Raw genomic sequence first — 141,647 nt, 5'->3', positions numbered from 1 at the left:
CTGCCTGCTCTTCTCCCGCCGGGAGCTGGGGGGAGGGGCGCCCGGCTCCCGCGGGGCCGGGGCTTGTATCTTACCCCCTTCGCAAGGCGCTGGGTTCTCTCAGGTGTGGATGTGGTCTGGATATTGTCCTGTGTCCTCTGGTCTTTATTCTAGGAAGGGTTGTCTTTGTTATATTTTCATAGATATATGTTGTTTTGGGAGGAGATTTCCGCTGCTCTACTCACGCCGCCATCTTCCGCCCCCAAGGATCTCAGCCATGCATTCTTAATCTCATCAAGTTTGTCCTTCCAGAATAAAAGTGCCAACCTTCCAAGGCCCTCTCAACTGACCAGTGATAAAAACCTAGCTGCACCCTTTACTGCACCCCTTCTCAGCATGAAGCAGCAGAGCGGTCATTGCCCTTTTTCCCTGGCAGCAGCTAGAGTCTCTATCTGTAGAAGAGAAAATGAGACAGAGACCATAAGCTTAGACAGAGTGGAGTGAGAGCCTCTGGAGAAAGCAAGACAAGATGTTTGCAGTCAGAGCAATGTAACTACATGCTACGAAACCCCCCCCCACGACGCCCCTTGTTAGCCAAAAGTAGCCAGATCAAGTCATCACCCATTATGACCAAAAGGCTGGAATGTAAGGTTGAAGGCACTGGGGGGAGGGGCAAGCACATCAGACACTGATCAGTGCCCGGCTGCTGCCCCCTCCCAACCTGAAAAATGTGTCTTAAGCTAGCCAATCCTTGCACTGCTGTAAATCTAAGCTCTGCCTCCCACTACCTTCTTTAAAAACTCGCTGCCTGCCCTGCTGAGTGTGACTTCCTTGGCCTGTGATAGCCAGACCGTGGAACATCAACAGGGAATTTGCGTTCAAATAAACTACCTGATCCTTTGTTGCCTCTCTTCGCCTGCTTATTTCGGCTAGAATTTATCTTATAGTAACTTTTCCTTTCCATTTGGTTCTGTGAATCCTAGAGTAAAACCATAAATGTCTCTATCTATGTATTAAAGCTGATAACAGCTTTCTTCTTCAACTGATAGACACAACGCATAAAAAGGAAATTAATGTTGATCCTATCTTATCAAAAACAATTCCAAGAAATTTTTAGGTCAAAGATGAAACTTGTAAGCTAATGCTTAGCACTGTGGGAACTTGCAGTTTGTGTCCTGGGGAGATGTAATTACCACACCTGCCACTGTGCTTTGGGCCAGGCTTTTCTGGGAGAATATTTATGAAGTCATGTGTTCATTCTGCTTCCATGTGGAGAGGTCTACAGATGTCTCCCATGTAAACATCACAGATGAAAACGGTAATCACATGTGCAGGTACCAGATGGCTTCCTGCCTTTCCTGATGCTCTAGACACACCCATATAAGAATGCACTAGTAAACATGCATGCTGGTCTTTCTGGACATGTCCATGCATGACTAAGTGTCCTTCCTTCAGGCAGTGTATTAGTTTCCTGTGGTGGCTGTAACAAATTAACAAATTGTTTGGTGGCTTAAAACAACAGAAATTTATTGTCTCACCATTCTGGAGGCCAAAAATCTGAAATCAAGATGTCATCAAGACCATTCTCCCTCTGAAGGCTCTAGGGGAGACTCTTTCCTTGCCTATTCCAGCTTTGGGTAGTCCCAGATGTTCATTGGCTTACAGCAATATAACTCGAATCTCTGCCTCCATGTTCACAATGCTTTCTCTGTGTCTCAAACGTCCCTCTCCTTTCTCTAGGGCCCACCCTAAATACAGGGTGATCACATCTTAATTCAATAGCCTCTGCAAAGACCCTATGTCCACATAACATCACGTTCACAAGTACTGGGGATTAGACCTCGGATATATCTTTTTAGGAGACACAATTTAATCCAGTATAGGTAGCACATTCAAGATTTCTTGTGACCCATAGACTCATTACAAATTGCCGCTATCCCGGGATCATTTTCTTTTTCTTTTTTTATGCCTCAGGGACTAGGACTGAAGACAGGAACTTCAATGAAAATATGGGCCATGCTCAGAGGTTTTGACTTAGAAACAGGAAGGAAAGGGAATTTACAAGGCCTTGCAATCTGGGCACTATGCTGGTCCAGAGACACCACACTTGTTTCCATTCAATCCTATAGAATAAGGATCACTATGGCCAGACTGCAGACGAGGATATGGAGGCTCAGAATCACCCATTCAGGGTCTAACAGCAACCTGTGGGCAGGCCCAGGATGGAGACTGGGTCTGTCTAACCATAAGGCCTCATACACTGTGAGTGTTGCACACACTGAGTGGTGAAGCTTCAGAGTCAACACCACTGATAGCTGAAGGGAAGAATAGTCATTATTCAGATACACAGTTGGCTTTAGGTAGAGATAGAATGAATGGTAATGATATGGCAGTACCAGAAGAGCACTGGGGAGGACCCAGACCATTCCTTCCCTGCACTTCCCCCACTGGCTGGTTAGTGCCTGCTTTCCTCTGTGGGGAACATTATCTTCTAGTTCCTAATACACACAAGGACTTAAATGAAAATCTCCCACAGAGCAATAGCACCTACTCTGAAATATGCCAAAAGTAGGCCAGATCCTTTCCAGGAGCAGGTTTGATCAGAAGAAGGAAAACTAGAAGTGAATAGAGTTGGCTGAAGGTCCCCCTGAAGAAGGAGGTCAGGGACATGCTAAAGACCAAAACTGTCAAGTCCCATGTCAGGTTTGCCTGAAGCAGCCAGCTTGTGCTGTCTGGTCAGTTGTGTGCAGGTGGCTGGCAGCTGGGTGCCTCTCTTTGTCTCAGGTTCCATCTATAAAGTGAGGGTAAACATTGTCGCATATCAGAGACCTAGAACAGCTTCCCTGAAACTGGTGGACTCTGGCTTAGGCAATGTTTTATGTGGAAACACAAGTCATATACATTGATTTGGGAAACAAAGTCAAGTCATTAGGCCACTAAAAAGATACCAGAAGGAGAAGGAACATTTTTTTAAATTTAATTGAGCTATAACTCACATAACATAAAATTCACTATTTTAAAGTGCACAATTCAGAGTTTTTTTGTATATTCACTGTGTTGTACAACCATTGCCAATATCTAATTTCAGAACATTTCCATCAGAGAAGGAAACACTTGGAAAAGGAATTTAAATATGTGACTACTTTGTCTAAATAGAAAAGTGGTTAGCAAAATGTATGGAAAAGACAATGCCAATTCCAGGAAATAAGTAAACATATTCTTTAGAACTGAAAAACCAGAGCAGTATAAAGTCCCAGCACAAAAACATCAAAGGTAATATTGATAAGCCACTCCCTGACAAGAAAATAACTACACTTGGAACAGCAAGAAGAAATCTAAGGGAAATGGGCAAAAACAAACAGGATAAAATAAAGGAGGAGGGATTGCAGTCAGATAGTGGAAGAACTTAATGGCCATCATAGGGATAAAATGTTGATCCAGGGAGGTGTGGAACCCATTGCCCAGAGATATTCAGAAACATGATACACAGGTTTTCTTAATTGCACAGCAGGAATTATCTTTGTCAGAATCTTTTAAGAGCAAAGATATTCTCTAATATGTAATTTTTTTATTGAAGTATCATTGACATACAATCTTATATTGGTTTCAAATACCCAACACAGTGGTTCATCAGTTACCTATGTTATTAAATCCTCACCGCCTCTAGTGCAGTTACCATCTGTCAACATAGGAAGATGTTACAGAATAATTGACTATATTCTCCATGATACTACCATCCCTGTGACCAGCTTATATTATGATTGAGAATTTTTGTGTCCTTTCATCCCCCTCACCCTCCCCACCCATCATCCCATCCCATGGTAACCCAGTCACTTCTCAGTGTCTATGAGTCTACTGCTATTTTGTTCATTTTGTTTTGTTTTGTTTTTATATTCTACAAATAAGTGAAATCATATGGTACTTGTCTTTCTCTGCCTGCCTTATTTCACGCAGCATAATATCCTCTAGGTCCATCAAATATCCTTTAATACATATTTGATCCACCCAAAATGTATATTAACTGATATTTGTTTTTAAGTATTTATATAATAATGACTGGTATTATTTTCCTCATGTTACAGTGATAATTATAATGATTATTATGTCATAGAAATATTTACCAATATTTATAGAACATCTCTTAGGTTCCACACATTTTTCAGCAATGAAAGCTCCTGACCATCTATAGGGTAATGAGACTGAGATACAATGTATTCAACTGATCTCTCTCTATCATGTGGCTAATCAGTGATATGACAGGAATACAAGGCAAATTTGGCTGATTTCAAAGCCGAAATTCTTTCTGCTACACTAAACTGCCTGAAATATCCAAGGTTTACATTTACAGGTTGTCTTTCAAGCATTCTATGAGCTCTTAGAAGGCAGAAGCTCTGTCTGCATTTGACTTCTATCTTTGCCAAATCTGCCTCCACATCTAACCATCCAGCCAATCTGGTTGACTTTTCCTCCTCCTAAATATATATTAAAGATGTTAATTTCTCCATTCTCAACTCCATTACATCCCAACTAACCACCAGCATCCTTCACAGAGGATGTGGAGACCACTAACTGCATTTCTTTGCCTCAAGGCTTGCCTTCCCAATCAACTTTCCACGCTGAAGCAAGAGACAGCTTTCTAAAATGCAAATCTGATCATATCCACTCTTCCCTACAGCTCTTTAATGGCTTTACATTTCCTCCCAATGCCCTCTACACTCATAATACACCTCCAGGCCTTTCCACTGCTGTTCCTTCCACCTAGAGTGGCATTGCCCACCTTTTTTTACCAGGCTAATGCCTATCCGTTGTGTCCAGTCCTCTTGGGTTCAGCCTAGACAGCACTTTCTCACCTTCCTTGATTGCTCAAGGCTGCATTTGGGACTCCTGTATACTCCCATAGCACCCTGTGCATGTCATACTGTGTCACACACAGAGCTATTGATTTATTTTCTCTGTAACAGGACTAAAAGCTGTTTGAAGGCAGTGACCATGACTTCCCACAAATGACTGCTCAACAGATATTCACAAATTCTAAATTCCCAATAACTGTATGAGTGTAAACATGTATGGTAAAGGCCTGGACTCAAAATTAGCCCTTAATAAATGCTCATTAGCTAAACAAATGCATTGTGAGACTATGAAGGATCTATTCCACATTAATTGAGGATTCTCTTTTCTCTAGGCCCTCAAACCTCACTTCAGACAGCAGAGAAGCAGCTCCCAGAAAGAGAGGATGATGAGTGCTATTCCTCTGCAAGCAAGCGAAGAATATTCCCTGGCCCCTAGGTAATTTTACTATTGTTGTTAGTGTCCAAACTGCTTTTCTTGAACAATTTCAGCTTTTGGTTAGTTTACATTAACAAACGTGCTAAATCCCTATAACAATAGCTTAATTTAGGTTTAAAGTTATGAAGACAAAGCAAGAGGTACTGGTACATAATGTGCACTTTAATGATGTCACAACACTGGATGAGGAAGATAATTCAATTTCCTTTCTCTTGAAGGTCAGTTCTCCCAAGGGGAAAAAAAATTCTCCCCTAGGGTGTCAGTGCCTTTCGTGGTATCTTCCCCTTCTGTTTTGCTTTTCTGTGGCTCCTCTTGGTCCTTGGAGAGGTGGGAAAATATATTTTAAGGACAATTTATTTGATGTTTCTGGGAATGTGAGAATTGGTAGAGGTAGGCAGAGGACAAGCAGTGCATTTAAAAGGAAAAACAAAAGAATGTGTGTAGAAGCAGAAGATGACTAAGAGTCTGCATACTGTCCACATGCCCCTCTAAAGGATATTGTATGCTAATTGGCTGGACCCTCAGTGGTCTCTTATATCATCCCTAGCCCTATAATGGAAGCTCTGAGATCTCAGAAATTAGCAAGATGAGTAGAATGGAAAGAAGAGGAGATCCAGCAACAGGGATGGAGGCAACTTCAAATACTGCTGCAAAAGCATGAGGAGGAGAACACATTTGCAAGAATCAGTAATAGTAAAACACAATAGAAATGCACAAAATAAACAACATGCTAGGGAACCAAACTTATTTACTAAAATGTCTGACCAATGTGTTCTGAAGTTCTTTTTAGTTGTTCAGATAACACAAATCAAACCCATTGCCTTTTTTGCAAATTATGTGGGAAACTATTATTCTTTTATGATGCTTTCTTGAAGGAAAAAAATAAAAGCCATCACTTTTGTTGGACTCTGTAGCCCTAATTTAGCTAAAGTAACAATATGGCAAAGGCTATGTGTAAAGCACAGAAAAGGTGATGGCTGTAACCTAAGAAATGGGTTTGTGTAGATAAGAGAATGATGCAACTGGGTAGTTGGAAATTAATGCATTCACTCATTCTTTCAAGTTTCTCAGGCCCTTCCTCTGTGCAGAGCACTATGCTCGCTCAGGTTGTAAGTGCTGTGCAACAAATTCACAAATTAAACTGAGATCCTCCATGAGACTACAGAGCAAAAAATCATTCCATGCCTTGGCACTTGGAGAATAACCCTTGTCAGAGCTGGGGCTAGAGTGGTATCTTCCATTTGTTCAGATATTTTAACCTTTGGGTCAATGCGTATTAGTCCAGAATGCCACATTATATCCTATGATTTGTTGCAGTATAAAAGGGAGGGAGTATTAACCCCCATTTTACATATAAGAAAATCAAGGTCAAAGGAGGTAAATTTGGTGACTTTTAACATCACAAAGCAAACCAGCACAGAAAGCGGGAACCCTTATAAAGCTGGATAGTGGAGCTGGAATGACTTCCAGCAATTACAAATGTAAGGATTAGACAGAAGCACTATTTGTACATCATAGCTACTTATTTTGTAGAGGAATATACTGAAAGTAAATGGAAGTCTGCAAATTACCCACAGAGTTCAGTCAACAGCTGAATACCTCACTCCCATCCCAAATGATTGAGAATTCTCGGCATCCCAGTAAAAAAAAAAAAAAAATATTTTAACTGGTGAAAATTACAAAATACAATCATTTCAAGTTTCTGGAACTCTGTCTAAGGTCATACAGCCAATTGAGAGGCATTTATTAAAGGAAATCTAACCAACTTGTTAGACTAGCATGAGTCTGTGGCATTTCAGCTAGAATCTGCTTTCTTCCTTCCCTCCCCCAATGCCCCCCAGCTCTGTGCTACAGAAACTCTAACTTTAGGAAAGTGAAGCCAAGAAGATTGGGACTCCCTTTACCCACAGTTCCCAGTTTTAGGGCTACAGTTTCATCCCAGGAGGGGCAGAACCCAGGCATCTCTCATTCACCCCATCTCCCACCCACCAGCTCTGTGTTACAGATGCTTAATCCATGGCAGTGAAGACTGGGACTTCCTTCCCCCTCCCAACCCTACTCATGGGGTGGAGGCTATGCCCCAGGCAAGGCAATACTGGGACCCCAATAGCAACTCCCACCCCCAGATCCACTCACAGGGTGGAGATTCTATGCAGGGAGAGGCAAGCAGAGAAGACAGGAGCTACAGTCCTTGCAGGGCTGAAGTATCACTCTGGGAAAAACAGGACACCATCTCTGTCCCCAGCCTTTTCTTCAGTGCAGGAGCACAGAGGTTCTGACTAAGGAGAGAGGAAAGACTGGAGGACTGGTAGCTCCACAGCTCTGCTGATGGGCTGATTTAATTTAGAACAGAGAATAGAGTATAGAAAACCAGAAAATCTACCCCAAAATATGCCTTTTTGGTATATTTGGAATTTTTATTTTGAGCTGATTATTTTGAGAAACAGCACATGCAGGAAGTTCTGAAAACAGAGTGGAAGTTACAATTTTGTAAGGGATACTTACATTTATAAAGGAAATCTCCATTACTAAGGGTGTCTCCTTCTCAATACCAGGAACACAAGGACAACTCTAAATCAGAAGAGACTCTCATCAATGGAGAAAGCTGACTAAAATCTGCATAACAAAACATATCTTTCTTTACCATACCTTTCCAGGCTGCCTCCCCAGAACTGGCCTCCCCAACTCCTTTCTTTCTTTTGTCTTTACTTGAAGATAGTATTTAGGTCTGAATTCTAAGCCATCTCTGAGAATTACTTATTTTTCCCTGGATATCTAATATGTATAGATTAGGTATACCTGTTAATAAACTTATTTGCTTTTCCTCTTGTTAATCTGGTTTTGTGGTAGGGGCCCCAGCCAAGAATTTAGAAGGGTAAAAGGAAAATAGTTTCCTCCCTTACTGGAGGAACTCATGTCTTAAGGTGTAGTCAAAAACAGTAATAATCTTATGATCAGACAATTGAGAGAAAGCTGATAGATTCATAAAAACAGTACCAAAAGACAAAACAGCAAATCAGCCAGAAGTTTTAACAGAGAGAACCAAGGAAATAGACAACTCAAAAGTACCCTGTTAAGATCATACTTCTCTTGTCAGGAAATCCAGTGCAGGTAGATCTCCCTGCTCACTACATGAGACTTCAACCCAGGAAAGGGTTCTTCACTCTGATCAAGGAAGAAATTCATGACCAAGTTGAGCAGGTACAAGCAAAGATTAATTTAATACAGCAAAAGTACACATTCAAGGAACAACTGTGAACATGCTCAAGAGGTGAACAACAGAGTAGCTTAGTAAAGCAAAGTACACACTTGAGGTGTTACGGCTGTGCTCCAGAGATAAACAGCATGGTGGGGGTTGAATTGGGTTGTCTTATAGATGGAGTTTAAGCAGGAGGTGGAATATTCATTGGGATAGGTGGGGTTTTCTCAGGATCAGTAGAGGATATCCAGGAAATAGGGTGACACCTTCTTTTTGTCCTTAGATGACCTGCCCCAGAACTGTCATGGCACCAAGGGGCGTGACTTTTAGTATGCTAATAAGTGTATAATTGTTGCCAGGCAGCTGCATCTGGGGAGGTCTCTCCCTGCTCACTAGGTGAAGCACTAGGAGAAACCTCAACCTGGATGGGGGAGGGTTCTTGACTCTGAGCAAGAAAGAAATCTTGAACAGGTCAGACAAGTGTAGGTAAGAAAGGAATTCATTAAAGAGCAGCAGGGAATGGCAGCTGCCATGCAGGCAGTGGAGAAGAAATAAGTGCAAAGGGAAAGAGGGAAAGTTCTCGGCCTAGGGCAGATTCCCTTGCCAACTCCTGAAATCAGGGTCACCTGGCATCCCATGTCTGCTTGGATCAGCACAGCAATGGAGACTTGCCCCTACCACTCCAGGATTTGGGGGAGCCACAGAGCACAGGATGGAGTGAGGTTATGTTCTGAGAACTTCCCAAAGAAAGGAGATTTTTCAGGCAGGCTACTAAGAGCAGATCGCACAGCGGCAGTTCCATCCAGGTCACCCAGACGATGGAAATATGCAGGCCCAAATCTGAGTTCTTAGAAGCCCCTTCCTACTTACCAGGAGTAAAGTGGAGACAGAGTGAAGACTTGGAAATAAAATGAAATAGCAAAGAGACAAACCACAATAATATGAGCAGTGATAAAGTTTTATTTAAAAATACACACTTGAAAAAAAGTGCGGGCATCCTCAGAGAGGAGGTGCACTGAACGTTTAGGGATTCTGCTCAAGAATGGGACAAAGGGCAGAGGGGAGGTTGTTGGATGTAGGCTTGACATGTGGTCTCAAGATGCTTATCTCTGGCAAGACACCATGTCTCCTCTCTGTTCTCAGTCCTCCAGCTAATTCTGCTAAATAAACCCAATACAAGGGATTTATTTATCTGGTTCTGTAAGATAGTGGTTACCTTCAAGCAGTGGGGATATATCAGTTAAGACTTCCAGCCCTGCCTTAATGTAGGCTGTTGGGTTATTTTCTGATTACCACAGAATATGTTAGGAATCTTACTTCTCAACTCTCTGCTTTTTAAAATGGAATCCTAGCCTTAAGATGGGGTCCCTCCTGTTCTTACCATATTGTTTATATCTCAGCATTTTAAATGGTAGGCAGGAAAGGTTAATCATGATGCTTGTCCTTTGTCCCTTCCCTACCTCATAATGTATTCTGAGGTGAAGTCAGGATCAACTTCTCCATGTTGGGACCAATCAGTTTGGTCAGGTCTGGTATCTATACCCTCCCCCCCAACCCAGAACAGTTTACATGGGATGTTTAGAATATAAACAAGGTTCTAGCCAAATGTAAACACTGACCAAAGTCCCCAGTCCCCTCTCTGCTCATGTCTGGCTATCCAGACTATAACACTTCTCCCTGGGGGTCAGGGAAGCTGTGCATATGTGTTAGGCTGTACTCACTAAAAGCAACTGCAGCAGGCACTTCAGAGCTCCTAGTCTCCACTGGAACATGTGGCAGAATGTACAGTGTCCCTCAGGCCACTAACATATCCATCAGCAAAGTCCTGATGCCTTACTGGTGTAGGGGAGGAAATGTTTTCCTTGCCTTTCTTAGGGTCCCTGGCTGGGTCTGAAAATTAAACTGACAAAGATAACAGGAGAAAGGCTTACATATTTATTTAATATAAATTTTACATGACATGGAAGTCTTCATAAGGAAATGAAGGCCCAAAGAAATGGTTAAACCTGAGTGTTTTTATGTTGGTTTGATGAAAAGTAGATAGTCATAGAGAAACATGATAAGTCAAGGAGTATGAGGTAGGTGTAGTAAACTGGGGGAAACAGCAAGGGCCTGTTCTTTCAGATTCTTCTCAGCATCCCTTAATCTTCAGAGAGAAGGATATTTCTTTCCTCTGGATACAGGGAGAGCACCTCTTACATGAGGGTTTTATGAACTGCTCCAGGGGAAAAGTGTGAGGGGAAGGTCAGAGTGACTTTCTGCTTCTGTCATTTCCTCAAACTACTCCAGTTTAAAATATAAAATATGCCAAGGTGCTATATTTTGGGGGAGCATGTTCTGATCCCCATCACTGGCTCAAAAAGCATAAGCACAACCTCTAAATAATCATTGATTGAATATTAAGATATGCTGACACTGGGTAACTTCTGGGAAGTTAGGCTTAAAAATAAAAACAGGGAGAGAAGAACACTGAGTTGTGATGTCAGAGCAATGGAAATATATTTCACAGAATTGGTCCAGACAAGACATTAAACAAATAAACTAACAAAAATCAGAAACATCAGGATGCTTCAGAGGGAGCATAGAGCTCATTAGAATTCAGAGTTGTTGCAACATATTATCTGAAATGCCTAGCATTCAACAGAAAATTATGAGACATGCAAGGAAACAGGAGAGTAAGTCTTGCACAGTTAAAAAAAAAAAGGCAGCAGAAACCACCTTAAGGGCATCCAGATGTGAAACTAGGAAAGATCTCAGTTTTTATAAATATGTTCAAATAATTAAAGGAAACCATGTGTAAACAATCAAAGGATAGTTTTATGACAATTGTGGAGGACCGGAAGTGAGATCACCAGATCCAGTCACTGGAAGTGATATACCCAGAAGTGAGAGCACTGGAAGTGAGGGCACCAGAACCGGAAGTGACAACACTGGACATAGATAAGCCCAGAAGTGACATCATTGTGAGCCTATGTATATAACCTGTGCTCAGAAATAAAACTGTGCCACTGGTTCACCATCAATGATCAGTGGACCTCCTGACCCCAACTTTGATTTCTGTGTCTTTCTTGTATCTATCTCTGTATTTTTCTTGCATTTCCCATCCACCCCTTTCAGGTTCAGCTAGCTTGTGGAGCTGTTCTCCACAGACAATGATTCATCAAATAAATAAAACCAATAAGGAGATAGAAATGATAAAAAAAAAAAAAAAGAACCAAATGGAAATCGTGGAGTTGAAAAGTACAATAACTGAAATGGAAAAAAATATATCACCAGAGGGGTTCAACAATTGATTTGAGCTGGCAGAAAAACAGACTCAGTGAACTTGGGGATAAATCATTCAAGCTTATACAATCTCAAGAACAGAAAGGATAAAGAATGAAGAATGGCTTCTTGGTTATCTGGGACCCATCCCTGAGTATACCTCCCAAGATTACAGAGGCTCCAGTGTTAAGTGGTGGTCTAAATTCTCAAAGAAGGCTGTCAAATGGATCGAACCCTAAGGCTGCACCATAGGGTGGCAGTCAGTCCTTCAAAGTGGTTCTGTCCTGTTCCAATGGGTGTGTTCTCCCATTCTTGATAGGTGCTTTTCATAATTCAGCAGATAAAGATATGTGGGACATACAGGGAAGCCCTAGGTGAAGTCATTTTAGATCCATTCTCATTTTACAGATCTTTACCAGACACAAGCCCTCAGAGAGTTCAGTGTCCTCACATCCTAGATAAAGACAATGAAATACCTCAACTTAAACATTAAGACAGATCATAAAACAGTCCAGAGGCATCACACTCTGAAAAAAGAACTCCAGACACATCAGATTCAAGCCTTGGGGCATACACTTAAAAAATTCAGAGAACTCATACCAATAAGACAAAAACCTCAAAGAATTCACAGACCTCATGCCTTGAACACAGATACCAAACTATCTCAGGGTAAATATTGGGAAACACAGCACTACAGAGTGCAAAGACATATCTTAAAAAACAACCCCCAAATGACTCAGACTCAAACCTTTGAAAACAGACTATCAAAGAGCTTAGAAATGTTATACTCTAACAAGTCTCCAAATACCTCAGACTCAGACTTTGACATATGCATCCTCTGAGAGTTCAAAGACCTCATACCTGAACACATACCCCAAAATCTCAGATTAAGAATTTAAAAAAGACAATGAAAGAGTTCAAAGACCTCACATTCTGAATTCAAGACCCAAATAATTCAAATCAAACTTGGGACACAGGACCTCTAAAAGTTCAGAGAACTCACCCCTTAAACACAAATGCCCAAACACCGCATACCCAAATATTGGAACACAGACTCCTGAGAGACTTCAGAGATCTCACATCCTGGATATGAGCTCATCAAATAACTCAGACTCAGCCCTTGGGGAAGAGACCCGCTAAAAGTTCAGAGACTTCATACTCTGGTCATGGACCCCCAATTGCCTCAAACTTAAACCCTGAGGTACAAAACTCTAATGAGAACTCATACCCTAACCAGAGCACACTATATGCTTAAAACTTAAAACTTGGTACATACACCTTGAAAGTTCAGAAACTTCACACCCTGCACACAGATGGCAAAATCCTGACATTCAAACCTCTAAAAACAAACCATAAAAGATTTTCAGGAACCTCACATCTTGACCACAGGCCTCTCAAACACCTCAGACTCAAACACTGAAAAGTGGGCTTTTGAGGAATTCAAGGATTCATACCCTGACCAGAGTGATGTGAACATTTAAGTTTCAAATTTTGGTACAAAGACACTGAAAAGAGTTTGGAAACTTCATACCATGAACACAACACCAAAATACCTTAGAATTAGCCTCATAACAGACCCTGAAAGACTTTAGAGACCTTACACACTGAACACAGACCCCAAATTACCTCAGACATAAATCTACAAGACAAATTTTCAAAGAATTCAGAGACCCCACACCTGAACACAAACCACAAATACATCATACACTAACCTTGCGATTGATACCCTACAAAAGTGCTGGGAGCAGTATTATTCACAATATTCAAAAGGTAGAAGCAACCCAAGTATCCATTAAGAATGAATGGACAGACAAAATATGGCATATACATATGATGGACTGTTATTCAGCACTAAAAGGAAAGGAAATTCTGACTTGTGCTACAATATGGATGAATCTTGAGGATATTATGCTAATATCTGGAAATGTTATACCCTAACAAGTCTCCAAATACCTCAGACTCAGATTGAAATAAGCCAATCACAACTGGACAAACACTATATGATCCCACTTATATAAGGTACTTAGAGTAATCAAATTCATAAACAGAAAGTAGACTGGCAATTGTCAGTGGATGGAAAGAGCTAGTGTTCAATGGGCATAATTTCAGTTTGGGAAGATCAAAAAGTCCTGGGGTTCTGTTGCACAACAATGTGAATGTACTTAATAAATGGTACACTTGAAAATAGCTGAGATGATATATGTAATGCTATGTGCACTTTGCTACAAATAAAATGTAGAGATTGGGGATGTTAACTGGATTATCCAGCTTGCATTACTGGCTGATTGTTCACCTTGGACCAACCTGGAACTCCTCCTGAGTATACTGTCAACTTACTCAGTCAATATCACTCAGAGGGAGCATCTACTGCACTGAATGAGATAAAGAAATTGCAAGGACACTAACACGATTGTGGAGGCTCTTCTGTGTTATTGTCCCCTTTTATAAAGGCAAAGAACAGTAAGTAGTAACAATGAGTAGACAAGAGACAAAAAAATGAGCTTTTGTGGGAAAGAGGGAATCTTATATTACAGAATCTCTTCAGTTGAACCAGAAGGGCCATGGGGAAATATCATTTCTATCACTTCTTCAGTTAAGCTCAAATTCTCTTCTGTACATGATCAAAATATATTAATCTGAGGATTTCTCAGTATAGAAGCTTGAGGAGGGTGGCAGAAATCTCCTCCCAAAACCATATATATTTTGAAAATACACTAAATACAACTATTCCTGAAAGAGATACCAGAAGATACAGTACAACAGCCAGGCTACATCTACATCTGAAAGAACTCAGTATCTCATGAAAAGGGTAAGATACAAAGCCGTGACCCAGCAGGACCCAAGCACACCCCCTACCCCAGCTCACTGGTGGGAGGAAAAGAATCAGAGTGGGGAGGGAGTGGAACCACAGGACTGCTAAATAACCAGCCCTAGTAAAATGCACCAGGAGCACACACATTGCATGTTGTACTGGATATTAGAGAAACAGAAAAGTAAAATCCGAGACTGAGACTACGATGAGGTCCCCACAGCCAGCTCCCCTGGGACAAAAGAAAAATGGGCACTTTTTTAAACTCTTAAATGGGCAAGGGATCAACAGTTGGACAAAATCATCCCAGAACTGTCAGCCCAGCAGGAATTTTAAGGAACTTCAGGCAACCTAACCCCCCAATGGCAACACAGCTCCAAAGCCCCTCACAGTAATATGCACCCTGCTGTTCATTACCCCCGCTAGCACTGCAATAAAAACCGGCTGACCCACCATTGCTGCAGAACAGCCAGGGAGCAGCCCCACCCACAACAACCACACAGAGTCTTCTCCCACCACAGGGCTAACCAGGCCAGATCCAGAGGCTTCTGCCAGTGTGCAGCTGCCCAGCACAGGCAGAAGAAGCTGGTGAAAGTCTGGAAGTGTCAAAGGGGCACCATTCTGACAGGAGAACACACGCCGCTTGTCTGCGACCCCTGCCAATGCTCTAGGGTATCCTGTGGTCCACCCCAACCATGGCAGCTCAGGGCATTAACCCAGAGACTGTGCTCTGTGTGCAGTAAACCACCACAGGCAGTGGAAAAGGGCAAGGTGACCAGCAAGCAGGAAGAGACTTTGTTCTCCTAGCTGACACATGCACCATGTGCAGGCAAACACTTTTATCACAATGAAAAGGCAGAAGAACCTGGTCCAGTCCAACATCACTCAATCGCCAGAGAGAGGGCCTGGTGAGACAGATATAACCAATCTTCCTGAAAAAGAATTCAAAATAAAAGTCATAACCATGCTGATAGAGCTGCAGAGAAATATGCAAGAGCTAAGGGATGAAGTCTGGAGGGAAATAACATAAATGAAACAAGCAATGGAAGGACTTAAGAGCAGACTGGATGAGTGCAAGAGACTGTTAATGGAATAGAAATCAGAGAACAGGAATACAGAGAAGCTGACGTAGACAGAGATAAGAGGATCTCTAGGAATGAAAAATATTAAGAGAACTGTGTGATCAATCCAAATGGAATAATATTCACATAATAGGGGTTCCAGAATAAGAAGGGAGAGAAAAAGGGATAGAAAGTGTATTTGAAGAAATAATTGCTGAAAGCTTCCCCAGGAGAGGGAGGGAAATAGTCTCTCAGACTATGGATGCACACAGATGTTCCAACACAAGGGACCCAAGGAGGACACCAAGACACACAATAATTAAAATGGCAAAGATCAAAGACAAGGACAGGGTATTAAAAGCAGCCAGAGACAGAAAAAAGATCACATAGAAAGGAAAATGCATTAGGCTATCATCAGACTTCTGAACAGAAATCTTACAGGCCAGAAGAGAATGGCATGAGATATATATATATATATATATATTTGAGAGGTCATCTCTCATATTTATTGATCAAATGGTTGTTAACAACAATAAAATTCTGCATAGGGGACTCAATACACAATCATTAATCAACCCCAAGACTAATTCTCAACAGTCTCCAATCTTTTGAAGCATAATGAACAGGTTCTTATATGGTGAACAAGTTCTTACATAGTGAATAAGTTCTTACATGGTGAACAGTGCAAGGGCAGTCATATCACAGAAACTTTCAGTTTTGATCACGCATCATGAACTATAAACAATCAAGTCAGATATGATTATTCATTTGATTTTGATACTTGATTTATATGTGAATCCCACATTTCTCCCTTATTATTATTATTTTTTTAACAAAATGCTGAGGTGGTAGGTATATGCAAGATAAACATAGAAAACAATTTAGTGCTGTAAGAGGGTAAATGTAGATGATCAGGTGTGTGCCTATAGACTAAGTATTAAGGCATGATATGTTTAATGCAATGAAACAGAATGGCCTTGAACCAAGAATACTGTATCCAGCAAAATTATCATTTAAATTTGAAGGATGGATTAAACAATTTCCAGATAAGCAAAAGCTGAGGGAATTTACCTCCCACAAACCACCTCTACAGGGTATTTTAAAGGGACTGCTATAGGTGTAAGTATTCCTAAGGCTAAATAGATGTTACCAGAGAAAATAAAATCACAGCAAAGAAAGCAGACCATGCAAATACTAACTAAAGGCAAAAAATAAAACCACCTATCCACAAAAGCAGTAAATGGAAACACAAAAGAGTACAGAATAAAACATCTAACATATAAAGACTAGAGGAAGAAGAATAAGAATGTAGAGAAATAAAGAATCATCAGACTATGTTTATAAAAGTGTAGTAAGTGAGTAAAATTTAGATGGTTAGATAGTAAAGAAGCTACCCTTGAACCTTTGGTTACCATGAATCCAAAGCCTGCAATGGCAATAAGTGCATATCTATTGATTATTACCCTAAATGTAAATAGATGAAATGGATTAATCAAAATACACAGAGTAATAGAATGGATAAAAAAGCAAAACCCATCTATATGTGTATACAAGAGACTCACCTCAAACCCAAAGACATACACAGACTAAAAGTCAAGGGATGGAAAAGATATTTCAAACAACAGGAAGAAAAAAGCAGGTGTTGCAGTACATGTATCAGATGAAATAGACTTCAAAACAAAGAAGGTAACAAGAGACAAAGGACATTACATAATGATAAAGAGATCAGTCCAACAAAAGGATATAATCATTACAAATATCTATGCACCCAACACAGGAGCACTGACATAAGTGAAACAAATACTAACAGATTTAAAGGAGGAAATAGAATGCAATGCACTCATTTTAGGAGAGTTCAACACACCACTCACTCCAAAGGACAGATCCACCAGATAGAAAATAAGTAAGGACACAGAGGAACTGAACAACACACTAGAACAAATGGACCTAATAGACATCTACAGAACTCTACACCCAAAAGCAGCAGGATACACATTCTCCTCAAGTGGACATAGATCATTTTCCAGAATAGACCACATACTAGCCACAAAAAGAGCCTCAGTAAATTCAAAAAGATTGAAATTCTACCAACCAACCTCTCAGATCACAAAGGTATAAAACTAGAAATAAATTCTACGTAGAAAATGAAAAGGCTCACAAACACATGGAGGCTTAACAACATGCCCCTAAATACTCAATGGATCAATGACCAAATTAAAACAGATAAAGCAATATATGGAGACAAATGAAAACAACAGCACAATCCCCCAAATTCTGTGGGACACAGTGAAGGCAGTTCTAGGAGGGACATATATAGCAATCCAGGCCTATTTAAAGAAGGAAAAATAATCCCAAATAAACAGGGTAAAGTCACAATTATTTGAACTGGAAGAAGAAGAACAAATGAGGCCCAAAGTCAGCAGAAGGAGGGATATAATAAAGATGAGAGAAGAAATAAACAAAATTGAGAAGAATAAAACAATAGAAAAAATCAATGAAACCAACAGCTGGTTCTTTGAGAAAATAAACAAAATAGATAAACCCCTAGCCAGACTTATTAAGAGAAAAAGAGAATCTACACACATAAACATAATCAGAAATGAGAAAGGAAAAATCATGATGGACCCCACAGAAATACAAAGAATTGTTAGAGAATACTATGAAAATGTATATGCTAACAAACTGGATAGTGGAAAAGAAATGAGCAACTTTCTAGAAAATACAACCATCCAAGACTGAGCAAGGAAGAAACAGAAAATCTAAACAGACCAATTACCAGCAACAAAATTGAATTGGTAATCAAAAAACTACCCAAGAACAAAACCCCCAGGCCAAACGGATTCACCACTGAATTTTATGGGATGTATAGACAAGACATAATACCCATTCTCCTTAAGCTTTTCCAAAAAATAGAAGAGGAAGGAATACATCCAAGCTCATTGTATGGGCCACTATCACACTAATGACAAAACCAGGCAAAGACACAACAATAAAAGAAAATTACAGACCAATATTCCTGATGAACATAGATGCAAAAATACTCAACAAAATATTAACAAACTGAATTCAAAAATACATCAAGAAGATCATACACCATGATCAAGTGGGATTCATCTCAGGGATGCAAGGGTGTTACAACACTCAAAAATCCATCATCATCATCCACCACATCAACAAAAACAAGGACAAAAAGAACATGATCATCTCCATAGATGCTGAAAGAGCATTTGACAAAATTCAACATCCATTCATGATAAAAACTCTCAACAAAATGGGTACAGAGGACAAGTACCTTAACATAATAAAGGCCATATATGACAAACCCAATCCCAACATCATACTTAATGGTGAGAAGCTGAAAGCTTTTCAACTAAGATTGGGAACAAGACAGGGATGCCCACTCTCCCCAAATTTATTCAACATAGTTCTGGAGGACCTAGGCATGGCAGTCAGTAAAAACAAAGAAATAAAAGACATCCAGACTGGTAAGGAAGAAGTCAAACTGACACTATTTGCAGATGTCATGATATTGTACATAAAAAATCTACAGAGAGGCGGAGCCAAGATGGCGACGTGAGTAGAGCAGCAGAAATCTCCTCCCAAAACCACATACATTTTTGAAAATACAGCAAAGACAACTCTTCCTAAAAGAGAGACCAGAAGACACAGGACAAAATACAGACCACATCCACACTTGCGAGAACCCAGCTCCTCACGAAGGGGGTAAGATACAAGCCCCGGCCCGGCGGGACCCAAGCGCCCCGCACTCCAGCTCCCGGAGGGAGGAGAGGAGTCAGAGTGGGGAGGGAGAAGGAGCCCAGGACTGCTAAATAGCCAGCCCTAGCCATCCACACCAGAGCGCAGACACAGTGCATGCGTGGGGTCCTGGACACTAGGAAAACAGGACAGTAAGACCTGTGAGTGGGGCCCTACAGTTGGCGCCCCTGGGACAAAGAAAAGCGAGTGCTTTTTGGAAGTCTTAAAGGGACAGGGACCCTACTGCCGGACGGAAGCATGCTGGGACACTTAGTCCAGCAGCAGGAAACTCCGGACACCCTAAACCCCTGGATAGCAGGGCAGCTCAGAGGCCCGTCACGGAGATAAACAGCCTCCCAGCCGTTCCCCCTCCAACGCGGCTCCACCATATCGGAGCAGTGGCCCGAGGCAGGCCACACCCACAGCAACAGAGGAGATAAACTCCATAGTGGCCAGGCAAGAAGCAGAAGCGCCACCTGTGCACAGCTTCCCAGCACAAGCCACTAGAGGTCGCTGCTCTCCCAGGAGAGGAAGGTCACAAACCAACAAGAAGGGAAGTTCTTCCAGCCATCACTCATGCCAGCTCTGCAAACTATCTCTATTGCCATGAAAAGGCAAAATTTGAGGCAAAGATTACAGAGACAACACCTGAGAAGGAAACAGACCTAACCAGTCTTCCTGAAAAAGAATTCAAAATAAAAATCATAAACATGATGATGGAGATGCAGAGAAATATACAAGAGCTAAGGAATGAAGTCTGGAGGGAGACTACAGACGTCTGGAGAGAGATTACAGACATCTGGAAGGAGATTACAGAAGTGAAACAAACTCTAGAAGGATTTATAAGCAGAATGGATAAGATGCAAGAGGCCATTGATGGAATAGAAACCAGAGAACAGGAACGCATGGAAGCTGACACAGAGAGAGATAAAAGGATCTCCAGGAATGAAACAATATTAACAGAACTAACTGTGTGACCAATCCAAAAGGAACAATATCCATATTATAGGGGTACCAGAAGAAGAAGAGAGAGAAAAAGGGATAGAAAGTGTCTTTGAAGAAATAATTGCTGAAAACTTCCCCAAACTGGGGGAGGAAATAATCGAACAGACAACAGAAATACACAGAACTCCCAACAGAAAGGACCCAAGGAGGACAACACATAGACACATAATAATTAAAATTGCAAAGATCAAGGACAAGGACAGAGTTTTAAAGGCAGCTAGAGAGAAAAAGGTCACCTATAAAGGAAAACCCATCAGGCTATCATCAGACTTCTCAACACAAACCTTACAGGCCAAAAGAGAATGGCATGATATATTTAATGCAATGAAACAGAAGGGCCTTGAACCAAGGATACTGTATCCAGCATGAATATCATTTAAATATGAAGGAGGGATGAAACAATTCCCAGACAAGCAAAAGTTTAGGGAATTTGCCTCCCACAAACCACCACTACAGGGTATTCTAGAGGGACTATTCTAGACGGGAGCACTCTTAAGACTAAACAGATGACACCGGAGAAAATAAAATCACAGCAAAGAAAGCAGACCAACCAAATACTACCTAAGGCAAAAAATAAAATCAACTACCCACTAAAAGCAGTTAAAGGAAACACGAAAGAGTACAGAATAAAACAATCAACATATAAAGAATAGAGAAGGAGGAAGAAGAAGTGAGAGAAGAAGAGAATCTCCAGACAGTGTATATAACAGCTCAATAAGCGAGCTAAGTTAGGCAGTAAGATACTGAAGAAGCTAAACTTGAACCTTTGGTAACCACGAATCTAAAGCCTGCAATGGCAATAAGTACATATCTTTCAATAGTCACCCTAAATGTCAATTGACTGAATGCACCAATCAAAAGACACAGAGTAATACAATGGATAAAAAAGCAAGAGCCATCTATATGTTGCTTACAAGAAACTCACCTCAAACCCAAAGACATGCACAGACTAAAAGTCAAGGGATGGAAAAACATATTTCAGGCAAACAACAGAGAGAAGAAAGCAGGGGTTGCAGTACTAATATCAGACAAAGTAGACTTCAAAACAAAGAAAGTAACAAGAGATAAAGAAGGAGATTACATAATGATAAAGGGCTTAGTCCAACAAGAGGATATAACCATTCTATATATATATGCACCCAACACAGGATTATCAGCATATGTGAAATAAATACTAACAGAACTAAAGGGGTAAATAGAATGCAATGCATTTATTTTAGGACACTTCAACACGCCACTCACCCCAAAGGATAGATCCACTGGATAGAAAATAAATAAGGACATGGAGGTACTGAACAACACACTAGAACAGATGGACCTAATAGACATCTATAGAACTCTACATCCAAAAGCAACAGGATATACATTCTTCTCAAGTGCACAAGGAACATTCTCCAGAATAGACCACATACTAGGTCACAAAAAGAGCCTCAGTAAATTTCAAAAGATTGAAATTCTACCAACCAACTTTTCAGACCACAAAGGTATAAAACTAGGAATAAATTCTACAAAGAAAACAAAAAGTCTCACAAACACATGGAGGCTTAACAACATGCTCCTAAATAATCAATGGATCAATGAACAAATTAAAATAGAGATCAAGGAATGTATGGATACAAATGACAACAACAACACTAAGCCCCAACTTCTGTGGGACGCAGTGAGAGAGGTCTTAAGAGGAAACTATATAGCAATCCAGGCACACTTAAAGAAGGAAGATCAATCAAAAATTAATCGTCTAACATGACAATTACTGAAACTGCAAAAAGAAGAACAAATGAGGCCTAAAGTCAGCAGAAGGAGGGACATAATAAAGATCAGAGAAGAAAAAGACAAAATTGAGAAGAATAAAACAATAGAAAAAAATCAATGAAACCAAGAGCTGGTTCTTTGAGAAAATAAACAAAATAGATAAGCCTCTAGCCAAACTTATTAAGAGAAAAAGAGAATCAACACACATCAACAGAATCAGAAATGAGAGTGGAAAAATCATGACGGAATCCACAGAAATACAAAGAATTATTAAAGACTACTATGAAAAGCAATATGCTAACAAACCGGAAAACCTAGAAGAAATGGACAACTTCCTAGAAAAATACAACCTTCAAAGACTGACCAAGGAAGAAACACAAAAGTTAAACAAACCAATTACGAGCAAAGAAATTGAAATGGTAATCAAAAAACTACCTAAGAGCAAAACCCCCAGATCAGATGGATTTACCACAGAATTTTATCAGACATACAGAGAAGATGTAAAACCCAGTATCCTTAAAGTTTTCCAAAAAACAGAAGAGGAGGGAATACTCACAAACTCATTCTATGAAGCCAGCATCACCCTAATACCAAACCCAGGCAAAGACCCCACCAAAAAAGAAAACTACAGACCAATATCCCTGATGAACGTAGATGCAAAAATACTCAACAGAATATTAGCAAGCCGAATTCAAAAATACATCAAAAGATCATACACCATGACCAAGTGGGATTCATCCCAAGGATGCAAGGTTGGTACAACATTCAAAAATCCATCATCATCCACCACATCAACAAAAAGAAGGACAGAAACCACATGATCATCTCCATAGATGCTGAAACATCATTCGACAAAATTCAACATCCATTCATGATAAAAACTCTCAACAAATGGCACAGAGGGCAAGTACATAATAAAGGCCATCTATGATAAACCCACAGCCAACATCATACTGAACAGCGAGAGGCTGAAAGCTTTTCCTCTGAGATCGGGAAAAAGACAGGGATGCCCACTCTCCCCACTGTTATTCAACATAATACTGGATGTCCTAGCCATGGCAATTAGACAAAACAATGAAATACAAAGAATCCAGATCAGTACAGAAGAAGTCAAATGGTCACTATTTGCAGGTGACATGATATTGTACATAAAAAACCCTAAAGTATCCACTCCAAAACTACTATCAGAATTCAGCAAAGTTGCAGGATACAAAATTAACACACAGAAATCTGTGGCTTTCCTATACACTAACAATGAACTAATAGAAAGAGAAATCAGTAAAACAATTCCATTCACAATTGCATCAAAAAGAATAAAATACCTAGGAATAAACCTAACCGAAGAAGTGAAAGACCTATACCCTAAAAAAATCTAACAAAACATGTCCAGGATCTGTAGATGTTGAAAACTACAAGAAACTGAAGAAAGAAATCAAAGAACACCTAAATAAATGAAGAGACATGCTGTGTTCATGGGTGACAGATTCAGTACAATTAGGATGTCAATTGTCCCCAAATTGATGTAAAGATTTAATGCAATTCTAATCAAAATCCCAGCAGGATTTTTTTTAGGTGCAGACTAATTGATTCCAAAATGTACAAAGAAATAGAAACTGAAATTGTCAAAATAATTTTGCAAAGGAAGAACAAAACTGGAGGACTGAAAAAGCCTCAGAGGGAGGGGCCGAAGATGGCGGCGTGAGTAGAGCAGCGGAAATCTCCTCCCAAAACAACATATATCTATGAAAATATAACAAAGACAACCCTTCCTAGAATAAAGACCAGAGGACACAGGACAATATCCAGACCACATCCGCACCTGAGAGAACCCAGCGCCTCGCGAAGGGGGTAAGATACAAGCCCCGGCCCCGCGGGAGCCGAGAGCCCCTCCCCCCAGCTCCCGGCGGGAGAAGAGCAGGCAGAGCGGGAGGGAGACGGAGCCCAGGACTGCCGAACACCCAGCCCCAGCCATCCGGGCCAGAGTGCAGGGCCCTGGATACTAGGAAAACAGGGCAGCAAAAACGGTGAGCGGACACTGGAGGCTGGGCGACAGAGGACATAAGAAAAGCGCGCGACCATTTTTTTTTGCTTTTTTGCTGTTTTGATTTGGCAAGCGCTTTTTGGAAGTCTTAAAGGGATAGGGACCCCAATACTAGGGAAACAGGGCAGAAAGACCGGTGAGCAGAGGCCTGAGGCTGGCACCGGAGAATAAAGAAAAACGAATGACCACCTTTTTTTTTTTTTTTTTAATTAAAAACTTTTTTTTTTTTTAATTTAAAAATTTTTTTTTCTTTTTTTTTTTGGTGGGCGTTATTTTGTTTTGGCGGGTGCTCTCTGGAAGTCTTAAAGGGGCAGGGCGGGTCACTTAATCCAGAGGTAGGGAATCCGGGATCTCTGGGCACCCTAACCCCTGGGCTGCAGGGAGCAGGGAGGCCCCTTACGGAGATAAATAGCCTCCCAGCAGCTCCTGCTCCAACGAGACTCCACCATCTTGGAGTAGCTGCCCGAGCCAGGCCACGCCCACAGCAACAGCGGAGATTAACTCCATAGCAGCCGGGCAGGAAGCAGAAACCCTGTCTGCGCGCAGATGCGCAGCACAAGCCACTAGAGGTCGCTGTTCTCCCAGGAGAGGAGGGCCACAAACCAACAAGAAAGGAAGTCCTTCCAGCCGTCACTCGTCCCAGTTCTGCAGACTATTCCTATCACCATGAAAAGGCAAAGCTACAGGCAGACAAAGATCACAGAGACAACACCAGAGAAGGAGACAGACCTAACCAGTCTCCCTGAAAAAGAATTCAAAATAAGAATCATAAACATGCTGACAGAGATGCAGAGAAATACGCAAGAGAAATGGGATGAAGTCTGGAAGGAGATCACAGATGCCAGAAAGGAGATCGCAGAAATGAAACAAACTCTGGAAGGGTTTATAAGCAGAATGGATAGGATGCAAGAGGCCATTGATGGAATTGAAACCAGAGAACAGGAACGCATAGAAGCTGACATAGAGAGAGACAAAAGGATCTCCAGGAATGAAACAATATTAAGAGAACTGTGTGACCAGTCCAAAAGGAACAATATCCATATTATAGGGGTCCCAGAAGAAGAAGAGAGAGGAAAAGAGATGGAAAGTATCTTAGAAGAAATAATTGCTGAAAACTTCCCCACACTGGGGGAGGAAGTAATCGAACAGACCACGGAAATACACAGAACACCCAACAGAAAGGATCCAAGAAGGGCAACACCAAGACACATAATAATTAAAATGGCAAAGACCAAGGACAAGGAAAGAGTGTTAAAGGCAGCTAGAGAGAAAAAGGTCACCTATAAAGGGAAACCCATCAGGCTAACATCAGATTTCTCAACAGAAACCCTACAGGCCAGAAGAGAATGGCATGATATATTTAATACAATGAAACAGAAGGGCCTTGAACCAAGGATACTGTATCCAGCACGACTATCATTCAAATATGACGGTGGGATTAAACAATTCCCAGACAAACAAAAGCTGAGGGAATTTGCTTTCCACAAACCACCTCTACAGAACATCTTACAGGGACTGCTCTAGATGGGAGCACTCCTAGAAAGAGCACAGCACAAAACACCCAACATATGAAGAATCGAGGAGGAGGAACAAGAAGGGAGAGAAGAAAAGAATCTCCAGACAGTGTATATAACAGCTCAATAAGCGAGCTAAGTTAGGCAGTAAGATACTAAAGAGGCTAACCTTGAACCTTTGGTAACCACGAATTTAAAGCCTGCAATGGCAATAAGTACATATCTTTCAATAGTCACCCTAAATGTTAATGGGTTGAATGCACCAATCAAAAGACACAGAGTAACAGAATGGATAAAAAAGCAAGACCCATCTATATGCTGCTTACAAGAAACTCACCTCAAACCCAAAGACATGTACAGACTAAAAGTCAAGGGATGGAAAAACATATTTCAAGCAAACAACAGTGAGAAGAAAGCAGAAGTTGCAGTACTAATATCAGACAAAATAGACTTCAAAACAAAGAAAGTAACAAGAGATAAAGAAGGACACTACATAATGATAAAGGGCTCAGTCAAACAAGAGGATATAACCATTCTAAATATATATGCACCCAACACAGGAGCAGCAGCATATGTGAAACAAATACTAACAGAACTAAAGGGGGATATAGACTGCAATGCATTCATTCTAGGAGACTTCAACACACCACTCACCCCAAAGGATAGATCCACTGGGCAGAAAATAAGTAAGGACACGGAAGCACTGAAAAACACAGTAGAGCAGATGGACCTAATAGACATCTATAGAACTCTACATCCAAAAGCAGCGGGATATACATTCTTCTCAAGTGCACATGGAACATTCTCCAGAATAGACCACATACTAGGCCACAAAAAGAGCCTCAGAAAATTCCAAAAGATTGAAATCCTACCAACCAACTTTTCAGACCACAAAGGCATAAAACTAGAAATAAACTGTACAAAGAAAGCAAAGAGGCTCACAAACACACGGAGGCTTAACAACACGCTCCTAAATAATCAATGGATCAATGACCAAATCAAAATGGAGATCCAGCAATATATGGAAACAAATGACAACAACAACACTACGCCCCAACTTCTGTGGGACACAGCAAAAGCAGTCTTAAGAGGAAAGTATATAGCAATCCAAGCATATTTAAAAAAGGAAGAGCAATCATAAATGAATGGCCTAATGTCACAATTATTGAAATTGGAAAAAGAAGAACAGATGAGGCCTAAGGTCAGCAGAAGGAGGGACATAATAAAGATCAGAGAAGAAATAAATAAAATTGAGAAGAATAAAACAATAGCAAAAATCAATGAAACCAAGAGCTGGTTCTTCGAGAAAATAAACAAAATAGATAAGCCTCTAGCCAGACTTACCTTAAGAAAAAAAGAGAGTCAACACAAATCAACAGTATCAGAAACGAGAAAGGAAAAATCACGACGGACCCCACGGAAATGCAAAGAATTATTGGAGAATACTATGAAAACCTATATGCTAACAAGCTGGGAAACCTAGGAGAAATGGACAACTTCCTAGAAAAATATAACCTTCCAAGATTGACCCAGGAAGAAACAGAAAATCTAAACAGACCAATTACCAGCAGCGAAATTGAAGCGGTAATCAAAAAACTACCAAAGAACAAAACTCCCGGGCCAGATGGATTTACCTCGGAATTTTATCAGACATACAGGGAAGACATACTACCCATTCTCCTTAGAGTTTTCCAAAAAATAGAGGAGGAGGGGATACTCCCAAACTCATTCTATGAAGCTAACATCACCCTAATACCAAAACCAGGCAAAGACCCCACCAAAAAAGAAAACTACAGACCAATATCCCTGATGAACGTAGATGCAAAAATACTCAACAAAATATTAGCAAACCGAATTCAAAAATACATCAAAAGGATCATACACCATGACCAAGTGGGATTCATCCCAGGGATGCAAGGATGGTACAACATTCGAAAGTCCATCAACATCATCCACCACATCAACAAACAGAAGGACAAAAACCACATGATCATCTCCATAGATGCTGAAAAAGCATTTGACAAAGTTCAACATCCATTCATGTTAAAAACTCTCAGCAAAATGGGAATAGAGGGCAAGTACCTCAACATAATAAAGGCCATCTATGATAAACCCACAGCCAACATTATATTGAACAGCGAGAAGCTGAAAGCATTTCCTCTGAGATCAGGAACTAGACAGGGATGCCCACTCTCTCCACTGTTATTTAACATAGTACTGGAGGTCCTAGCCACGGCAATCAGACAAAATAAAGAAATACAAGGAATCCAGATTGGTAAAGAAGAAGTTAAACTGTCACTATTTGCAGATGACATGATACTGTACATAAAAAACCCTAAAGACTCCACCCAAAAACTACTAGAACTGATATTGGAATACAGCAAAGTTGCAGGATACAAAATTAACACACAGACATCTGTGGCTTTCCTATATACTAACAATGAACCAATAGAAAGAGAAATCAGGAAAACAACTCCATTCACAATTGCATCAAAAAAAATAAAATACCTAGGAATAAACCTAACCAAAGAAGTGAAAGACTTACACTCTGAAAACTACAAGTCACTCTTAAGAGAAATTAAAGGGGACACTAACAGATGGAAACTCATTCCATGCTCATGGCTAGGAAGAATTAATATTGTTAAAATGGCCATCCTGCCCAAAGCAATATACAGATTTGATGCAATCCCTACGAAACTACCAGCAACATTCTTCAATGAACTGGAACAAATAATTCAAAAATTCATATGGAAACACCAAAGACCCCGAATAGCCAAAGCAATCCTGAGAAAGAAGAATAAAGTAGGGGGGATCTCACTCCCCAACTTCAAGCTCTACTAGAAAGCCATAGTAATCAAGACAATTTGGTACTGGCACAAGAACAGAGCCACAGACCAATGGAACAGACTAGAGAATCCAGACATTAACCCAGACATATATGGTCAATTAATATTTGATAAAGGAGCCATGGACATACAATGGCAAAATGACAGTCTCTTCAACAGGTGGTGCTGGCAAAACTGGACAGCTACATGTAGGAGAATGAAACTGGACCATTGTCTAACCCCATATACAAAAGTAAACTCAAAATGGATCAAAGACCTGAATGTAAGTCATGAAACCATTAAACTCTTGGAAGAAAACATAGGCAAAAACCTCTTAGACATAAACATGAGTGACCTCTTCTTGAACATATCTCCCCGGGCAAGGAAAACAACAGCAAAAATGAGTAAGTGGGACTATATTAAGCTGAAAAGCTTCTGTTCAGCAAAAGACACCATCAATAGAACAAGAAGGATCCCTACAGTATGGGAGAATATATTTGAAAATGACACATCCGATAAAGGCTTGACGTCCAGAATATATAAGAAGCTCACACGCCTCAACAAACAAAGAACAAATAACCCAATTAAAAAATGGGCAGAGGAACTGAACAGACAGTTCTCCAAAAAAGAAATACAGATGGCCAACAGACACATGAAAAGATGCTCCACATCGCTAATTATCAGAGAAATGCAAATTAAAACTACAATGAGGTATCACCTCACACCAGTAAGGATGGCTGCCATCCAAAAGACAAACAACAACAAATGTTGGCGAGGCTGTGGAGAAAGGGGAACCCTCCTACACTGCTGGTGGGAATGTAAGTTAGTTCAACCATTGTGGAAAGCAGTATGGAGGTACATCAAAATGCTCAAAACAGACTTACCATTTGACCCAGGAATTCCACTCCTAGGAATTTACCCTAAGAACGCAGCAATCAAGTTTGAGAAAGACAGATGCACCCCTATGTTTATTGCAGCACTATTTACAATAGCCAAGAATTGGAAGCAACCTAAATGTCCATCAATAGATGAATGGATAAAGAAGATGTGGTACATATACACAATGGAATACTACTCAGCCATAAGAAAAGGACAAATCCAATCATTTGCAGCAACATGGATGGAGCTGGAGGGTATTATGCTCAGTGAAACAAGCCAAGCGGAGAAAGAGAAATACCAAATGATTTCACTTATCTGTGGAATATAAGAACAAAGGAAAAACTGAAGGAACAAAACAGCAGCAGAATCACAGAACTCAAGAATGGACTAACAGGTACCAAAGGGAAAGGGACTGGGGAGGATGGGTGGGTAGGGAGGGATAAGGGGGGGAGAAGTAGGGGGGTATTAAGATTAACATGCATGGGGGGGTAGAAGAAAAGGGAGGGCTGTACAACACAGAGAAGGCAAGTAGTGATTCTACAACGTTTTGCTATGCTGATGGACAGTGACTGTAAAGGGGTTTATAGGGGAGACCTGGTATAGGGGAGAGCCTAGTAAACATAATATTCGTCATGTAAGTGTAGATTAGTGATACCAAAAACAAAGCAAAAAAAAAAATGGCAGTTCCTGTGTGGTAACCTCCAACGAGTTCTGCACAAGGGTATAAAGGGCATATAAAAGTGTAGGCAAAGGGTCTGTTTGTGTTTATACAGAGGATCAAAGCCTAACTGGGCTACCCCAAAAATGAACTAAGATACGATATGAAAAGGAACTTCCAACATCTGCACTCTCTGGAAGACTCATGCCAGAAGATGATCATCAAAAACCCCAACAAAGATCCACACACTGCTACAGCTGTAGATGCACTCATCCCACCAGTCCCTGGACTTGCCATGGGAATGAGGAAGGAGATATCTAAGCTGGCCTGTGCATACAGTAAAACAACAAATTTGACTGGATCTATACTGTTGGAACTCAACCAAGAATTTGGAGAAGTGCAAATTGTAGCGCTCCAAAATCTTACAACTACAGACTATTTACTGTTAAAAGAACATATGGCATGTGAACATTCCCCAGGAATGGGTTGTTTTAATTTGTCTGATTTCTCTCAGACTGTTCAAGTTCAGTTGGACAATATCCACCATATCATAGATAAGTTTTCACAAATGCCTAAGGTGCCTAACTGGTTTTCTTGGTTTCACTGGAGATGGCTGTTAATTAGAGATATGCTTTGGTTATGTAACTATACTCCTATTGTGTTAATGTGTGTGCGCAATTTAAGTAGTAGCTTAAAACCTATATATGCTGAAGTTACTCTACAAGAAGATATGTCAAAGAAATAATCAATCTTCCCATGTTTTCTTCCGCCTGCTACTTCTATAGCTTTTCTTCTTCCTTCCTAATTACAACCCTTAAATAGAATTCGTGCCTCGTATCAAATTTACCGAGTATCATAATTCTTCCAAGTGGTAAAGATACCTCAAGACAAATGCTGGGCATAGAAGCCACAGGGCATAAATATGCAAAGAAGTAAAAAGCTAACCTTTTCAAACAATAAGGCTTCCCTCTCACTTACCAACTTCACATTTCCCTGTATGGCCCCGGAAGATGACTGGTTAGCCAGAGACGGGTAGGGTAAGATTCCTCAAGGGAGGAACAACCTAAGACAGGCACAGTCGCAGGGGGGCCATCAGGTGAGAAATTGGGGATCAACAGAGGTGAGGCTTAGAACCTCACCCCCCCTGTTCTGAGAGAAATCTTCTGCATACGTGGATGTTTTATTGCCCTGGTCTAGCTTGGATTAACACATAGTCTACAGGTACACACCTGATCATCTACATGTGCTCTCTTACAACACTAAACTATGTTTTCTACCTTTATCTTGTATCTACCTACCACTTCAGCATTTTATTAAAAATAATAATAATAAAGAGAGAAATGTGGTATCCACATATAAATCAAGTATAAAAACCAAATGAGTATTCATATTTGAACTGACTGTTTATAGAGTTCATAATGCAGGAGCAAAACCGAAAGTTTCTGTGATGACTGCCCTTGTACTGTTCACTATGTAACTTATTCACTATGTAAGAATTTGTTCTCCATGTAAGAACTTGTTTGTTATGCCTCAGAAGATTGGAGACTGACGAAAATTAGGCTTGGGGTGGATTAATGATTATGCATTGAGCATTGACTCCCCTATACAGAATTTTATTGTCGTTAACAACCATTTGATCAATAAATATGAGAGATGCCCTCACAAAAAAAAAAAAAAAAAGGACAGACTTCCAATGGTAAAATAAATAAGTAACCGGGATGTAATGTATAGCATAAGGAATATAGTCAAGATATTGTAACAGCTTGGTAGGGTGATAGCTGGAACCTAGAATTATGTATATAAATGTTCTACCACTCTGTTGTACACTTGAAACTTATGTAATGTAATACTGTGCGTCAACTACCCTTCAATAAAAAATAATTATTGGGAAAAAAAAAAAACTGGAGGACTAACACAGATTTATAAATTACTATAAAGCTACAGTAATCAAGACAGTGTGGTATAGGCAAAGGAATAGACACAACTTTGTAAAATAGCAACTGGTCATATTTGTGTGTGAAGGTATGACTACAAAGGGGCAGTTACAGGGAGTTCTGTTGGATGATGGAACAGTCATGCATCCTGCATATGGTGGTCACATGAATTTATACATGTGTTAAAACTCACAGAACCCCTGAAGTCAGTTTTACTGCATAGTAATTTTTAAATGCATGATAACTTTTAAAATAATTTTTTTTAATTTTGTCTGTCAAACAGGTGAGGATCCTTGCTTTCTGTAAATCTGTTTTAACATTGGTGTATGTGTGCCTAAACTCTACTTCTGTTTGGTTTTGAGCTATGTACAAAGGGAGTCCTATAGCATGTCTTGTTTTGTACCTGGTTTCTTTCACTTAAAATTATGTCTGTGTGTGGTTTAGCTCATTGTTTCTCACAGGTGTGCAGCATTCCATGCTGTGAATCTGACATGTCTGTTTATGTTGGTATATAATTGAGTTGTTGCCAGTTTTTAGCTACTACATACAGTTACTGTTTGAGCATTAGTGTATGCCCAGGAATGCTGACACAGATAGTGTACGATGGCAAAAGAAAAGGAGACTGTACGCTATCTAACCTTCCAGTGGAGAGTGACTGGACAGGATCCAGCTGTAACAGATGATGATACATCATCCAAACTGCTTCTGAACGTGTGAGGCAGTGTTTGCGTGAGTTACGCTGGTGCTCATGAGGCTGCTATGCCACGAACTTGGGGCTCTCAGGACTGCAGATGGACAGTGAGCTCACTGAGCTCCTCTCGGGCTCCCCGTGGGCAGAGATGAGGACAAACAGGAAGGAGTCTGGGACACAGGTGGCTGGCCCCCACAGGGCACCACAGAGATAAGCTCAACTGGTCCCTGGCTATGGTTCCGACCTCAGAGCTGCCCCACCTGCCTGACTGCCCTGAGCACTTCTAGGGTGGCAGCCCCACCCTGCCTGAGGAGGCCCAAGTCAGTCCTTCCCACCAACTCTGAGAAGCTCCTCCTCCTCTTAGGCCAAAGGTACTCTCTCATCACTTCAGACCCCTCCATTCATGAACACCCCCTGCATGCCGGGAGTGTAATTGTGCCCACTGTGCAAGTGAGCAGGCTGAGGCCCATGGAGGGCAGGACCTGGGCCCATGGCCCTGCAACAGGTCAGTAGGCAGGTTATGGGTGAGTCTTTCATCACCTCTCAGCTGTGCATCCCCTCAAGCCTTGCAGAGCTTTTGTGCTGCCTCCTCCTCCAGGCCTGTGTCTCCCCCAGCCACCAGACCTGGTGCATCTACTCACCCAGCTAGGGTTTCTAGACCCAGCATTCAAGCCCCACAGGGCTCTCGTAAACAGTGCTGGCAGCTGGCCAAGATCTGGTTAGGACCTTAAGGCCCTTTCCTAACCCCCAGTCTCTGTTGGGGCTTCCCAGTGCCTTCGGGATCCAGGACTGTGCCCTCAGGCCAGACCAAGCTGGAGCCCAACGTGCTCTGGGGTCCAGGTCACAGAGCCAGTCCATCTGGTGGGTAAATGCTAACTTTCAATGAGAAAAAGAATATGAAATATGTAAACTTCCCTTTGACCACAGAAATGAACTTCTGGCAGGAGGAAAGAGAAAAGAATGGGAAGGCAGGCCACTTGCAGACGACCAGGGACCTCCAGGAGAAGAGGCAGAGCTGGCCCTAGGCTGTCCCCAGCTGTCCACATGCCGAGAGGGAGGCACTGAGGGCCACCCAGGCCTGAGGCTCAGGCACCCATAAGCCTGCGACCCTCTCAGGTGTGAATGTTTAAGCCTCTGTCCCTCCGTGTTCTCTGAGGCCTTCACAGTCCTGGACATGAAACGCCCCCTGCTGGTAAAGGCGGGTGGCACTGTAACGTGGACAGCCCACAGTTGGTCTCTCCAGTACCCAGCGTGGGGCCAAGGCTTTAGTTAGGCTTTCCCAAGTGAAAGGAGAAGAGCACTCCGACTTAGACGGAAGCTCACCCTAGACCACAGACATCCAGGACGGGAAGTGGAGGCTTTCTATGATATGCTCAGGCGACAGTCTGGTGAGGACAGAGAGCAGGGGCCCCTGTGAGATCGAGAGACTGGGCCTGGTAACAAGGAGGAGGGAGAAGGAAGCCAGGAAGGCCCCTGCGAAGGACTGTGCTTGGAGCTGGTGAGAACACAGAAGGCACTCATTTTCCTCATCTGTGAACTGATGACAAAAATAGAACGTACATTGTGAAGTTGCAGTGAGAAAAGCATGATTCGTGTGATGTGATGAACCAGCATCTGGACAGAGGAACTGTGAGGTAAATACAGACGGTATTGTTATTGTTATTATTACAAGAGTCAGTCAGTATTAGCTGTTGACATGTTCTTTTCCCTGCAGGATGGGCACCTTGCTCCCTTCTGAAGGTAAGCCTCATCTGTTCACCTCTGTGGCCCCAGTGAGAACACTGGCAGTTACTACAGAGACCTGGTGAGGGAGGGGATGTGTTCTAGGCAGATTATGGCCCCCAAAAGATGACCCCATCATAAACTGCAGGAACTGTTCTAGAGAGAGCTGGTACCAGCTGGCGCTTACTTTCTCTGTGCCAGGCACTGCATTAGGTGACTGATGTGTGGTCTCATTCAACCCTCACCAGAACCCTGGGAGGTGCTAGAGAGACCAACTCTTATCACATCTTATCTACCTGTGATAAGAGAGGAGCAAAGGGAGGCACAGAGAGCTTGAGTAACTGTAACTTGACCATCGTGTGACATGCCAGCAAACACAGTCCTGGACTGTGTCGCTTCAGAACCGCTCCTGTAGTTTGCCCTGCTACTCTGCCCAGGTTACGGGTTAGTCAAATGTTGTCATGAGTGAGGGCCATTTCACATGTTTCCCCAAAGCCTGGTGGGTACTAGTCCTCTTCTGTAAATGTGGGACTGGTGCTCGGAGAGGACAAATAGCTTGACCAAGGTCACACAACCAGGACTGGGGGTTCCAGCTTTTAAGTGAGATCTGCCCGGCTCTAAAACCATGTATGAATGAGGCCCAAAGGGAGATGGACTCCAACATTTGAGGACAAAATGCAGAGCCTCTCCATCCCCTGAGAGACGGGTGTCCCCACTCCATGGCTGGTGTCAGGAGACAAAGAATAAACAATTTCCCCAAACATGACAGACAAGACTGGAGGAACTTTGGTAACTTCCAGGACTGAAGGCAAGACCCTGACCCTAGAGGAGGTTCTGAAGAAAGCAGGCCACTTACACTTTGTGGTCTAGACGAGGAAACGGGTTGCTCAGCACCTGTGTGGAGGAGTCCCAGAGAGTCACATTATTCCCACCTCTCCCTGCATTTGGTTTTAGTTGTGATTTCCTTTTTTGCCTGAGAAATGTACATTTTGCTGAATATTAATGAACTGCCCATCCATGAACCACCACCCAGATCAAGCAGACCATTATTGACATTCCAAAAGTCCCCTGGGTCCCTTCCTAATCACATATCCCTCCCTCCTCCAGAAGTAATCTCTATCATGACTTGGTGATAATCATTCTCTTGCTTTTCTTTATAATTTTATCACTAGTAATAAATATGTTTTGCCTGTTCTTGAATTTTGTATAAATGGGTCATACATTGCATTTGGCTTCTTTTGTTCAATGTCATGTCTGTGCAGTTCATCTAGACTGTTCCATGTGGTTGTAGACATTTTATTTCTCATTGTACGCTATTCCACTCTGTGAACATACAGTTTATTTATACACCTATTGGCAGGTCTGGTTTTTCTGTTTGTAGTTTCAATATATTCTAGGTTTGAGCCTTTCATTAGTTATATGTGTTTCAATTACGTTCTCCCAATTTGTGTCCCAATTTGTGGTTTTCACTCTCTTTATGGTGTTTTTGATCAATAAACACTCTTAATTTTGATGTAATTGAATATTCTGTAATTGTCATTTATGGTGTTTTTGTGGCTTAAGAAAAACTTTTCTACCACAAAAGTATGTGAAGGTAGGAAATGAATCTAAATTCAGGATGGTGGTACTGAGAATATTAGTAATATAATGTATTGCTTGGTGCATACATCTTTTGCCTAAGATAAGGTGTTTCATGTAGGAGGCTTTTATCCTTTTTTAGTTTCAAATATCTTGAACTCAATATCTCAGATCTCTTCTATATTAACTGAATAGCATATATACATAATGTTCACCATACATCAGATAGTTTTGTCTTTCTATTATCTTACTTATTCAAGCTTGTCTGTGATTAATGGAATTGATGTCAGATGCTGGAATTTATTCTGACCAATGAACAGAGCTGACTCAAGGGAGTACAATCTCCTGCCAAGTAATAGAACAAAACCCAATATGCATAAAACAAATACAAGACCCCAGGCTTTAGCTAAAGGAAGCAACTACCTGTGTAATAACAAAGCAGCAGAAACTGTTTCTCACGTGGCTGCATATGCAGGCTATATATTCTGTATCATCTACAATGTAGCTTACTGGTTTGCTGTTTTTTAAACTAAGCCTGGAAATTTTCCTTTGTAAAGAAAGTAAGTTGTATGAGATAATAGCTTGATTAATGTTTTGAACAATGCCAAGAAATAAATTATTTTTGTTTGAAATTGAAAAAAAAAGAGTACATGAAGGTATCTTTTGTATTAAATTCTTAAAGCTCTTTGGTTTTGCCTTTCACATTTCGGTTTTGAATCCACCTAAAATTTTTTATTGTGATGTAAGGATCCCGTTTCTTTTTTTTCAATATGGATAATTGATTATTCCATTTATTGAAAGTCCAACCCTTCCCACTGGTCTCACACTACCTCCTTAGCCACCTATTCTATGTCTACAAAGAGTCTGCTTCTGAGACCACTGGTCTTCATTGGTCTATTTGTCTATTCTTGCAGTGATATCACACCATCTTAATTGCTATACCCTTATAATCAGTATGGGTGTCCTAGCTAGCTAGCACTTCCACATAAATTCAAGAATTAACTTGTTATGATACACACACACACACACACAAATTACCGAAATCAAGACTGGATTTGCATTGAACCTACAAAACAGTTTAGAAAAAACTGACAGCTTTATGACATTGACTCTTGCATTCTATGAACATGTGTATCTATTTATTTGATCATTTAAAATGTCTTTCAATAAGGCTTTATGTTTTTTTCCAGAAAGATCTTGCCCTCATTTGTTAATTTCTAAGTAGTTCATAAATGACATCTGTATTTAAATTTTTTTTAAGCATGTAAAAGAGGTTGATTTTTAAATATGGACTTTTGCACCAAAAATCTTTTTAAATTCTTAATAAGCTAATAAATTATCCATGTATTATTTTGGATTTTCTACATATACAATAGTATCATCTACATCTGTTCTTCATTTCCAGTCTTTAGTATTTCATGTATTTTCCTTGCCTTGTTATGCTTGCTAGGATCTCCAGTATAATACTGAATATAAATGGTGACAGCAGTCATCCTTGCCAGGTTCCAAATGTCAAAGCTCTTAACATTTCACTTTTAAGTATGTAGTTTACTGTAAATCTTTATAGTTACCTTTAAGAAAATTTATTCAACTAATTTGCTAAGATTTTTCAAATCATGAATAAATGTCACATTTTATCTAACCCTTTCTCTACATCTATTGAGATGATTGTGGCTTTTCTCCTCTAATCTGCGAATGAAGCAAATTATGCTGATTGTTCAAATGTTAAACCACATTGTAGTTTGGGGATAAACCCAACTTGGTTGTATTATACTTTTTTAATATGTTAGACTTAGGCAGTTCTATAGACTTGATGTTTGTGTTTGCTCAAAATTCGTATGGTGAAACATAATCCCCAAAGTGATGGTATTAGGAGGTGGGGCCTGTGGGAGGTGATTAGGTCCTGAGTGGAGCCCTCAAGAATGGGATTACTGCCCTTACGAAAGAGACCCCAGAAAGTCCCTCGTCCCTTCACTATGTGAAGACACAACCAGAAGATGGCCATATGTGAATCAAGAAGCAGTCCTCACCAGACACCAAGTCTGCTGGCCCCTTGATCTTGAACTCCTGAGCCTCCATAACTGTGAGAAATAGTGTTTGTTGTTTATTAGCCACCTAGTCTACACTATGTTGTTACAGTAGCCTGAATGAACTAACAGGCAATTATCATTAGTTTAAAATATTTGCATCTATTTTGACATTGTTATGTAATATTCTTTTTTCACTGGTCAGGTTTTAGTATCAAGGTTATGTGAATTAGGAATGCTCCCTTTTCCTCTACACTCTTGAATTGATTATTCCTTGAGTATTTCATCAGCAAAGCCATCTGGGCTCAGAGGTTCTGTGTGGCAAGACTTGGGTCCAGATTCTGTTACTTTAATGGTGATAGGACCACTCAAGTTTTCTTTTTTGAGGCAGTTTTGGCAAGTTCTATGTCTGCAGTAATGTAACCATTTTATCTAATTTCTCAACCTAATTGGCATAGAGTTGCTTTTTTTGGACATTGAGCAAATTATCACATCAATACAAGGCCACAGGCACATGTCTGGACTTTGATATTTGACAAAGTCAGAATATACTCATGGAAAGACAGGTGAAATATAGGTGTGATGAATTCATTTTCACTAGCTATTTTCTACTTCCAGACTTCTGCAGTGCTCTTCCTTCTGACTGGGCTGCCCTCTCTTCTCCTCATCACCTTGTAGGTTCCTTCTTATTTTTTAAAACTTAGTTCAGGCACCATATCCTCCAAGAAGGCTCCCAGAGTCCCCATGCCAGGCCAAGCATCTGTCCTGGGGCCCCAACAGCCTAAGGGACCCATCACTGTTAATGCAGTAACCACACTGCACTGGAGTTCTTTCCTGGTGTCTGCCTCCTCCGCTCAGCTGTGAGCTCCTTTTCCTGTGTCCTCAGAGCAGAGCAGAGCAGAGGTGGTCAGCCAACACTTGTGCAACTGACTGAGCTTGTAACCACTAAATGGCCAAGTTCTGCAGCCATGTCTCAGTATTTCCCCACATACATTCATTTGTGCCTTTATTTATTTCATTAAGTATTTATTGAGCACCTACTACATGCAAGGCACTGTTCTAGAAGAGTGGCCAATAGGGAAAGAGGAAAACTGGGAGAATGTGGTGTCCTGGAAACCAAGTGAAGAAAGGATTCCAAGGTTGAGAGATGATCAACTGTGTCATGTGGCAAATAGATCAAGTAAGATGAGGTCTGAGACTTGGCCATTTATATAACAATGTGAATATCATCAGTGATTCAGCACTTTTGCTGAAGTAGTTGGGCAAAAATCTAATTGGGGATGTTCAGAAAAACACTGGAGTCCTGGAAAAGAACTGAAGAAAGCTGGTATAAAGTTTTTCTGTGAAGAAAAGTAAACAAATATATGGGGTTTTATTTTGCTAGGCAGAGTTTTTTATTTGCATGCAGTAAATAGATCTATCCTTTCTTTCAAAACTTTGAGTTTCCTGTTTTTGAGTCAGAAATGTGATGCCTGTGGACAGCAACTCTGGTAAGAATTTTTCACAGCACATTAACTCTTCTGCCCTTTCTGAGACATCCCCAAAGGACAGACAGGTCTCCCTGCTTATGTCAAAGGTTGGTTTTTTTTCTCAGTAACCTCAGAACTTTGTGGCTGATTCACAATCAATATCCGCACATCTACAGCTGACCACATCCACCACTGCAGCCACATGTATGACACCAAACCCTCATGTAGCCACCCCTTTTCCTCCCTCCATGGCAGAATGTGGAAAAGACCAAAGGACCTGTCCCCCAAAGACTGCCAGTCCTCATGGCTTAGGACCATAAGGTTGAGGTGACAGATATCCTCAAGGACATACTAAAGCAGCAAAAGCAGGCATGACCACGTCCCATGCCCCACTCGCCACTGTGGCCCTTCCACAGAATGTGACCATCCCGCACACACGTGCCCAAACAGTACACTGTACAGCAAGACTCATCATTTCTCATAGAGCTCTATTGTGGCATATAATAATAATAGGTACTCTATATAAATTAAATTAAAAATAAAGCTCCAGCAGGTTGCACAGATTGGCTGTTAATATCTCTGGGTAATTGTGCCCCAAGACCAGCTCATGACCACTCTCCCTCATCCAGAGAATTATACAAAAATAAATACAGGTTTAGGGGGAGGTGGAGAAGGGGAACATGCCTGGCTCCATTCTGAAAGTTCTTATACCATCTACCCTGTTTCTCCCCACTGATATCACCATAGGGAGCCCTAGGCTGATGGGAGACCTCAGAGATGGGGAGGCCTCTCTCCAGTTGAGCATTATCAGAAGCAAAGGATCCCTTACTGTACAGGCCACATACCCCATTGAAACGCTCTGGGGATGGTACAGAGGACACTCTTCCCCAGACCTCAGAGAGGGGAAGGCCTGCTACTGCTGATCCCTCAAGCAGCCCCTAGGAGAACCAGGCCAGAGACAGGCACAGTGCAAGCACCAGGAGGGACATACCACTGTTCAGAGCCACAGGGACCACTATCAGCCCAGCCAGGACACCTAGAGTCTGGGTCAAGGGTCCCCAGAGCTGGGGAGGTAATATACACACACATTCTGCAGAGGCTGCTAGGGTGGGAGACCTCTTTGGGGGCTCGAGGCTTGAACCTGAACCCTCTTCATCCTGGGAGCTCACATGGGGCCTGGCAAGGCTGGAAGGACAGACTTCAGTCCCTGATGGACCAAGGAGGGTAAGATTTTGCCCCTGCAGGACTTCAGCAGCTGTCTCCTTGCCAGACATAGGAACTAAGCTGTCTGCCCACTCAGTGGTAAACTCCTTCCAGGCTTCTATTCCCTTTGGGGACCCAGTCACCCCAGCTATTTCCCTATTCATGTCCAAAGAGTCAGTGTCATTGCCCATTCCCTTCCCTGGAGCCCCAGTGAACTGACCCTCTGTACCCAGAACCACAGGGCTGTCACATCTTGAGCCCTCTGCCCATGGAAGCCACACATCTCCCATAGTGGCTACCACAGAATAGGCACCAGAGAGGATTTGTGGAGGCGATTCCTTGAAGGTGTCCCCTTCTGGGCTGGAGGGTATAACGGAGAGCCCCTCTTCTCCCTCCCCCTCCTCATCAGGGTCCTCGGTGTCCTTGATGAGCTCCACACCACACCCCAGCCGGGCATAGTGCAGTGTGATCTCCTCAGCCAGGGCACTGTTCAGGGCCCGTTCAGGGCCAGGCCATTTCAAGATCAGGTCACGGTCCGTGAGTATGCCCAGGGGATGGCTGGGAGACACCCCCCCATCCATGAGGCCCTCCCCACCACCTCCTGTCCCACCTGCAGCCACAGAAGCCCGCAGGCGACTCAGGTGGGACAAGTAGAGCTGCTCCAGCTCCTGGTCAATAGTGTCTTCACCAAGCAGCTCCTCCAACCCACTCATGACCCCCAGGCCCCCGGAGGGCTCATCCATAACAGCTCCAACCACGCAGCCCTTTCGGCCCCCTCCATTCTCGCTTGATACTTCCCACGTGGCCTCCACCTGTTGCTGGCTGGGTTCCAGGAAAGGCCTGGCTGCCCCCTCACTTGTATCGGGCCCTGAGGCCTGGTCTCTGGGGAAGCCACTGAGACCACAGAGAGAGGAGGAGGGGGGAATCCTGATGGCTGGTGCCTGGAGGACCTCTGTGAAAGCCACAGGTGGAGTGCTTCTGGGGATGTCACTTTCCTCTGGGCATTTCCTAGTCACGTTAACTTCAGAAACCTGGAGTGGGGGCAGGAGAAGAGAGAAAGGGAAGGAAATGAAATAGAGGAGGGGATGGGACAAGTAGAGATAGTGAGAACTGGTGACAGCCCACACCCAGCCACACAGGTATTTCTAGATAAATACTCCTTAAAGAGCCCTCTATAATTCTCTGAACTCCAAAGATGATGTTGTCTATTATGTGGGGTAAAAGGGAGTTTCCTGCAGATCATAAAGCTGAGGAATTCAGAGGGCACCAATATTTGGTGAGCGACTATCCATAAATACTGTTGTTGAGCTCCAAAGCATATCTAGAATATCCATATGGATTCCTGTTATTTTCTGTTTTAAAAAAATTTCTTAGCTCTTTTTGATAAGACCTAGAAATAATGACCAATCTAGTAACAACAAGCATACTTAGTACCCAGATCTTGGTTTCTAAATACCATTCTCCACTAAAAGGAACTAGAGCTCCTTAAATAAATGGGTATTGTCAGGTTTGGGGCATGGGAAGCACAAGATGAGTCTGGGACATATTTTCATACCAGAATGTGAGGAAGTGCTCAAATAATGATGGAGATGTGTCAAAAGGACTCTGGAACCAATTGAAATTAACACTCACTGGCCAGAGAGAGTTCAATTTAAGCATCAAAATAAGTAAGTACAATGGATTGAAATTAATCAAATATGTTTAAAATTCATGAACTAATAATGATATAGCAAAACCAAAAAATCCTTTAATTGGTCACTTCAGAAGTTCATTTCTTCCAAAAACTGGTAAATAAAAGGGAAAAAATTAAGTATTTATACAGCTGTTTCTATACAATCTATATACCCTCAAGGTAGCCAAACAGTTGATGTGAGGAACCTTTTTTTTAGAGAAGAATTCCAGCTAATAAATGAAGTGGGAATAAAATAATTAAATAGAATCAATTCTGTTTACATTAATTTAACAATAATAGGTTATATATAATTAATTTAATTGTTTAATGAATTAAACAATAAATTAAATTAACTGAATAGAATTAACAAATTAATAAAAAGAGAGTAAGAAATGTGTCTACATGGCTGCAATCAACCAGATCCAGACTGGGAAACTCTACAGGACAAACAAATTTTCTTTAACAAACAAATTGCTAGTGGGGGAGATTTAAAAATCTAAAAAGCCCCATTAAAAAAATGCAATGTGTTGACCTTGTTTGGATCCTAAAACACTCAAGAGATAAGGAAATTTGAACACTGACCTAATATTTGATGATACTAAGGAATTATTGTTAATTTTCTGAAGGGTAATGAGGGTATTGTTCTGTTTTGTTTTGCTTTGCTTAATTTAAGATACAAACTGAAGTATTTATTGATGGGATGATGTCTGGATTTTTTCCAAAATAATTCCATAGAGAATGAGATGGAGGTACAGAAAAAGTAGGAATGGACATGTGTTGAAATTTGTTGAAGCTGGGTGACAGGCACATATGGGCACATTATACTAGTCTCTTTACTTTTTTATATGTTTGAAAATTTTTGCAATAAAAAATTAAAATGCACACACACTCACATATGTGTCTAGAATCTCTGTCTCCCTAGCCAGCACTGGCCTGGGTCTCGCGGGCCTCTGCAGTAGCCTGCTCCTCACAGTCCCCCTGCTTCCGCCCTCACCCCTACAGTCTATTTTCCTCAAAGCAGCAAGAGGGAGCATGTTGAATCCTGTCAGATCATGGTCTGCCTCTGCTCACCACCCTCCCTGGCTCCCCTTGTCTCTCAGAGTAAAAGCCAGAGTCCTCTCCATGGCCCATGAGGCCCTACATAATCTGCCCCAGGTCACCTCTCTGGCCTTATCTCCTGCCACTCCCCCTCACTCACTGCTCCTCACTGTTCCTTACACACATTAGTCATGACCCCGCCTCAGGGACTTTGCCCTTGCCTGGGATGTTCTTTCCATTATCTACATGATTCATTCTCTTACCCTCTTCAGATCTTTGCTCAAGTCTCACTTACTACTAAAGCTTTCCCTGGCCACCTGATCTAATGCTGCAAACGTCTCCCCATATCTATCTATCTATCTATCTATCTATCAATCATCTCACACACACACACACTTACTCCCTAGACGTTTAGTTTTTCCTTAGCACTCATCTAAAATACCATATAATTTAATAACTACTATTTTGTTTTCTTATATCTCACTCCACTAAAATGTAAGTAAGCCCTGTGAAGATAGTGCTTTTGGTCACTACCATATTCCCAGCATCCATGACAGTGCTTGGCACAGAGCAAGCACTCACTAAACATTTGCTTACTTAACAAATGATATTTCTATATGCCCTGGTGAATAACTGTATTCTACCCCTCTGACATCAGATTCAGATTTGGGGGCCCTCTCTCCGACCTAGGGTGGACCCAGAGGAAGTCAGCCCCCACCACCCAGCCCCCCACCCAGCTGTCCATCCAGTGGCTGTAAGCATTTGCTTACCTGAAGTGTCATCTGAGGCCACGGACGGAGAGGGGTGGGGGCCACCAATGGACCCACTGACTCCTGGACATCAGGACACTCTGCTGGAGAGAAGGGCAGCATTGGGGTTAGGCACATGTAAAAACAACCATGGTTTGGTTAAGAAAATCTGCTCTTCTAGCCAATTGGCAGTTTTGCCTCTGAAGCTCTCTGTGGCATTATGAGGCAGAGGGTGCTTCAAAATTTGTATAGAAAAAAAAGGAGAAAGAAAGAAATAGTAAATATAAGCTAAAACTCCTGCAGCCTGCCAATCGCTTACCCACAGCAGGAGTATTATCTTCCATGCTCTTCATCCTCAGCTCTTCCTCGTTAGGCCTGTGGGTTAGAGGAGAGAATATATGGATCTGATGCCTCGAGAGAGCAGTTCTGCTACCCACTGGCACCTTCTGAGCCTCTGGGGTGACCCACCTTCACCTGACAGCTGCTGTTTTCCCTTCTGCTACCTCTTTTTCCTTCCTGATTAAAGTCCCACACATTCATTATAGAAAATTTACAGAATACAGGAAAGTATAAAGAAGCAGGGGAAAAGTCACACATTAGCCACAGACAACCATAATCACTGCTTTGGAAAATTTCATCCCAGTCTATTAAATCCTTCAGATTCTACAGATAGAATTTCACAGCTGGCTCTGTCCATTTAACAGGAAGGAAGCATCATTATATACTTGTGTAAACATTTGAAATGGCTGCTTACTGCTCCTACCATACAGGTTTGGGCTCACCATCATGTATGGAGCCATTCCTTTCCTACTGAGCAACTAGGTTGTTTTCCTTCATTTTCTCTTACAAAACAGACTTCAGCAGACACTGTTGGCATAGCTTTATGAAAAGTTTGGATCTTTTCTTTAGGGTATATTCCTGGCTGTGGAGGAACCCACCTTTTCCAAGAAAGGGCAGGTAAGGACCGTGGGGCACATGAAGCAACAAAGTGGAAGAAGGAGGCACTGGAGAACAGGAAGGAGGTCAGCAGAAGATGGAAGTAACTCAGGGTCACAGAGGCCTGGGTCCCTCCACCAAACCCCCACCCATTGCCATACCCATCCGGCAGGCCACTTAATCTCCCCAAGCCTCACCCTTCTCACCTTAAAATGGAGCACAGGGGAGTCAGGATGTACATACCAAGCACGAGGCAGTCAACAGAAATGAGGACATCAAACCAGACCCCAGGGTTGGCACAGAGCAGGGGCTGAACCAACCAGATATATTTATTGGTCCTGGTCCTCCTTAGCCAGGCAAGTCAGACCCCAAGGTCTATGTGGCATAAACCAAGTGTATCTCAGCCAGTCCCTGCCAGGGGTGGGGTCACAGGGATTAGGGAGAAATCACTGTTCTCATTCTCACAAATGAGTATCAAATGTTTATAGATCAAGGCAAATGAGGACAGCATTAACTAAAACATGTGCAGACATGAAAAGATGCTCCACATCACTAATCATCAGATAAATGCAAATTAAAACCACACTGAGATATCACCTCACGCCAGTTAGGATGGCCACCATCCAAAAGACAAACAATAACAAATGCTGGTGAGGATATGGAGAAAGGGGAACCCTCCTACACTGCTGGTGGGAATGTAAACTTGTTCAACCATTGTGGAAAGCAGTATGGAGGTTCCTCAAAAAACTAAAAATAGAAATAAATACCTTTTGACCCGGGAATTCTACTGCTAGGAATTTACCCAAATAATATAATTTCTCAGATTCAGAAAGACAGATGCACTCCTATGTTTATTGCAGCACTATTTACAATAGCCAAGAAATGGAAGCAACCTAAGTGTCCATCAGTAGATGAATGGATAAAGAAGATGTGGTACATACACACAATGGAATATTATTCAGCCATAAGAAGAAAACAAATCCTACCATTTGCAACAACATGGATGGAGCTAGAGGATATTATGCTCAGTGAAATAAGCCAGGCAGAGAAAGATAAGTACCAAATGATTTCACTCAACTGTGGTGTGGAGTAAAAGAACAAAGCAAACACTGAAAGAACAGAACAGCAGCAGACTCACAGAACCCAAGAATGGACTAACAGTTACCAAAGGGAAAGGGACTGGGGAGGATGGGTGGGAAGGGAGGGATAATAGGAATAAGGGGCATTATAATTAGCACATATAATGTAGGAGGTGGCACGGGGAAGGCAGTATAGCACTGAGAAAACAAGTAGTGACTCTATAGCATCTTACTACGCTGATAGACAGTGACTATAATGGGGTATGTGGTGGGGACTTGACAATGGGGGAAATCTAGTAACCACAATGTTGCTCATGTAATTGTATATTAATGATACCAAAATTTTAAAAGTAAAAATAAATAAAAATAAAAAAATAAAACATGTGCAGAGACCTGAGAAGAGCTGAGGCAATTGCTCATAACTTTTTCTTCCTAAGAGGTAATGTGATGATGTTGAAATTTCTGGAAGTAGTTGCAACTTTTTGAAAACACATAATCAAGTACCATCACAGAAACAGAGTATCACTATTCTGAATATCAATAAACAGAACAAACTGAACATCACAGATTAGAATATACCATTTATGGTGTTAAGCATAGTTCTAAGTCCTTCACATACATTAATTTAATCCTCCAAGTGTCCTATGAGATAGGTGCTTTTAATCCTCTCAAGTAGGTGGTATTATTATCCTTATTTTACAGATGATGACACAGAAGCCAAGTAAATGGCTCATGGTCATGTAGCAAGGATCAAAAACTAAGCCTTCCAGGTCTTAAGTCTGTGCTCTCAACCAACAAACTGTGATTGTTGGACAAGGGAGACTGAGGTCTTGCCCCAACCCCACCTCCAATCCTTTCCAGAAGTAGATAGAGGGAGGCAGCAACAATAGACAAGGTCTCTCCCTCTTCCTTCATTCAAGCTTTATAGACCTGCCTTTTGCCCACATATTCAGTCCTAGTTTCCCTGCCTTCATGGGACATGTGGCTAGGAGACCACCAGACACAAGTGGTTGCAAGAGCTACTTTTTATTACCACCCTTGGAGGGGCAAGCTTGAACTATGTACATGGATCCAGAGTCTAGAAGCTCTGGAAGGGCCTGTCTGTCTTTCTCCATGGACTAGGGCTCATATGTCCCACCAGGGGTATTTGATCAGAATACTACAGGGCCTGGAGTGGGTGACTCTGAGAGTCCCAGTATTAATTCCTGTATATCACAAATAAGAAAGGGGGTTATAGAGCAAACCAGCTTGGGTCCTACATACCAATCCCCTCAGTGTGTCTAAAATCCAGGTCTTTGGGTTTGTGGCCCAACAGGATTTCTGCTGATTCCTTTTGTTAATGTAGTCCTTCATTAAAGAAAACGTCATCTTCCTAGATCTTTATTCTAAAGCAAGCCTCTTCAAGAAGACCCACAGAAAGACAGAAAGGCAGCCTTCCCTCCTAGGGCAGGACTAGGCAAGCCATCTCTGCCATCTGCCTCAGTGCTGATATGCACAATAACTGGGCTTCTAAAAGCTACTCCAGAGTCCTAGCTGTATGTGAGAGAGAAGAGGAGGAAACCTCAGGATGCAGACAGCCAGCAGGAAAAGAACTCCACAGTTCAGCCAAAGAAGAGCACAAACACAAAACCAATCCCTCATCCCTCAGAGCAGCTCTTCCATAGCCATGTAGGGTGAGAAGAGGGGAGACACCCAAAAATCAGGACAAGCAATTCAGCTTATCCCAAGAGCCACAAAGTCAGAAGTGCACACATCATGCTCCCTACTTCCAAAGGCAGAGAGATGAAAGCAGAAGGCACAAGCATTTATTGTTCACCTCCTCCAACATGGGCCCTTTTCACTGATACACCAAGCCATTTGAAAACCTTCACATTTATGGTTCAAAGCAACACCCTTCCCTTTTTACAAATGTGAAAGCTAAGGCTCAAGGAACTGTGTCTCTAACCTGCTAACTACACACCACACTGATAACATCCAAGGAGAGCTCCATTTTGATGACAGGGTTTGAAACTGTGGGCTTAAAAAAGAACCCTTAATATCCTTGAACTGTCTTTTCACAGTATACATTTGGCAGCAGCTATGACTTCAGTCAAAAGGAGAATAGTGAGATAAATGGAGTACAAATGTGTACTGACTCACTGATCAGTAACAGAGAAGAGGGGTTCTTAGAAAAACAGAGAGTGAGGAGATTAAGAACAAAACTGTACCTCCAGTGTGCTTGCTAATTTTCGAGAAGGAAACTGCTCTTTTGGCACTAGTCCCACAAATGCCACATGGCATCTCCTCAAGGGCAGTGGGCAGCAGCAGACCAGAGTACATAGACCTGGGGACCTCAGCCACATGACGTCTCGGTGTTTGTACTAGTCAGCACAGAGTAGCCCAGAAGGAGCCATGTCAGACCTGCACACCAATCTCCTGGGTGTGAAGATTCTTCCTGCTGTCAGGAAACTCAAAGGCCTCTGACCTCAGATGGTACCCAGAGAGACTGGAGGGTGAGATTTCAGAAAGAAGTGCCATTGGCCCCAGCCGAGGCCAGCCGAGACAGAACGAGTGAATTGCCACAGTGAGCGAGCAAGTGAGGGCTGACAACCCCCACAAAGAGCAAAGCAGACTTTCCAGAGCAGTCATCACTGCCACTGCCATCCCAAGCCTCTGTGAACAGCCCCACCACTCAGGTTTTCAAAGAACTTGGCCAGCTCAAAGTGGGTCACATGCTAGAACCCAAAGGGAAACTCTGAGCAGACCCCAGCTCCCATGCAGTCAACCTGAAGATAACGCTGACTCTCCAGGAGGACAGGTGGCTGCAGAAACCTGCCCCACAATACTTGGAATCCTGGTTACCCTGAGCCATCTGCTTTCTGAAAAGAATGGGGTTTGAAGGTGGCTGTGAAAGCCACCAAGTTATGTGGGGCATTGCTCTGCCTTCCCCAACGAGTCTGTGTCAATAGCAGCTCTGAGACTTACAGACCATCCAGCAGGGTGGAGGGAGAGCAGTTTACCACACTGAACTTCTTTTACAGCAGTGTCTTCATTCATTTGGCCATGACCCACCATAAGAAATACATTTCCTATCATAACACAGCACACCCATACATGTGTAAACATATATACTTATATATAACTGAGAAACGGTTGTTCTTTGCATGAAACACTTACCTTCACTACATGCTGTGATGTACTCTTATTTCTTATGCTATTTCTTGTTTTAATGTTTGTTGGAATCCAGTAAATTGATTTCACATGTCAATAAAGGGTCATGACACGTCATCTTGAATAATTCCAGCTCTGCCACCTACCAGCTGTGTGAATGGGAGCAAGTTACTCACCCTCTCTATGCCTTGGTCTCCTCATCTGTAAAGGGTATAACAGTAATACCTCAGACAGCTGCTGGGTAGATTGAGGAAATATGGAAATACTGGAAAATTGCCTATAAGGTGCTTATCAAAAAGTAATCTCCTCCAAATCCCCACTGAGGGGAACTGAGGCTTCAAAAAGGAAACAACTTGCCCAGCATTGCCCAGCATTGCCCAGCTGGTAAGATGCATCATCCAGCCTGGTACAGCAGCCAAGGACAGGGCACTAGAGCAGGACCGACCCAGATCAGATCCTGGCTCTGCCACTTTCATAACATGTGGCTCATCCTCGTAGCCAAGGCCACATCCTTAACCATGATGCCCTACCAGTTTTCTGTGGAATAAAAGAGGATCACGTTCACACAAAATCCTCACTTTCCAGACAACTCATCTGAGCTTTGACCTGTCCTGTTTCGACTTTGTTCTGGTTTCCCCTAAGGCTGCCAACTCAGATAAGCAATTGGGTCCCCATCCATTCAGCTACAGGTGCACCTAAAAACCACTGAGGCCTTACTGCGCATCACCCCAGTGACAGACCCTGGAGACACAATGGTGAGAAAATCAGACTATGAAGCTTATGATTCAGTGTAGGGAAAGATATTTAAAAGAATACTCACACTCATTCTTTCAACAAACATTTATTGAGCACCTGTTAAGTGCCAGGCACCATGGCAGGCCCTGCAGGAGTACAGTGGTGAACAAAAGCAGACCATGTTCCTACCCCTCACGGAGCTTACAATCTAACAGGACAGAGAGGGTCATCCAGTAATCCCCTAATGAAGGTCTAACTACAAACTGAGGTCAGTACCTTCAGGAAAGGGAAGAACGCCCTAGAATAAGAGGCCCAGACTATAGGGTCACCAAAGGCTTAGGATGCTTAGAAGGAAAATAAGCAAGGGAGGAGCAGGGGAGTGACAGGCCACCCAGGAACATTAGGAGAGGTGATGGATTCCATCTCAAACGAGAGGAGCTTGAGGCATTTTTGGGACATCAGCTGAGTAGAGACGCCAAGTTTAGATATATGAGGCTAAAGAAAAGAGCAAGGAGAAAGAGAAAGGCCAGGGAGTTAAGAGGAAAAGCAGCAGAATGGGATCCCAAGGCAAGGAAAGAAAGTATTTAAGTAGGAGTGTTCAATCATTTCAAGAAGAAAACCAAAAACCCACCTATGGGATCTGGTAGATGTGGGGGACTGAAGCAAATGGAGAGGGCAAGTGTAAGCAGCTCTTTAGAGGAGGGTCAGCAATGAAGAGGAGGGCAATTAGGTGTTGGCTTGGAGCAGCAGGGACAGATTTTTTAAGACAGTGAGACATTAGCATGTATAAAGGCAGGTAGGGAGGATCAGGTGAGGAGGGCAGTGAAAAGCTGCCAGAAGAGAAAGGGTAATTGTCAGGTTCTGGAACAAGTGGCAGAAAAATGGGACCCAGAGCACAAGTGGGGGAACTGGTCTGAGGGAGAAAGAGGGCCTCCTCTTCCCCTGTAACACAAGGGAGGGAAATGAGTTCACGGGCTGGGGAGTTGCAAGTTGTGGGGAGTTTCATTCCTATGGCTTCTAATGGTTTTTTGAAACAGGAAGCACAAAGTGTGAAGGTAAAGAACATTTGCAAGAGTCACATCAGGGAGGAAACAAGAGTGGATCAGAAAAATAAAACAGAACTTCCAGGAAGAGTGGAAAATGATCCTGAATTTGTGGTGATGCACATCTGCTCCCCTATGTGACATTCTCTAACAGGACCTGCCAGCTTAGCTGATCAGCACTATGAAAAAAACAGGGCCTGAGGCAGTTGGAATGGACTGGCTTCCCAGAGGAAGCACTCTTAGAACCAAAGGATCAAAACAAGGAGGCTGCAAGGGACACTGGACCAACATTCCTTGTGATGGAAACAGCAAGGGCAAAGGCCGTGAGGGAGGAGGGGAGTGAGGCACCTTGGAAAGACCATGGTGACAGGAGCTCAGAAGGCAAAGGATGGCGTGAGATGAGACTAGTAGCTGTTAGGCTGGAGAAAGGAAAAACAAGGACATGCAAACAGAACAGAGAGATGCCATAGGGGGAGAACAGACCAGACCCCAAAGTCCGTGCCATATATGGAAAGGGGATAGCTCTCCCTGAATTCCATCCTGATGTGCCAACTAAGACCCGGATGTCAGCCTCCTCCCTCTTGGAAAGAAAAAAGTTTCCAGTTGTCTATTATGTCACCTTTAGCCAATCGTACCACTCAACACCCCCCTAAGATAGTTTGCCCACTCCTCCCCCTCCTAATCCCTTATAAGCACCCCACCTCCCTAACAGGCGTGACTTCTCTGGCCTCCAGCAAGAAGGCCATAGAACCTCACCAGGGGTATTTAAATAAATTACCTGGCCCTTTGTTGCCTCTCTTTGCCTGCTTATACCAGCTAGAATTTATCTTACAGTAGCCATGGAAGTTAGACCAGGGGACAGGCCAGTGGGTGCTTGAAGGCAATGCTGAGGCTCTCTTGGTCTTTATTTTTAAGAGGAACGAGACACCTCCTAAGTGTGTTAAGCCGAGGCAGACCAGGAGGGCTCCTCCCCACATCAGCTCTGAGATTTTGGACTCTGGACTCTGGGAGCCCCAATTTGCTCATCCAGGAAAAAGGGATAAAAACAGTCTATCTCACAGGGAATGCAGAAAGGACCAAATGACTTTGCATGCAAACACTCAACTAAGCACCTTGCAAAGAGCAGGGTCTCTGCCAGGTCTCATTCAACAAGCCCTCTGTACCTGCCCCTCCCACTCAGTTCCACCACAAGGCCTTTGACATCTTAGCACCAGTCTGCATCTTTCTCCCTGTTTGAACCTAGCACTGTGCCCAGCACACTGTAGGCCCTCATTAAATGCTTGTTGATGGACTATCTCTAAGCCTAAGGTTATCAAAAGCCTGTCCAGCAACCCACAGAATGCAGCCATTTCAGTTTCTGAGCTGTATCCCAGTGGCTACCACAGACTTCTCCAGAGCCCCCACCTGATATGGTTGTGCCCAGTGCACTGGGGGTCTGCAGCCAACACTTCCTGAATGGGAAGCCCTCTAGAACCAAGCTGCCACAGGATAAGGCTATCCCCTAGGATCCTCCACCATTTCCCAGGAGGGCTGGGTCACAGAGAGCAGCTATTCTTCAACAGTGCTCCAAGGCACTGGCAGCACACAGGTTTTAAAACAATAATAGGTTGAAATGTACTCGCCAAGAAAGCCACCAACCTACAACGAAAATCTTATCGCTGATCTTGCAATGAGCACCAGCCTCCCCTTTGCAAGAGCTGAGATCAAAAGATAAAGAAGCTATCAAAAAGCCATCTGCCCACTTAAAATAATATCACAAGTCATGTTAGGAACCACAGACCGGGGGCCAGATACCAAAACAATTGTCTGAACAGGCTGCTTCAATTTCTCCTTAAAACCACCCATGTATTTTAAAAGAAAAACACCCTCTCCACCCACCTTGGCCCTGCAAGCTTTTGAGTTCTCTGTTCTCTTCCCTTCACACCCTAAAATGACCAAACTCCATTTACCCAAACTGTTGCATCCTACAGACAGGGCTCCCACGACAGCCAGCTGGGATGATGACTTGGGAAAAGTTACAGAAATGAAGGCAATCTGGGGCAATGGGGCAACTCGAAAGCTTGATCTGGGTGATGGTTACACAAGGGCATACATATATAAAAATCCATTAGGCCTGACACTTAAGATCAGTACACTTTAAGTAGGTATACCTCAATAGAGGGAAAAATAGGTTAAAGGAGAGCATGACATGCTGGGAGCACCAGAAGTGAAATGCAGAATCCTGTCAGGCATCCCAGAGGGGCAGTAGTTAGAAAACAAATGTCCCTAGCATCTCTTCCCTGGTCCTGTCACTTGCTAGCTGAGTGGATTTGAGCAAGCTGGCTCACCTCTCTGTACTACCTCAGTTTCCCCCTCTATTAAGCAGGCATAACCATAGCACCTCCACCACACAGCATGCACAGCACAACTCAGGAGAGAACAGACTTGAGCTCTCAGCAGAGATCAGTAAACACTGGCCACTAGTATTCTTCACAGCTACTACCACACTTCAGTACCTTGCCCATGTTAGCTGCATCCAATTCAAGCACAAGAAGTGACTGTCATTCCCCTTTAGCAGACAAGAAAACTGAGGCTTACAGATGAAGAAACTGAAGCAAGACTACACAGCTGGTGATAGGCAGAGCACAGTTTGGGAGGGGAATCCAAGAACTGTATGTGTGATCCCCTAAATACTAACATTAGTTAACACCAATATGGTACTACTATGAGCCAGGCTCAGTTCTGAATGCTTTTACTCATCTCCTGTGAAGTAAGGTTTGTTTCATAGATGAAGCTACGGAGGCACAGTGCAGTTAAATTAGTTGGCCAAGGTCACAAGACCAATACATGGCAGAGCTAGGACTTGATCCCAGGCACTATGTCGTCAGAATCCACACTTTTAACACTGTAAGGAAAGTCATACTGCCTTCCCCCTTTAGACTATGTCTCAGGTTACTTTGGGGCTCATAGGTTAAGTGGGTGCTTGCCTGCTTCTTCACTGAACCAGCCACATCTGCCCACCAGCCATGAGCTGGACCTTTCTGAACCATTAACAGCTTCAGGCCTTGCCAGGACCACAAACATGCTGCTGCAGCCAGAGGCTTCTGATCACACATATACAAGGTCCAAAAAGCATTTTTGCATTCCCATTTGCAGTCCTAGGAGCAGGGAAATGTATGCATTTCCCACATGTGCATGCAGAATCTATTTTGCCAGGCTAGACTTAGGTGATCCCAAAAAGAACCAGGCCTAACTGCTACCTTTGAAGAACTCATAGCTTGAGAAAACCTAAGACAATCTTGTACCAGGGCCTCCTGGGGTTAACTAGTTCCTTCTCCTAGGACCTGAATGGTGGCAGGTGGTACGGCAAAAACAAAGAAAAAGAACTTCAAGTTCAGGCCCATCTGGTTCTGTCTCTGCTAGCTACGGCTTCCCTGTGAGAGCACAGACTGCAGACCCCTTCTGCAGGAGGCCTCAGACTAGATTAGACCATAAAAGAGAGTGAACAGGTTTCAGGGTCAGACATGGCCGAACTGAAAAAGCCAGGTACCATCACTTCCTCAACCAGTTTCTCCCTCTGGAACCCTCGTTTCCTGCTCTATCAAATAGGGACCAGATTTTCTGCCCCCTACTGGCAAAGCCCTTGGTCCACACTACCATGTCATTTAAGGTCTCTCCACTCCAGCACACTGCCCATCATTCCCACCAAGCTCATTCCCACCTCAGGACCTTTGCACTTGCTGTTCCCTCTGCCTAGAATATCCCTGCTCCTGTATGTGTGCAAAACTATTCCTCTTTATCACTCAGGTGCCATTTAAGTGGCACCTCCTTAGCAAAGCCCTCCGTTCCCTTTTCTACAAACTCTCCCCCCACCACTCATCATCCAGGACTCGCCTCCTGAAAGACCCTCCCTGAACACTCAAAAGCAGTATTCCCTCCTAAACTACCCCTTGCTCTGTTTTACTTTCCTCTCAGCAGCTAACCTTATCCCAAAGCACCTTATCTGCTTGCTTGTTTTTTCAGACTGTCTCCCATAGGAGCCTGTATGATCCTTGAGGTCCGGGAAGTCTTATTCAGGGCTTTAGAGTGGAATTCACTAAATGAGTGAATGAAACCCCAGTAATTAAAACAGAGCCTAGCACATATTTGGCCTCCATTACTCTTTGACTGACTGAATGCACCCTCCTTCCTGTCCTGGAGAGTAGGCCTAAGGGGTTCCTGGGTTGGGATGCTTGTCCTCCAACCTAGACACAGCCCTGCGTTGGCGGAGGTGGCGCTGGCAGACATTACCTGCGCCTCACCGGTTTCATGCAGCTCTTCAGCTGCCTGGCCTCAGCCTCCACGGGACCCTGGCACTCGGGCTGTGGCTCCAGCTGCTGCAGCTGCTGCTGCTGGGGCAGCCCTTCGGCATCAGTGGGTGTGGGAGCGGGTGCGATCCGTAGCAGGACTGTGTAGTTGCGGCCGTGGTTGTTGGCCCAGAAAGTGCCCTCGGGGGTCTCATAGCGCACCACGAAGTCCAAGCGCGCCCCATCGCCCGCGCCCTCAGCAAACGGCAGCTGGAAGGCAAAGCGGTCGGTGTGGCCGCAGTCGTCGGGCGAGGAGGCGGACGCCTGGCCAGGCCCCAGGCCAAGGCCCTGATCCAGGATGGGATCTCCTACTCCTGGTCCTCCCGCTCCTGCCCCTGGCAGGCTGCGCGGGACGTAGCGCGCTGGGTGGTCGCAGAAGGAAGTCCAGCCGTCGTGTGAGGCCCGCACGTGCACCGCCTTCTCGAAGGAACGGTTAAGCACGCGTACCAGGCCGCGCAGCACCGGCGGGCGCCCCCCTGGCACCCACACCCCGGCACCCCCGGGAACCGCTCCAGGAGGCGGCAGCAGCGCCTCCAGCTCCACCATGACGCGCCCCAAGCGCTCCAGACGGCCCGGCGCGGTCGGCAGTGAAAATGTGGGCACCAAGTAAAACCCCTCGCCAGCGGGGACGGGGCACAGCAGCGAGGGCTCGGGGCAAGCCTCCTCTTCCTCCTCCCCTTCATCCCCATCCTCTCCATCGTCGTCTTCGTCAGGCCCGCCGCCGTCGCCATCTTGCCCGGCCTCCGCCGCCATCTTGCCCGTCCCGGGCCCGCCCCACGGCCGATAGCGGCGCAGCTGTGCCAGCGGCAGCCCCAAGGCCTCGTCGGCGAACAGCACTCTCCGCGGGGCCACCGCTGCCTCGACAGAGGTGCTGGGCTCGCCTGTGGCCGGCGAGGGGGGCGCGGAATGCCGCAGCTGGGGCTCCACAGGGGCCGGGCGCGCCATATCGGCGGCGGCGGCGGCACCGACGGCACCGGTGGCGGGACCGGCGGGGGCAGGGCCTGAAGGGGTGGGCAGCCAATGGGAAGATCAGCACGGGGAAGTATGGCTCACGGGGGCCGTAGGCAACGAAATGAAGACAGTTATAGCAGAGAGCCAATGAGGAGCCGCGCACCGGTGACGTACCGGTGAATCGCGAGCAGAAGCACGCATCCAATGGGGATGCTGGAGAGTGGGCGGTATAGGAGGCGGAGCTACTGGTGGTGGCCTGAATGCGGGTGGTGCGGGGGTAAGGATGGAAAGAGCAGAAGTAGGACAGCTAATGGGTAAGTGTGAGCGGGAGTGGCTGCGGGCGAAGGGGAAAATGGAAGGCTGCAGGCGAAGGGGGCAGCAGGAAGCAAACAGAGAGGCCCGAAAAGCCGGAGATCCGTGGGTTGCGTAAGGTTGTGGGATCTGAAAGATAAAAATAACGAAGAGCCAATGGGGAGCCACGCGCCGGTTGCATAGAGGAGGGATGACGATAATGGCTGCAGAGAGCCAATGGAGAGTATTGTGAGTGTGCACTATGCCTTCAAGGGGCGGTACCAGGGCGGAACTAAGTAATAAGGAGGCTAGACGGAGAGCAAACGGGATATGTCAGCTAGCCAAATGGGGAGCCAAGCGTGAAGGCTGTTTAGACTTCAGAGGAGGTGGACCGGGAAAGAGCAGAGTCAGTGGAGGTGTTGTAGGTGATGTGAAGGAGGGGAAGAACAGCCAATAAGGCGGCCAGAGGAGAGGACGGTGCCTAGACAGTCTGGCTGTAGGATGTTCGGGCAGTAGAACCGGAGAACGCTGGCTGCAAGTAACAACAAAAAAAAAATCACAAAATAATGGGTGCTTAAAGAAGAAAGAACTTTATTTTTTCTCTTCCACCAGTTACGCCATAGTCTGTGTCCTTGTCTGGCCCCAAGACTCTCATTCTTCAACAAATCCTGTGACCTCTCCATTCAGAATATTTCCGAATCTGCACTCTCCTAACCCCCCACTGCCAGCACCATCGTCAGTTACCAGGACTATTGCAGTTGTGTCTCTCCTCATAGGTCCCTGCTTCCACCCTCACTCCTACAATCTGTTCTACACGCGGCAGAGTGCTCTTGTTAAATCCTAAGACAAATCATACCCTTTGCTCACAACCCTCTTATGGCTTCTCCTTCATTTAACTAGAAGTCAAGAGTCCTCATTGTGAGGTACAAGGTCCTGCATGGTCTAACCCTCCTAGTCCATACCTTACTTCATCTCCTACACCTCTTCCTTTCGCTCAAACCACTGTAACCAAATGGACCTCCTTAGCAGACCTTGAGTAAATCAGGCACACTCCCACCTCAGGGCCTTTGCACTGGCTGTCTCCTCTGGAATCACTCAGATATCCCCATAGCTTGTTCCCTCACCTCCTTCAAGTCTGCACCAAAAGTCCCCTTCTCTGGGGACATTTTCACTAACCTGTTTAGTGATGCCCACTCTCCCCCAGAAACCTTCCATGCAAGAGGATATAGTCCAGTACAGAGAGGAAGTGGTGACCTCTGCCCACATGACCCCCCCACCCCTCTCTCTGGGAGGTTCCTGGCTCGTAACAGCAGCAGCAGCATCACCCCTTGCACATCCCAGACCCTGCTCAAGTGGCCCCCTGGAACTCTGAGTCACCACCCTCCCCCCATTTTCCTCTTCTCTGGCCACTCCTCCCATGGAGCAAGTGACAGTAAGGGAGAGATGGTCTGGAGAGGGTGTAACGAAGGTGCAGCCCATACCTCTGACCCTAAAAAAGAAAACCAGCTCCCTCTCTCAGGAGCAAACAGGTCCTGGGGTGGGAAACAAGGCCTTGGCCTCTAGAACTGGCCTGGCTTATAGTTACACAGGAGGTGAAAGGAATGTTAGGACCTAAGTCCATGGGGATCAAGGGATAATTAACCCTGAGGACATCCCTAAAGTAGGCTCCCCAGGACTCCTACCTGACAAGAGCACTCCTCACCCCCTCTTGCTCCGAAGCACATGCCACATCTTTTAAGTCCCTGCTGTACACAGGGTTCCTGCAGGCCTATAACCTGAAGACTTCATCCCACCTTGGTGCCCCCCCTGGCTGCCCAGCACACACAGGCCGTCTTTGGGTCTCACACATGTCCCACCAACTCAGAAGCCTCAACCAGTGAAGGTTTTGTTTTGAACTAATGGTGGGGAGGGTTGGTTTGGGTTTTTTTAATTGTTGCTGGCTGATTTTTTTTTTAGGTCTTTTTTTTTCTCTATTCACCTTTTTTTTTTTTCTTGTCTTCACAAAGCCTGGCCATCAGGCCCCCTGTGGGCTTTTCCAGAAAGGTGAGTCTAAGTTGTTGAGGAAAGAGGTGCTCCTTTTCTTGAGGGCTTGGGAGGTGGAAGAGGAAAAAAGGTGAACGGGTGGAGGGTTGGGTCTTGGCCACTGGGTTTATACCATGTGAATTAAAAGCTGTTGCCAATTTCTCATCCTCAGGCCTGAAGCCGGTCTTGCAGAGAGGTCGGAGTGGACATTGGATGACAGAACTCTGGGTCATGCAGAGTGCTGGGGAGCCAGGAGTCTCAACCCTGGCCTGTCAGGAGAAGCTCCTGGACTCTGCTCTACCCTGTTGACCGTTGGTTGGAGGGTGTCCCTGCCGAGGTGAAGAAATGCAGCTGCCAGCTCTTGAACAACCTTAAAACCTCACAAGCTTCAGGGCCCCAGAAGAATCTCCTAATCTCACAACATACCCGTTGTTGCAGCCTAGAATTTAAAACCTGAAACTGTTGGGCTCAAGGAAACCTGGGGGTTTCAAAGCCCTGCACCAAGGAAGGCAGGGTCCCCGCTCACCAGCTTTGTGATTTGCAGCAAGTTGCTTGGCTACTTCATGCCTCACCACTGTCCCCATCTGTATAACACCCATGTTGACAAGATGGACCTCAAAGGGCTGTGTGGTAAGGAGTGATTATTACCGTTTGTGAGAATTCAGCACTATGTCTGGCACATGGAAAAATCCAAAATAAATGTCAGCTACAGGGATGATGGCAGATACTTGGAGTCCTGAAACCTTGGAAACTGAGATGTTTTTTAAGTAGAAGATCACAAAGGCCGAGGGCCTCAAAAGCATCCATCCATGGTGTCCCCGACTACAAGGGGTTGGGGTTCCAGGGGGCCTGTGGGTTCCATAAGGATGGATGCATTAATACTGGGGACCTGGCTGGGACATTCCTTGTAGGGTGGCCTCTGGGTCAGAACTCTCAGCCCTAAGACATGATAAGACAAGACTTTTCTCCATTTCCTCAGTCAGTGGATTCTGGGAGCCAGTGATTCTCACTCTTTAACTCTGTTAATTGTGGGGGGTAGGGAGGGACTACCTGCTTTTTTTTTCTCCATGAAGTAACTTCCATGCCCCTTACCCTCTGCGGAAAGATGAGTTGCAAGCGTGTCCAGAGTTTCAGGTCCCCGGGCAGTAAGAGCGGTGATAACCATATCAATTCCACCTAAGAGGAAACTGAGGCCTGGAGCAGGACAAAGCCTCTGGAACCCCAGCCCTATTCCATTTCTTTCCCTGATTTTACCTGTCCCATCTCACTCCCACAATTGTGTCTCTGCCCACCTGGGATGCCCCTGTGACTTATTAGAGTTCTTTTTCCCTGGGTTTTTTTTTTTCTAACTCTATATACTTTTGTTTAAAAACCTGTGGTTTCTCATGAGCCCTGTTATCTCATTGATACCTCTCACCTCTGTGGTGAGGGGAAGAAATCATATTTTCAGATGACTCGTAAAGGGCAAAGAAAAAACCCAAAATTTCAAAATTTCCGTTTAAGTCTCATAATCAAGAAGAGGAGAAACAGAGTGAGCAAGTGAGAGAGAGAGAGAAAACTATGAGAACCCCCCCCCCACCCTGTGATTATCAGCACACACACTCATCAAAAAAAAATTGGATTATTAGAAGAGAGAGGTCTGTGGCTTCCACACCGTGGTTTTTCTTCTCGGTATAAAAGCAAAGTTGTTTTTGATATGTGACAGTTTCCCACAAGCCAGACTGATCCTTTTCTGTCAGTCCACTTCATCAAGGTGAGTGTCCCTGCCCTCTCCCTCCAGATGCAGGTCCAATGGAGGAGATTGCAGTGAGGTAGGCACTGGGGGGTCAGGGGCCCTCCAGTAAAGTCAAGATGCACACAGCTACTGTGCTCCCAGTCAGGTAAGGTATTTTTTACAATAATAATAGTAATAATAAATGCCAGAAGACTGATAGGTAAAATATTTCATCAGTGCTTGGCAGAGGCAAAGGTAAACAAATTAATTGATATGTAGATGGATAGGATTTTTTAAATATGTTAACTGCCAGTCTTTATGAATTTCAGAGCTTTGAACAACTTGAAACACTTTCCAGGTATAACTGGACATTTCAGCTTTATCTCTTGCATCTCCTCGTCTCTTCTCTCTCCCCATCTCCCATTCCTCTCTTCTCTTTGCTCACCCCATCTCGCTCTCTCCATGTTTCTATACCCCTCTATTTCTGTTTCCCTGGCACTCAGACTCTCTGTCCCTCTTTCTCTGGCTCTGACCATCTTCCCTGTCTCCATCTCCTCCATGTCCACCATATTCCAACTGTCTCCTTTCCTACATCTTTCTCCCCACCACCTCTCCTGCTCTCTTTCCTCACCTTCCCCCACCTGCCTTCCCACCCAGAACCCAGGCCACAGCTTTGTACCATTGGTGCTTAATAATAGTGCATTGAGTAACATCAAAGAGGACCTTTATATTTTACAAGAATGGGCATCAGTTCTGTTTACCCCAATGGAAGGAGGACTGTAAGCTGTCAGGTCAGGCTGAGCACTTAACTGAACTTGTGCTTGTGCCACATGAGGGGAGACCCTCCTGGGAGGCACTTCCCTCCACTGTCAACCGTGGTTTAGATGTGTGGTCCTACCCCAGAAATGTGTGTGTGTGTGTGTGTGTGTGTGTGTGTGTGTGTGATTCCAGAGTCCATGTCCAGAAACAGCAGGCCACTTGGGGCTGGGATGAGCTCATCTCTGTAGGTTTAGCAAATGCTCATTAAGTGTTAGATGTTAGTATTTTTTTTCACCAAATTAGAATCACACTATCTATTCCTGCTTTATTCAATTAATAGGAACATTTTTGTAGGTCACTAAAAATTATTTCAATATATGATCTTTCACGGCTGTCAAGACTGTTATCATATTGCCATGAACCATGATTGGTTCAGCCAAATGCCAATTATTGGACATTCAGGTTGTTTCTCGTTTGTCCCCATAATCATCCCTGATTAGTTCCTTGGAGTCCTGAAAATGGAGTTGCTGACCCAAAGGGTATGTGCATTTTTAAGGTTTCTGACCGTCTCTGCAAATTGTTCTTCCAAAAGTTTGTCCCATTTTATGCTCTCTCTACTCAAGCTAACCCTGGGTGGGTATTATCATATTTTAATCCTTTCTCAACAGGTAAGAAAAAATATTACCACATTGTTGGCATTTTTATTCTTTGAATACTTATAGTGTTTATTGACCATTTGTACTTTTTGAAAAAGTTGGTCATGTCCTTAGTCCTAATAGGGTGTTCATCTTTTTTTCATACTGATTTGTCACAGTTCCTTATTGAGATGTTAACCTTCTATCAGATATATATATATATATATATATATATATATATATATATATAGCAAATGTTTTCCCCCAGTTCATCCTTTGCTTCTTCTATTTGTTTAGTATTTTGTGACACTTATGACATTTTTATATAGTCAAATAGTTTAGTCTTTTCTTCTGTGCTTACTGTCTCTGGTTTTGTGCTTAGAAAGTCCTTTCCCACTTGAAAACAAGATAAATATTCACCTGTGTTGGCTTCTAGTTTTTTCTATGGCTTCATTTTTTCCATTTACTGTAGAGGTTACGAGTGTGGGTACTGGAGCCAGACTGTCTGGGACAAACCCAGCCTCACCCCAAGCCACCTGTGTGATTTTCTTAGCCAGGCATTTAACCTCTCTATACCTCCATTTCCTCATATATACTGTGATGATTATAATAGTACCTACCTCAAAGAGTCGTGGTGAAGATAAAATCTATTAACCATGTTAAGTGTTTTGTATAACACCTGGCATACGGTAAACCCCAACATTAGGTATCATTATTTATTTCTTTAATAGATCTAGTATTTATTTTGGGGCCTATGATAGTGGTAACATTCAAAGTGGACAGGAGGGGTTGGTGGGAAAATGGACTGATTATTCATTCAATAACATTTTTCTCTTAATTATCCCAGAAACATTTGCTAAATAATCCACTGTCACCCAGCTTGCAGTGCCACATTCATCACGGATTCAGTCCCCTCTAGACATTGGTCTGTGTTTACACTTTCTATTCTGTTCTGTTTTTCTGTGTCTGTTCTTGTACCAGGGCCACATGCTTGGCTGGATGTTGCTTTGCAATACAACATAGTACCTGGTCATAGGCCCTCAGCATCTTGCCTTCGTCGTTCCTTGTTATTTTAGGCAGCATCCGTTCCTCCAGCCAGAGACCAGCAACTGTTCTTATTTGGAGCCCCTTTCTCCCACCCCACCTCAGTTCTCTGTCTCTCTCTGATGTTTCTGTCTCCCTTGTCCTTTCTCTGCTTCTCATTCTGTCTCCCTCTTTGCATGCATTCCCCTGACATTCTGCTCCTATGGGGTCCTCTCCCCCCTTCTCTGTCACTCTCTGTTGTTCCTTCTCTCCACATCTCACTCTCATTCCCTTTCTGTGTCTCTTTCCCACCTCATATCTCTCCCATCTCTCTCTGTATCTCCTATTCTCTGTGTCTTTCTATTCCCCTATGTTTATCTGCTTTTCTCTGTTTCTGTCTCTGTCTCTATGTATCTGTCTCTCAGCCAGTACCCAGATAGAGGGGCAGTTGTTGACTCGAAGCACTTCAGACCCCTAAGAACTTACCCAGACACAAAGCAAAAAGGTCCTAACTCTCATCTCCTCCACACCTCTCCCCATCCCCAGTGTGCAGAGGGGCAAAGTGAAGCCCAGAGATGAGTGGGAGGACTTCTTCCAAGCCCTCACACAGATGCAGTGGCAGAGTTGAGACCCAAGGTCTGATGTCAGGACTCTCAGTGGGACCCTGCTTCCATCTCTCCCCCTACCCCCACCGTGAGCCTCAGTTTGCCCCTCAATACCTTTGAGGAGAGGAGGGGGACCAGGGCTGCCTTCCAGCTGCTACCATTCCCCCTTTTTTCACAAGTTGAACCCTCACACAGGCAAGAGGCTTCACGGTCCCAGTGTGGCATCCAGTCTCACAAGAGCTAGTCCGGGTGGGGTCCCAACACCAAAGGGTAATGATACTGGAGGGTTGTAAGTCAGTTGGTCTGGCTGTGATCAGAGCTCAGCCATGTCCCCAGAGTTGGTACTGATTTCTGGGAACCTCTATCCGAGGGCCCCTCCCAAGAGCCTAGTGGTAGGTTCTCTACTGGCCAAGGCCAGGGCTTTTCCTGCTCGCTACCATGAGGTCCTAGCCAAAGGCATGCCGTCTTCTACCTCCCCCCAGTTCCCTCCCGTTCCCTAGTTGAGTGGCTGTGAGTTTGGGAACACTGTACCAGAATGGACGGGGACACTGAGGCCTTGTGGGTGTCCATCCTGATGACTGATGTTTTGTATCATCTTTGGAAGATGGGTACCTTTTTATACAGGAGCAGGGGGAAAGTTACAGCGAGTTAGTGGCAGAGCCTGGCCCCAGGCTGGGAGAAGTAGAGGGGATGAGTCTGGCCCTCCTTCTTTCACAGGCCTTAGGAGGGAGGCTTGCTGCAATTCCACATCTGGTAGGTGGGAGGCCCTATGTAATAGGGAGCTTTGTGTGCTTCGGGGAGTTCCAGCGAGTTTGGAAACCAGCGGCATTGGCCTTCACATACTAAGAAGTTGGACCCGTGGACCTCAAAGGGTCTGTGGGTTTGAGATTCTAGGATCCTGTGAATCAAAGAAATTATATTCTATGATTCTGAGGTTCTAGTGTAGTACTGTTGGGAGACCCTAAAAATCCCAGTATCTCTGGGGTCTGCATGGTACTCCCCAAGCATCAGACCTTGGGCCTCGCCATGGCCCAGGAAGGTCCAGGTCTACAGAGCCAAGGGCTTGTCATGGTGGCCAAATGGATGTCACTCACCACATCCGCCAGCACCCACGCCACCCCACCTAGGCCAGGAAGGCTGTAGGGTGGGCCAGTCAATTCTCGGAATGAAACCTGTGGGGTGGGGGATCTGCCCCCTTCTCTTCCTCCTTGGTGCTGATGAAGCCCAGCGCATCCGGCGGCCATGACGTCAATGACGGAAAAACCTGGGGAAGTTGGGGGCTGTGACAATAGGGCCCAGATACAGACCCCGATATGAAAACACAATGTGTCCCAGAAACATCCTTCATGCAGCTTCTGAGAAACAGTCAGAAAGGGACGCCCCAACAGACAGTGCAGGAAGCCGGCTGCCCAACCCGGCCCTCCAGGTACCCCCCTCACCAGACCATATCCATATGTCCTTTGTGAGAATTTATCTATGCTTCCCTGAGTTAGACACGTTCCTGATATGCCTGGGGAGGAGACAGCTTATAAGCTCTGGCCAAGTGTCCAGGCAGCTTCAGAAGTGACCACAGGCCAACTGTGTGGGCCAGGCCAGAACTGGTGGGAAACATCCACTCACTTAGCAAAATCAGTATTAGTTTACTCAGGCTGCTGTAACAAAGTTACCACAAACTGGAGGGCTTGAAGAACAGAAATGTATCATGGTTCTGGAGTCTAGAAGTCTGAGATCAAGGTGTCAACAGGGTAGGCTCCCTCTGAGGGAGAATCTGTTTGTGCCTGTGTCCCAGCTTCTGCTGCCTTGCTGGCAGTCTTTGGCGTTCCTTGGTTTCTGCTCCATCATGCTGATCTCCACCACCATTCATTCCCTCACCTCTTCACGGTCACCTATGTTCTATCAGGCCCTCATTCCGAGCCTACGTAGACCCCAGCTGCTGATTCTTGTGTGATGCTCTAACCCTCAAGAGACTGAAGGGTTTAATACCTGGATTCTCACCCGCACCTTGCTCAGCACTCCCGTGAGCTAAAAGCAAAGAAAGGAAGAACAACTGCTCCCCCAAAACCCGCCTTGTGCTGGCCTGGGCTGCTGTCAGCAGCTGTGTGCCCAACCCGGTGCTGTGGGGTGGGGTGGGGAGTGGCACACATGCACACCCACACACTGACCAATAGCAGGGGGCTATGTACACATGCACAATTTCTGGACAAAGAAGGGCATTTTCAAGTCACCATGGGACTGTAAATTGCTGCACCTGGGTGTCTCCTTCAGTAGAACAGACGTTGGATTAGGCAGTCTCTTCCATCTCTGGCTTCCTCTCAGACTGAGACTGCAGAATTCTGAGAAACTGAAGCCCTGCCCATTGGGGAAGTGTATGATTCTGGAGCTCAGCAGATGGGCCTGGGGCCATTATGGAGGGCTTTCTGGATAGGAAGTGGGTAGGGGAAGAGGAGGAAGAGTGGATGCTCCAGGAAGGCCAAATAGCACTAGAAAGACTTGGAAGCAGGCTTAGGGAACAGAGATTGAGGTAAACAATGGTGAGTAGAGGCGCTCCTCCAGGTCTCGGCTCAAGAGAATCCATCTCTCCTCCTCTCTGCCACCTGCCATGTCAGCTCCATGCAGGGCAGGAACCCAGAGATGATTACAGCCGGCCCCTGCCTGAGCTCTAGACTCCTGTACTCAGCTGGCCACTCAGTATTTCCATTTGCATGTCCAAGGCCAGACTCTTCATGTCCATTCATACCTGGATCACCAGCACCAACCCCGCTCCCCTACCTCCCCCATCACAGGTAATGTCAACTCTGCCCTTTCAGCTGCCCAGGCCAATACCCTCTCTCACCCCCCACATCCAGGCTGCCAGCAGATTCTCCTGATTCCACTTTCAAAACACATTCAGAACTCACTCACTTCTCACCATCTCCACTGCTGCCATCCTGGTCTGTGCCACCACTGTTGCCAGCCTGGACTGTTGCAGAAGCCTTCTCACTAGTCCCCCTGCTTTTGCCTTTCTATAACCTGTCCCTCTCACACCCCTCCACTCCCAGACATGCTCAAGTCACTGGGGTAAAATAATGCCACCAGGGAAGTCAAGAGACCAGCCCCAGTGGGACTGGCAAAAGTCGTGTGGCCTGTGCAGGGTTCAGGGAAGACCAAAGGACCAAAACTTGGACACAAGCCTCAAGTGGTGGGGGGAAAGAGCTGAAACCTGCCCTGAGGCCCCCAAAACCACTTGGAGTCCCCCACCGCCCTTGTGAGGACACATCCACACCAGGGCTGTGCCAGTGCATGCAGGCAAGATGTGTGCCAGACCCATGTATGGTGAATGTCTGCACATGGGGCATGAGCAGAAACACATATGCCTGTGTTCCTGGCACCAATGTATGTGTGCACGCACACATGATCAGAGCTGGGGTCCAGTGTAGGCCCTCTGGGACATGCCCCAGACACTGCCTGCCATGACCAGAGTGGGTGTCCACGTGGTTCAGGTGGTTGAGTATTTCCCACACACCCCCAGGACAAATGTAACTCCTTCCCTTCTGTGTCCCCACAGCCTGTCCTGGGACAAGGACCCAATGCCCAACCCCAGGCCAACCAAGCCCTTGGCCCCTTCCTTGGTGCTCAACCCATCCCCAGGAATCTCACCCAACTGGAGGGCTGCACCCAAAGCCTCAGACCTGCTGGGGGCCAAGGGCCCGGGAGCAACCTTCCAGGGTCGGGACCTCCGAGGTGGGGCCCATGCTTCTTCCTCCACCTCCTTGAACCCCATGCCACCATCGCAACTGCAGGTGAGGCCCAGGGCCCAGGATGGGGCAGGCAGGGTGGGGCACCTGGGCCTACAGGTGCGACCTTTACTGTGGCACTGGGTGGGGGGCCCAGCTGGGGCACAGGAAGTGGTTTTCTGGGTCCCAAGCAAGTCTGTGCCTTATGCAGATGTTACAGGGCCAAGAAAGTCCCCACTTAGCAGGTCTCAGAATTCAAGGCTCTCCCCAACCTCCCAATCCCTGTCTCAGGAGAGGAGACCTTATCATGGTTCCACAGGCACCACCATGTGTTGCCATCTCCTTGTGACAGAGGAAAGGGCTGGAGCCCAAGGAGGTGAGGTGACAGGGTTGACTGAGTCCAGCCCTGCCACTTATTAGCTGTTTGATCTTCAGTAAGTCACTCAGCCTCCCTGAGCCTCAGTTTCCACATATGTAAAATGGAGATGGTCATTGTACCTGGCATGTGGGGTTGTATGAATTAGACATGAAGAGTAGTGAGGATAAGGATGGCATCTCACCCACCTGCCTTCTCCCCCCAGCTGCCCACAGTGCCCCTAGTCATGGTGGCACCCTCCGGGGCACGGCTGGGCTCCTCGCCCCACTTGCAGGCACTCCTCCAGGACAGGCCACACTTCATGCACCAGGTACCGACTCCAAATGGGCAGGGAGAAGGGAATAGGTTGGAGCACTGGGGAGGGGCCTTGCTGAACCATGGCTGGTATGTGCCCCCAGCTCTCAACAGTAGATGCCCATGCCCGGACCCCCATGCTGCAGGTGCGCCCATTGGACAGCCCAGCTATGATCAGCCTCCCGCCACCCGCCACTGCCGCTGGAGTCTTCTCCCTCAAGGCTCAGCCTGGCCTGCCACCTGGTAACACCACACACCACAGCTCTACAGAACCCCAGAGCCCACAAATCTTTGAATGTGAGCAGCATAGGCTGCTCAATCATGGCCCTCAGGAGGTTGACAAGTCAGGTCTTATCATCTTGGAAACTCCAACCTCCAAAAAATGTCAGATTTAGAACCTTAAAGATGCAGAATGTCAAAATCACAGAACCACAGAGTTTTGCAAAGTTAGTCAAAATATCAGCACTTGAGAATGACAGTCTTTGAGCTGTTCCACCAGAAGCCTTGGACAGTAGGGACACCAGAGTCCCCTGGGAGTCAGGGCCTGCAGGGCTCAAAGGGAGGCTCAAAATGACAGGCTTGTCCCCACCCTCAGGGATCAATGTGGCCAGCCTGGAGTGGGTATCCAGGGAGCCAGCGCTGCTCTGCACCTTTCCAAGCCCCAGCGCACCCAGGAAAGACAGGTCAGTGGGCATGACTGGGAAGGACCGTTGCCCTGGCATCCCCTCCCCTGACACTCTCTGTCCCCTAGCACCCTTTCGACTGTGCCCCAGAGCTCCTATTCACTGCTGGCAAACGGTGTCTGCAAGTGGCCTGGATGTGAGAAGGTCTTTGAGGAGCCAGAGGACTTCCTCAAGTGAGTGATGCAGACTCATTTCAGTCCTGGGGAGGATTTGTGGGAGGAGGTCTGGGGTACAAGTCTCAACTCAGGCCTCATCCCAATAGGTAAGATGAAAGGCAAAAGCTAGGACTGTGGGTTCAAACCCTGGCTCTTTCACTCACTGGCTATGTGACTTTGAGCAAGTTACTTAGTTTCTCTGGGCCTCTGATCCCTCATCTGTATAATGGGGCATCATAATAGGGGCATGTACTATTAAACCATTTTACAGATAAAGAAACTAAGGCTAAAGAAGTTAAGTGTCTTAATCAAGATCACCCAGTTGCTAAGGGACAGAGCTAGGATTTGAACCTAGGAAGCCAGGCTCCAAAATCCACACTCTTAACTGCTTTGCCCTGCTACCCCTCATGTCAACACAGCAGTCCCAGCTTCTCACAATGGCTATTGCCACCTCCCCTCAGCCCCGTCTCTCTCTCTCTCTCTCTCTCTCTCTCTCTCTCTCTCTCTCTCTCTCTCTCTCTCTCTCTCACACACACACACACACACACACACACTTTCTCCAACTATAACCAACTATAAGCAGCAACTCAATGAGTGCATCCTGTCCTCTTCCTGACTAGGCCTTTACACAGGCTGCTCCCTCCACCTGGAAGGCCTTTCCTGCTCTCATCTACCTGGTACACTTTCAGCTCACCACCCTTCCAACACCATCTCCAACACCGTGGCTGGGCTTGAGTGGCAAGCTCAGGCCTGGTACACAGTGGATGCCAAATAGCATGTGTTGAAGGAATAACAGGGAAACTGAGATAGAGGGGAGGGAGGCTGAGGCTCTGAGCCCTTCCCACTCAGAACAGTAAGCCAGGTGGCGAGGCCTGCCACAGTCACCTACATGGAATCTTCTCCCTTCCTAGGCACTGCCAGGTGGACCATCTGCTGGATGAGAAGGGCAGAGCGCAATGTCTCCTCCAGAGGGAGGTAGTGCAGTCTCTAGAGCAGCAGGTGATGCAGTGGGGTGGGCAGTGGTTGGGGGCTGGTGGGCAAACCTTATGTCCACCCTGTGCCAGGAGCTAGTCTCACTCAGGATGGGGGATGGCATAAAGGAAGGAAGGAAGGAAGGAGGCAGGGTATCCCAGGCAAGACCATAAGCTGGGCAAAGCTGTGATGAAAACAAGCCAGGTTGAAGCTTCACTTTGTGCCCACACTCACAGCTGCTGCTAGAGAAGGAGAAGCTGGGCGCTATGCAGGCCCACCTGGCTGGGAAGATGGCCCTGACTACGGCTCCATCCACGGTGAGCCACCAAGGCCCATGGACAGCACAGAGCTGCTGGGCGGGCAGGCAGGGCAGGGGTCCTGCAGGATGCAGGGTACCTATCCTTGCACCCAGGCCCTGGAATCTCGGGGCCCCTGTCCCCAGCTCCAAATATGCCCCAACCTGGGAATCTGTCTCTTCCTGTTACAACCCTCTGACCCTAATATCCCAAAACATTGTCATCTTCAGTTTTCAAAGCAACAGCAAATAACCGAACACATACTGAACGCAGACTGTGCACTGCTGGCAAGATCGGCTATAACTCTCAGGGCCCAGTGCAAAATGAAAATGCAGGGCTCAAATTTTAAGATGAAGACCTCAGAGCATTAAACAAAGGGTGGGGCCCTGTGGGACTGCACGCCCATGCAGCCAGCCCTGGGTCCCAGGCTCTGTTTCTGAGCACTCTGCTAGTATTATGTAATCCTCATGATGCCACTGTAAGATGTTTATTACCATCATCCCCAGTTCACAGATGAGAAAAATTGAGGCCAGGGAAGCTTAGGTGACTTTCCCAAGAGGAGCCAAATTCAACCCCAGCTCATGGCCCCAGCATTGATGCACTGCACACACATGTACCACACACATGTCCACACCGGCATTCTAGAAAATACAGCTCGTGTTGCTTCATGGGATTCCACAGCAGACAGGAATGGAGAAGAGGGTACCCTTGCTTTTAAAAATACTTATTTAAAATTAAAGTGGAAAGTCTGTAATTAGCACTCACAATATAGGTAGTCACAGGGAAGGCAGTACAGCACAGAGAAGACAAGTAATGACTCGAGAGCATCTTACTATGCTTATGTACAGTGGGGGGGGATGAGGACTTGATAATATAGGTGACTGTTGAAACCACAATGTCATTCATGTAAAACCTTTGTAAGATTGTATATCAATGATACTTTAATTTAAAAAAAGAAGAAAGTTAAAGTGGAAAGTTTAAGCCTCTGAGACACCAGACTGCCTTCTGCCCCAGGCATCATCTGACAAGGGCTCCTGCTACACTGGATCAGCAGGCACCCCAAGCACAGCCCCCATCCCAGGCTGGGCCGGCCCCCAGGCCTCTGATAGCCTGTTTTCTGTGCGGAGGCACCTCTGGGGCAGCCATGGAAACAGCACATTCCCAGGTAAGAATGGTCCCTGCTCTACATGGCACCCCTGAACCCCTAATCCCCCAACTGGCCCTGGGGAGAGGGGGACAGAAAGGAGCTCTCTACTGCTATTCCCACCAACAACACCCAGCCCTTGGAAAAATGCATCTGCTTGCAGAAGCTTCCTCTCAGAACTTCCACAGCCTGCCACCCCCATTATTGTTTCTAACATCTGGTCCTGCCTTCCCTGGGGATGAGGCTCACTCCCTCTGGGCTTCAGCTACTCCATTTGGCCATCAGAAGGGAAACTAGCTAAGTAATTCCCAGGAACTCTATCCCCACCCCAAGGAAAAGTGGGGTGATTTGCCCAAGCTCACCAATCCACGACTACCCACAAGGCCTGGGCTGTGGGCTTAACAAGGATTAGAGGTCTCATCCTGGTTTTGCCATGTAACCAGCTACACCCCTTTGGTATGCAAGTTACTTCACTTTTAAACCTCATGGAGAATAAGCCCCATTTTGGTGGGAGTAGTGCAAAGAGTAAATGGTAGAATTTACGTAAATTCTCAGTGCAGTAACTGTGACGGTATAAACCTACATTAGCCCTGAGAGCACTGGCAGGTGGGAGAGGGAGCAAGGAGCTCCCAGATGGGGTCTGATTCTTCCCCCACCCCCAGAGTTCTTCCACAACATGGACTACTTCAAGCTCCACAACATGCGGCCCCCTTTCACCTATGCCACTCTCATCCGCTGGGTAAGCAGAGCAGCTCAGGCCAAGGTGAAGGAAGAGAAAGGGGGTGGGACCTGCCTCCCAAACTTCTGGCCTCCCTCTCAGCAACCTCAAGGCAGGCTCCTGCATGAACAAACCCATTCCTCATACTGACTTCACCCCAGACCTGCCCCGAACCCAAACCTAAACCACCAGGCTGGCCAGTGCAAGCAAAATTCTGGCCCCAAACCTACCCACTTCCTGATGTCCACCTCAATCCCTCCTGGTCCTGTAAAACAGCCCAAAAACTAACCTGATCTCTGCCCCTTGCCCTAACCTCACCCCAGGTATTACCCTAAGTCCTTTCCCAGCCCACAAGTACCCCAGTATGTCAACACATCCTCTGGTGGGACCCAGTTTCTGACCCCTCCCTTCCTTTAACACCTATCTGAACTTTTCCTGCCAGCCTAACACCTTCATCTGAGTCCCCCTAATGCCTTCCCAGAACCTCCACCAGAGCTGGCCCAGTCTTCCTCCTCAGTCCACACCTAACCCCTATGTGATGTCACGTATTCCCCTACATGGCCCATCCTGACCTGGAACCTCAAATGCAGCCTTCACCACTAACACTTAACTTAATCCCATTCCTAAATCCAAACAAATTCCCTGACCCCTCGCCTTGCTCTGTACCCAAATTTAGTCCATAACCTTAAATGACTACACACAACTAGCCTCAGCTCCACCACAGCTAACCTCGTTCTTGACCCTGACACTAACCACATTCCTGACACACCAAATAACTAGAGAGCTGGGACTGACCTCATGCCACCCCATCCCTCACCCCTCAACCTGCTCAAGTTCACCCCCAGCCCAACCCTTAACCAACCCCTTCCCTGACCTTTAAACTCTTCCTGGCCCTTTACCCCTTCCAAATCCTTAAGATGACCCCACTCCTGGCCCATAACCTTCCCAAACCCTGAAACCTGTACATAGAAGCCCAGCTCCAGTTCCATCCCAGACCCTCAAGCTAACCACAGCCCTACCCTGAACCAGACCCACCGTCATCTCGGCCCTGATCCACTACCTAACCCCTGCCTAGCCAACCCCACCCCACTTCTAACCCTGTCTCTGATCCATCACCCCACGCTGTTTCCCTCCTTCCCTTCCCCTGCCCTCACAGTTCCTCCCATGTCACACAGCCCGGGGTGGGCCATGGCCCTCTCAGCCTGACTGTGGGGGAGTGGCTTCCCTCACCCTCACATCCCCACACCCTCTATCCTCCAGGCCATCCTGGAGGCTCCTGAGAAGCAGCGGACACTCAATGAGATCTACCACTGGTTCACACGCATGTTTGCCTTCTTCAGAAACCATCCTGCCACCTGGAAGGTGAGCTCCTCTGGAAGTGGCAATGGCTTGGAGGGCCCCAAATGCCACCAGAGTGTTGGACTAAGCTCAGCAGTGGGCAGACCTGAGGCTGGGCTGTAGGCATGTTGGGAAGGAGCAAGCGGTTAGGTTTTGGTGGGGCCTCTGACCTCAGAAGATGACTGCCAGGCCACTCCCCTGCCCCCCGCCTGACTGGCTGGTCCCTCTTTCACAGAACGCCATCCGCCACAACCTGAGCCTGCACAAGTGCTTCGTGCGGGTGGAGAGTGAGAAGGGGGCTGTGTGGACCGTGGACGAGTTTGAGTTCCGCAAGAAGAGAAGCCAGAGGCCCAGCAGGTGTTCCAATCCCACACCAGGCTCCTGACCACAAAATCAAGAAAGATGGACAGGGGCCAAAATGGCGGGTGGAAGCAGCTGGGGGTAGGGGTAACACGCCCTGGTCGTGCCCACAGAGACCAAGAAGTGAAGTGTGCACGGTCTTGCCTGCCCTGCAGCTGACTACTGTCCTGCTCCAAGGCTGCTCAGTGGGCCCCAGCCCTGCACCCCAACCCCAGCCACCTACAACAGGCTCTCCAGCCAGACTGAGCCTTCACCACTAACCATGCCCACAGTCTGCCTCAGTCCCTCTCACACGCGACCTCAGGGCTGGAAAAGACAGACAGCCACAGCTCTGTCCCTTGGACTCAAGACAAACCCCCAAAACACAAAAAGCCTGCCTCAGTACACTCAGATGACCTCAAATCTGCAGTCACACAAACACACCCAAGCACAGTCCTGTCATCCCATGGAGGCAAAAGCACACACCCATAGTCAGCGTCCAGCTACACTGTCACACAAGGCTGTGCCCAGACACCCGACAGAAACAACCTGGATACCTTCAGGATCTCAGGTCCTAGAAAGCCAAATAGACACATGCCAGTCACACATGGTCTCACACAGCTCCCAACATGGACGCTAAGTCATGCAGCCCATTAGAATTCACCTGCAAATTTCACATGCATACACTGCCCCAGTGGGTCTCCCAAGCCCCACACGGCCACACACAGCCACACATGCTGACCACATGCACCCCATGTCTCACTTGCCACCCACCCCCTGCCCCAGCCCTGAGCCCTGTGCCCCTATCCATGCCTAAGCTTAGACTGCAGACAGAACCCCTCATTTATTTGGGATCCTTTCCCAATAAATTGAAGCCAAGCTCCCACACTTTGGGTGAGCACCCCACGTAAGGGTTGGGGTCAGGTGGGCAAGGGTCTGGGGCAAAGGCTACAGCAGGAGGAACTTGATACCCCCAGTCACTGCCTGTGGAGGTGGGGAGACCTCTCCTGGGGGCTTCTCAGGCATCACGGACCCACCCCAGGAGGCCAGCATTCTCCTGACGAAGCGCTCGGTAGTCCTCACAGATCTTCTCCAGGTTGCTAAGAGTCTTCTTGCCCATCTCTGTCTCGATCTAAGGCAGTGTGAATTGCACCCCTTCAGTGTGGGGGGCCCCTTCCCAGCTCCTGCTCACCACTCTCCCTCTGTTAAGGCCACTCAGCCCCCCTCCTGTCTCCTCCCACCCTCACCAATGATAGCCTGCTCTGTCTCATCTGAGGCCTTTGCATGCATCACGTGTCCACCGAGAGCATCCTTTGCTATGTGGCATAATGACCCACCACATACTCTAGCTGAAGCCTCTGCCAAAAACAGCCCTGGGAGGCAGGTGTGAGGACCCTCAGGGCATTAGCTGGGGCTCAGAATAGGCCACACACACGATGACTAAGGAGCAGGGCTGGGACTCCAGCCATAGGCTGTCTGGTCCCACAGCCTCTCTGGGCATACATTGAGAAGCTGTCCTCTGGCCTGCCTGGGCTCCCCTCCCACCCTCAGGCCTCACCTGCTCCTCAAGGTCTCGAACCTCCCGCATGATTGTTCCTGTGTCCTCGATGGTCTGGATGAGCTGGCTGCAGTTCTGGGGACAGCAAAAGCAGAAAGCTTGCACCCCAACCTTGCCTCTCCCCAGCCAGCCCCAGGCAAGCTTCTCCCCTCACCTCATGCAAGGCAGCTAGATACTTGTACGCCTTCCGAACAGCATCATCCTTCTTGGCATCCTGACCAGAGAGGAGGGGCCTCAAAAGGTATCAGTGGGCTGGCACCACCACCCCACACATACCACCTCCAGACCTCACAAAGCCACCCTCTCCCACTGACTTCATCCTCCACAGAGCAAAGCCAAGCCTGAGCAGCAGTGTCCCCACAAGGCTCACACAGGGCCCGGGCCCATGCCAGCCCGAGGAGATGGGCAGGCAGCAGTCCAGCCCCACCTTGCCCCTCCACCTGGCCCAGCCCGCCCCATACCTTGAACACAAGCTCATCAGTCACCGCAAACGTCCGGTCTAGCTTTCCAGACAGAGCATTGATTTCCTTCTGTAACTCCTTCATGTCAGACAAGATCTGGCAGAGACCACCGTAGCCATAAGACAGTGTCTGGGGTGGCCGGCCAGCTGAGGGCATTTACATACATGCACTCACATCCAGACAGGGCCTCTGTCACTGTGTTGGGCCTGGAGTGGACTGTGCAACAAGATAGCTCTGCCTTTCAGAGGGTGGGAAGTCCCCACGTGGCCATGCTATACACATCGCCCCTCAAGCATGTCTGCCCATATGGCCCACCCTTCACAGCCATGATGGCTCACCTTGGTGATATCTTCCTTCTGCTTCCGGATATTGCCTACAATCTCCAGGATGCGCTGGGTATAGGCCAGCCGGGACACATCTCTGGGCAAGGTCTCCAGCTCTGACACCTAGGCAGGGACACAGCAGGCACTCCCCTATAGAAACCACACCCCACTCACTCCAAGCTGACCAGGGTCCCAGCATGGAACTTACCAGCTTCTTATAGACCTCTTCCTTCCTGCGGGCCTCTTCTGCAGCTGCCCGAACACTCTGGTGCAGCTCCTGGATCTCTGCCAACCGCCGGGAAGATTCCAGCTGCCAATGCCCCATGGGTAGAAGCATGGGGATGGTCCCCCAGGGAGGGACCAGATCTGCCCCACCCATGGGCCAGGACCATACAACCTACCTCTCTGGAATCCTGGAGCTTTCGGAGGCGGCGGTACTCAGCCAGGAGTGGGACCCGGTGCTTTTCCCACTGGGCCGCCAAGTAAATGACCCTCTGGGCACTACTTTCTACCAGAAGCTGGGTGTGGCAATAAGGGGTACATGTCACATGAGATGGGCCCTTCCAACTTACAAACCTCCCAGCCCAGCCCCAGTGGCAGCCCCACCTGCAGCTTGGTGAGGTTGGCAGCCCCATCGGGCAGCAGCTCCACAGCCTGGCTCTTCAGGAGCAGGGTCTGCTTGCGCTGTGCAGTGCTGAGCTCACTCTGCCGACACTCCATCTCCACCTGGCATCCCGTGACCCCCACTCCCAGTCAGTGGGGGAGCCCAGCCACATGCCACAGCTCCCCAGCCCCCACTGAGCCTGCAAAGCTCTGGCCGAGCCCGAGCCCCCATAGATAACAACACATCCCTCTAGCTCCTATCTAACCCTCAACCCCCTCTGGAAAGCAACCTAGACCTAGAAGCAGTGACAGGCACCCACAGGCCCCTCTGACACCCTGACCCTCAGGAGCCCTGATGATCCACATGCCCCTGGCGATAAAGCCCCATCATGCCCACAGAGATGCCATCAAGATACTCACCCCCTCCGGATTTTCAGGCTCACAAGCCCAACTGATGCCCATGGATATCTCTAACCCTACAGGTCTGACCTGCTGACACTACATCCCCTTCTTAACCCCACCAATTCTGAACCCTCAAGAACCCCACAGGTCCCCAATATCCCCTATGAACCCTTCTGACATCTGCAAATCCTTACAGAGTACCTCTCAGACCCCTCAAGTCCCTCTAAGCCTTCTGGGCCCAACTTGTTACCCCAGCCCTTTCCCCACCTCACGCCCCACCTGTGTGAAGTTGATTCCCAGAATCTTCATGTTGGCTTCAACCTTTTCGATGTTGCAGTTCACTACCTGCAGCTGCTCCCGAAGAGAATCCAGCTCCTGCTCTTGAGCTGCCCGTGTGTCCTGGGAGGCACAGGCCAGTCACAGTGGGGATGTCAAGCCCAATAGACAGGGAAGGACACAGGCCACCCTCCACTGCTCTGCTCACCTGTTCAGGCCACTGGGAGGTGGCTGGCACATCAGATGCCTGCACTGCCTGGGCCTCAGGTTCCTGGGGGAGTGGAAGGGGACCCTCCTGGCTATTGCAGAAGTCCAGCCTCAACACACCCACAAAGTGTCCTCCCAGCACTGTAACCATGCCAACTTGGCACAGTGTGAACATGTAAGCATCAAGTCACCCTTTGTGACCTTAGGCTACAGTGTTTGCTCATAAAGAAAACTCCCTGACCCTGACTCAGCTCCTACCCATAAGCCCATGAGAAGGATGAGGGCCCCACTGGGTGACCATCCAAGGAGAGAAGATATGTCCATAGAAAACTGCCTGGGGAAAGGTGGGGTTTACACAGAGCACTCCTACACTCTTCATGTTTCCCACCCCTCTACCCTTTCTCCACTGAAGTCCCTGAGAAGCCAAGAGACCCCTTGGGGTAACCCACCCTGTGGGGAGGGGGCATGCCCAGTAGGAACACAGGATTCTGTGTGGATAAAGTGTGGTGTTTGAACATAAAGCTATCCTCCGAGCCTGTCTAACTCCCTTAAGCACACCTTATGTCCACTTAGGCCCACCCACCAGATGGAAGGTGAACTTCTCTGAATGTGTGAAGCGGGAGCCCTTGGAAGTGCCAGTCTTGGCCCCAGCATCCCAGCCCTGCAGCAGCTCTCCCAGGTCTCGGGCTAGTGGGGGGGCCCCCAGTCGGCCACAGGTCTGGCGCAATTGCTCAGCCAGGTGCTTCTGCAGCCGCTGTCGCTGAGTCCGTGTATCTCCCTAGAGAGAGAGGGTGGGGCAAACCAGATAGTCTGCAGCCTGCAGGGCATCCAAAGCCCTGGCTCCTCCAAGGAGCCACATGGCAATGTGCTCCCAACAAATCACACACACCCTTCTGGCCTCCCAAGGGGGCCAGAGCCACTCTACAGACCCACCAGTTTGGGAGCTCCCCCAGAATAGGGTACCCTCTTCCCCATAGCCACGTTACTCCCCACTTAGCACTGCCCACACTGGAGGAGGCTGTGAAAAGCAAGAGAAGTAAGCCTGCAGCCCCTAAATCAGAAAGTGACATTGAAAGGCTATGTGGAGACAGAGTCAGAGGTGCTGCATAAAGAACAGGGTGGAAGCAGAGACTAGCACTGAGAGAGAGACAAAAACAGATGCACCTTTCAGATAGCTGAGGAAATATGATTATGAATTCAATGTTATATAGTATAAAGAGATCATTGTTAATTCTGTTAGATGTGAAAATGGCCCAGGGGTTACAGTAAAAAAGCAAATGCCCTTAGGAGTTAAAAGATGTATGCGTAAGTACTTAAGAGTTGATATGTCTGGGATTTGCTCTAAAAATTACAGAAAAAAGAAAGATAGAGGCATGAGAGGTGAGACAGAGGCCTCCTCCCAAAACCACGTATAATACAAAAATATAGTTAATACAACTAATCTTGAAAGAGCAACAAGAAAGAAAGCTGTGGAAGACTGCATAAACTGGAGAAAAGAACAGACCTCACAGAACAGGGTAACGAACCAAAGCCGTGATCTGGTGGGACCCAAGCTCTTCTCCCACCCCAGCTCACCAGCAGGAGGAAGAGAAACGGAGCAGAAGTGGGGGGAGGCCTAGGACTGCTGAACACTGAGCCCTGGATATCTGCTCTGCAAGCACAAACCTACACTGCATGGTGCTCTGGAGATTACTGGAGTTGGAAAGCTAAGATAGGCAGAACACTTGGAGAGACTGAGATTCCAGCTGCTTGTGGAAAACAGGGATCCACATCTGGCTGCTCTGGGACAAAAGAAAGGTGAGCAGTCTGAGAGATTTCCTAACAGCGAGAGGGCTGCTAAAGGGGCAAGTATTGCACAGAGCTTGCTGCTCAGGAGAAAAGACAGGTGGACAAAATTGTCTGGGCACACCATGCCCAAAAGGTTGGAAACCTTCAGGAGCTTCAGGTGCTCCATGCCCTGGCTGGCTACTCACCTCCAAGGTCTCCCACAGTGATACGCAGCCGGCTGCACCTTCCTCCCAGCCGGCCGGCACCGGCTCGCAAACCAGCCGCCCCTGCCCTGGCATCAGGCCAGCCAGAGAGAGGCCCTGCTGAGGGCACCAACAAATGCAAAGCATAGAGGTTTACACCTGTGCAGTCAGCCCACTGGTCCTGGCAGTGGAGACAGGCACAGCAGCCAGGAAGCAGGAAAGAGCTCTTTCCTCCAACAGGCACCAGCAACGCTGGCCTGCGACCCTAGCCATCGCTCCAGGGGCTGAGCAGCTCCAGAGAGTAGAGCTACTGGGCGCTAGAGGGCGCCACATACAAATATGAAATGTAAAAGGCACCTGGTTCAAACCAAAATCCCACAAACACCAGAAAAAGGTCCATGTGAAACTGAACTCATCAATCTTCCTGAAAAGATTTCAAAATAAAAATCATAAATATGCTCATGGAGGTACAGAAAAATATTCAACTCAGGGAGGAATTCAGGAATGAGATACAAATGTTGAAGAATTCAGTATCTGAAATGAAACATACAATGGGAGGATTTAAAAGTAGATTAGGTGAAGTAGAGTAGATAGTAAATGAAATAGAAACTAGAGAAAAGGAATACCATGAAGCTGAGGCACAGAGAGAAAAAAGGATCTCTAGGAATGAGAGAATATTGAGAGAATTGTGTGACCAATCCAAATAGAACAATATTTGCCTTATAGGGATACCAGAAGAAAGGAGATAAAAAGGGATAGAAAGTGTCTTTGAGGAGGTAATTGCTGAGAACTTCTCCAATATGAGGAAGGAGATAGCCTCTCAGGCCATGGAGGTGCACAGGTCTCCCAACACAAGAGGCCCAAGAAAGACACCACCAAAACATATAATAATTAAAACGGCAAAGATCACAGATAAGAATAGAGTATCAAAAGCAGCCAGAAACAGAAAAAAGATCACATACAAAGGAACACCACACAGGCTATCATCAGACTTCTCAACAGAAACCTTACAGGCCAGAAGGGAGTGGCATGATATATTTAAAGAAATGAACCAGAAGGGCCTTGAACCCTGAATACTCTATCCATTAAGATGATTGTTTAAATTTGAAGGAGGGATTAAACAATTTCCAGATAAGCAAAAGCTGAGAGAATTTACCTCCCACAAACCACCTCTACAGTGTATTTTGCAGGGACTGCTATAGATGGAAGTGTTCCTAAGGCCAAATAGCTGTCATCAGGGGAAATAAAACTACAGTAAAGAAAGTAGAAGAATTAATTACTAAGCAGATGTAAAATCAGATCAACTACCCCCAAAGTCAATCAAGAGACAGACAAAGAGTACAGAATATAATACCTAATACATAAAGAATGGAGGAGGAAGAAAAAGGAGGAAAAAAAGAACCTTTAGGTTGTATTTGCAATAGCATACTAAGTGAGTTAAATTAGACTGTTAGATAGTAAGGTAATTACCCTTGAACCTTTGGTAACCATGAATCTAAAGCCTGAAATGGCAATAAGTACATACCTATCAATAACCACCCTAAATGTAAATGATCTGAGTGCACCAATCAAAAGACACAGAGTCACTGAATGGATAAAAAAACAAGACCCATCTATATGCTGCCTACAAGAGACTCACTTTAAACCCAAAGACATACACAGACTGAAAGTAAAGGGATGGAAAAAGATATTTCATGCAACTTATAGGGAGAAAAAAGCAGGAGTTGTAGTACTTGTATCAAACAAAATAGAATTCAAAACAAAGGAAGTAACAAGAGACAAAGAAGGGCATTACATCATGGTAAAGGGGTCAGTCCAACAAGAGGATATAGCTATTATAAACAACTATGCACCCAACACAGGATCACCTACATACATGAAACAAAAACTAACAGAATTAAAAGGGGAAATAGAATGCAATGCATTCATTTTAGGAGACCTCAACACACCACTCCCTCCAAAGGACAGATCAATCAGACAGAAAATAAGCAAGGAGACAGAGGCACTGAATAACACACTAGAACAGACGGACCTAATGGACATCTACAGAACACTCCCACCAAAAGCAACAGGATACACATTCTTCTCAAGTGCACATGTAGTATTTTCAAGAATAGCTCATATACTAGGCCACAAAAAGAGCCTCAGTAAATTCAAAAGGATTGAAATTGTACCAACCAGCTTCTCAGACCATAAAGGTATGAAACTAGAAATAAATTACACAAAGAAAACAAAAAAGCCCAGAAACACATGGAGGCTTAATAACATGCTCCTAAATAATAAATCAATCAATAACAAAATAAAAACAGAGATCAAGCAATATATGGAGACAAATGAAAACAATAATGCAACACCACACAATCTGTGGGATGCAGCGAAGGCTGTCCTAAGAGGGAAGTATATGGCAATACAGGCCTACCTAAGGAAAGAAGAAAAATCCCATATGAACAGTCTAAATGCACAATTAATGAAATAGAAAAAGAAGAAAAAATGAGGCCCAAAGTCAGTGGAAGGAGAGACATAATAAAGATTAGAGCAGAAATAAATAAAATTAAGAAGAATAAAACAATAGAAAAAAATCAATGAAAGCAGGAGCTGATTCATCGAGAAAATAAACAAAATAGATAAACCCCTAACCATGAAGAAAAAAATGAGAGTCTACCCACATAAACAGAACCAGAAATGAGAAAGGAAAAATCCCTACAGACACCACAGAAAGACAAATAATTATTAGAGAATACTATGGAAAATTATATGTTAACAAACTGGATAAACTGGAAGAAATGGACAACTTTCTTGAAAAATACAACCTTCCAAGGCTGACCCAGGAAGAAACAGAAAATCTGAAAAGACAAATAACTAGCAACAAAATTGAATTGGTAATCAAAAAACTACCTAAGTACAAAACTCCCAGGCCAGATGGCTTCACTGCTGAATTTTATCAAACATTTAGTGAAGTCCTAATACCCATCCCTTCTTAAAGTTTTCCAAAAAGCAGAAGAAGAGGGGATTCTCCCAAACTCATTCTACAAGGCCACCATCACTCTAATACCAAAATCAGGCAAAGACACCACAAAAAAAGAAAATTACAGATCAATAGCCCTGATGAACATAGATGCAAAAATACTCAGCAAAATATTACCAAACTGAATTCAAAAATACATCAAAAAGATCATCCATCATGATCAAGGAGGATTTATTCCACGGATGCAAGGATGGTACAACATTCAAAAATCCATCAACATAAAAAAAATCCATCAACATCATCTACCACAGCAACAAAAAGAAGGACAAAAACCACATGATCATCCCCATAGACACTGAAAAAGCATTTGACAAAATTCAACATCCATTCATGATAAAAACTCTCAATAAAATGAGTATAGAGGGCAAGTACCTCAACATAATAAAGGCCATAAATGACAAACCCACAGCCAACATCATAATTAACAGCAAGAAGCTGAAAGCTTTTCCTTTAAGATCGGGAACAAGACAAGGATGCCCACTCTCCCCACTTTTATTCAACATAATTGTGGAGGTCCTAGCCATGGCAATCAGAAAACACAAAGAAATAAAAGGCATCCAGACTGGTAAGGAAGAAGTTAAACTGTCCCTGTTTGCAGAAGACATAATACTGTACATAAAAAATGCTGAAGACTCCACTCCAAAACTACTAGATCTAATATCTGAATTCAGCAAAGTTGCAGGATACAAAATTAATACACATAAATCTGTTGCATTCCTATACACTAATGAAGAACTAGCAGAAAGAGAAATCAGGAAAACAATTCCATTCACAATTGTATTAAAAAGAATAAAATACCTAGTAATAAACCTAACCAAGGAAGTGAACGACCTGTACCTTGAAAACTATGACACTCATGAGAAAAATTAAAGAAGATACCGATAAATGGAAACACATCCCATGCTCATGGACAGGAAGAATAAATATTGTCAAAATGGCCACCTGCCTAAAGAAATCTACAGATTCAATGCAATCCCAATCAAAATACCAATGGCATTCTTCAACAAACTAGAGCAAATAGTTCTAAAATTCATATGGAAACACGAAAGACCCTGAATAGCCAGAGCAATCCTGAGAAGGAAGCGGGGGGCATTACGCTCCCCAACTTCAAGCTCTACTACAAAGCCACGGTAGTCAAGACAATTTGGTACTGGCACAAGAACAGACCCACAGACCAATGGAACAGACTAGAGAGCCCAGATATAAACCCAAGCATATATGGTCAATTAATATACAATAAAGGAGCCATGGATATACAACGGGGAAATGACAGCCACTTCAACAACTGGTGTTGGCAAAACTGGACAGCTATATGCTAGAGAATGAAGCTGGATTATTGTCCAACCCCATACAGAAAAGTAAACTCAAAAGGGATCAAAGATCTGAATGTAAGTCATGAAACCATAAAACTCTTAGAAGAAAACATATGCAAAAACCTCTTGAATATAAACATGTGCAACTTTTTCCTGAACACATCTCCTCAGGCAAGAGAAACAAAATCAAAAATGAACAAATGGGACTACATCAAACTAAAAAGCTTCTGTAGAGCAAAGGATACCCTCAGCAGAATAAAAAGGTATGCTACAGTATGGGAGAATATATTTGTAAATGACATATCCGACAAGGGGTTAACATCCAAAATATATAAAGAACTCACATGCCTCAACACCCAAAAAGCAAATAACCATGTTAAAAACTGAGCAGAGGATATGAACAGACACTTCTCCAAAGAAGAAATTCAGATGGCCAACAGGCACATGAAAAGATGCTCCACATCGCTAATTATCAGGGAAATGCAAATTAAAACCACAATGCGATATCACCTCACACCAGTTAGGATGGCCAACATAGAAAAGACTAGGAACAACAAATGCTGGCAAGGATGTGGAGAAAGGGGGACCCTTCTACACTGCTGGTGGGAATGTAAACTAGTTCAACCATTATGGAAAGCAATATGGAGGTTCCTCAAAAAACTAAAAATAGAAATACCATTTGACCTGGGAATTGCAGTCCTAGGAATTTACCCAAAGAAATCAAGTTCTCAGAATCAGAAAGACATATGCACCCCTATGTTTATCGCAGCACTTTTTATAATAGCCAAGATATGGAAGCCACCTAAGTGTCCATCAGTAGATGAATGGATAAAGAAAATGTGGTACATATACACAATGGAATACTATTCAGCCATAAGAAAGAAACAGATCCTACCATTTGCAACAACGTGGATGAAGCTAGAGGGCATTATGCTCAGTGAAATAAGTCAGGCAGAGAAAGACAAATACCAAATGATTTCCCTCATTTGTGGAGTATAACAACGAAGCAATACTGAAGAAACAAAACAGCAGCAGACTGACAGACTCCAAGAAGGACTAGCCATTACCAAAGGAGAGGGGGTGGGGAAGGGCACGTGGGGAGGGAGGGAGAAGGGGATTGAGAGATATTATGATTAGTACACATGGTGTGGGGGAGGTCATGTGGAAGACAGTGTAGCACAGAGAAGACAAGTAGTGACTCTGTGGCATCTTACTACACTGGTGGACAGTGACTACAATGGGGTATGGGGGGGACTCAACAATATGGGTGAGTGTAGTAACCACATTGTTTTTCTTGTGAAACCTTCATAAGAGTACATATCAATGATACCTTAATAAAAAATTTAGGAAAAAAATACAGAAAAAAAGTTGTGGGAGAACAGATGAAGGAAGATGGGTGAAATGCGTAGCTGAAGGTGGAGGACAGGTACATAGGATCCATTAGAATATTCTCTGTACACCTGTGTTGGAATGAAAAAAGAGAGACAGAGATAAAGACTGAACAAATGGCAGTGGAGGAGGCAAGAGTAGACAGAGACAGTTACAGAGGTGGACAGAGAGGGAGAGAGACAGTACAGAAATGAGAAGACAGAGAGCAGGGCGAGAAAGAAGGTTAGCAAAACCACAGAAGGAGAAAGACAGTGACCAGAAGAGACAGAGATCTAGACAGAAAAAATGAGCATAGGTGACATGGCAGAGGCAGAAAAAGTGAGAGACTCAGGAGTGGAAAGAAGGCAGTAGAGCCAGGGAGGAAGTGAGCAAATCCCAAGTGCTCCAGTTGCTAGGAACCTCGGGCACCTAATTCAGTGGAGGCTACCCTGAGGAAGGCACTGCAGCCACCTGAGTCTCAGAACAAGAAACTGAGGCTCTGGGAGGGACACTGACTTGTCCGAGGGCCACAGCCTTTCTGACTCCAGTGTTCTTTCAGGTGGGAAGCCAGGTAGGTGCACACAGAGGGGAGATGGTAGAAGAGAGGGACAAAGTGGGGAAAGGAGAGGGGCAGAGGACCAATGAGAGAAATGGGAGCAGCAGTGAGCAGGGGCCTTGACAGCAGGAAGCCAAGCATTGGGTGATACCTGAGTGGAGAGGCGGGGTGCCCAGTGGACCCAGTCGTCATCCCCAGGGTGGTCCCAGCCCATGTGCTGGCAAAGCTGGATGGTGTGGCATTCGAGGAGTGAAGCTGCCCTCCCAGCAGGGTGGGGCACCTGGGTTGGGGCTGGCAGCAGCAGGGGACTTGCCTGGAACTCCCGGGACTCTGGAGACAAGAACAGTGTCGGCCAGCCTTCCTCCCTGGCCACGTGGTCAGGCCCACCTCTACCCTTCTCCCCAGCCCCTCACCAAAGCTTCTCCCTCACCTCCTCTGGAACTCAACTCAGACATAACAAGCCAGCTGGCATGGAAAGGCTTCTGGGGGTCCGAGCCCTGGTGGGAGAACAGAATCAGAGCCTCCAGGATGAACTACTAGCAGGGGGGCAAAAACCTGAGCACCCTCATGGGGACAAGGAAGGCAAGGTGGGGACAATCAATGCTGACATGTGTTGGGAGGTCCCACCTGGAGGTGTTGTAGCTTGGGAGTGCGAAGGCAGGGTGGGACCCAGGGCAGGGCCACCTGGTCCCGGATTTGGCTGCCAATGGCCTGAAGGAGGATAGCTGAGTCACCTATGGGGTTGGGAAGGGAGTATTAATCAGGTGACAATGCCACAACTCCAAAAATGCATACTCTGGGAAAGCAGCCATTGTTCCCTGACCACCCCTGCAGAGATGCATTCTCATGCTCATTCATTCAACAACCACTTACTGAACACCTACTATGTGCCAGTCACTGTTCTACACTCTCCGGATACCTCAGTGAACAAACTGATGAACATCCCTGCCCTCCTGAAGCTGGCATGCTGGTAGAGATCATGACTAAGGCCATAAGTACTATATAGAAAACTGTCAGGTGGTAATCAGGAGAGGGGGATAAGGACTGTTGAGAAGAGGATGTAATTTTTAACAAGGTAGTCTGAGGAAGGCCTCCCTGAGGTGACATGAATGGGAACCTCCAAGAGGTAATGGAGTGAGCCAGGATACCTGGGGGAAGAATAATCCAGCAAATACAAAGGACCTGCGGCTGAGGTGTGCCCAGCATGTCTGAAAAGCACCAAACAGGCTGGTATGGTTAGAATGGAGTGAGCATGGGGAAGCAGGATGGCAGGTGAGGTAGAGGAGCCCCTCCCAGCACCAAATGACCACCTGGGGCAGCCTAAGCCCTGGTCCCCTTCCCCCTGCCCTGCATGCAACCCCCATCCCCCCTCCCACCAGTCAACCTTTTCACCACCTCCACCTCTCTCGGCCCCTACAACACCCAAGAGCACCACCCTCTTCTTCACTCCTACCATACCCTAGGCACCCCATACCTGCAGGCTGGTCTGCATCCTCAGAGGCATCAGTGGGCAGACGTTCAGCCAAGAAGAGAAGGAGGTCCCGGAGGTCCGGCTCACTGGGGTAAAGGAAGTTCTGATAGCCAAGCTCCAAGGGATAGCCTAGGTCCTGATGATTGAGGAGGGTGGCCCCTATCAGTTGGGTAGGCAAGATCTTCCCACCATGGAAACCCTTGACATAGACCACAAATGCTCCCACTCTCACCAACCACCACCCTCTGAACTGCCCCTTAGCTCCCCAAGGCCTCTAGGCCTCTCACAGGGGAGCCACAGAGTGATCATCATCAGTGATACAGAGAGCAAGAAATAAAAATTAAAGCTGTGGCATTCCTTTGACCCAAAATCCAGAGGCCATAAAAGAGAAGATGTGTATTTCTGAATACATGAAAAGAAATAAAATTGTAAAAATATACATATATATATATATATTTGAAAGTTTTTCAGAGTATAAAGCTGGGGGAAAAACTATCCTAAGATACCATTCCTCAGCTCTTGAAAGGGCAGACATCTGACAAAACAGTGGGCAAGGCTAGGGAGAAACTGGCACTCTCTCAGACACTGTTGTTGGGAATGTAAAAATTACACAATCCCAGAGAGGGTAATTGGGCAAAATCTAACAGAACAACATATGCTTCCACCCAGTATTCCTACTTCTAGGAGTTTACCATGAAGCTATGTGTCCAACAATTCAAGAATATGCATGTACAATATTATTCACTACAGCATTACTTGTAAAATATTGGGAACTCCCTAAATATCCAAGTACAGGAGAGTGCTTGAATAAAGTACAGTACATCCAAACAGTGGACTACTATGCAGCTATAAAAGGGGGAAATGATTAAGATCTCTACTGGTATGAAATTGTTTCCAGGATATATTGCCGGGGGGAAAGGGTAGGAAACTAGGTATGTTTTTTTAATGATTTCTTGTGTGTACAAAAGGGAGGAAATAAGAACGTATATTCATGTTTGCTTCTATCTGCATTAAATAAAACCTAGAAGGATACACAAGAAATTAATCAAAGTAATTCTCTTATAGCAGATAGGCAAGGGTAACAGGGTAAACGGTTTGAAATGCAAGTGAGACTTCTCAAGATCCCATGCTACTTCTGTCACACCTTGGAGGTCTCTTTTACCCTTTTAATAGTTAACCACCTTTTACCTAGTTAATGATTCTTTATATTAAAATTCCCCTGTTCGAATATATTTGTAAATGACATATCTGACAAGGGGTTAACATCCAAAATATATAAAGAACTCACATGCCTCAACACCCAAAAAGCAAATACCCCTATTAAAAAATGGGCAGAGGCTATGAACAGACACTTCTCCAAAGAAGAAATTCAGATGGCCAACAGGCACATGAAAAGATGCTCCACATCACTAATTATCAGGGAAATGCAAATTAAAACCACAATGAGATATCACCTCACACCAGTTAGGATGGCCAACATAGAAAAGACTAGGAACACCAAATCCTGGTGAGGATGTGGAGAAACCCTCCTACACTGCTGGTGGGAATGTAAACTAGTTCAACCATTGTGGAAAGCAGTATGAAGGTTCCTCAAAAAACTAAAAATAGAAATACTGTTTTATCCAGGAATTCCACTTCTAGGAATTTACCCTAAGAATGCAGCACTCCAGTTTGAAAAAGACAGCTGCACCCGTATGTTTATTGCTGCACTATTTACAATAGCCAAGATATGGAAGCAACCTAAATGTCCATCAGTAGATGAATGGATAAAGAAGATGTGGTACATATATACAATGGAATATTACTCAGCCATAAGAAAAAACAGATCCTACCATTCGCAACAACATGGATGGAGCTAGAGGGTGTTATGCTCAGTGAAATAAGCCAGGCGGAGAAAGACAAGTACCAAATGATTTCACTCATATGTGGAGCATAAGAACAAAGCAAAAACTGAAGGAACAAAACAGCAGCAGACTCACAGAACCCAAGAATGGAGTAACAGTTGCCAAAGGGAAAGGGACTAGGTGTGGGGTGGGAAGGGAGGGAGAAGGGGAATAAGGGGCATTACGATTAGCACATATAACATGGGGGGGAGCATGGGGAAGGCAGTATAGCACAGAGAAGACAAGTAGTGATTCTGTAGCATCTTACTAAGCTGATGGACAGTGACTATAATGGGGTATGTGGTGGGGACTTGATAATGGGGGGAATCTAGTAACCACAATTTGCTCATGTAATTGTATATTAATGATACCAAAATAAAAAAATTAATAAACCAAAAAAAATTCCCCTGTTCAAATTACTGCCAGTGTTGGGTCTCTGGACTGTACCCTGACTGATAAAATGACCTACTCAAAACAGTCAGTAAATTTTTAAGAGAAGACTCCAAGCTTTGGAGTAAAAAAGATCAGGATTGAAACCAGCCTGTACTATTTACTGGTTATAAGGCCCTGAACTGGTTAGTTAACCACCTGGAAGCTCAGTTTCCTGCTGTAAATGGGGCTGATAGCACTTTCCCTATGTGGCTGCTTTAAAGGACAAAAGGCCCCGTCAGGGTTCTGGGTGGGGACTGAGGAACAGGCCCAGAAAGAATGCCTTTTTCAGCCAGAGTTGCTGGTCCAGAGTGGCATGGACTCTGAAAGCAGACTTCCTGGATTCAAATCCAAGCTTTGCCTCTTACCAACTGTGTGACCTCAAGCAAATCACTTAACTTCTCTGTGCTTCACTTTCCTCATCTGAAAAAAAGGATTCCAACAGTACCTACCTAAGAAAGTCATCGTGAGAATTAAATGAGTTAACAGCATGTTACTACAGTGCCTGGCATAGAATACACACTCAGTAAACATCACTATTATATGCCTGCCTTTGTGTGTACTGGCCACAACATAAAATTTATTTATTTTGCAGGGTCGTGGGCAAAAGAGTGTGAAAACCACTGGCTTTTAAGCTACTTTACTTTGGGTTTTTCCAACACCTGTAATCAAAGAGTTGTGACTGATACAGAAACTCATTCCAGGAGCCAGGGGTGTGAGATGACAGACACCAAAATATGGAGGTGGCTGAGGGGTGGCTCAAGTGGTGCCAGGAGTAGGGCACGTGAAGAGGCAGACACCAAAAGGCAGCAGTACTGAGCCGAGGTGGGCTACAGCAGCAGCACCCAGCTGGGTTAAGAGAAACCCAAGCTGCCTGCTACAGGTAAACCAAGGCTCTGGGGCCAGCCACTCACATAAACCTTTTGACCACTGAAAAGGCCATCCTCTCTGCCCCACGCTAAAGGTAGTGTGAGCAAAAATGGGTCAACACCAAATCCAGTGGGGGATGTCAGAGAGAGGGGAGAGTCAAAGAACCGGGGAAAGCCTGACCCCCAGCTTCTCCTCAACATCTCCCTCTTTGCCTCCTGCCAAACAGAGGACTAAACTTTCCTCTTACAAAGTGCCACCCCTGAGTATACAGCCAAAGACTTGAGAATACAGGCAAAGCAACAGACTGCCTGCCTCCCAAGGCCACCAAGAGCCCCAAACAGAAGAATTTAAGAAGTCCTGGGAACTAGGTGAGTCTGAGAGCTAGGGGATATGCAGAGCTCTGAGGCCTATCAGTAAGAGACAGAAACTGCATAAGCAAAGTACAAATTCAAGAAACTTGCCCATCCTGTCTCCTGGTGCTAAATGGAAGTTTTTGCTCTACTTTCTCCATTGTTCCTCTACCACCACATACTGGGTATGTTGGGCGTGTTTACATTCATTATGTAGCCACAGGTTGCTGGCATGCAAGCAGCCAAATCAGGCCTATCTACTAGTAATACCACTTACACAAAGCTTATTATATCCAGCTTTTCACATACTTACTTGTTTCTAATCCTCACAGCAACCCTCTGTGGTAGGTACAATTCTTACACCCATCTTACACATGAGGAAACTTAGGCCCAAATAGGTTGAGACTGGCCCAAAGTCTCAGAGCTAGTGAGCCAGGAGAAATGACATTACTAGAGCCCCTCACTATAGTAACTGGACAGAACTCTGTAACGGGGAGGCCTGAGTGTGTCATCAGAAGGCACTTTATGATAGAGACAGTTTGAGAATGACTCTCATGACAAGCAGGATGTGGGTGGCTGCCACTGGGGGAAAGCAGCAAAGACACTGTTTCAGTTAACCAGAGTATCTTCATTTGGGTAACCCTCCCTCCTCCAAGTGATCCTGTAAGAACAGCCAATCACAGTGCCCTATAGGGATGGCCATGTGATCCAGGCTGGGCCAATAAGAGTACACTGTGACTAACTTAGGACAGTGGGACCCAAGCAAAGTATTTTCTGGAACTGGTAAATGCATGCTACAGGGGGAAAATCTTGGTGGGAAAATTAAAATGTGGGAGCCAGGGGCAGCCCAGGTGCAAACTGGATCAACTCACTTAATGCTCACAACAACACTACTTCTATCACTGCTATTTCACAGGTAAGGATACTGAAGCCCAGCACGGAGTTAGCAAGTGGTATAGTGAGAGTCTGAACTGCTCAGGCAGTTTGATCACAGAGCCAACAGCCTTAACCGCTAATGAAGGTTAAGCCACAAGGAGAGATGGCACAGAGGAAAGGCAAGAGTTTCAAAGGAACTTGGTGACTTTGTGGAGGAAAGAAGAGGCTGTGTGTATTGGGAGGAGAGCACTCACCATGCAGGCCTGAGCCAGACTCATGGCCAGGCGGAACCGTGCAGACATGGCCAAAGGCAACAGGGGGCTGAGGCTAGAGCCTACAGCAGGGTTGATCACTCGCAGGCAGCGGACCACAGCTTCTACAACCAGCTCAGTGGTGAAGGCTCGCAGGGTCTGCACATCTGGAGGAACTGCCCTGAAGAAGAAGTGGGCAGGCTCAGTGCAGGAGGGGAGAAGCAGTCAGGAAGAGGGATCAAGCTGGAACTTGCTGCCTTCTGGAAGCCCTAGTACTAGGGGAGGATGGCCACAGTTCAGACAAGTCCTGGATGTTGGTGACTGTGACTTCCACTTGAAAAACTAAGAAATGGGGAAGTGCTTAGGTCCTAGGACCTTGGTGTAGAATGGTGGGATCTGAGTTCAAAAAAACTCTCAAATTTCCCTATGCTTAAAGGCCCCAAATTTCTGGGTTCTGGGAAGGGCAAAAGGCCCAGGTGGCCTGATCTCTGGGTTTCTGGGTCACCAGATTTCATGTTCTCTACATGTCAGGGGCCCCTAGACATTGAGATCATAGAGTTTGAGACTATTTGTTGGGGGCTGGAGTCTTCAGGAGTTCCAAATGTCAGGGTCCCTGGATGTCAAGATCCCTGGATATCAAGACCTCATAGCTTCAAGCAATTCAGAAATCAGCCTCCCTAGATGTTGGCATACGGGGTTTTCAAGGTCCTAAAAAGCTGGAGTCTTCATGTATTAGGGTCACTAGGCACTAAGGCTGCCAGGTTTTAGGGTCCTGGGGTTTTAAAAGCCCCAGGTGTTGGGAAACCAGGTTTAAAGGTTCCCAACTATCCAGTCCCAGAGATTTTTGGAGTCCTGAGTGCCAGGGTCCTGGAGTTTTAAGTTCCTCGGTTCTCAGAGTACAGGTGTCTTATGATCTCCAGAGATAAAGATCCCAGGGTATTGATGTCAAGATCAACAGATTTCAGGGTCCAGGGTCTTAAGATTCCAAGGTTTTAAGGTCTTTAGTGTCAGAGAGGGAGAGGGAGAGGGAGGGAGGGGGAGGGGGAGAGGGAGAAGGAGAGGGAGAGGGAGGGAGGAGGAGGGGGAGAGGGAGAAGGGAAGAGGGAGAAGGAGAGGGAGAGGGAGGGAGGGGGAGAGGGAGAGGGGGGAGAGGGACAGGGAGGGGGATAGGGGAGGGAGGGGGAGAGGGAGAGGGGGGAGAGGGACAGGGAGGGGGAGAGGGGAGGGAGGGGGAGAGGGAGAGGGGGGAGAGGGACAGGGAGGGGGATAGGGGAGGGAGGGGGAGAGGGAGAGGGGGGAGATGGACAGGGAGGGGGATAGGGGAGGGAGGGGGAGAGGAGGAGAGGTGGAGAGAGGGAGAGGGAGAGGGAAAGGGGGAGAGGGAGGGAGGGGGAGAGGGACAGGGAGAGGGACAGGGAGAGGGGGAGGGAGGGGGAGAGGGAGAGAGGGGAGAGGGACAGGGAGTGTGTGTGTGCGCGCGCGTTGGGCGGGAATCTGAGCGGGGAGGGGGGATTGTTAGGGTCCTGGAAGTTGGAGCACTGGATGTTAAGATCCGGGGTTTTAATGTTCCCGGGTGACTGGGTCCGGAGTTCTGAAGTCCCGGATGTGGGCATTCCGGGGCTGTGTCCTTACGTGCCGGCCTGGCGCAGAGAATGGATGAGAATTCGGTCCGCCTCCTCCATGGTGGAGCCGTGTCCGAGTCCGCGGTCGGGTCCAGGGCCGGGTCCGAGCAAGAGAGGTGCAGCTGTTGAAATCCTGCTCCTCGCTCACGATCCAAGGAGTGTCACGGGATGCGCTGAGAGAGTCGGGAAGTGTAGTTTCGAGAGCGAGTACGGCACACGCCGGACGCCTGGCGCCCTGATGCGAATATGAGCATGCAGGCTTGAAAGTGCAACAATGACTCTTGGGAGTTGTAGTTCATCCCCCAGCAGTCCCGCGGGCTCTTGCAAGTGGAAAAAGTGTGTGTGTGTGATTGTGGGCAGAGGCTTTAACACAAAGCGACTAGGGATGATAGATCAAGTCTTTAGCTCAACTTGCTAAATGTGTAACCGTGGGCCCGTTACATAACTTCCCTGTTTAAGTTTCCTTATCTGTAAAATGAGACTATTAATAATACCTGCTTCCTAGGATTAAAACAATCAATTGATGTAAAGCAGATTGTGCTATGCGCCTAACACATAATACAGTAAGAAAGCACTATGTAAGTTGTAGTTATTAGTATTCATGCATTCAATAGATGCTTTATTTTAACATGTTCTACATATGTGCATACTGCAAAGAATAGTTACATAGTAAATATCTGTGTAACCTCCATTCATTACAAAGACTACCTTGTCTCAAGCTCAGTAGTGCCACGTTTGTCACAAATCATTTGTACATATATGTAGGGCTCAGTTTCTGAACTCTATTCTGTTCTTATTTTCTGTAGCTTTGTAACAAACCTTGATATCAGATATAACAAACCCTCCCATCTTGTTCTTTTTCAAAGGATTTTGGCTTTTCTGGGTCCTTTGTATCTCAATATACATTTTAGAATTAGTTTGTCAAATTCCATGGAAAAATTTTTTGAGATTTTGTTTGAGACTGAACTGAATCTTGAGATCACTGGGGAGAATTGACATCTTCACAATATTAACTATTTCAATTAGTAATAATAAACTATTTCAATTAATATATCTCTCCACTTATTTAGATCCCTTTTAATCACTTGACAATATTTGATAATGTCAAATGTGGATAATGTCTAACTCTATCATGGAGATATTACACATACCTGAGGTCTATTCCTACATACTTCAAATTTCAGATACTGCTGGGAAATTATATCATTTTTCTTATTTTAACTTCTGATGGTTTGATATTGGTATATATTTTGTAAAAAAAAATTTTTTAATCAGTGCCTTTTATGTTGTCAGGCTTTGGTCCACAAATGTCCCATCTTTCCTCCTGTTCACCCTCCCATCCAACCCTGTTTATGGCCCTGCCGTGTGACCTTAATCTCTTCAAAGCTGGGGGAAGAGAGGAGGGCAGTGTGCAGATGGCAGTTCAACTTGAAAAGGAGGATGTCGGCATCTGAAGGCAGGAAAGGTGAGAACAACCTTCCACCCCTGCAGACCCTGGGCTCTGCTCCACCCTCAGCCCCTTGGACCCACCCACCACCCACCAGGACCCCAGCCCTGGAGAGCCACCAGGGAACAAGAACCACATCACCCTGTTCCCTTCGCAGCCAGCCCCAAACAGCCTTACCAACACCTTAGCCCTGATGCTGAGCCTGACACAGACACTGCCCACTATGACCTCCCAGCCCCATCCACAGCCTTAGTTCCCAACTGAAACCCAGCCCTAATCCTTGCCCCAACCCTGTCCTAGTGCCCACCCCAACTCCAACTCCAAAGCAAGCCCCAAGCTTAATCCTAACACAATCCTTACCAACCAGAGGGCAAACTCCTGTTAGAGTCCAAACCTCAACGTAGATACAGACTTTATCATGAGCAAAGGTCACCTGACTTCAACCCCAACCCCTGGACGTCAATACTGTTAGTGAGTGGGTCTCTGACTTTCCAGAAAGAATGCAGATCCATTTTTAAGGACCAAAAAGATAGATGATATAGATAAATAGATAGATAGATAGATAGATAGATAGATAGATAGATAGATAGATAGATAGATAGATAGATAGATAGATGACAGATATATATAAAAAGAGAGAGAACACCCATTTGACAATGGTAGTAAGTTGTGAGGGCTTGGGAGTCAGAGACTACCTAAGTTTGACTCCTAATTCAGCCACTTCATCAAATCACTTAACCTCTCTTTTTTGCATCAATTTCCCCACCTGCAATGGAAATAATACTGTGTGCCAGAAATTATTCTGAATGCTGAACTCACTTAATCCTCACAACAATCCTAAAATGTAGGTACTCTTATTATCCCATTGTACAGATAAGGAAATGTGAGGCTCAGAGAGGCTGCATAATTTATTTGGTCAAGGCCACACACAGCTACCAAGTGGTAGAGTAAGGATCTAAACTGAAAAGCCTTGTTTCCTCCAAAGCTGGGGATCTTAATCAGGCCAACCTACCACCCCTCAGAGGCTGAAACAAGACCATGTGAATTGGAAATGACCTTAGCTGAAATCCCCAATGCAAAACTCAAATCCCACCCAAACTCAGTTTCAATCTGAACCTTGATCCTACCTCTGATCCCAACTCATTCAAATACCCAGTCCTAATCGTAAAAGATATCTCAAGTATACTCCACTCCCACCAGTATTTAAGCCCAACCCCAAATCCACCACTCGAATTAACCCGAAATTTGCCTCCAGCTACACTTAATCTTACCCCATGACAATTTAAACTCTGCCCCCAAGTCTAACCAAACCCTCCCTCACTTGGAAATGTGATCTCACCCTTACTTCCCTATAAGCTCTCATTCTATCCCAATCAATTCCAACAGCAACTCTAACCCCACAATCCTTAACTCAATACCCCCCAACTCCCCTAATTTTACATGCTCTTTTCTCCTTCCCTCAGACAGAAGGATGGGATCAGGTAGGAGGCAGCCATGATTTTCGAATACCCTGCTTCTCCCTGACTCAGTTTCTCCACACAGACACCACCCCAGAGCCCAGTACAACCAATGGGGCAGGCCCTGGTCCCGAATGGGGACTGTGCACTGGGCCTCCAGCATCAGGGGATGAAATCAGTGGGGTGTTGGGCCTGGGAACCCCTAAGCGAAGGACTCAGCATGGTAAGCACAAGACGGTGGCAGTGTCCAGTGTCCAGCGGTCACCCCGGGCGCTTTTTTGCCTCACCCTGGCCAACCCCCTGCGGCGGTCCTGCATCAGCATTGTGGAATGGAAGCATCCTGGAAGGCCAGGGGGCAGGGCTCAGGAGTGAGAGTCACCAGGGTACCAGTCAAAGATTGGGTCAGGGCTGGAATGGAAGACCGGGGTCACCAGGGATCAAAGGACAAGAACTGGATTAGAGGGGGCTGAGAAAGGTGAAGGTCATGGTGGGAAAGCGGGGGTGTCAAGAGTCAAGAACTAAATAACAGAAAGAGTTGGGAATGGCTAAGGTTTCCAGGAGGTTCATAGTCAAAGCCTTGGCCAGCGCAGGGGCTGGAAATGTCAGGGCTGGTCAACTTGGGGTCAGCGTCAGCATTGGATGGGGAGGGCCCCAAGGGAATGTGGGGATGCTGAGGCCACTCTGCCTGGGTCCTTGACTGTATCCACCTGAGGCCCTTCGACATCCTCATCCTGATGACCATCTTTGCCAACTGCGTGGCCCTGGGGGTCTACATCCCTTTCCCAGAGGACGACTCCAACACTGCCAACCACAACCTGGTGAGGCTCACCCCACCTCGCCCCCTCCAAAATAGAGTCCCTCTAGAAGCACACTACAAGCCTTCCAGCCAGGCCCTACCCCTCTCTGACCCGGATGACCCTCCTCTACACCGCCCCACACCGAGTCAGGTTAAGCCCCGCCTCTCCCGCCCCCGCCCCTCTAAGCCCACCCCCTGGTAACTCCCCGCCCCCCGCCCCCGCCCCCGACTCCACTCCCAGGAGCAGGTGGAGTACGTATTTCTAGTGATTTTCACTGTGGAGACCATGCTCAAGATCGTGGCCTATGGACTGGTGCTCCATCCCAGCGCCTACATCCGCAATGGCTGGAACCTACTCGACTTCATCATCGTCGTGGTCGGGTGCGCGTCTGCGGGAGGACACCCCCACCCTAGTTCAATTTCCACCCCACACCTGCTGAATTCGGGGCTCAGGGAAACAACTGTTTCAGACCGCCCCCATTAGGCAGACAGAATTGGGAATATTAACATAGTTTAAACCTATTTGCATTTCCAGTTAGTTACATGGACTTGTACTTTTCCGAGGACAAGCGTGGTGAGGAGGTAATCCCAAGACCTGACCCCAGTCTTTTCGTCCCATGCTCCTCCATCAGGTTGTTCAGCGTGCTGCTGGAGCAGGGCCCGGGTTGGCCGGGAGACGCTCTGCATACCGGGGGGAAGCCTGGGGGCTTTGATGTGAAGGCGTTGCGGGCGTTTCGGGTGCTGCGGCCACTGAGGCTGGTGTCTGGGGTTCCCAGTGAGTGACATGCTCCCAGGGTTGGAGGAAGGGGGAAGGAGTAGGAGTGGGACTGAGCTGACCCCGCCCCTACTTCTCTCGCCTCTCGCTCCCCGCAGGTCTACACATAGTGCTCAATTCCATCATGAAGGCGCTGGTGCCATTGCTGCACATCGCACTGCTCGTGCTCTTCGTCGTCATCATTTATGCCATCATTGGACTCGAGCTGTTCCTCGGACGCATGCACAAGACCTGCTACTTCCTGGGATCTGGTCAGCCAGCCCCCCACCCCTAAACCCCAACCCTCTGACAGGACACTTCCCCTCCACTGGCTCTTAGGCCCCACCTTGTTCTCAAGGAAATCCACTCAAATTCACAAGACTCTGCCCCCCACCCCCACCTAGGCTCAGGTTCCACCCCCAGATAAACCAGCCTTACCTCCATATTCAAAACTCTGCCCTCAATCCTAGACTACAACAACCCCCTCACTAATAGCTCTGCCTTATCACAAGACCACCCTCAGGCCAAGGTCCTGCCCCTACACTTCAGACGCCATCCTTCAGGACTGGCCCATATACTCAAACCCTTCATTCAGACCCCAGCACAAGCCTTGCCCCCAACCCTCTTTTCAAGAGACCCTCCCAAATTCATCAGACTCCACCCGTAGGCTCATGACTCCTTGTTATTAACAAGTTTCTGCCCCAAGATTTAGAGTCTCATTCCCTAATCCCTGTAGTTGGGACTCCCACCTTTCCAGTGGTTTAGAATCCTGACTCAACAAGTAAGGAACTAAGGCTTCCCTTGATTTAGAAAAATCTAGAACTCTTAGTTGAATTTCCCAGGTGGATGGGGCTCCAGGATGGCAGCTGCTGGGGGTGGGCATACTTCAGAGCCCAGAGCTCCAGCCTTCCCACAGATGTGGAAGCAGAGGAGGACCCGTCACCATGTGCGACCTCGGGCTCTGGGCGTGCATGCACACTGAACCAGACCGAGTGCCGCGGGCGCTGGGCAGGGCCCAACGGAGGCATCACCAACTTCGACAACTTCTTCTTCGCCATGCTGACAGTCTTCCAGTGCGTCACCATGGAAGGCTGGACTGATGTGCTCTACTGGGTGAGGTGGACGGTGGGTACACAGTGCAGAGGCTGCACCTACCTTTCCTTCCCCAGCTCAAGCGGGAGTGTCTGCATACCCTGAGGAATGCATGCCCTCTCTTTCCCCAGATGCAGGATGCCATGGGGTATGAGCTGCCCTGGGTGTATTTTGTGAGCCTCGTCATCTTTGGTTCCTTCTTCGTCCTCAACCTTGTACTTGGCGTCCTGAGTGGGTGAGGAGGCTGGACATCCCACCCCATCCTGCCCCTCAGTCCCAGTCCCTTTTTTTGTACCTGGCAAACTCCTAGCCATCCTTCAAAACCCATCTGAAATACCCCTTCATTCATTCAATCAGCATTGAGCGTCTACTGTGGCCAAGGCGCCATTTTAACAATAGAACAAGAGACAAAAATGCCTGCCTTTCTGGATATATTCTAGAAAATAGCAACACACACAATAAATATGTGTACACACACACACATGTGTAGTGTTTCATATGGAATATATGCCATGGAAAAAAGGAAGGATAAAGATAGGAATGGGGCATTCTTACAATTATAAATAGGGAGTGTCAGGACAGACCTCCTTGAGAAGGTGCTATCTGAGTGAAAATGTGAAAGAGATTAAGGATTGAGCCATGTGAGTATCCGCAGAGTGAGTGTTCCAAGCAAAGGGAATGCCAGTGCAAAGACTCCAAACCTGGAATGTGCTTGGCATATTCAAAGAACAGCAAGGAGTTCAATGTGGCTGGAATGGTGAAGGCAAGGGGGCCAGGGTGCTTCCCCCACCTAGCCCTCTCTCCACCTCCCTTAGGGAGTTCTCCAAGGAGAGGGAGAAGGCAAAAGCACGAGGGGACTTCCAGAAGCTGCGGGAGAAGCAACAGTTGGAGGAGGACCTGCGGGGCTACCTAGACTGGATCACACAGGCAGAGGAGCTGGATATGGAGGACCTCTCAGCTGATGGCAACTTTAGTTCTATGGCTGAAGAGGGCCAGGCCGGCCACCGTAGGCAACCCAAATCTGGTCCATCCCCTGCTTCATTCATGCCTTAGATGTGGGCTGTCCTCCTGAGACCCATCCCCAACCTGCAACAACTCTAGGCCCAGTCCCCCTGTTAGACTCAGATACCCTTCCCACACTGCACCCAGAGCAAAGACTCCAAATAACCCCACCCGTGACCCCCACAGCCCTAACCCTGACCCAGGCCATGCTCCCCAATTGTCCTCCCTGTCCCAGCAGGACCACAACTGGCAGAGCTGACCAATAGAAGACGTGGACGTCTGCACTGGTTTCACTCCACCCGCTCCACACACTCCACCAGCAGCCATGGTGGGGATCCATCCAGGTTGGGGAAGGGGACAGAGTGGGTAGATAGGAGAAAGCCAAGGTAAGAACCCTGAGGTCTTCATATGCTGACCTCTGTTCCACACCGCCCACAGCCAGCCTCCCAGCCAGTGACACTGGTTCGATGGCAGAGAACCCAGGCAATGAGGAAGAGGAGGAGGGGGCTCTAGCCAGCTGCACACACTGCCTGTGAGGGCCCCCAGGCCTTGACCCCTGACACAGCCCAGAACCCAGTCCAGACCTTGAACCAGTCCTTACTTTAGCCTCAGACCTTAACCTCAGTCCCTACCCTCCAACTCCAGTCGCTTACTACCCCTCAGCCCCTTATGACACCCACCTCCCATCCCCCTCTTTTCCAGAAACAAGATCATGAAGACCAGGGTCTGGTGAGTTGGAAAAGTTAATGACTCCTGGACCCCATGACTTTGTGAGCCCCACCTGAAAGCCCCCCATCACCACTGGGCTCCCCTACTGAGTCCCCCAGGGCAGGCTTAGGTAGGTGATCTCAGCTGCTGGGTTCCCCTTTCCCCCTAGTTGCCACCTCCGCCAAGCCAACCGGGGCCTTCGGGCATGCTGCCGGCGGGCTGTGAAGTCCAATGCCTGTTACTGGGCTGTGCTGCTGCTCGTCTTCCTCAACACGCTGACCATCGCCTCAGAGCACCATGGGCAGCCTGTATGGCTCACTCAGATCCAGGGTGCGCCCCCCCAAACCTGCCAGCCCTCTTCCCCAACCCCCAATTCGCTTCACCCAAGAAGCCCAAATTTGGGATCTCTAGGGTGCCTCAGACCCCTAGACACCACCTTCCCACCCTACTAAATACAGAAACCTTAGCCTGTCGCATCACACCTTGTAGCTTACACTTATGTGGCACTTGCTGTGTATGTCAAGCTCTGTTCTCAGTGCTTTACATATACTAACTCAGTTTCTCTTCATGGAAACCTTATGAGTTGAGTACTAGGGCACAGAGTACTGAGCAACAAGGTACTAAAGAGTTAAGTGATTAATCCCAGGACTCAGCTAGGAAGTGGCAAACCCAGGCAGCCTGGCCCCAGAGTCCAGGATCTTAATATCACACTGTCTAGACAAGTTAACCCCTCTGTGCCTCAATTTCTCCATCTATAAAATGGGAATGGTAATTGTGCCCACTTCATGAGATGGTTGGGAGGATTAAATGAGTTGAAGGAAAAAGTGCTGAGAACATTGCCTGCCCCACATAAAGCTAGCACTATGTAAGTGTTAGTTCTTACTATTATTCATTTTAATCTCAACCCCACCCTGAATACTGAACACACTTCTGACCCCAGCCCTCAAACCAGCCCCTCTCTCTAACATCACCCTTGAATTGTAGTGTTTCCAGACTCAAGACAGGCTGACTGAGGCCCCCACCCCAACACTGCCCCTCTCCCAGCTCCAAGCCCCTCAAAACCTCACCCATTCTAACCTACAGACTCACCCCAATCCCTAACCCTAACCCCCTCACCAGCCTGTGCCTGGCCCCATACCAGCTACCGCAGATCATCCCATGGCCCCTGCCCCCCTACAGTCATGATAGAAACTGGCCAACTCACCCGTCTCTGCCCCTCTGCCCACAGAGTGTGCCAACAAACTGCTGCTCTGTCTGTTCACGGTAGAGATGCTTCTCAAGTTGTACGGTCTGGGCCCCTCTGCTTATGTTTCATCCTTCTTCAACTGCTTTGACTGCTTTGTAGTCTGTGGGGGCATCCTGGAGACCACCTTGGTGGAGGTGGGCGCCATGCAACCCCTGGGCATCTCGGTGCTCCGATGTGTGCGCCTCCTCAGGATCTTTAAGGTCACCAGGTGTGTGTGGTGCGTGTGGTGGAGAGGGAGGACTGGGGCCCCAAACACAGCCCCAGGTCCAATGATGACTTGATATGTATCACCATTCATTAGCAAATATCCATTGAGTGTGTGCCAGGCACCTTTCAAAGCCCTAGGGAAACATCAGGAATCAAAGTAGGCACAAGTTCCTGCCTTCATGGAGATTAAAGTCCTCTGAGGAGGGTGTCTACTCCATTTCCACCCCCTTCCTCAGCCTCAACTCCAGCTCAAACATTGTTCCCAGCCCTATCTCCAAACTCAACTCCATACTCATCCCCACCCAAACCCTACCCATAACCCCCAATTACACCATCTCTAACCTCAACCCCCACTCATCATCCACAACTTCATTTACAGCCCAACACCGGATCCCAAGTTCATCCCCATCACTAACCACACTCCCAAGTCTCTAACTCCTAACATCAGCCTGTCTCCAACTGCAACCCTCTTCCCAGCCACAGCCCCAATCTCATCCCCATCCCAACCCTCAATCTCAACGTTATCCAAAATTTAGTCATCTATAACTCCCAATACTCCCCAACCCCACCCCCATCCCCAGACCCAGACCCAGCTACAATCCCTAACCCCAACCCCAGACCCAGTCCCACCTGAAAGTAAATTCTAGCTTCTCCAACTTCCATGTACCTTCCTTACCAACATCACCTCCGTTTACATCCCTAACACCAACCCAAACCCCAAACTCTATCTTCCCTTTACTCTTATTCTCACCTCAACCCAACTCCAAAACTACTTCCAGCCCTGACACCAAAGCCCATGTTAACACAGCCCACCCCAGTGTATCCCAAGTTGGAGCCTTGCTCTGGTTCCGACTCACCACTGGATCTGCAACCATGCTTCCCTTTCTCTGCTGCAGGCACTGGGCATCTCTCAGCAATTTGGTGGCATCCCTGCTCAACTCAATGAAATCCATCGCATCCTTGCTGCTTCTTCTCTTCCTCTTTATCATTATCTTCTCCCTGCTTGGCATGCAGCTGTTTGGGGGCAAGTTCAACTTCGACCAGACTCACACCAAAAGAAGCACCTTTGACACATTCCCCCAGGCCCTCCTCACTGTCTTTCAGGTGGGGCCTGGAGACCATGGGAAGGGTGGGATGGGGGTCACTAAGGTGGGGGGAAAGTCCCAAGAGCTTCACAGTGACCTCACACCCATAGATACTGACGGGCGAGGACTGGAACGTGGTCATGTATGATGGTATCATGGCCTACGGTGGCCCCTTCTTCCCAGGGATGTTGGTGTGCATCTATTTCATCATCCTCTTCATCTGTGGCAACTGTATCCTTGAGCCTTGGGGGACTGGATTGTTGGGGGGGGTATGTGGGTAGGGGGACGTGGGTAGTCCAGAGGCATCCTTTGCAGCCTGAGCTCACCCCAGACATCCTGTTGAATGTGTTTCTTGCCATTGCTGTGGACAACCTGGCCAGTGGAGACACAGGCACTACCAAGGATAAGGGCAGGTAATGCTGGCTCCACCCCCAAGACAGTCTCTCCCTGGAATCTCTGACTGGAACCCCACACACACATCCCACACCACCAGAAATGCCCTAGTCACCCTGGCAATTCATACTTCCAGATCCAACCTGCCAGTCCTCATTCATTCAACATACACTTATTGAGCACCTACTTTTACCAGGCCCTGTTAGATGCTGAAGAGACAGCAAGGGTTAAAGTAGATGGAGTCCTTGCCATCATGAAGCTGACATTCTAGTTGGAGAAGGCAAGCAAAACACAAACAAATGAACATGTAATAAAATGTAATTAAATATGTTAATATGTAATGAAGAAAAGGCACAATAAAAAAATAGAGAAATGAAGATTGCTATTTTGGTTACAGTAGTCAAGGAGGGCCTCTATGCAGAGGTGATAACCGAACAGAGACCCAAATGAAGTGAGGCAGTGGGCCATGAAAATATCTGGGGGACTAGTGCTCAAGGCAAGTGGGCAGCAAGTACAAAGGTCCCTAGGTGATACTATTCTTCGGGTATTCCAAAAAACACTAAGGACACCAGTGAGTCTGAAGTGGGTGAGCAAGGAGGAGTGGTAGGAGGTGAGCTCAAATGGGGCAATAGGGAGGCCAGATTGAGGGCACACTGGGCCATGGAAAAGACTATAGTTTTTGCTGAATGAGTGAGAGCCATGGGAGGGGTGTGAGCAGAAGAGGGTTGTGCCAGACTTGGGATTTAACAGGACCCCTCTGGCTGCTGTGAGAAGAACAGACTGTAGGGACGAGGGCAGAAGCAGGGACATTCTATAGGACCTAAGAAAGGTATGTTCTGACTGCAGTGACCCACCGCCAACCTTGCCTATCTGCCGTGATCCTTAACCATCACCCCCACTTCCTCACACAGGGAGAAGAGCACTGAGCGGAACCTTCCACAGGAGAATGGGACATTGGTGAGTTAGAAGTGTGGGCACTGTCTACACCTCCCACTACCCATAATACCTGTCTGTGCCTGTGCATCTTTAACCTCCATCCTCTGCCTGTTCATTCCTCCATTATTGTGTCTCTTCTGTGCCTCCTCTGCCTGATGTCTCCCCACCATTGATGACTTCCCCATCTTCCTGTCCCCAGGTACCTGGTCAGGAGAATGAGGAAGAGGAAGGCACAAAGAATGAAGGAGCAAGCAAGTGGGCAGGGCCAAGTGGAGGAGATGTGGGACCTTAGAGACAGCCCCCAGAAGGAGCGTTTAATCCCCTAGACCCTCCTCTCTGGGAAACAGCCTTTTCCAAAATCATCTTGAAAATAATGGGTATGGTGTGTGACTGGCAACATTTGGGACTTTGAGATTAAAGAAAAGAAACAGATGCTTTGTTTTGCTGCAGTACTTCTCAGAGACTTTATTATAAAATCGTGTGTCTATGACTGCGAGGATGGTGCTCTTCATTCAACATACATTTCCTGAGCTCCTACTGTGTCCCAGGCCCTGTTCTAAGTGTTGGGGACAAAACAGTGGGAAAAGCAAACTAAAATCCTTTCTCTGACATTCTAGCAGGGAAATGGGAAGAACTGACCTTGTGACAAGCACTGCTGTAGGTACTTTATATGCATATTCTCAATTAATTCTCTCTTTTGATATTCTGGTGTTAGGCATGGAGGGAGAGGAGGAGGAGGAGGAGGAAGAAGAGGAAGACGAGGAAGGGGGTGCAGGGCATGTGGAACTACTGCAGGAAGTCGTACCCAAGGAGAAGGTGGTACCGATCCCTGAGGGCAGTGCCTTCTTCTGCCTCAGCCAAACCAACCCGTGAGTGCTGGGAGTAGGTGGTAGGGGACCAGGACAAGAGGGATGGGGGCAGGTGGAGGGCCAGGGAGCAGCTAAGGCTAGGGTAGGGTGCATGGCCTGAGCTGTATCCCTTGGGCTCCCCCAATCAACTGCAGTCCTAGGTTCTGACTACGGCCTGTTCCCCACTTCCCAGACTGAGGAAGGCCTGCCACACACTCATCCATCATCATATCTTCACCAATCTCATCTTGGTGTTCATCATCCTCAGCAGTGTGTCCCTGGCCGCTGAGGACCCCATCCGAGCCCACTCCTTCCGCAACCATGTGAGCCTTTAGCTGGGAGCTGGCGGGATACTCCCAGGGGTGTCCTACTGGGCCTAAGCTGGGGCCAAGGTGGAGACAGGGAGGAGAGCCCTAGCTGGACAAGGAGAGAGGGGCAATAATGGTAGCAGCTGCAGTGCCAGCCTTTACCTATGCGCAACACAACACACTTGGGGAAGTACCAGGGAGTAGGTGAATATTTGGCTGAAGAAGAAGCTGTGCTCAGAGAGACTGAGCCCAGGGCACCCATGGAGATAACTGGGTAGAGGCAGAAGGGTCCAAATTTGAAAACTAGTCTTTTTGATGTCTAAGACTTTTGCCTTGTGGGAAAGTCCTTGATGATGATTAGAAGAAAGGAGAAGGGGTGGGGGAGGAGGGAGAGAAGAACAGCAAAACTTACAAAGTACACATGCATGTACATGCCTGTGCACACATACACACACACACCTAGGATACCCTTCAGCCAAGACTCAGTGGCTCCCCCTCTTTCTCGCTCTCCCAGATTCTGGGGTACTTCGATTATGCCTTCACTTCCATTTTCACTGTGGAGATTCTACTAAAGGTGACTAATTGGCCTGAAGTTCACTCCATCGCCCACCACGCAGCCCACCTCTCCTGTTTCCATCCCCTCCTCCTCTCTCTATCCCAGATCTAGGGTCTAGTCTGATGTCCTTCTACCCACCACCCCCCGCCCTCAGATGACAGTCTTTGGGGCCTTCTTGCACCGAGGCTCCTTCTGCCGTAGCTGGTTCAATCTGTTAGATCTGCTGGTGGTCAGCGTGTCCCTCATCTCCTTTGGCATCCAGTGAGTGACCCCCCATCCCACTCCATTCCTCCCAGAGCTGAGGCCAGGTCTGGGTCAGGGTCTGAGGACTGTCCCCTCCACAGCTCCAGTGCCATCTCAGTGGTGAAGATTCTGAGAGTTCTCCGAGTACTGCGGCCCCTCCGAGCCATCAACAGGGCCAAGGGACTCAAGGTAACCCCACCCCAACCCAACCCAACCCACATGACCCAAGCCCTGGTCTGCCCCTGAGGCAAGGGTCATTGATCAGACTGATCATTTGCACTGATGCATGACACACAGCCTGGACCCAACGTGTAACCACACATCCCTGACCACTGGCCATGTGGCCTAACCCAAGCGCCTTGCAAGTGACCATACATTCCTTACCAACAGCCACATCTCTCTGATCCAAGCCCCTGAAGCATGGCCACATATCCATGCCTGACAAACATTTATTCTTGGTTGGTGCCCACATGTCCCCAGCCCACATCACTTCCCCATGACCACATGTCCCTGACCACACATCCGTGACCCATGACCACATATCCCCAGCCCAAATCCATGAGCCCCATCCATGCCCAGAGTCCCTGCCCCATGGCCACTGTGGCCTGCAGTGTCCATTAGCCATATTCGTGGGTGTCTGCAGCACGTGGTACAGTGTGTGTTCGTGGCCATCCGGACCATTGGGAATATCATGATCGTGACCACACTCCTGCAATTCATGTTTGCCTGCATTGGCGTGCAGCTCTTCAAGGTGGGAGGAAACACTGGAGGGAGGCCCAGGCATGGGTCAAGTTGGGGGTGAAGGGTGAGCCTGTTTGACAAATATCTTCCCTATAGGGTAAATTTTACAGTTGCACCGATGAAGCCAAACACACTCCCCAAGAATGCAAGTGAGTGCCTGAAACCCTGCCCTCCATGGAGCCCAGGATGCCTAAAGACCAAAGAGGCCTTAAATTTCACCAAGGCCCCTGAAATCCCCAGATCTTCCTCACAAGAACTGCAGAGAACCCCCCAGATTTTATCAAGTCCCACAAGACCCCCAGAATTCCCCAAGGCCCCTAGATGCAACCCCCCAGAACCCTTCCAAGAACTGCAAAGGCCCTCAGATCTCACCAAACCCTAAAGGGCCCCCCAATACCTCCCCAAAATCCCTCTCCACATTCCCCAGAGTTACCTACATTCCTCTCCAGACACCCCTCTGTAATCCCCAGGCACCTCCTGGCCAAGTTCCCAGCTTCCATCTTGAGACTTCTATAGAGGGACATTTAAAGTTAGACATTCCTGATACAAATCCATCTCATGAGATCTAGGTACCTTTGTTAACCTTGCTGAGTCCCATTTTCCTCAGCTAAAAAATGGGGATAAGAAGAGTGTGGCACTCACAAGGTTGTTATGAGGAGTAAATGAGTTACTAAATGGAGAGTGTACTACAATGTAAAGTTATTACATGTAAAGTACCTGGCATATACTTAGTGCTGATAAATGTTGGCTATTATTAGTATTGCTTTTTCCTGGGTGGTGATGATGATAATGATAGCCAACATACGTGGTACCAACTAGGTGCCAGACACTATTCTCACTGACTGACTTAATTAATCCTTGTAACAAGACAGGAAATACATTGTTATTATCCTTATTTCATAGATGGGGAAAACTGAAGGGTAGAATGGTTAAATGCCCAAGGTCAGCACTATGCCCTGTTGCCTCCATGCTGGAGACCCCATTCCCCTTTCCATTAGCTCCCCACCCCTCCTCACCCACCCAACTTGTTTGCAACATCCACAGGGGCTCCTTTCTGGTCTATCCTGATGGAGATGTGTCAAGGCCCCTGGTCCGGGAGCGGCTCTGGGTCAACAGTGATTTCAACTTTGACAATGTCCTTTCAGCCATGATGGCCCTGTTCACTGTCTCCACTTTTGAAGGCTGGCCTGCGTGAGGGGCAGGGCCCCAGGGGTGGGCAGGGGACTGGGCAGGAGCCTCTAGGCTTGGGATCCTCTGGGGATGGGTGGGGGAGTATCCTGGGATATGATAAAGGTCTCTTGAGACTGGATAGGATTTTCTAGGGACTAGCAGGCATATCCAAGGACTGGGTGGGGGTCTCCCAGAAGTTAGCTGAGGGTGGTTTGTGGACATGGGTGGGGGATCTCCAGGAATTGAGTAAGGGTCTCTGAGGGACTAGGTAGAATTCGACAGAAGACAGGGTAGGATTTAGTGGGGACTAGGTATAAGTCTGGGGGTAATGGGTAGGGGTCTAAGAGGAGATAGAGCTGGAGATTCAGGGTTTTCCAGAGAGTTGCACAAGTCTTTGGGGGTACTAGTTGAAAATCTTTGGGAGAGATGGAGTATGGAATTAAACTTGGAGACTCATGGGGGAGTTCTAGGGAGCTGCATGGGGATCTCCAAAGATCCCCATGGGAGCTGCAAAGGACATTTGGGGGTCTGCAGGAACTGAGGTAGACTTGGGGTCTTGGGGGGCCTGTATGGGGATTCCCTGGAGGGCTGTATGGGGATCTCTGGGTCTCTGGAGGGCTGAGATGAGATTTGGGTCTTTGAGGGCCTGGTGAGCATCTCTTGGGGTGTGTGGAGGTCTCAGGTGGGTAGATCAGGGGATTTAGGGGTCTTTGAGGAGCCAAGCAAGAGATTCTGGGATGTCTGAGGGCAGACCTGAGGGGGCTAGATATTCCCTCACCTGCCCCTACTGGCTCCCCAGACTGCTATACAAGGCCATTGATGCACACACAGAGGACAAGGGCCCTATCTATAATCACCATGTGGACATCTCAGTGTTCTTCATTGTCTACATCATCATCATTGCATTCTTCATGATGAACATCTTTGTGGGCTTCGTCATCATCACCTTCCGTGCCCAGGGTGAGCAGGAGTACCAAAACTGTGAGCTGGACAAGAACCAGGTGACCTCTGACCCCTGATGCATGGATACCAACCCCCCATCCTTACCTCAGGATCCCACTACTCACTCATGCCCTGCACCCATATGCAGCGCCAGTGTGTGGAGTACGCCCTCAAGGCCCAGCCACTCCGCCGCTACATCCCCAAGAACCCACATCAGTATCGCGTGTGGGCCACTGTGAACTCAGCTACCTTCGAGTACCTCATGTTCCTGCTCATCCTGCTTAACACGGTTGCTCTAGCCATGCAGGTCTGATCTCCCCATCCTGACCCCTGCTGGACACCTGACCCTATTTTGTCCACATAATCCCTTGGGAACCATTAGGAAGGCTTTAGGATACAAATAACAAAACTCCCGACTAATAGAGACTTAAGCCATAAAGATATTTGCCACATTTCTTCAAATCTAAGGCCAATGATTGTTAGTTGCTTCCTGATTTCAGAGATCTAGGAATATGAGGGAAATGGCAAGTGGCTATTGTAAGTTACCATTGATTGTGAAATGCACCCCAATTTCAGAGATTCTAAAATATGAAAAAGTGAGCATCCTGGAGTCAACAAAATATGTTAGTTACCACACATAACAAGAAGTATAGAGGTAGGCTGTTTGGTCATTGCTTATCAGGTACCCAAGCTTTATCTTTCTTCTCTACCATTCTTAGCAAGTTGGCTTTCATTCTCATGATTGTTGCTTCATGGTCACAAGATGGCTGCAACATCTCCAGGCATCAAAGCCATATTCAAGGCAGGAGAAAGAGAAGTTTGTACTGGGGGACTCCCCTCACTCGAGCCTTTTATTGGAAAGGAAAAATAGTTTTTACAGAAGCCACCCAACCAGCAGCAGACTTATGTTTCTGTCTCATTACTCAGAACTAATTAGTCACAACTAACTGCAAGGAAAGTTGGGAAATTAAGAGCTGGGCTTTCCAATATTTATATTGGAGGCAGACCGTATGAGGGGCTTGGCCAACCCATAATGCTACCACATTCCCCAGACCTACCTCAGTCCAAACCAGACGGTATTTGATTGAGGGTGAGTGGGGTCTCTGCCTCATGTTCTGTCCCCACACCTGATTTTCTCCCCCAGCACTATGAGCAGACTGCTCCCTTCAACTACACCATGGACATCCTCAACATGGTCTTCACTGGCCTCTTCACTGTTGAGATGGTGCTCAAAGTCATCGCCTTCAAACCCAAGGTGTCCCCCAGCCCTAGACTGACTCACAGTGGGTTAATTCCTTGGGGTGGAGCTCACTGTAGAGCTCTCAGGGGGGGGCAGCAACCAGGGAGTCATAAGACTAAGGAGTGAAAGGGATCCAGATGCAGGCTTTTCATGTGGTCCAAGCTGGGCCCTGTCTCCCTGATGCCCCCTACCACCACTGGCTCCGTACTGTAGTTTGCTAGCTCTGAAAAGACAGGGCACTGCTTTCCTTCTGCCTACAGCATTACTTTGCTGACGCCTGGAACACATTTGATGCTCTTATTGTGCTGGGCAGCATAGTGGACATTGCTGTCACTGAAGTCAATGTAAGGACTGGCTTCTCCTACTAACCTTCCCCCCCACCTCAACCCCAGGGCTTTCTTTCACATGGATAGATGGCTCCCACTCATATCCACCCCACTCCTGGAGACTCAGTGTTCCTCATTCTAGCTCTATCTCTTTTGAGCCCCTGTTGGGTTCAGCCAAAGGCCCCCCACCCACCAGCTCCCTTATTCTATTTGCAACCTATCCTCTGGCTTCACCATCTCCTAAAATGACTCCCCTCTTATTTCTCTTTTTCCTTCATTGCCTCTACATCTTCCTCCATTGGCTTGATCATCTTCACCAACTCCTGCTTTGGTTCCATCATCTCTCCTGACTCCTTCATTGGATCCACTTCCTCCAACAACTTCATTGTCTCCAACACTGGATCTTTCATGGCTCTGTCATCACCACTGACTGCACTGTTGGCTCCATCATCTACTCCATTGGGTACCACATGGTCTTAACACCTCGGTTGACAATGCTGCTGATTCTATATTTCCATCACTGGCTCCTCTGTTGGGTCCTCCATTGGCTTTCTCCTCTCCATCATCTCTATGAAACCAATGGCTCCATCATTTCTTCCATCTGCTGCAATATCTCTCCTGCATCATCTCTTGAGCCCTCTCTTCTTCATTCCACCCTCATTACCAACTTTTCTCACAACCATCTTGATCCACTACCACATAACCTTCCCCATCGTCCCTTGCATAACTTTACCATCGATTATCCCCTATATCTACTCCATCTTTTCTCCTCATGTTCATTTGCATTCTCATCACTTCCTCTATCACCTCTGCCTTGGCCATATCTTTCTCCAGAATGGAGACCACCTTGGCGAGGTAGCCCCCACCTCACAACAGGGACTCTGCTTTCCACACCCACCTTCCCTTCTTTTCTTCCTGAGAGTCCTTATAAATGCTCCCTGACCACCCTGGGCCTGAGTTATGAGGGATTTGGGGACTGGGAGGAGCAAAGCATGAGACAGGGAGTGGCTGGAGCAAATGTAGACTGAGCATACCCCCCACACCCCCAACCTCAGAGCTCTGAGGACAGTTCCCGCATTTCCATCACTTTCTTTCGCCTCTTCCGAGTCATGCGACTGGTCAAGCTTCTCAGTAAGGGTGAAGGGATCCGCACATTGCTCTGGACATTCATCAAGTCCTTCCAGGTAAACAACCCCCCTCCCATCCCTTGGATCACCCCTTGCCTTCACTTCACACCTTCCTGTCCTTTTGCCACCCCTGGAACTACATCTCTCAGTGTGCCATACTCATCTGCAACTTACCATTTCCAGTTTTCTTTCTTTTCTAGGTGTTCAATTCCCAGCATGCCTTGTCCTCTCTGACCTGACTCTATTGTATTTAATACTGTGTCCACATTTGGGAGACACTGGTAGTCATGGGAACTTTGAGGGTGGACCACATCTCTGATTAGGCCCAGGCTTGAGGGAGCAGTAGCTGCTGGGGCTTTCTCTGCCTGGGCCTGAGTATCTACCCTCCTCTCCACTCCCACAGGCCTTGCCCTATGTGGCTCTTCTCATCGCAATGATATTCTTCATTTATGCAGTCATTGGGATGCAGGCAAGTGGGGACCTTAGAGAGTACTCCTCAGGCACTCCTCTGCTGAGGGGGATTGGATAGGAATGCACCCAAAGTAGGGGTGATCAATGGAAAGACAGGCAGACAAGCTGGATGACCCTGAGTCAGTCTTCACATCTGAGAAATTGGATCAGCAGTGCCTGCTTGCCAAAGTTGTGAGGATCCTTTTGGGTATTAGGAGTTGAGAAATGGGTGGGAACCTATGGGGATACTGGGTTCACCCCTCTGACAGCTTCTGTGTGCCTGCAGATGTTCGGCAAGGTGGCTCTTCAGGATGGCACACAGATCAACCGAAACAACAACTTCCAGACCTTTCCACAGGCTGTGCTGCTTCTGTTCAGGTGACATCTACCCCTCTCCCCTGCCACCTCAGTCCCCAGCATGCCCTTGGGTACCCATACACCCTCTCTGGGCTCCAGACTGCCTGAGCTCTGGAAATAACATGGCCCCATATTGCCTGAGAACTTTTCTGGCTGTGTTCTGAGGAGTCATTTAGAGTATTCTAGCCTCAGCTATCCTTTCTCTGACTGCAAGATGTATCTCCTTCTTAGGCCTCAGTGCTCCATCTGTAAAATGCAAACATGCTCATCAATATGGCCACACCAGCTTTTAAAATACTGAAATGCTATCTGTGCCAGATGTAGCCTCTGGCAAGAAGTGGGTCATCTCCTCACCCCTCCAGCCCCCACAATGCCACTTGCCATGACTTCAGAGCCTCCCCTCCAGGATGGCACCCCTGTGTGATCTCCAGGTGTGCCACTGGTGAGGCATGGCAGGAAATAATGCTTGCCAGCCTTCCTGGAAACCGGTGTGACCCTGACTCTGATGTTAGCCCTGGAGAGGAATTTACCTGTGGTAGCAATTTTGCCACTGCCTATTTTATCAGCTTCTTCATGCTCTGCGCCTTCCTGGTGAGGACCATTCCCTAAAACCACCACCACTGCCATGGGGACTGGCCCTGAGTGTTCAGGGATGAGATGGGGAGCCCAGATATTCCGAGTGGGTGAAAGGGCTGGCCTAATGACAAGGTCAACCCAGGAACCCTTGACCCAGTGGCAAGTTTATCTAAGTTTATGTCAGCCTCCCACCAACCCCCACATCCTGCTCTGCCCTTCACTTAACCCCTCCCCACCCTCACTGGCCCACAGATCATCAATCTCTTTGTGGCTGTGATCATGGACAACTTTGATTATCTAACTAGAGATTGGTCGATCCTGGGTCCGCATCACCTTGATGAATTCAAGAGGATCTGGTCTGAATATGACCCTGGCGCTAAGTATGTCCTCAAACCCCATACTAGGAATTGCACGGGACAGGGCACTATCCCACACAGTCCCCCAACCCCAGAACCTCTGACCTACACCTCCCATTACCCAGTCAGCAGATGCCCCATGGTTCTCACTGCCCCTCCCCTGACCATCCTAGGATTCTTCCCTGGCAGGCTCTGGGGTGTTGGTCAGGGAGGTAGTGGTGAGGTGATGGAGCCTTGAGAAAAGGTTAGAGGGGATATTTCCAATCCAGTGGTGCCTCCCACTCACCCCCACCTGCCCCAGGGGCCGAATCAAGCACCTGGATGTGGTTGCCCTGCTGAGACGCATCCAGCCACCCTTGGGATTTGGGAAGCTGTGTCCACACCGAGTGGCCTGCAAGGTCTGTGCACCTGCCCAACTCGCCCACCCTCCCACCCCCTGCCTCTAAGAGGGCTGTCCACCACATGGCAGGGGTGAGTTGGGACATTGCCTTGGGTGGGGAGTGGGTGTTTGGTTTTATTCTGAAAGGTTTCAGCCCCTGGGCATGTGTGCCTGCACCCCAACATTTGTCCAAAGTGGGTTCAATGTCCCTGGTGTGCACAGAGACTTGTAGCGATGAACATGCCCCTCAACTCAGATGGGACAGTGACATTCAATGCCACACTCTTTGCCCTGGTTCGGACATCCTTGAAGATCAAGACAGAAGGTGTGTGGGAGGGATGTTGGAGGGGCAGGAGTGGGAGGGTGCAGGGAGCAAACTCATTAAGTGTTGGGCCCCCACTGCTAACGCTGAACCTTAATTGAACTTTGGCTTCTCTGGGCCTGTTTACCCACCTGTCTAGTGGGGGCAGTCTGTGTCTGCAGTAGAAACTGTGAAGCCCCCTCCAACAGTGAGGGAGTGGCCATAAGAGCTCTTCCTATTGGCTCATGCCCCACACCCTCTCCCGAAGCAGGGGACCTGGAGCAAGCCAATCAGGAGCTTCGGCTTGTCATTAAAAAGATCTGGAAGGGGATGAAGCAGAAGCTGCTAGATGAGGTCATCCCTCCTGTTGATGGTGAGCTAGCTCTACCCCAGTTCCTTGAGCCCAGCCTGAAAGTCAAATGATTGCCTACCACCACAAAACCAGCACTGGCTGGAGGGGGTACAAAGGGGAGTCCATACTGTAAGTAGGATTGGGGAAACAGAGAATCCCTGGATGACCTTACCTCCTCTCCCTTGTCCCCAGAGGAAGAGGTCACCCTGGGCAAATTCTATGCCACATTTCTGATCCAGGACTATTTCCGCAAATTCCGGCGCAGGAAAGAAAAGGGGCTACTAAGGACAGAGGCCTCCCCAAGCACCTCTTCTGCCCTTCAGGTCTTCAGAGCTGGGCCTGGGTGGGTGGGGGTCTGTGGGAGCACTGTGGCTGAGGCTGATGGCCCTCCTGATCTCATGGAATCCATGTCACAGGTGAGGAAACTGAGGCCTCAGTACCCATAGAGGGTCAGTGGTGGCTGAGGGGCCCCTTTCCCCAATCCCACTCCTTCATGGCAAGTAGGCTCATGCACCAGGGATTTTAGACCCTGAGCTGCCCCACTTTTCTATTTTTCCATCCCCACAGGCTGGTCTTAGGAGTCTACAGGACTTGGGTCCTGAGATCCGACAGGCCCTCACCTGTGACACATATGAGGAGGAGGAGGAAGAGAAGCAGGAGGAAGAGGAGAAGGAAGAGAAAGACCCAGAAACTTACAAAGTGAGGGCAAGTTTTCACTTCCCCAGGAACTCTTGTTTGTAAACTACTCCATTAAGTAGGGAGAAAGCCCCCAGAGAAGCCCCCCTGCAGTGGGTAACTGTTAATTTGATGCCTACCATACACTGTTGGAGGGCAAGAGCCAGATCCAGCCCCTGGGGAGCTCACTGGAGACACACTATATGACCAAGTGACTTAGATATAACATGGATGCAACACTCAGTCCTGGGACTTCCACAGGCCCCCATGGGCTCCCAGCCCCCATCTCGCCGGAACTCCATGATTTCTGTGTCTCTGCCTGCTGGGAACAGACTTCCAGATTCACTCTCTCTTGGGCCCAGTGAGGACGATGGGGGTGCTCCCGACTCCAGACAGTCCAGTGTGTCCCAGGCTGGATTCCACACCTACAGGTCTGATTAAGAGTCTGGGGGAAGATTGTGAGGGAAGGCAGGAACTAGCCACTGCATGGGGGTAATTCAGGGACCAGAAGAGGGGGGCCAAAGAGGGCCTTTGAGTGGAAGTTTTGGAAGGATGGCGAGGTGTAGAAAGGCTCAGGTGGGTATAGAGGATAATAAGAGATTCACGTGAGAAAGGCCATGCCATGCAAGGGTTTAATACAAAAGGCACATCATGTGGAACTAAATAGGTTTAAGTTCAAGTCCTGGCTCTGCCATTTGCTAAGTGACCTTGGGCTAGCCACTTAGTTCCCATGATCCCCAATTTCCTAGCCTGTGAAAGGGGAAAATGGAGGAGTGAAATGAGGTCATGACTAGCTTTTACAGCCGCCTCCTCACCACCCCAACACACCCTCAGTTCTTCTGTTGAAGCTGTCTCTTCAACAGGCCAACTTTGATTTTTTTGAAATTTGGGGTCTTTCCAGTGAAACAAACATCTATTAAAAGAAAGCCCATGTTTGCTTTAAAATGGTGACTGATTAATATTATGTTATGTGAAATTTCCTAATAAAAAAAAATTAAAAGCCCTGGTCTGCCTAACCTCCCACACTTTCCCCAGGAGAAACTCTGGGGTTCTCATTTTCACCATTCCTGAAGAAGGAAGCACTCAGCCCAAAGGAATCAAAGGGCAGGAGGAGAACGAGGAAGAGGAAGTTCCCCGCCCAGACTCTGACCATGACTCGTAGGATGAACCCACAAGCAACGTGTGGGAGGGCAGGACTGATGGCGCCCCATCACTATGCCCAGGCCTGAGCTCACCCCCAGCCCTCCCTCCCACACAGGCTCAACTACCTAGATGAGCAGGCAGAAATTCCCCTGCACTCCATTCTTTTGCCACGTCACAGACCCCAGAGATATGTGGATGAGCATCATGCACCACGCCGCCGTCTGCTGCCCCCCACGCCAGCAGGTGAGGGTGGGCATGGGTCCTGGAGCCCCCAAAGGACCAGCAGGGCAGAGGGTTAAGGAGGCACTGACATTCCTCTTTGACCACACCCAGGAAGGAAGCCTTCCTTCACCATCCAGTGTCTGCGGCACCAAGACAGTTGTGAAGATTTACCCATCCCAGGCACCTATTATCGTGGGCTCAACTCAGGGCCCAGCAGGGCACAGGTGAGGTGGGATTGGGGGTGCTAAGTCTGGGGGTGGTGGGGATCACCTAGGCTGAATTTATCAAACACATTATAGGTCAGGCCCTTCTGAAGAACAGGACACATGAATTCACAGAATCCTCCCTGTACCTGTGAGGTGGATAGTGTTCCCCAGTTTACATTACAGATAAGGAAACTGAGGCCCAGAGGCTTACCCAAGATCACACCTAGTAAGTGGCAGAGCTGAGATTTAAACCCAGATCTTCTACACTCTTAAATAAACTCGAATCTGATTGACATGCATTCAGTTTGACTCTAGATGTGTTTGGAGGGTAAGAAGTAAGTGCAGGAGTGTCCTACACCCTCACACCCCACCCACCAATCATTGTCCCCCTGATGTTTCTTGTGGTCCAGGTTTCCTGGGCAACCCCTCCTCAGCAGGGTCGGCTCCTATATGCCCCACTGCTGTTGGTGGAGGAGGGCTTAGCGGGGCAGGGATACCTTGGCAAGTCTGGTGGTCCATTGCATACCTTCACCTGTCTGCATGTGCCTGGAACCCATTCAGACCCCAGCCATGGCAAGAGGGGCAGTGCTGACAGCCTGGTGGAGGCTGTGAGTCCATAAAGGGCATGGGCAAGAGGGATGGGGGAGAAGGGGAAGAGATGGGAGCTTGGGAGGGAGGGAAGAGGAGTCCCTAGTCTCTGCTGTGCATGTAGCTATCCCTTTGCTTTATGACTTCTGCTCAGCATGATGTGTTCACCACTGCCCCTGCTGACTCCCCTGCTTCATTTAGCTACACTGACTACTTTGTGCACCCTGCTTCAACTCCATGCTGTGCCCTCTGTCAATTCTGATACCATCTGTGCCCCCAGGTGCTCATCTCCAAGGGCCTAGGCCTCTTTGCCAGAGACCCACACTTTGTGGCCCTGGCCAAGCAGGAGATTGCAGACGCATGTAACCTGACACTGGACGAGATGGACAGTGCTGCCAGTGACCTGCTGGCACAGGGGACCAGCTCACTCTGTAGTGACGAGGAGTCCATGCTTTCTCGCTTTGATGAGGAGGACCTGGGAGAGGAGATGGCCTGTGTCTATGCCCTCTGAATTCTCACCCATTCCCCGCTGCTCAATAAACCTCCTGTCCCCCCTTCCCCAGAGGGAAACAGGCATGGACCACACCCATGGATTTTGTGTCTTTGCACTCGGGGCCTGCGGCAGCCAGTGTCTCCTATCCATCCATCCCCTGTTTCAGCCTTCAGCCACTGCCCACATGTGGGTATTTCCAGAAATCAGGACAGCCAAGCCCGATTATTCAGTGTTAGGAAAGGAGGGAGGAGGAGGAAAAGACAGCAGCCAAAAAAAGCTAGAGACAGAGTGGAGGTAGTGGGGGAAGGGGAGGGAACTGGACAGAGATGGAGGACAGAGGAGAGAAAGGATGTGTGAGGGCTTAGGTGAGGAGTGGGGGCAAGTAAGAGATTCCACAAGGGGTCAGTCAGGTCAGACTGAGGAAGGATAGATGGATGGGACAGAAAGGATAAGAAAACCTAAATGAAAATCCTGCCAGTAGAAAGGCCTAGAGGTTGGAATTAACCTGGTATGTGATATATCAGGCAGAGGGGTTCTTTTACACTATCAGGAATTTCTAAGAGGCTAAATTGGGATCACCCTGTCTTCCACCTTCCACGTTCTGTCTGATAAAAAGAATATATAAATTTATTGGTAGAAGACATGAGTGAGAGTAAAGGACAAGGCTCCTAACGTGGAGAAATCCACTCAGGGCCCACCTAGCTCTCCTAAGAACACCTAAGAGTACCCCAGTCCCTTCTCACACAGATCCCAGAGCTCCTGTTTCTACTTCTTGCCCTGCAATTAGTCACTGCCTTTGGGGTCTCATTAATTTGGTGAAGGTTTATTGGGCATTTACTTTGTGCCAGGCACTGTTCTGGGTTTTCCTCAGAGCAAACAGAACTGGCTTAGACATGCCAAAGGACTTGTCCAAAATGGTAGTCAGCCCCACTCCAAATGAATTGGAGGCAGTGTTGGGAGTGACGCACAATGGGGCTACCACTGGGAAGGCTCTGACCGAGGGTCTCCACCCACCTGTCAGTCTAGAGGTTTCTTAGTTGTATGATTGGTGTCAATCCAGCCAGCATGGAAATTTGAGGGGAGCCAGAACTGGAGACTAGAACTCAGAATATAGAGTTCCACTAGGTCTTGAAACAAAGGTTTGGAGATGCTGGGCTGGTGTACTGTGGGAAAGGCAAGGCATAGGCAGGACATAGAGAGTGAAGGGAAGCTGTTGAGGAAGTAGGTGGGAGAGACTACTAAGGCCAGATGATGCACAGCCTTGAATGCCAGCCCCCAAACCCTGGGATTTTTCCTACAGGCACTTTGGAAGCCATGGGAGGGATTTAAGCAAGGTAGTGATATAGTTAACTCTGCATTTTAAATAGATTATCTGAAGGCTGTGCTGAAAACAGAAGGGAGGAGAAAGACACCAGAGATGCTAAAATTGGCAGTAACGATGGTCGCCTTAGCTAGTGGAGGTGGCGGAGGAGAGGGTGAGAAGTGAGTGGATTCCAGAGATCTGTAGGAGGTAAAATGAACGATTTATTTGGCCCTGTGTTAAATGCATTACAGTGATCAGTGTAACAACCCTATAACTTCCATTTTAAACTAGTTTACATGTCCAAAGTCATACAGGAATAAATATGAAAAGTGGGATTCAAATTCAAGCAACTGAAAGCTAAAACTCATGCTCCTCCCCCAACAAGGCAGTAACTGGGAAGCATCCATTACATATCTGTGTGAGTTTGAGTGTGTGTGTGTGTATGTGTGTTTTAAAAATATGTATACATTTAGATGGTTTAAAATTCAAAAGGCACAAAGGGAAATAAAGTGAAAAGTTTCCCTTGCCTCTGGAGGCAACCAGTGTTACTAGATTTCTTTTACATGTATAGGATGCTGTACTGATAAGTAAGCACAGTGGCTAAAAGTAACAGGTACTAGAGCCAGATTTCCTGGGTTCAAATCTTGGTTTCACCACCTACCAGCTGTGTGACCTTAGGGAAATTCCTTCACAATTTAAAATGTTAGCTATTCTCTCTATAATTATGATAGAACCCTTCCATTCTCTTAGTACAAAATTTCCACACAGTTTGGCATCTTGCATTTCTTAACTAAGTATCTTGGCAATCATTCTGTACCTCCATAGTATTATTAATGACAGATGACAGCTGCATACTACTCCATTTTGTGGCTGTATCAGAGTTTAAATAGGCCACCAATAAGGAGCACTCCCTGTGTTTGCTCTTTCTTACTAAAAATGGTGCTGTAGTGTATCATTTTATATAATGCACATGTATGAATCTATCTGTAAGATAAATTCCTAGAAGTATAAACACTGAGCCAAACAGTATATGGATATGTTAGTTTACTGGATTTTGCCAAATCGGCCCTGAGATCATACCAGTTTAACTTCCATTGGCAATTTACATGAGAATGCCTGTTTCTGGCCAACCTGCCAATGTTGAGGATTAGCAAACTTTTATATTCACCATGCTCAAAGATGAAAACCAACATCCTGTCGTTTTTATAGGCTTTTCTCTCAGTATGAGTTAGATTGAGCATCTTAAGTGCCAATTGTATTTATCCATTGGATTTTGCAACATGGCAACCACCACTGACCTTGGTGGGCCTAGTTTTAGTAGCATTAAGTAAGCGTAGTCCATTAAAAGAGGGCTGAGGAACAAACAGGATGATAAGTGTAGAGTTGGAGTAGGCAAGAATTTGACTAAGAGGAAGAAAAAAATAGGGGAGATGGTTGGAGAAGGGAGGGAGGGATTTTTAAGACGCGCTTAAAATGGAGATGAGAAGAAACCCTCAAGAACTGTGTTTAAACTGCAGGGACTTTGGGCACTACCAATTACTAGCTGGGTAACCTGGAGTATGTGACTTAACCTCTCTGTGGACTCGTTTCCTTCATCTGTAAAAAATAGTCCCTACCACGTAGGGTTGTTGTAAGGATTACATGAGTGAACACATTCAACAAGCTCAGTAAAGGGCCTGGCAAAATGTCATATTGTAGGACCAAACGGTCCTCCACGTCCCAGACCTCTAGGTGTCTTCTCTGAGAGAACGACCTTCATAGACCTCTTACGAATCCAGCCTAGAGGCCGGAATGGCGGCCCGCGAGACATAGGCACGGCTGCTGTGCGCAGGCGTGCACGGCGAGCATTGCAGGGGGCGCGAGGGGCGGAGCTGCGGCCGCCTGGGCTGTTCCGACGACCGCGCGCTATCCCCGCCGCGCCGCGCACCCGCCCTTGCTATCAGGCGCCTCCGCCCCCCGCATTGCTGATGCTGCTGCTGGCCGACATGGACGTGGTAAATCAGGTATGCGTTCCAGCACCGCGGACAGAGCCCACCGCCGCCCGGCCTCCTGGCCCGGGTCGCAGCGGATCTGCAGATCCTGAGAGGTGGTGGCCAAGGTCCTGGTAACAGATACCTAGTCCCAGACTCTGGGGCTGGGGTCTGCAGCAGGCGAAGGGAGAAAAGGGGAGGTGGAGAAAAGAAGGGGAGTGCCCTTTGCCGCAGCGAGGGCCATCGTCAGTGCCGCAGCAGGGGACCTCCAGAGCCCGGTTCCTTACAGGCGACCGTGAGGAAAGGAAAGGGGTCTTGGGGCTAGGGTGTGGGTAAGCGGGGAGGGGAGGAGAGGATGGAAGGAAGATGGGGGGGTGCTGCGGATGAGCTAGGAAATAGAGCGACAGAAGGCGTAGGGGTGGGGGAGGGGGAGACACAGCCCCTCCCAGAGACTGTACCCCTGTAGATGACCACCCCATCCCCCCAGAACAGACCAATGGAGACGATCTCGTTTTGCCTCCCCCAAACCCCTAGTCTCCCTTCCCCAAGCACATATCCAGTGAAGCCATGTCTCAGCTGTCCCCCACCTTAATCATCCCAGACCCTCTGCCATCTCACTCTTCACCTGAAGAACCTCACCCGCTCTCTAACCAGTACTAAACCTTCCCCATCCTCATCACCTCAGACTCCCACACACACCATCTGACTCACCTTTACCGCTGCAGACTCCTCCCCCACCCTAGCCAACCCAACTCCCTCCCTGTTATGACTCACCTTCATCACCCAAGACCCCTTCCCCCACCCTAATGAACCCTGACTCCTTCCTCACTCACTCCACCCGATCCCCTTCACCATTTTATACCTTCTCCCCTTCCCTAACTAGTCCTGACTCCAACCCCATCTTCCTCACCCCTGACCCCCCTCTGCCATCTATCTCGCCATCTCCCCAGACCTCCCCACCACTTCTGAACCCCGGGGGATCTTCTTTCAAAGGCCCTGTGCTCACACCTTCCACAAAGTGTTACTTTCTCCTTCTCACCCACTCTCCAAATGTCACTCCCTGCCGAGGTGACATGCCCTATCCCCAAGGGTCAATGCCTGGTGCCTTGCCCCTCGCCTCCATCTTTACCCCCAACAAACCACCCCCCATCATTTCTCTCCTCAGCTTGTGGCCGGGGGTCAGTTCCGGGTGGTCAAGGAGCCTCTGGGCTTCGTGAAGGTGCTGCAATGGGTGAGTATGGTCTGGGCTGTGGGGAAGGGAGGTAGTGGGGTCCAGAAGAGCAGCTGTGGAGTAGGGATAGGGAGCAAAAAATGGATGGGGGGCAGAAAGGGATGGGGCAATTGGGCTCCAGGGTGAAGTCCCAAGGGGCTGAGGCCAGAGAGTGGGTGGGCTGTGATGTGACATCACACAAGGCCGAGGGTACCCCCATTGTGAAGTGGAAGGTTGTGATGTCCTACCTCCTCTCCTGAGGTGAGAGAGGGGCAAGAGAGGTGGAGCCTGCAGTCACTTGCTGCAGGAGAGATGCAAAGGCAGAGAAATCCAGAGACAGTGAAGGAGACACAGAGAATGAGAGATGGAATGATAGACACAGAGATGGAAATGCCAAGCAAAAAGAGAAATAGAGATGAGAGAGAAAGGAGACAGACAGAAAGAGACAAAGAAAAGGGAGACAGAGAAAGATGCACAAAGAACATAGATGCAAAGAGACATAGAAACAGGAAAAGAGGCAGAGAAATGGAGTTGGGGATGGGGGGTAAGAGACAGAGAGAGACACTCAGAGGAAAGAAAAAAAAGGGAAACTGATACACAGAGACAGAGAGTGGCACCAAGGAGACAGAAAGAGCACCATACAGAGGACGACTGAGAGACAGAGCAGGGAGAGAGACAGACAGACGGAGGAATAGAAAGACACATAGAGACATGCATTCACACAGAGAGAGACAGAGACACACACAGAGATACTAGAAAGTCAGAGACAGAGAGAGAAACTGAGACAGGCACAAAGAGACATCTGAGAAAGACAAAGACTCAGAGAAATAGAGACAGGGAGGTACCTAGAGAAATAGACACAGAACAGAAACAAGCAGAAATACAGAGATGTAGAAATAGACTGAGGCAGAAGAAAGAGAAAAGGAGGGGGTCAGAGCATTAAGAGGTAGAGACCAAGAGAGACACTGGGAGAGACAGGGAAAGATGACCAGACTCCTGTAATCAGCTTGTCCTTGGACCTGATGAGCCCTGATTAGGGGGTGGAGGTGGGGGCTGGACCATCTGCTGCTGCCTCTGCTGGGCTCCAATCTATCCAGAGGAGGGCACCCCCATCCCCCGTGCACACAGGCTTACCTTGGCCATCCCCACCTCTGCGGCCCAAGGTCTTTGCCATCTTCGCCTTTGCCACATGCGGCAGTTACAGTGGGGAGCTCCAGCTGAGTGTGGAGTGTGCCAACAAGACTGACAGTGACCTCAACATCGAGGTTGAATTCGAGTACCCCTTCAGGTGTGTCCTAGCCCACCCCTGGTACCCCAACAGACATGGGCAAGGGCGGAGATGGGGTGGGACTGGTCAACACACCACCTCCTCAGGGGCTCCTGCCCTGCCCGCACCTCAGGAGACCACACCTACTCAGGTCTCTGAGCATGCACTGAGCACCTACCTTGTACCTGGCTCTGCTCCGGACATCTAGGACATGTGGTGAGCAAGACAGGCATAGGCTGTTGTCCTCTGGCTACGTTCTAGTGAAGGGGAGGGGCCAGAGACAGGCAATAAGCCAGATTCAAAAGTAACGGTATAAATGCATATATGTCCTTAACACAGTAGGTGCTTAATTAATGTTCGCCAATATTATTATTTAATTCCCATCCATTCATTCCATACCCATATTTTGAGAACCTGTTGTATGCCAGGTACTGTTCAAAGTGCTTGGAGACATAGCTGTGAACAAAATAGACCAAGTTCCCTACCTTCATGGAGCCAACATTCTAACAAATAAACAAACTAATAAGAGGATAATTACAGACTCGGAGAAATTTGAGGAGAGAATCCTCATGCCGGGTTTTATAATACAGAATAATAAGGGGGTGCTACTTAGCTATAGGGAATAATTAAATTCAATTAAACAATTCTGATATTTATTGAGCAAGGTCAGAAGAAAAGGAGATGCCAGGGAGGCGTGGTCTGAGAGGCAGGAGGGTAACTGGGGATCCACCCTTCATGGAAGCCCACAGAAGTCAGGAAGAGAGTTTAGAAAAGGAGGATACTGTTTGAGCAGGTGGCATTGTGGGCTACTGCTGAGAGCAGACTCTTTGGAATCCAGAAGACCACAAAAATCTGTAGACACCTCCTCCCAACACCTCCAATGCCCAGGACCTTGGGTCCTGAGGATCTGCCTTTTACCCACAAGTCTCCGTGGAAAAAGTCTTTGCCCTTTGACCCCCAACCAACCCCCCCAATGTCCTGATACCCTCCAAGACGCCCTCATTCACCCTTGTATACCCCCTCTCCCAACCCAGCCCACTAGAAACCCAGAAACTCAAACCCAGATTCAACTCCTGGCTGCATCATTTAGCAGCTGTAGAACATGGGGCAAGTAACTTAACCTTGCTGAGCCTCTGTTCATCTGTAAAATGGGCATAATAACACCTGCTTTAGAGAATTAAGCATGGAAGGTCATTAAATAAGGCACTTATGTAAAGTCCTTTATAGGTGATCAGTAAGCGGAAGCACACGCCCTCGGGACCTTTGCTCAGTCTCAGGATCCTACTTCCCAGTCTAAGCCCAGAGCTCTTGGACTCCACCCCAGTCCTTCCCACATACATTTTCTCCCTGTGACCTCTCTTCCATCACCCCGCAGGAAAGGCCATACCCCACAACACCTCCCCAATCTGCCTTTCCTCCACCCCACACACATGGTGATCCAGGATCCCTTCTACCCTCCTGTCTTTCTTTTTCTTATTTTGTATTGCCCGGGCTCTCCTCTGCTATGCATACATTTTTCTCTCTCAGAGACTTGAAGTTGTAGGGAGAAGAGTCAACATAATGTAGGGGGGAAATACAGGGTTATGATCCCAACTCTGCCATTCCCTCGCCAGTTGTGTGACTTTAGGTAAATTAATGCACTTCTCTGAGCCTCTGCTGCCACCTCTGTACATTTCATTTAACAAACATTTATCAAGTGCCTAGTACGTACAGCACTGTTCCAGGCCCTAGATACACGGCAGTGAACAAAACAAAGGAAAAAGCCCTCTTGTAGTTACAACAGAATTAAGAAAAAAAAAGTAAAATATGCATGGTATGTCAGATGGCATATCAGTGCTATGAAGGAAAACGGAGCAAGGAAGGGAGCTAAGGAGTGGTAGGAGGACATGGTTCAATTTAATTTTAAATATTGAGATCAGGGAAGGTTTCACTGAGAAGGTCACAGTTGAGCAAAGCTTGAGGGAGATGAAAGGAGTAAGACATGAATATATCTAGAAGAGTATTCCAGTGCAAAGATCTTGGAGTGGGAGGATGCCTGACATGTTCTACAAATAACCAAGAGGCCAGAATGCCTGGGTTGGTGTGAGAGATAAGGCCTATTTCATCTGGGATGATGTGAGCAATCAATGAAATGTGACCGGTACACAGTAGGTGCTCTGTGAATGGTTATTTCCTCCTCCTCCTGGGACCTTGTCAGAACCTAGGGGACCCATGATGGAGGTGGGGGGAGAGGGAGGGGATTCTTAGAATCTGGGCCACACCTGCCCTCTTCTCTCCACAGGCTGCACCAAGTGTACTTTGATGCACCCACCTGCCGAGGGGGCACTACCAAAGTATTCCTAGTGGGGGACTATTCCTCATCGGCTGAATTTTTTGTCACGGTGGCTGTGTTTGCCTTCCTGTACTCCATGGGGGCCTTAGCCACCTACATCTTCCTGCAAAACAAGTACCGAGAGAACAACAAAGGGCCCATGCTGGTGAGCCCCCACAGCCATTCCCATGCAGGGGCCAGGGGATAAGAAGCCTAAGGGACAAAGCCATGTTTATAGGCCACACCAAATCCCAGAGAGACCCACATGCAAGCAGCCACCATAACAGCCACAGATGTTATTGCTGGGGCTGCTTAAGCATTAGCAGAGAGAAAATGAGAGACAGTGAATCACACTCATAGCCCACACAGAATCCCAGACTGGTCTACACCTGGAAACCTCCCATCTCTCACACATCCACACAGTCTAGATCAAAGAGAGGTGCATACAGAGGCTCACCATGACAGTCATGCTTGTCATCATGCTACACAGACACACTGACTCCTACACAACTATACTCATATGCCCTCATCTCAGACATAAAATGACACAAATTCCCACATTCAGACAAAAGTGGAAAGACATGCTACTTTCCATAGATTCAGAAACCATCCCACAGAATCCCCACACCCACACCCACACACACGTCTGACAATCACACTCCCACATCCTCTGTGTCACATACACACACAAGCCCAAGCTAGGAGGACCACCTTCACGTGAGTGTTGGGGGGACTTCAGAGATGAAAAGGCAGGACTCCCCCTCCCAAGAAAGCCTGTGATCTGAGGAGGCCCCACAACATGGCATGAAGCAGCCCACTCACAGTGCCATCTTCCTCTTCTCTGCCCATCCCAGGACTTCCTGGCCACAGCAGTGTTTGCCTTCATGTGGCTAGTTAGTTCATCAGCTTGGGCCAAGGGGCTGTCAGATGTAAAGATGGCCACAGATCCAGAGAACATTATCAAGGAGATGTCTGCCTGCCGCCAGACAGGGAATACATGCAAGGAGCTAAGGGACCCTGTGATGTCTGGCCTCAACACCTCTGTGGTAAGCCCTGGGAAGCTGGTGGGGCCAGTGGGCCAGCTGGGGAGGGGGACTAGGAAACTTATAGTCTGACGTGTGGAGTAGTGGAAAGAGAGAAAATGAGAGACTTAAAGGGAAATCCAAGAGAGCTTCCTGGAGGAGATATACCAACAACAGAGCCTTGAAGGATGAGATAGCAATTGTAACCACTGTGACACTACAAACTGTCCCCAAGAAGGGAATTTGAGACCTTCCTTCCAGTTAGGTTTGGGAGCCCTCAATCACAGGCCCTGCCTAGTCATGTAGAATCTCTGGCAATTCACTACCCTCTTGGGACCTCAGTCTCCTAATACAGTATGTAATATGAAAGAATAACTTGAAATGCCACCACCTCCCACCCACCACACCCCATCCCCTGTGCCGGTGGCCCCCTACTCGCTGGTATCATACTGTCTGACCTCAAATCCCAGCTCTGCCACTTGCAAGCTCTGTGATCACAAACTATTTGCTCAGCCTCTCAGGGCTCAGTTTGTGCATGCAAATTGAAAGCTAATATTTAAGAGGTCCTGCTCCAAAGTTGAGTATTTAGTGAATTACCTACAAAGGTACAATCTAATTATCTTAGAAACGGGCCTGGCACATGGTAAGTCCATTACAAGTGTTACAGATGCTAAGATTCCAGCTCTTCGTTTTTTAATCTCTTGCTGGCTGTGAGAACTCGGGCAACTTAGCCTCTCTGGACCTGTTTCCTCAACTGTAAAATGAAGATATTACTTCCTGTCCCCAAATTTATATATATATATATATATATATATATATTCATTCCACGTATCTGTTTCCATATAAAAGCATATCTTTATATACTTTATGTGTATTTATACACATATTTGTATATATATGTGTGTGTGTGTGTTTGCATGTTAGTGGTATATCTACGTATCTAACAAAAATTTATGATTAACATTTTACTATATAGATTTACTATATTTTATACATGTATAAATGTGTAAAAGTAGTATGTATATGTGCAAATGTATAAATAACTTGCATATCTACTACTGATAGATACCAACATCCCCAGGAATCTTAATTCTAACACGCCCGCCCCATCTCCAAGGTGATTTTTCTGCACAGTGACATTGATGCGCTGGGTCCAGGTTTCGGAGACCGCTACCCTTCGGGAGCCCGAGGGCGCATGCCCAGTGCGCACGGCTTCGGCGTTCCCCGGGGTCGCCAAAGCAATGGGCGCGGGACTCCTACCGGGCTTTGCCTTCCCCGCAGGTGTTCGGCTTTCTGAACTTGGTGCTGTGGGTCGGCAATCTGTGGTTCGTGTTCAAGGAGACAGGCTGGGCAGCCCCATTCCTGCGCGCACCTCCCGGCGCCCCCGAGAAGCAACCGGCGCCCGGGGACGCCTACGGCGAGGCGGGCTATGGGCAGGGCCCGGGTGGGTACGGGCCCCAGGACTCCTACGGGCCCCAGGGTGGCTACCAGCCCGACTACGGGCAGCCTGCCAGCGGCGGCGGCGGCAGTAGCAGCAGCAACTACGGGCCTCAAGGCGACTACGGGCAGCAAGGCTACGGCCCTCAGGGTGCGCCCACCTCCTTCTCCAATCAGATGTAGTCTGGTGAGTGATGGGCGGGCAGTGAGACCAAGAAGGGTACAGGAAGGGAGACGGGCGGGTCATTGAACCAGTAAGAGTCAAGAGTAGACGGTAAGTAAGACACTGGCTGGACAAGTGAGGACAGCATGCTGAGGGCGAAAAGCTAGCCAATGATTAGAGAGTAGGAAAATGATGCTTGAAAATGGGCAGAATAAAGAGCCAGTAGGAGGAAGGTAGTGGTACAGCTCTGAGGGAGAGGAAGAGATTGAGAAGTGGACAGAGCAACCAATGAAAGGAGGAAATAGCCGCGGGACTTGATACGTGGAGAGTCTTCGGAGCGTGGGGGCTACGGAGTAAAGAGCAGGTGGGTTTTAGAAGTGATTGATAAACCAGTATGTTATGGTTAAGGCCAATAGATAATGAGGGTAAACGGGCTTGGGTCATGAAGGTCAGACAAGTTCACCAGTCCTGAAGGAAGTGATACATCTGGCGCCTCTCCCCAGCCCTCTAGGTGAGGGAGGTGGTGTGAAATTTCAAGGAAGGAAAAGGGGCAGGTGGAGATACTGGAAAGGCTTGCTAACTTTCTTGCTGAGTCTGAAAAGAGAAGTGAGATTTTCCTCACATGAGAGGGGGAAAGGTGGAGACGAAAGGAAGTGGGGCGGCAACACGTGGGTGAAGGTAGCGTCTGGCACTTGGCCAGAATAGGACAGGGAGGAGTTAATTCTTCAAAAAATCCTGTAGGTTCTACCTTCAAAATGTATCCATAATCTTCCCACTTCTCAGTCATCTCCCTGGACATCTTCACAGGTTTCCACCTCCATTTGCATTCTGTTCTACTCACAGCATTGGGAAGGATCCTGTTAAATCCTAAATCAGGCCGACCTACTGCAGAGTTCAGCGCCCTGATGCAGCTCCCATCCAACTCAAGTTAAAAGCCAAAACCCACAATGTCCTACATAATGTAGCCCCACCCCTCACTTCTCTGACCTCTCACCTCCCACCACCCACTACCCCACTCTTACAGCCCCACTGATCTCCTCAATGTGCCAGGCACAGTCCAACTTAAGTGCCTTGGATTTGCTTTCATTCTGGAGTTTCACACCCACACACACTGATAACCTTATCTAGACTGCTCCTTACAAGTCCCTTTCTTATCTCTCACATAGTACTCTATGCTTCTATTTGTCAGGAGACCCTAACTGTAATTAGTAGTTTATATGCTTTCTGACTGTCTACCCCTAGACTAGGAGACATGACTATGTATTCATGCTGTACACACATTACTTAGAGTACTACTAATGTTAAGAAATTTATTGAAGAACTAATAGATACAACACAGCAAGAGACATTTTACTTTTCTCTGCTCAAGAATTTCCCATAACTTACACACCTCATCCACAGTCAAAGCTGAAGTCCTCACAACCTAGTCCACAAGGCCCTATGTGACCCCATTGCCTACCTCTCTGACATCACCTCCTACCACTCTCCCTTTTTCACTCTACTCAAGCCCCCCTGACCCTTGCTGTTCCTCAAAAATACACTAGACATGGACCCATCCCAGGGCCTTTGCACTGGCTTTTCCCCCTACCTGGAATGTAGACACACACACACTATTATCTGCATGGCTCATTCCCTCACCTCCTTAACTATTCCAATGTCACTTCGTCAATGAGGTCTTCTCTGACTATTCTACTTAGCACAGTAACATTTCTTCTACTGGCACTCCAAATCCCCCTACCCTAGTCTACTTTTTGCTTTTCCATTTCACTTATCACCTCACCTCAGGTCATACTAGATAATTCACTTATACATCCTGGTCATTGTTTGAAGTTTCCCCTGTTACAATGTAAGCTCTACAACAATAAGGACACCTGTTAATGGCCTTTGGGGGACTGGGGAAGAGGAACATAATTTCTTTGGTTCCTAACCTGGTGGGGGCAAGGTATATCTTCCCACTAGGGGCAGCTGGGATGAAGCTGACTCCAGGACTATGAGAAGAGGAAGAAGGAAGGAAAAAAAGGCATGTAGGCAGAGGGTAAAGCCAGGGCAGAGGCATAGCAGCCCAGCCCTTCCCTAAGGGCACCACCTATGTCTGGACCCCCTCCCTCTCCTTTCTTGTGTTTTTTGTCTCTACAGGTCTTTGCAGCCTGGGAGGACCCCATGAGTAGGCAAGAGCTCAGGAGAAGGCCTGCCCCCCTTCCCACCCTATACCCCACATCTCCACCCCTCAAGCCAGGAGACTCTCTTTGCTGTTTTATATATATATATATATATATATATATATATATATAATGCATAAATATATAAATATCTATTTGTCTGAGTCCTGCCCCTACTCCACTCTCCTCATGCATTAGGGACCTGATCTTGAGTGGGCCCCTCTCTTACCCCAACCCCTTCCTCTGTATCCCTTGGCCCCTGTCTGTTCCCTGGCCCTGTGCCCTGAAGTTGGGGGGACTCTGAAAAGGGGATGAGGAGGAGACAGACCTTGGCTGTGTAGGGAGAGTGGGTGTGACTTCATACTCTCTCCCCTATCTCCCTCCCCTCCTAACTCCAGCCTTGATTCTTCCATCAATCCTAAACAGGGGCCATTAGGAAAAATTTGACCCTGAGTTGGGGAGAAAGGCATATTGAGGGACTGGGGACCCAAAGTGGTCTTGGAGAGGAGTTCTGGGCTGGAAGGGACTAGTAGGCAGAAGGGTTGGGTTTCAGACATACTGATCTGGAGTCTAAAGAAGAAGGATGCCCTAGAGCAGGACTTCTGAAGTGGGATTTGTAAGGAGGCTGAGGGCTTGGTTCTAGGAGTGATCTTTGAGTGAGGCCGTGGGTGCACCCTAGAGTGGACAGAGTTTGGAGTAGGACAGGGTTCTGTGGAAGGGGTGTGCCTTGGAACCTAGAGACAGGGTTTGAAAGAGTACCCAGGGCATGGTTCTAGAAGGGGTGGGGCTTGAATCAAGCAATGGGTGAGGCTCCAGAGTGGCAGCCCTTGGATTGGGACCAGAGTCTATGGAAGGGGTGTGACTTGGAACATTTGGGAGACTGAGTTCGATCCTAAAGGGGCCAGATCTTGCACAAGGCAAGAAGTGGGTTTCAGGAATAGGCCAAGCTTGGGGTGAGGTTGTAGTCTGGGTTCTAGATGGTACAGAGCCTAGAGTGGGACATGTGTGGTGGTTTCAGAAGGGACATGCCCCCGAGCAGTGAAAAATATATATTTTAAAGTGGACAGGTATGACAGTGGGTGAGGGGGGATATCCCTGGCCAAGGTTGGAGACTACGGTAGCCTGGGTAGAACTGAGAGATACGGCTTGGAGGGTAAGGGGTGGGATCCAGAGAGAAATACCCCCACTCCACAGCTAGGTAATTGCCCCTGCAACAACTAGGTAATCAGAGGACAGAGCCAGTGGGTCTGTGGGGCTGGCCCACCCCTCTTCCCTCCTTCCCCTGCCTCCTCCCTCCCTCCACACACCAACCCCAAGGGTGGTTGGAGGCCTGGTCCTGAGCCCCTACCCTGCACCCTCTGCTGTGTCTGTGATGTCAGTAGTGCCTGTGATCGTGCCATTTTGTCTGGCTGTGCACCCCCTTCCTTCCAGACCTCACACACATACCCTTTCCCATGCCCTCTGGTATTGTTTGAAGACTCCCTCCCCAAGGAAGAAAAATATGATTAATTCTCCTCCCTTAAATAAACTCTTCAACCACCGAATCTACTGTCTACCCGGCTCAGAGTTCTCAGTGCGTCTTTCTGAGGGGGTGGGAGGCGAAGGACAAAGGAAGAGATGGGAGAGAGGAAGCAAGAGGAAGTTTTGCCCTGACCTGCTGAACGCATTCAAGTCATCCCACCATTTTAGGCCCCCCTAACAATGTTATGCTGGGTCTTACCTTCTTTGAAGCCACATGTATCACTCTAAGACACGCTCTGAGTAGCCCTGCCCACTGCCCCACTACCGGCCACTGAATGCCCTGTCTTTCTAGGGTTCTGTTCTAATTCTAGTCCCTTAGCCACACCCCTTCCCAGCCCCTGTGGAGCCCTGTCCTCAGATCCCCAGGGGGCCCGAATAGGACCCCCATACGAAACGGGGAGACTTCCCTCTAACCAACCTGCTTGTATTTTCACACCCTGCTGTTTCTGTATTTCCTAGGCCTCAGCCCTAGCTGGAGAACCGGGAGACCGGCTAGGCTGCAAAGCCGGGAGGCGGGACGCTGGAGTAGCTCGTTCATTCATTTGTTTCCTTTAACCTTTCCCGGGATCCTCCCTGGGTCAGGGAGGGGCGGGAAGTAACAGAGTTGTGCGTAAAGGGTGGAAAGGTGGGCAGCGCCCAAGATGAAAGGCCCGGTGGACTGCTGCTGCCGCCTACCCCGGCTGAGAGGCCCCTCCTCCCAGCCCCGGGGCACAGCGAAGAGTGAGACTCCCAGCTCTGCAACTGAGCTCAGGAAAGGGATTATCTAACCGGAGAGCGAAAAATGGGAGCCAGGGAAAGAAGGATTTAAGATGTATTTCTCAGCATTTAGAGGGCCAGACAGCTGGGCCTGTAAAGGAAGGGCAGGGTGCGGAGAAGAGTATCTCGGAACATGACCAGTGACTCTAACTTCCTCCCTCTAAATCAAATCATCCTGGCTCTGAAAGGGGATGAGAGCATGGGGTGTTGGGGGCGTGTGTAAAATTTAGCTCTCTGACGAGGGCAAGGGAGCACCAGCTGGGGCTGCGATGGGGTCGGGGACCACTCTTGAAGTATTCATCCCGGGAAAAGAGACAGGGTAACATCACCAGTGGGGACGAAGCCAAGTGGATTTAATCGCTCCGCCAAATAAACATCCAAGATAAAGCAGCACGAAGCACCAATACAAGTACTCTAGAGCAACACTCCTTCAGTCAGGTCACTACTTCCAAGTGCCCCCTCCTCCACTACAGAGCCCTCAAGCCCTAGAACGTCCCATGAGAGGTCACCTAGCACCTCGGGTTCTGGAGCTTTGCCTTCTGAGATCCCACCCCCGCTCGCTGCAGGAGGGCCGGGGAGCTTTCCCGCCTGGTACTTCTGGGCTGCGTACCCCTCATCTCTAGGCAGGGGGCGCCTTGGCCCGGGAAAGACTTAGGGCCCAGGGGCGGTCCCTGCAGGGAGCGCTCCTCCCATGCCGGTATCAGGTTTACGGAACACAGCTCCCAGGGACGCGCGGGGGACTGACGGCCTCGAGGATTCCATTTGGCTGACCCTGTCCGGCTTTTAACCTGTCCGGACGCGCCATGTTCGCTCGTGGGTCCCGGAGGCGCCGCTCCGGGCGCGCGGTGAGGAGACTTAGGGCAGCGGTGGGGGGCAGAGGTAAACTGAGGCCCAAAAGAGAGGGCAAGGGATAAGGATAGCGAAGAGGCATTACACAGAGGGTCTGAGAATCCCCATCCCAGGATTCCCAGAGCGGAGGGGTTGGGACTGTTGGAAGAAGCGACCTGGTGTGTGCCCCTCTCCTGTGAATTATGGGAGGCCATTCTGAGGGCCGAAAGATTGGATACTGGGGTCCTGGATTGAGCAGGGACTTCCCCTTGAACCTTGGCAGGTGAACTGAGGAGTGAGGTCCTACACTCCTGGGGTGTCAGAATACTAACGTCGAGGGATTGGGATTGGGGGGGAAAGGGCTTCCAGGCTCTCACTTGAGCCAGGGAGCTTGTGACTCCCTAGGTAGTTGTGTGTCTTTCTTCCTTTGAAGAGTGTCTCTAGGTGGGGTCTGGGTTTGGTGATCCAGAAAAATGAATAACCCTAGGATATGAAAGGTAAACGTCAAGGCTTCTTGGGGGTTTCTGAATGGATCAGGGCCTCCTGAGATCCTGTAAAAGGATCCTCAGTTCCTTGGATATGAAAAGGTGAAGCCAAGGTTTGGGGGAGGGACTATTGAGCTTCTGAAAAGAGGGGAAGGGTTCATGTGGGGATCCCAGGTAAGGATGGGGTCTCAGGCTTCTATGATGGGGAATTGGAGTGCTGCTGGTCCGGGGCAAAGATGAGGCCTGGGAGGAGACGCCCAGGTTAGGGACCCTGTGCTCTAGTGGGGAGAAGTTCTGAGGGAGGTGTTTGAGGCCTGGAGGACTCAGAGGCTGGTGGGAGGTGTCCGAGGCTGGCCTGGGTAGGAGAATTCCATGAAAAGGGGGCAGATAGGGAAGTGGCCTCAACTGCCCCCCCTCTACTTCGGTTGTGTCCTCCTCCCCCGCTCTCCGGGTGCTGTCCCAGCCTGCCCAGCACTGCACTGGTGGGACAGGTCCCAGCGTGCGGTCGCAGGCCTTGGGGTGGAGAGGCAAGCGATGATTTCTCCCTCTCCACCCCCGCGCCTCGCTGGGTCCCACGTCTGCCCCACCCCTACCCTGCCCACTACAGCCTCCAGAGTCAGAGGACCCAGACCGTGGCCAGCCCTGCAATTCCTGCAGGGAGCAGTGCCCTGGCTTCCTGCTGCATGGCTGGAGGTAGGTGACCATCCCAGGGTCCTCACTATTGTGAGGGTTCTGCCCTCAGGGTAGCTCCCAGAGGCTTAGGCCATGCCCCTAGCCTTGAGCCCGGTCTACAGAAGGAGCTGTTGCGGAAAGAGCCTCTTGCTGACTCAGAGTCCCTCCCCTGACTCATTCCCAATTGTCCCATTACCAGGAGAGCTCCACCCACTACACAGCCATGCCCCCAGTAGTGCCCCCCCCCCACACACACACACACTTGCCATCCCTAGGGAGATCCTTGTTCTGGGCTCTGAGAACCGCCCACTGACCTCCAGCCCAGCTCCTAGGCTCAGAACTCTTGTCCCAAACCCAGTGCCCTGTCCTCCTACTAGAGCCCCAAAATATCTAAAAAAATACCGTAGTGAGCCCACAGCAAGCAGACTCAGGCCCTACCCACAGGCTCAGTATCCCACCCGCCCTTAAGTTCAGAACCTCAGCCCAGGCTAGAGCCTGCCTCCAGGGAAAGCCCCCCACCCCCAATCAGGGTCCAGAGCCAGTACTGAGGGGAAGCCCCTAGACTTACAACTCCAGTCTCAGACTCAGGGTCCAGCCCCAATTCTGGCCCACTGTGGGAAACCCTGATATAAGTTCCAGAAATGAAAGTCAGAATGGCCTTGACACTCCACAGCCACCCCCCAGCTCACAGCTATACCCTACACCCCATCTCACAGCTTGCGCCCCACAGCCTCACCCCCTCTCAGCCCTGCCCCTAGGCCCAGAGTCCTGTCCCAGCTGAGAATCCTTTGGTGTTGATAATCTGCACATCCCTGTCCCTTAGTTGGACTTCCTCGAGCTGCTGAAGGGTCCACGTAGACCACCCCTTAGAAAATGACCCTGTCTCGGTCCCCTCAGAAAGATCTGCCAACATTGCAAATGCCCTCGGGAGGAGCATGCTGTGCACGCGGTGCCTGTGGACCTAGAACGCATCATGTGTCGGCTAATTTCAGACTTCCAGCGCCACTCCATCTCTGATGACGACTCAGGCTGTGCCTCGGAGGAGTATGCCTGGGTGCCCCCTGGTCTCAAGCCTGAGCAGGTGGCCAGAGGCTTCCACCTACCCTTGCTCTCCAATGGGTGCACACACACACACCCATATGGGGACCCATTTCTGGGGCAAGGCTTAGGGTGTATGGTCTGACTGTGTGTGTCCTTCTGACCACTCTGTGATCTAGGAGTGGTGAGCCCCCAAAACTCACAGGGAACCCCGAGTGATCACTGGGTAGGTTCCTCAGGACCTGTTCACCCTACTCCTATTCTACCCATTACCTCAGGACTTATTCCAGCACTTCATTCACATCTCCATTGACTGATTAATTCAACAAATAGTTATTGAGCATCTACTGTGTGTCAGACACTGTTCTAGACACTAGGGACACAGCAATGAACAAAATGCACAAAAAAATATATCTGCCCACATGGAGGTTAGATTCCCTAGGGGAGCAAAAGCCTTTAAAAATATGTCAGATGGTGTAAGAGCTATAGAATAAAAAATGCAGGGAAGGGGAATGGAGAGGGATGTTACATTGTAAATAGGATGCCCAGGTCAGCCTCTGTGAGAATATGATGTTTGAGCTTCCCCAAGGAGGTAAAGAAGGCAGCCCTGCAGATATCCAAGGTTAGAGCCATCCAGGCAAAGGGAATAGCTAATCCAAAGGCCCTGAGGTAGGAAGGTGCTTGGCATGTGTGAGGAACAGTGAGACCAGTGTGGCTGGACCAGAGTGAGCAACAGGGAGAGTGGCTGGAGGTGAGCTCAGAGAGGTGGTGTAGCCATGGAGAAGACTTTGACTTCTACTGTGAATAAGTAAGAAGCCACAAAGGCTCATGAGTAGAGAAGGGATGTGATTTGTCTTAGGATTTAATAGGATCTCTCTGGCTGCTGAGTGTAAAACACTGTAGGCATAAGGGCCAAAGCAGGAACCAGTGAGCAGGGAGGTGACTGCAATAGTCCTGGTGACTGATCATGGTACTGGCAGTGGAGGGGAGCAGTGGTCAGATTTTGGATGTATTTTGAAAATAGAGCTGTGAGAATTTGCTTGTGGGTGTGAGAGAGAGGATTTGAAGAGGACCCCAAGGATGGATGGATAAGCTGATATGAGGCAGGCTGAGGCAGAAGCAAGGTGAGGAGCAATAGCCATCTGGAGTCTGAGATGACTGTTAGACATCTGAGTGGCCATGTTGCCTGGAACTCAAGGGAGAGGTCACAGGGCTAGAGGTATGCACTTGTGAGACATTAGCCATGAGATGATATTTATAGCCATGGGCTTGGATGTGATTTTCCAAAAGAGTGAATGTAGACAGAGGCCAGAGGACCAAGGACTAAACCTGAGGACCTCCCACATTTAGGGGTTGGCTAATTGAGGAGGAACCAAAAGAGGGACAGAGAAGGGGCAGCCAATAAAGGTAGGAAGAAGTCCAGGACCATGTGGTGTTCTGAAAGCCAAGTGACCAAAGTGTTTCCAAGAAAAGGGAGTGATTAGCTGTGTACAGTGCTACTGATGGGTCAAGTTAGATGAGGATCGAGACCCAAACAATGATTTTAACAATGTGGATATTATCAATGACCAAAACAGGAACCACTTTGGAGGAGGGACACATGCATCGGGGAAGACTGACTGGAGTGGGGTCTCTAGAGAAAGAGAGGAGAGAAAGCAGAGACAAGTGCACATAATTCTTTTGAGGAATTTTGCCATCAAGGGAAGGATAAAAGTGGAATCAAGACATGAGGGAACTCTCAACGTGTTTGGGAAGTGACAGGAATGATCCCACCTGTGGAAAAGAGAGATGGAGGTAGTCAGTCAAAGCTCCCTTCTGATGACTTTAATTTTCTCAGAGAAGTAGGCACCCACCATCCCACTGCATCCCAACTCACCCCTCATCTCAATTGTTTTTCCCCATCCACCCTGTCCTCCCAGGTATACCAATTTTTCAGCTGCCTCCCAGAGGACAAGGTTCCCTATGTCAACAGTCCTGGGGAGAAATACAGGATCAAACAGTTGCTGCACCAGCTGCCCCCACATGACAGTGAGGTGAGAAGAGGGAAGACAGGAATGGCATGCCAGATAGGGGGCACAGCCTGGGCAAATGCTGGGCAGTTGGAAAAAAGTGTGCAGGGTCAGAGGAGGAAAGAGGTGCTGATCTGAGGTGAAAGGTCTGGACAGGCAAGGGTAATCAGGGGATATTCCTTGGCAAAACCACAGCGAGGCCTTGGGAGCAGAGGTAAGGGGTGGGTATTTTGAGCAGAAGCACCATCTATACAAAGGCCCAGAAGTAAATTTTCTGAGCATGGATGAAACCTGGAAGAGGGGCCAGGGGCAGGCATCAGGGGAGGAGCCTGGTAGATCCCCATTACCCCAGGCACAATACTGCACGGCACTGGAAGAGGAAGAGAAGAAAGAGCTCCGAGCCTTCAGTCAGCAGAGGAAGCGGGAGAATCTGGGGCGTGGCACTGTGCGCATCTTCCCGGTGACCATCACTGGGGCCATCTGTGAGGAGGTGAGCCAGGGAGGGCTTCAGTGAGTGTGCAGTGCCTTTGCGCCAAGCTCTGAGGTGCTGGGTCCATTTCCCAGGCCTACCATTTAAGTCCTTGGGGTCCACCTCTAGTGACCCTCTGGTGGACGGGGTCTTTTCCTCACATCCCACTGTTAGGCAGGACTATCTCTGAGGCCAGCCTGGCCAGTGCAATATATCCGTAGAGCCCCCTGTTGGTTGAGGCATGTCCCTCAGATCCCACTGTGGAATGTGGTCTGTCTCTAAAAAGGCCCTAATGGACCTCCTCTATTAGTTTCCTCCCCTCCACATAGTGGATGTCGGGTGTGGGCTGTCTCTTTGGTCCTCTTGCGGTCAAGACATACCCTTAGGAACCAACCCACAGTGACAGGACCTGTCTCTGGTTCCCCCCTGGTGGGTGGAGCCTGACATTAGATCCTAATGTTAGGATCTAAGGTGAGGTCTATCATTAAGGTCCCCCACTGGACCAGGCCTGTCTCTATAGTTTCCCCAACCACCTAAGGGGAAGAGCTGCTTTTAAGGTGAGGAGGACCTGTCTCTATGGTTTCAGCCAGAATCAGGTCAGTCTCTAAGGTGCCTCCCTGCCCAGGAGATAGGGCCTGTCTCAATTACCCCATGGGTGGGACCAGTCACAAAGGTCTGCCGTGGGGAAGGCCCAAGTGGGACACACCTTGGCTGACCCCCATCCATCTGACCATGTTGGTGATGGCAACGGTGTCTGTCATTTTGCAGTGTGGAAAGCAGATTGGAGGTGGGGACATCGCAGTGTTTGCCAGCCGCGCAGGCCTAGGCACCTGCTGGCATCCACAGTGCTTTGTGTGCTCCACGTGCCGGGAGCTGCTGGTGGACCTCATCTACTTCTACCATGCTGGGAAGGTCTACTGTGGTCGCCACCATGCTGAACGCCTGCGCCCACGCTGCCAAGCTTGTGACGAGGTTCGTGCCTCTCTGCACAGGGGTGGGAATGGAGGAAGGGCAGGGCTGGAACAGGCCTTTCTGACAGCCACAGATGGTCTGCCTACCCCCAGATCATCTTCTCCCCTGAGTGCACAGAGGCTGAGGGCCAGCATTGGCACATGGATCACTTCTGCTGCTTCGAGTGTGAGGCATCACTAGGAGGTCAGCGCTATGTCATGCATCAGAGCCGCCCCCACTGCCTCGCCTGCTACGAGGCCCGCCACGCGGAGTACTGTGATGGCTGTGGGGAGCATATCGGTAGGTGAACATGGAACTGGATAGAGGAATGGATGAACAGCTGGGCCACAGCCTTCCCCCAGGATTCCTTGTTTCCTCCAGGCCCCATCCCGTTATACCCCATACTCTTTTAAGTCTAGCCTCAGCACAAAAGCCCTATGCCCTTAACTCCAAGTCCCATCACCAGTACTCCCATTACACTATACTTTCTAAGCCCCACCTACACAACACTAGGTACCACTACACACCTAGGCCTACCTCCATTGTGCCCTCTAATTCCCAGCCCCCAGAGCTATCCTCCTACCCTCTCACCTAGCCTCTCCTCCCCAAGCCATGCCCTGTTCTTCAAGACTCCTCCAGCCTCTGAGCATCCTACCTTCTAAGCCACACCCTACCCTCTAAGACCCACTCCTTTCCCATCAAGGCCACACCCCTACCTTCTACACCCTGGCCACACCACCCTCTTCTTCAAGTCCATCTTCCACGCTTCTTCCACCAGGCACCACATCTTAATGTCTAAGCCCGACCCGTATCTTAGAGTCCAATGCCCATCCCCACCCTGAGAAAGAAAGGAAGAGGGAGGAAGACATATTTATGAGCCAATTTCCAGGACAGAATTAAGATGAGGAACCCTGGGTGAGGACCAAACCTTGTGTGTCCTGCTTTCTCCAGAGAAGGGCCCCATTCTGGAGAGGTGGGGGGAGAGAGCACCTCCAAATACCCTCCTTCAGATTCCCTGCTTCTTCCCAGGAAGGTGGGGTGGGGATAGGCCTGGAGGCTCTGCCTCAGTTTTCCTCCTCCCGTCGGTCCCTGCAGGCCTGGACCAGGGCCAAATGGCTTATGAGGGCCAGCACTGGCACGCCTCAGACCGCTGCTTCTGCTGTAGTCGCTGCGGGAGAGCCCTGCTGGGCCGCCCCTTCCTGCCACGCCATGGCCTAATCTTCTGCTCGAGAGCCTGCAGCCTGGGGTCGGAGCCCACGGCTCCGGGACCCGGCCGCCGTAGCTGGAGCGCAGTCACGGTCTCCGCTCCTTTCACAGCCTCCACAGCCGCTTTCTCCGCTGTGGAGGGGGCGTCTGACACAGCCACAAAGGGCACCAGCACCGAGCCAGCGCCTGGTGAGCTAGCCCTCCAGCCACACGCAGCCACTCCATGCCTCCTCCCTTCGCTCCCCGCCTCAACCCTGGCCGCCCTTCCTGACTCGCCTAGGCCCTTCACCTGGCCCGGGATCCCTGGCCACGTCTCCATCTCAGCACTGGCTTCGTCGCCAAACCATTCCAGGCCTAATCTCCAGACCAAACCACATCCTCTCGTGAACACTGGTTCCACCTCTCTTCTGTACAGGGCCTGGCCCCTACCTCAAACTTGTCCCTGCTTGAGCCCAAGTTCCTCCTTTCCTCCAGACCCTTGACCCTCCACCTTCGGTGCCCAGGCCCTGCCCCCATTCTAAGGCAAACCTCGTCTGCGGGAGCCTATGCCACGCCCCCTCTCACTAGAAACCGCGCTCCACACACCAATGAAGTCCTGCTCCTGCGTTCCCACCTCCTCCGCTCCACCCAGAGACTGCTCCAGGCCTCACATTTCCCTGACCCCCCCACCTCGCTGCCCCTGTCTGACCCATGCCCCCACCTTTCCAGTCCTGATGGGGAAAAAAAGGAAGAGAAGGTTCTTCCATAGGCCTTCTCTAGGGGGTGCAGATACAGGGAGTTGCTCCATCTCTCTTTCCAGCTGCAGGCCCCGAGGAGCCCGCCCATTTTCTGAGAGGGGCCCCGCACCGCCACTCCATGCCCGAGCTGGGGCTCCGTAGCGTCCCCGAGACACTTCCCGGGCCCCCCGGCCTGCCAGACCCGCGCCCG

General features: G+C 47.5%; 6 protein-coding genes and 1 long non-coding RNA gene across 16 annotated transcripts in view; 5 read left to right on the top strand and 2 right to left on the bottom strand.

The window, feature by feature from the left end:
* Positions 1–38,985: 38,985 nt before the first annotated feature.
* On the bottom strand, positions 38,986–56,451 carry PPP1R3F (protein phosphatase 1 regulatory subunit 3F). Of its 2 annotated transcripts, none has more exons than XM_036917116.2 (4): positions 55,324–56,451; positions 44,431–44,486; positions 44,133–44,215; positions 38,986–41,683 (listed from the first exon to the last, which is right to left on the bottom strand). In XM_036917116.2, exons 1-4 carry the CDS (start codon positions 56,322–56,324, stop codon positions 40,388–40,390), a joined length of 2,436 nt encoding a protein of 811 aa, XP_036773011.2. In that variant the 5' UTR covers positions 56,325–56,451; the 3' UTR covers positions 38,986–40,387. The 2 variants fall into 2 exon arrangements, with proteins under 2 accessions (XP_036773011.2, XP_036773012.2); XM_036917117.2 differs by having other exon boundaries at positions 44,133–44,212.
* Positions 56,452–56,569: 118 nt separating this feature from the next.
* LOC118928043 (uncharacterized) lies at positions 56,570–59,356 on the top strand. 3 transcript variants are annotated; one of them, XR_008995328.1, is made up of 3 exons: positions 56,576–56,644; positions 58,628–58,664; positions 58,816–59,356. It is a non-coding gene; the product is annotated as an uncharacterized LOC118928043 (long non-coding RNA). The 3 variants fall into 3 exon arrangements; XR_008995326.1 differs by having other exon boundaries at positions 56,591–56,644; positions 58,377–58,664; XR_008995327.1 differs by lacking the exon at positions 58,628–58,664 and having other exon boundaries at positions 56,570–56,644.
* Positions 59,357–62,469: 3,113 nt separating this feature from the next.
* Positions 62,470–73,453, top strand: FOXP3 (forkhead box P3). The gene is made up of 11 exons (XM_036916867.2): positions 62,470–67,158; positions 67,674–67,778; positions 67,867–68,005; positions 68,358–68,445; positions 68,514–68,618; positions 69,512–69,599; positions 69,809–69,889; positions 70,883–71,033; positions 71,675–71,751; positions 72,991–73,092; positions 73,304–73,453. The coding sequence occupies exons 1-11, from the start codon at positions 66,808–66,810 to the stop codon at positions 73,451–73,453; spliced, it is 1,437 nt and encodes a 478-aa protein (XP_036772762.2). The 5' UTR covers positions 62,470–66,807.
* A 779-nt stretch (positions 73,454–74,232) lies between these two features.
* Positions 74,233–93,422, bottom strand: CCDC22 (coiled-coil domain containing 22). Of its 2 annotated transcripts, XM_036917119.2 has the most exons (18): positions 93,232–93,422; positions 91,603–91,780; positions 86,944–87,076; positions 86,097–86,203; positions 85,900–85,966; positions 85,621–85,799; positions 79,211–79,324; positions 77,821–78,015; positions 77,239–77,301; positions 77,034–77,153; positions 76,356–76,475; positions 76,151–76,267; positions 75,958–76,059; positions 75,765–75,872; positions 75,427–75,522; positions 75,120–75,179; positions 74,966–75,040; positions 74,233–74,539 (listed from the first exon to the last, which is right to left on the bottom strand). In XM_036917119.2, exons 1-18 carry the CDS (start codon positions 93,279–93,281, stop codon positions 74,426–74,428), a joined length of 1,998 nt encoding a protein of 665 aa, XP_036773014.2. In that variant the 5' UTR covers positions 93,282–93,422; the 3' UTR covers positions 74,233–74,425. The 2 variants fall into 2 exon arrangements, with proteins under 2 accessions (XP_036773014.2, XP_036773016.2); XM_036917121.2 differs by lacking the exon at positions 79,211–79,324.
* A 1,239-nt stretch (positions 93,423–94,661) lies between these two features.
* Positions 94,662–118,013, top strand: CACNA1F (calcium voltage-gated channel subunit alpha1 F). Of its 3 annotated transcripts, none has more exons than XM_036916857.2 (48): positions 94,662–94,686; positions 96,211–96,460; positions 96,838–96,943; positions 97,163–97,302; positions 97,554–97,696; positions 97,795–97,947; positions 98,592–98,788; positions 98,899–99,002; positions 99,583–99,740; positions 100,008–100,097; positions 100,208–100,301; positions 100,472–100,498; positions 100,647–100,807; positions 101,706–101,931; positions 102,827–103,034; positions 103,126–103,246; positions 103,347–103,428; positions 104,320–104,365; positions 104,544–104,595; positions 105,060–105,213; positions 105,386–105,515; positions 106,015–106,074; positions 106,211–106,317; positions 106,401–106,488; positions 106,943–107,050; positions 107,137–107,189; positions 108,085–108,231; positions 109,010–109,211; positions 109,301–109,459; positions 110,297–110,407; positions 110,653–110,736; positions 111,553–111,573; positions 111,774–111,902; positions 112,249–112,314; positions 112,582–112,673; positions 113,084–113,243; positions 113,481–113,608; positions 113,886–113,982; positions 114,186–114,288; positions 114,536–114,637; positions 114,809–114,939; positions 115,184–115,315; positions 115,553–115,722; positions 116,327–116,420; positions 116,533–116,677; positions 116,768–116,880; positions 117,273–117,470; positions 117,731–118,013. In XM_036916857.2, the coding sequence occupies exons 1-48, from the start codon at positions 94,662–94,664 to the stop codon at positions 117,959–117,961; spliced, it is 5,898 nt and encodes a 1,965-aa protein (XP_036772752.2). In that variant the 3' UTR covers positions 117,962–118,013. The 3 variants fall into 3 exon arrangements, with proteins under 3 accessions (XP_036772752.2, XP_036772751.2, XP_036772754.2); XM_036916856.2 differs by having other exon boundaries at positions 99,583–99,773; XM_036916859.2 differs by having other exon boundaries at positions 94,662–94,723; positions 96,443–96,460; positions 99,583–99,773.
* Positions 118,014–121,148: 3,135 nt separating this feature from the next.
* On the top strand, positions 121,149–132,329 carry SYP (synaptophysin). The gene is made up of 7 exons (XM_036917123.2): positions 121,149–121,249; positions 122,382–122,447; positions 123,590–123,714; positions 125,975–126,170; positions 126,859–127,050; positions 128,308–128,650; positions 130,763–132,329. Exons 1-6 carry the CDS (start codon positions 121,214–121,216, stop codon positions 128,644–128,646), a joined length of 954 nt encoding a protein of 317 aa, XP_036773018.1. The 5' UTR covers positions 121,149–121,213; the 3' UTR covers positions 128,647–128,650; positions 130,763–132,329.
* Positions 132,330–133,751: 1,422 nt separating this feature from the next.
* PRICKLE3 (prickle planar cell polarity protein 3) overlaps positions 133,752–141,647 on the top strand; it is an 8,608-nt gene continuing 712 nt past the window's right edge. Inside the window, exons 1-9 of one of the 4 annotated variants that reach the window (XM_036917124.2) lie at positions 133,752–133,907; positions 134,983–135,068; positions 135,945–136,128; positions 138,005–138,118; positions 138,447–138,584; positions 139,332–139,535; positions 139,628–139,814; positions 140,610–140,909; positions 141,520–141,647. The exon at positions 141,520–141,647 is cut by the window's right edge and continues 712 nt beyond it. In XM_036917124.2, the coding sequence (XP_036773019.2) occupies positions 133,866–133,907; positions 134,983–135,068; positions 135,945–136,128; positions 138,005–138,118; positions 138,447–138,584; positions 139,332–139,535; positions 139,628–139,814; positions 140,610–140,909; positions 141,520–141,647 (1,383 nt within the window). In that variant the 5' untranslated portion in view covers positions 133,752–133,865. Of the gene's footprint in view, positions 133,908–134,982; positions 135,069–135,944; positions 137,880–138,004; positions 138,119–138,446; positions 138,585–139,331; positions 139,536–139,627; positions 139,815–140,609; positions 140,910–141,519 lie in introns of those variants that run through there. The other 3 variants (XM_036917126.2, XM_057495267.1, XM_036917127.2) reach the window with 3 other exon arrangements.

Source organism: Manis pentadactyla, chromosome X, assembly GCF_030020395.1.
Source record: "Manis pentadactyla isolate mManPen7 chromosome X, mManPen7.hap1, whole genome shotgun sequence".
Taxonomy (NCBI): domain Eukaryota; kingdom Metazoa; phylum Chordata; class Mammalia; order Pholidota; family Manidae; genus Manis; species Manis pentadactyla.
The sequence above is the reverse complement of the archived record's forward strand: the minus strand, read 5'-3'. Positions and strand labels throughout refer to the sequence as shown.

Bases quoted from the DNA above. Each gene is read 5' to 3' on its own strand.
- SYP (XM_036917123.2), top strand. From the start codon at position 121,214: ATGCTGCTGCTGGCCGACATGGACGTGGTAAATCAG. The intron at 121,250-122,381 runs GTATGCGTTCCA...TTCTCTCCTCAG, and splicing joins ACATGGACGTGGTAAATCAG to CTTGTGGCCGGGGGTCAGTT. The intron at 127,051-128,307 runs GTAAGCCCTGGG...CCTTCCCCGCAG, and splicing joins CTGGCCTCAACACCTCTGTG to GTGTTCGGCTTTCTGAACTT.
- CACNA1F (XM_036916856.2), top strand. From the start codon at position 94,662: ATGTCGGCATCTGAAGGCAGGAAAG. The intron at 98,789-98,898 runs GTGAGGTGGACG...CTCTTTCCCCAG, and splicing joins GGACTGATGTGCTCTACTGG to ATGCAGGATGCCATGGGGTA. The intron at 107,190-108,084 runs GTGAGTGCCTGA...CAACATCCACAG, and splicing joins CACACTCCCCAAGAATGCAA to GGGCTCCTTTCTGGTCTATC.
- CCDC22 (XM_036917119.2), bottom strand. From the start codon at position 93,281: ATGGAGGAGGCGGACCGAATTCTCATCCATTCTCTGCGCCAGGCCGGC. The intron at 85,967-86,096 runs GTGGGACCTCCC...TTCTCCCACCAG, and splicing joins CCAAGCTACAACACCTCCAG to GGCTCGGACCCCCAGAAGCC. The intron at 77,154-77,238 runs GTGAGCAGAGCA...TGTGCCTCCCAG, and splicing joins CCTCCCAGTGGCCTGAACAG to GACACACGGGCAGCTCAAGA.
- FOXP3 (XM_036916867.2), top strand. From the start codon at position 66,808: ATGCCCCAGACACTGCCTGCCATGACCAGAGTGGGTGTCCACGTGGTT. The intron at 67,779-67,866 runs GTACCGACTCCA...ATGTGCCCCCAG, and splicing joins GGCCACACTTCATGCACCAG to CTCTCAACAGTAGATGCCCA. The intron at 68,446-68,513 runs GTCAGTGGGCAT...TCTGTCCCCTAG, and splicing joins AGCGCACCCAGGAAAGACAG to CACCCTTTCGACTGTGCCCC.
- PPP1R3F (XM_036917116.2), bottom strand. From the start codon at position 56,324: ATGGCGCGCCCGGCCCCTGTGGAGCCCCAGCTGCGGCATTCCGCGCCC. The intron at 44,487-55,323 runs GTAATGTCTGCC...TCTAACCCACAG, and splicing joins ATGAAACCGGTGAGGCGCAG to GCCTAACGAGGAAGAGCTGA. The intron at 41,684-44,132 runs GTAAGCAAATGC...CCCCCACTCCAG, and splicing joins GGCCTCAGATGACACTTCAG to GTTTCTGAAGTTAACGTGAC.